The sequence below is a fragment of the Lithobates pipiens genome, unplaced genomic scaffold, assembly GCF_037356315.1.
Source record: "Lithobates pipiens isolate NorthernLeopardFrog02 unplaced genomic scaffold, aLitPip1_a1.2 Scaffold_16, whole genome shotgun sequence".
NCBI classification, from domain to species: domain Eukaryota; kingdom Metazoa; phylum Chordata; class Amphibia; order Anura; family Ranidae; genus Lithobates; species Lithobates pipiens.
The window spans coordinates 550,410,081-550,554,259 of NW_027507748.1; the positions used below are offsets into that span (position 1 = coordinate 550,410,081).

Consider the following 144,179-nt stretch of genomic DNA (forward strand, 5'->3'; position numbering starts at 1 on the left):
GCAAAAATTTGCAGACTGCCATTGTGAACCGCCTTCTGAAATTGTTTAATTATTAATAAAGTGTTAAAGCCTCAATCCACCTAATCTCAACCTCGCAACTCCAAGCTGTTGATAAATTCAGGTACCTGGGAATAATGGTTCAATTATCCTTTAAATCCTACATCGCTATGATTCACCAATCTATGTCTTATCTCTTAAGCCCTTGTACACACGGTCGGAGATTCCGACAACCAAATCCGTTGGAGTAATTCCGACTGATTAATTCCGGAAGAGGTCCGGAAGTGATGTTGCATACACACAGTTGGACTAAGTTGTCGGAAAATCTGATTGTACATAACGTGATGACGTTATTTCTTTAGGACGGGACTACGTTCAGGCTAGTAGCCAATAGCTTTGGTCTAGGAATTTGATCTGAGCATGCGTGGCACTTTGTCCGTAGGCTACACATGATCGGAGTATGTCCGATCGGAGCATTTTGTCTGAAAATTTTACCGGCAAGTTGGAAAAGTTGGTCCTTCAGATATTCCGACGGAAACAGTGCGATGCAGACCACACACAGTTGGAATATCCGACAAAACGGTCCGATAGGAAACACCTCCGACCGTGTGTACAAGGGCTAAGAATAAAAACAAAACAACAGATGAATTTTCCATTTGACCTAATGAATAATCCATTGAAAACTGGTTCTTTCCCCAAGATCCAATATGTTGTGGGCAAAAAAAATTAAAGGGACCAGTTTAGGAAAATGTATACTATTTATATTTCCTTTTCTTTGGCAAGAAAAAAACATGATCCCTCCTCTCCACCACTCCTCTGGTCCTCTGCACAGATTGCATGCTTTTCCCCACCCTTTATTTACTTTTTTTTATTATCTGGTCCTGTCCCCTTTGCCTAAGTGAATAACATACACTGTCCTCCCTTTGCCTCCTAGGATATGCCTGTCATATATCACAAGAGGCAAAGCCTTTCATTCAGAAAAGATGGAAGGGGCAGACCTAGTGGGGCATCATCGGGAGGCACGCTGGTTGGACCTAGAACAGTAGGAAACCTCTCAATGTCACATCACAACATGGCAGCGTGGAACCAAATGCTGCCAGAAGAGGACACAATGCTGGATCCACTTGCAGAAAGAGTATCTGAAAAGTGCAGAATATTGTGAAAAGGTACAATATTCTAGGCTCAAAATGTCCCACTCTAATCAGCTAATTAGGCCATAACACCTGCAAAGGGTTCCTGAGCCTTTAAATGGTCTCTCAGTCTGGTTCAGACGGATCCTGAACATGGGCTTCAAATGTCGTATTGCTCTTGTCACGCCACTCCTGAACAACAAACGTCAGAAGCGTCTTACCTGGGCTAAAGAAAAACAGACCTGGTCTGTTGCTCAGTGGTCCAAAGTCCTCTTTTCTGATGAGAGCAAATTTTGCATCTCATTTGGAAACCAAGGACCCAGAGTATGGAGGAAGAATGGAGAGGCACACACTGCAAGATGCTTGAAGTCCAGTGTGAAGTTTCCACAATCTGTGTTGATTTGGGGAGCCATGTCATCTGCTGGTGTTGGTCCACTGTGCTTAAGTCCAGGGTCAACTCAGCCGTCTACCAGGAGATTTTGGAGCACTTCATTCTTCCTTCCACAGACAAGCTCTATGGGGATGCTGACTTCATTTTCCAGCAGGACTTGGCACCTGCCCACACTGTCAAAAGCACCAAAACCTGGTTCAATGACATGGGATTACTGTGCTTGATTGGCCAGCAAACTCACCTGACCTGAACCCCATAGAGAATCTATGGGGCATTGCCAAGAGAAAGATGAGAGACATGAGACCGAACAATGCAGAAGAGATGAAAGCAGCTATTGAAGCATCATGGTCTTCCATAACACCTCAGTAGTACCACAGAATGATAGCTTCCATGCCACGCCGCACTGTGGCAGTAATTGCTGCAAAAGGGGGCCAAACCAAATACTGAGTACATATGCATGCTTATACTTTTCAGAGGTCTGATATTGTTCTATGTACAATCCATGTTTTATTGATTGCATGTAATATTCTAATTTTCTGAGATTGTGGATTTGGGGTTTTCATGAGCTGTAAGCCATAATCATCACAATTATGACAAATCACGGCTTGAATGATCTTTGCATGTAATGAGTCTATCTCATATATTAATTTTACATTTTAAGTTGCATTAGTGAAATAAATGAGCTTTTGCATGTTATTCTAATTTTCGAGTATCACCTGTAAATGAATATCATTTGAAACATGAAAAATATTTTCAAAATATCAAGCTTACATATCAAATATATCATTGGAGAGAGCATTCCCTCAACACCTATGACCATCTTAAAAGTCTGCAAAGAATACGCCTTTCATCAAGGAATCGCTGGACAAATCCCATAAGGGCACCAAAAAAACAGGAACGGGGGGAGACCCCAAGTTTCCAACTGGATTCTAAAATGTATTTGTACTCTACTCTGTATTTTCAGAAGTGGTATCAGTCCCCGAAGAAGAATATAATTCATGCATATGTCAAAACGTGTTGGAAATTCGCACTACTCATCATCACCTGTAATATGTATGGATGGTATATTTACATGTAGTGGAGCGATACCACTCGTGATACAATTTGCATCATTATAATACATGTACATGTGTTTTTCTGTCTGGGTTTCCAATTTGGGAATTTTTTTAATGATTAAAATTCTATACCAATAAATTTCTATAGGGTGGATAATACACCCAAATCCTCATTTTGACTCATTCAGCTTGACATGGACCCCAATTTTATATGTTGCTATACATTTTTTTCTCCATTTTTAAAGGAGAAAACTTTTTTTTGCTGGGTCAGAGTCATTATATGCTGACCGAACAGACAAATTTATTGAATAGTGTCCATTTTTCTTCATCGCTAAGGATTTAGGATGGGAGATCTCGGGGGGGGGGGGGGGGGATGTGGTTACTGGGAGGAACTTATGTCCAGTATTCAGACCAGCAATCAAGCTAAGGAACAGGTGAAATCTGACTTAACCTCATTTTTTTTCCCGTCGTACTAAAGTATTGGGAAAAAGAAATCAGCTTTACATTGGTACATACAGTCATTAGAAAGATATATCCAAGAGGATATCAATCCAACTGGATTAAGAATTCAAAGTTAATTCTTGATCTTGATTAGGGATGAGCCGAACACCCCCCGGTTCGGTTCGCACCAGAACTTGCGAACGACCCCCGCGTTCGGTACGAACGTTAGAACCCCATTGAAGTCTATGGGACTCGAACGTTCGAATTGGAAAGTGCTAATTTTAACGGCTAATATGCAAGATAGTGTCCTAAAAAGGGTTTGGGGACCTGCCTCCTGCCTCAGGGAACATGGGTCACTGCAAAAAAAAGTTTTAAAAACGGCCGTTTTGGCGGGAGCACTGATTTTAATGACGATTAAAGTGAAAAAAAAAAAAGTGAAATATTCCTTTAAATATGGTGCCTGGGGGGTGTCTGTAGTATGCCTGTGAAGTGCCACGTGTTTCCCGTGTTTAGAACAGTCCCTGCACAAAATGACATTAAATGGAAATAACACCATTTAAAACTGCTTGCGGTTTTAATGTTATATCTGGTTCCTGCAATATGGTTGAAAATCATTGAGAAACATGGCATGGGTAGCCCTCCCTGCCCATTACCAGCCTATTTGGGTCTTGTACGCATATTAAGGGGAACCCCGTACCCATATTAAAAAAAGGAAATGCGTGTGGCCCCCAGGCCCTATATACTCGGAACAGCAGTATACAGGCGGTGCAAACAAGACAGGGACTGTGTAGGTTTGTTGTGTTAAGTTGAATCTGTTTGTCATTTTCAACCGGTACATTTTTAAAGTGTAGCTCCAGTCAAAAAAACTATCTTTAAGCTTTTTGGAAAACATAGGGAAGGGTTATCACCCCTGTATAATTTGTTTTGTCGTCCATCTTTTTTCATCTCACTTGCTGCTGTCTCCTTGCGTTTGCAAGTAGGAGATGTTTGTAAGTTGGATGTTTGAAAGTAGGGGCCTGCCCTATATTATAGCGGTATGTACTGGGTACAGAGCACGCAGACAGCACGCACTATCTCCTAACACTACTGACTGCAAGCTCTATTATTAACCACTTGTTAGCCCAATGTTTGCATAAAGTGAAAGATGAAGTTATGCTGAGTAAATAGATATCAAACATGTCACTCTTCAAAATTGCACATGCCCGTGGAATGGCGCCAAACGTCGCTACTTAAAAAATCCCCATAGGCGACACTTTAATTTTTTTTTTTACTGTTTACATGTTTTGAGTTGCAGAGGAGGTCTAGGACTAGAATTATTGCTCTCGCTCTAACATTCTCGGCGATACCTCACATGTGTGGCACATGCGAGCACATGGGGACATGGGCGCTTTAATTTTTATTTTATTTTTTTATTGTTCATTTTACTTTATTTATTTTAGTTTGACATTTTTTCCCAAAAAAATATATTTTTGATCACTTTTATTCCTATTACAAGAAATGTAAACATCCCTTGTAATAGGAATATGGGGTGACAGGTCCTCTTTACAGTGAAATCTGGGGGGTCAATATGACCCCACATCTCACCTCTAGGCTGGGAAGCCTGAAATAAAAAATAAAAAAAAGATTCTGGCTTTGATTGTACTGGCGAGTTGGTAGAAGCACCGGAGGGCGGTGAGGGGTGGGGGGCGTCTATGGCTGGGTATTTCAGGGTATCACCGAGTATGGCTGGGTATCTCTGAGTATGGCTGGGTATGGCAATTTATGGCAGGGTATTACAGAGTATTGGCGGGGTATTGGCGGGGTACTACAGAGTAATAGCAGGGTACTGCAGAGTATTGGGGGGTACTACAGAGTAATGGCAGGGTACTGCAGAGTATTGGGGGTTACTGCAGAGTAATGGGGGTTACTGCAGAGTAATGGGGGGTACTGCAGAGTAATGGCAGGGTACTGCAGAGTATGCACTGGTATTGCAGAGTATTGGCAGGGAATTGAGGGGTTAAATTCGGTGAGCAGCGATGTGGGCACTGCAGATGCAGCCCACATCGCTGCTGACACCGATCTCTTTCCCCTCCGCTGTACCGATCGGTACAGAGAGGGGAGGGAGGAACAGGCATCATAACATGACGCCGGTTTGTTTCCAAGTGATCACTCCGTCATTTGACGGAGCAATCACGTGGTAAACGGCCGCTATGAGCGGCCGTTTACCGTGATCCGTGATGCGACCCGGTGGTCACGGATGCTCTCGAGTGCGCACACCTCGGGGCACGCGAGAGCAGAATTCTGGGAGGCCGTTAATTAACGGCCTCTCAGAGTTAAACAACCCCCCTGAAGCCGTTAATCGGCAATGGGCAGTTGTTAAGTGGTTAAAGCTAGATCACTAGCTATATAGGTGAGGTGAATATAGTGGTGTATACTGCAGTCAGGGCACAGACAACAACCACTACACAGCAGCAAGATAGGAAATCAGCCAAAAACGATTGGTGTGTACTGTGTTGAAGGTACACAGAACACCCACTGCTTCAGATGCTAAGTAACACACTACAGGAGGCCGCCTCAAAGGCGGCCTTATATAGTGTGGGGCGTGCACTACACAGCCTGAGCTATGATTGGCCACAGGCAGGATGCCTGTGGCCAATCATGGCTCTCCTCGCTGCCGGCGCTGCCATTGGCCAAGCATGCGGGGTCACAGTGCATGCTTGGCCAATCATCGGGCAGCAATGCACTGCGCCAACGCAGTGCATTATGGTCCGCGCACGCGTCACTCGAATTTTGACGCGAACGGCCAAAACGTTCGGAATTCGCCGAACGCACGAACCGCCAATGTTCGAGTCGAACACGAAGCTCATCCCTAATCTTGATCATATCAAAAATGATCTAAAAAAACAAAACAGGGAAATTAAACTAAATGAGCGTTCTAAAAATCTAATGATGCTCTTACAAAACGAGTATAGACAACAACTTGGTGCTCTGTATGCTTGAATTATTCTATTGAAGATACATGAGGATTATAGTAGCCTTGAAGAAAAGCTAAAAGAACATTTAAAGGTATTTGGTAAATCTATTCCCCAGAAAAAATATATATATATATTGGAGAGACAAGAATGCCTTTCGGGAAGGTCGAGCATACAGATGGCTCCAAAAATAGGATTTTTATATACAGCTTACCTGTAAAATCCTTTTCTTGAAAGTACATCACGGGACACAGGAGCTTCATTACATAGTGGGTTATATAGGCACCTCTGGTAATTGGACACTGGTTAACCCCCAATTAAGGAGAATTCCTCCCCTATATAACCCCTCCCATATGGGAGGCACCTCAGTTTTGTAGCAAAGCAATAAGAAACCACGTAAAACCCAAGAGGGGCGGGAGCTCTGTGTCCCGTGATGTACTTTCAAGAAAAGGATTTTACAGGTAAGCTGTATATAAAAATCCTATTCTCTTGATCATACATCACAGGAGACAGGAGCTTCATTACATAGTGGGATGTCCCAAAGCAATGCTCAGATTGAGGGGAGGGAGACACAGATCATAATTATAGACCGCCAAGGACCGGAGGATCTAAACTGCAGCCTGCAGTACACTGCGCCGAAAGGCGATATCCTCTTGCCCTCTGACATCCACCTGATAGAATCTGGTGAATGTGTGGACTGATGACCAAGTTGCAGCCTTACAGATCTGAGCCAGGGAGGCCTGGTGATGCACTGCCCAAGAAGCACTTACAGCCCTAGTTGAGTGTGCTTTCACTTGAAAAGGAGGGATCTTCCCTTTACACTATAGGCCTGAAGAATAATCTGTCTAATCCACCTTGAGAGAGTGGATTTTGATGCCACCTGGCCCTTCCTATATATAAATAAGCAATCAGTTTTTCTTATCTGAGCAGTTGCCTGAAGATAGATACTGATTGCCCTTACCACATCCAAAGTGTGCAAAGATTCTTCTTCTGTGGACTGTGGGTCCGGAAAAAAGGATGGTAGGATTAGATCTTGATTCAAATGGAATCCTGAAACCACCTTAGGCAGAAAGGACCTGTTGGGACGCATTACCACCCGGTCCTTATGAATAATTAGATACGGCTCCTTGCTGGAGAGAGCTGCTAGTTCTGACACTCTTCTAGCCGAGGATATGGCTACCAAGAAAACCAATTTTTTAGTCAAAAGAACTAACGAAGCCTGATGCAAAGGTTCGAAAGGTTGCCCCTGCAAAGCTGAGAGAACCAAATTCAGATCCCATGGGCATACCGGAGGTTTGACTGGCGGCCTTATCCGCATAGCCCCCTGGATGAAAGCCCGCACCAGGGAATGTGATGCAAGTGGCTTCTGAAAAAACACTGACAAGGCCGAAATCTGCACCTTGATAGTGCTTACGGCCAAATTCATTTCTAGGCCTGACTGGAGGAAGGCCAAGATCCTGCTAATGACATACTTTCTAGGATGCCATTCCCTGAGTTCACACCAGGAAACATATGCCCTCCAGATTTTGTAGAAAATAAGCCTGGAGGCCGGCTTTCTGGCATTGACCAGAGTAGAAAGGACTGGCCCTGAAAGCCCACGGTCTCTCAGAATGTGGGTCTCAGCAGCCAAACCGTCAAATTCAGACTGTGTAAAGCAGGATGGTAAATTGGACCCTGTGAGAGCAGATCTGGCCGGAGAGGGAGGATCCATGGCCTGCCTACTGCCAACTTCATGATCTCTGCGTACCAAGGTCGCCTGGGCCAAGCCGGGGCTACCAAAAGAACCGTCTTTGTTTCCCTCTTGACTTTTCCCAGGAACTGCGACAGAAGTGGGCACGGGGGGAAGGCATAAATCAAATTGTACTGATCCCAGGGAACTGTCAGAGCATCCGACCCCTGAGCAAGTGTATCTCTTGTCCTTGACACAAATTTTTCCAGTTTTCTGTTGAACCTGGACGCAAACAGATCTACGTCTGGAGTACCCCACCTGCGACATATGTTCCAAAACACGTCGGGGTGCAGAGCCCATTCTCCTGGGCACAACTGCTGGCGGCTCAGAAAATCCGCCTGCCAATTTTCCACTCCTGGAATGAAGACTGCAGAAAGGCATGGAACATGCCTTTCTGCCCAGACAAGTATGCGATTCACCTCTTTTTGCGCAACCAGACTCCTGGTACCACCCTGGTGATTGATATAGGCCACTGCTGTGGCATTGTCTGACTGAACCCGAACAGGGAGACCCTGTAGTCTGAAAGACCAGTTTATGAGAGCCATATAAACTGCCCGGATCTCCAAGACATTTATGGGCAACAGCTTCTCGATCGCAGACCATTTCCCCTGCGAGCACGTCTCCTCCAACGCTGCTCCCCAGCCTGTCAGTCTGGCATCTGTCGTAATAATCTTCCATGGAAGAGGTAGAAAAGTTTTGCCTTTCAGCAAATTCTCGGTTTGTAACCACCAAACGAGACTCTTGCGTGTCCCTGGGGATAGACGCATAGGAAGATCCAAGGACTGGGGCTTCCTGTTCCAAGCCGCAAGGATGCATCTTTGCAGAGGCCTTGAGTGGAACTGGGCGTATGGAACGGCCTCGAAGAAGGCAACCATTTTCCCTAACAGTCTCATGCACAACCGAATGGGGGAAGATCTTCTGCCCAGAATTAGGCGCACCAGATCCCCAATGGCCAAGGCTTTTGGTCTTGGTAGAAACACCTTGCCCTGAGCGGTGTCGATAACCATACCCAGGTATTCCAACCTGGTAGCAGGCTGTAGAGATGACTTTTCTACGTTTATAATCCAACCTAGGCGTTCCAGGTGTTCTAGCGTTCTGGTAACACTGTGGTTCAGGAGCGCTACTGTTTTCTCTATGAGAAGCAAATCGTCTAGATAAGCCATGACGGCTATACCCTGAGCTCTTAGGTTTGCCAAGAGAGGGTCCAGAATCTTTGTGAAGACTCGAGGGGCCGTAGCGAGCCCGAACGGCAAGGCCACAAATTGAAAATGGCGCCGCTCTACCGCGAACCTTAGATACTTTTGGTGTGCGGGAAAAATTGCCACATGGAGATATGCATCCTTGATGTCTATTGATGCCATAAACTCTCCCCCTTGCAGGGAGGAGACCACAGCGTGAATTGACTGCATTCGGAAGGACCGGATGCATAAAAACCGGTTCAGGATAGGTCTGACACCTCCATTTGGCTTTGGAACGGTGAAGAGATTCGAGTAAAACCCTGAACCCTGTTCTTTTGGGTCCACTTCCACTATCACCCCCTGGGATAGTAAGTGATCTAAGGCCAGACATAGCGGTCTTTGCTTTACTGGGTCCCTGGGGATCCTTGACCTTAGAAAACGAGAAGGTGGAATCTTCTGAAACTCTAGCTTGTAGCCCAGAGATACCGAAGAGACCACCCACTTGTCCCGGATCTCTTCCCGCCAGGCCTCTGCAAACTGCAGGAGCCTTCCCCCCACTCGGCCTAGCGGGGGCGCCCCTTCACAAGGAAGCTTTTTGGCTCTGCTTGGCAGGCTTTCGCCCCCAAGATTTCTTCTGCCCCTGGGCCCGGCCTTGAGCCTTTCCTGTAGAGGGAGGTTGGGAAGGCCGTCGCCACTGCTTAGAGCTTGATGCTCCGGGAGAGAGAGAACGCCTAAATGATGGACGTTTGCTCCTTTTGATTGGAAGGAGAGTAGATTTACCCCCTGAAATTTTTTGGACGAATTTGTCTAATTCTTCTCCAAATAAACGTTCCCCTTTAAACGGGAACCCAATCAAATGCTTCTTGCATGACAGCTCAGCTGCCCAATTTTTTAGCCATAGGGCCCTTCACATGTGTACCAACAGGAGAGACAAACGAGACGCTTGTTGGACAGAATCCAAAATCGCATCAATCATGAAACACAGAATTTGAGGTATTTCTGCATAATTCTCCACTTCCTCACTGGGATGGAGGCCAAGCATCTGCTTAACCTGTTCCTTGAGGAACTGACACAACCCCACAGCTGCGACTGTAGGTTGCACTACAGCGCCAGTCATGGAAAAGGAGGCTTTCAACAATGTTTCCAGCTTCTTATCAGTTGGATCTTTAAATACCTGAGCATTATCCAAAGGACAGGTCAGGTTTCTATTCACGCAAGAAACAGCCGCATCGACAGATGGGACCCCCCATTTCTTGGTGAAACTTTCCTCCAGAGGATAAAGCATAGAAAACCTTTTAGGAAGAGCAAACAGTTTATCAGGATGTCCCCAATCCTCATACAACAATTTATCCATTAAGGGATGAATTGGAAAGGAAAAGGCAGTCTGTGGGATTTTCCTGACCCCCATGGAAGAAACAGAGGATGTAGCGACCTCAGCAGCGGGCATTCTGAATGTGGTACGCACCAACTCAGTATAATATTGCACCTGTTTTCTGAGCGCCTGGGAGGAGGGGACTCTCTCCTCTTCCTCTGATTCATCCGACTGCTCAAGATCCCTGTCCCAAGATAGGGATCTCTCCTCATTGTCAGAAGTGTCATCTGAAAGAGGAATCTCAGCAGAGGGAGGGGGATCTACCCCTTTTTCTGCTATCTTTCAGGGAAGCTGAAATAAAATTCATGATTCTCCCTTCAAAACCCTCCAATGTAGCCCTAAGGGAGTCCTCAGTGACATATACCGGGGCTGAAATATTAGGAGAGGCTGCAAAACCTGATAGGGGCACTGACTCATCCTGTGAGGCTGGCTCCAGTCTTGCAGGGGGGGAAGGTAACCTACAGGCATTTTTAGAACCCCTATACCTAGGCGGTGATTTACCTCCCCCTGAGACCCTCTTACGAGGAGACATAGTCCCAAGCTACAAAGCAGAGGCACTAGTACAAAGTGCAATCACTGTTGTGCTCAAAGTCTCACAATAAATATATATGCTTAAACTGCACAACCTGATGCTAAGTAGGTGTCTTAGGTTTGCCTGGATCCAATCCCTTAGGATGCTTACTGCCCACAGCTCCTGTGTCTCCACTTACAGCCCCCTGGCGCTCTGGGCTTTTTAAAATTGCCACCTGGCGCCTGTGCAGTACGGCTCGCAACCACACTCCCCCCCTCCATTAGCATGGGAGCGCGCTCGGCGCACATGCACGAGGACCGCCGGTTATCCAGGGGGAAGGGGATCACCATTGGAGCTGTGTGGGACCCCTAGACTACGTGGGACCCCTGTATTACCTTCATTGTGGCAGAGATTGCAGTGGACACGTGAGTCATCTGGGAGAACCAGGCTTCACTGAGCGTGTGTATCTGAAAGGCATGTAAGTATGCATCAGGCTGCTCTTACTCCCTCTAGTGGTGGAAACCAGGTAAGACATGCAACTACTCAATGAAGAAATCCATAATATATAATTGATATAGGATTAACTTCCCTTACCTGTCCTCGCCGCAGGAATTGCTGAAAACAGACAGATTGTGCCAACCTTCAGGATTTTTTGGGTTCCTTCTCAGAGGAACCTCTTACCTGGACCTTGTAAAAGACTCTGCCAGAAACTTTCGTGCCACTATGTAAATAGTACACCAAGTCTGGTTTTCCCAGAGCCCAGTCTTCCAATAGGAGAGGACTTACAGGCAAAACCTAATTTCTTCGGATGACGAGGCCCGGGTACCATACCATCTTGGGAGTCAAAATATCGGCCCGAGATATGGATCCGGTTATTGTAGCCCTTAGGCCCCCGCAGGGACCTGCAATGAGCTTTCTTCATAGCACATGTTTTACGTGACCAACCACCATAGACACTGGCGAAAAAACTGAGGTGCCTCCCATATGGGAGGGGTTATATAGGGTAGGAATTCTCCTTAATTGGGGGTTAACCAGTGTCCAATCACCAGAGGTGCCTATATAACCCACTATGTAATGAAGCTCCTGTGTCCCGTGATGTATGATCAAGAAAGAAGAATTTCAAAAATAAAAATAAAAAATTCAATAGGAGTGAGGATATGAATAATAAAAATGATTATAATTCTCATACACCTTCTAATACTGCTTCTTCAGCCTCCTATTGTACAGATCGCCCTTTCAGAAAGAGAAAGGGCCCTTTGCCAGACAGCAGGATATGGAAGGGGAATTGCAACAGGCCAATAAGAAACGGACCACGGAAACACAGTGTATGCACCCAGCACTTGGAGGTAAAGGTGGTGGATCTTTAACCACTTGCCGATCAGCCCCCACAGTTTTACTGCGGCAGGATGGCACGGCTGGGCCAAACAATGTTATGTAACGTAGCTTTGCCCTGTGGCCACTAGGCCCGATGCTCGCCTCGGAGCCATTGAGAGTGCCCGACGGTCATGATCACCGCTGGGGCTCCCGGGATTGCTGCTGACACACCGAGAACCAGAAGCTGTGTGTATAAACACACAGCTTCCAGTTCTCTCAGGGGAGAAGAGACTGATCATCTTTTCATGCACAGTATGAACAGCGATCTCTCATCTCCTCTAGACAGTCCCCCCCCCTTCAGTTTGAACACAGAGAGGGAACACAATTAACCCCTTGATCTCCCCCCTAGTGGTTAACCCCTGTAAGATTGGTGGTCCCTGTGAGCCCTGGGGTGGGTTAAGGTCGTATGAAGCTCAGGCAATTTATTCATTCAAATCGAGGCTATATGAAGCCCATGGGATCCGTCTATGGGGTCCTTCGGCCACATGAGGGCCCGAGCCTCCAGATAGGGTGTATGTATCCCGGCTATATTCCTTTAGATACGGTATACATAGTTAAATAGTGCTAGACTTAGCCGTAGGTATAGACTTGCTGGATAGACAGATTTAGTCTTGGTTACGTTTTTAACTCATTAATTAATTAATTTTTAACTAATTCTTTTTTTTTTTTTGCAAATCTGTTTATTGGAATTTAAACAGTGAACAAGCAACCAAAAGCAAAACAAAACAAACAAAAACAAAAACACATACATTGGTCACGATTAGTGTTACAGGCGTGACGTGTATAGAGTTGCAATATAAGACAGTGCGTTACATACAAAACATAAAGAGCCGTCTCCATGTGCAGTAGGACGACTCGGAACTAAACCATGCTACTCAAATATACAACATTTCCACTAGTGCACATTCCTATTTATCAACAAACGATAATGCGTTAAGTAGGCTGTGGGTCTGAGGCCGTGGAGGCATCCGCCAGCCAGCTGGACCAGACCTTGTTATATTTTTGCGGGCAACCCCTATTAACATAGCAGTCTTTGTAGAGAGGCAGGCTATCGTTCACCAATTTTTTCCACAGGGAGAGAGGAGGAGGAGTGGGCTTATGCCAGCTGAGTGCAATGGCCTTGCGGGCATAGAAGAGAAGTAGCCCAGCTAGGGTGCGCCGCGCCACAGTGGGAATTAGATGGTCTAGCAGGCCCAGTATGCAAGTTTCTATAACTAATTCTTTTTTAGTTGTTTTTTAATCCTTTTCCCTGTTTGTTGTTCATTTTATATGAGGGCCCAAGCCTTTGATAGGGCGATGTATTCCGGCTATATCCCCTTAGAGGCGGTATAAATACTTAAATAATGGGAAACTTAGCCTTAGGTATAAGACTTGTTGGCTAGACAGATTTAGTCTTGGTTTAATTTTGAACCAATTATTTATTTAATTAATTATTTCTAATTTATTCTCTTTTTTATTTGTTTTTTTATTTTTCGCTCTGTTTTCCATTTTACAACTGTAGCATTATTAATTACAATACTAGTGATATGATAGTATTTTTCGGTCCACGCCATTGACAAATGGGCATGCGGCCTCTCGCTGGTGAGCTAGTGTGTCCTTTGGAGGTTATCCCTAATTCTTTTTTTTTTTATTATTTATACACAAATTCTTCCTCTTTACCAACACTCTAGCAGAGTTTATATTGCGACTATGTTGCTCCCACGCCCAAGCATTTGGCTGGTGTACGTGTGGGCGGAGGGGTTGGGTCCGGCGGCCTAAAGCTGTAGGCGGGCTTGACTCCACCCGCGCTTCCAGATTCTGGCTATAGCTTGCGCTCCAACAATTTTGGTATACGCAGGAGCGGAAGCCGAGCATTGTAGGTGGCCGGATGCTTGCGCTCAGGCAACCTCTATGTGCGCATGAGCGGAAGCGTCCATATTGGGGCAGCCGGAAGTTGCGGGTGGAACACATTTCCACCCGCACTTCCTGTTATACGGGACTAGGTGCGCTCCAGCTACTTGTGGAGCGCACAAGCGAAGGAACACCAGGTATCACTTCCCCCCGCACATACAGGTGCAAATATTAACCAATTTGATGCCTAAGTGGACACTGGCAAAAATTTAAGGTAATGCCTCACCCTCTTACATATGTGTACACAGAAAATGAGCAATATGGAGCGATATGTATGTATGTATATATATATATATATATATATATATATATATGTATGTGTATTCATGTGTGTGTATATATATGGGTGTATATATATGTATGTATATTTTTTTATATATTTTTTTTATATATATGTATGTGTATATTATAAGACAATTCTGGAAAACGTTTTCCTATATGGGAATGATGGTGAACAGAAAACAAATGAATAAGTAAAAAACTATTATAGAAATTTATTTTTATTTATTTATTTATTTATTTATTTTCCATATGCCATTCCATTTATTTATTTATTTATTTATCTATTTATCTACGTATTTAAACCTCTCTCCCCTTTTTTTATTTTTTATTTTTTGTGGGTGGAGCTATATGGCCTTTCTGACCACATGTGTTTAGAAACCTCCACATATATATATATATACCGCTAGCCTCCAGTGAGTAACCATTGCTTATTTTGGCTCTGAAGAAAGGGGGTCACCCCCGAAACGCATTAGCCGTTTTCGTTGAGGTATTTGCCAATTCATCTGACATCTGATCTGGATTTGTCGATGTTCGGTGCGATGGATCCAATTGTATTGATTTTGCCTTTGATCAATACTCGTTTGTGAGTAGCCATTTTGCTATTTGTTCTGTTTTTAATAAAGCTCTTTTTATGGTAATGCACTAGGTCAGTGCGCCTTCCTTTTTTGTTTTGTTTTTCTCCAGTATCTGAACACCCAATGTTCTAAAGGAGGGCTGCAAGACCTTTTGACACTACCATCCTAAACTGTCGGTATCACACTTCAAAGACCAAGACACCAGAGCACAGGAGAAGTTGTTGTTTTTGTTTTTTTTAACCCCTTCCCTGCCAGTGACATTTTTACAGTAATCAGTGCATTTTTATAGCACTAATCGCTGTATAAATGCCAATGTCCTCAAAAATGTGTCAAATGTGTCTGCCATAATGTTGCAGTCCTGATAAAAATTGCAGATCGCCACCATTACTAGTAAAAAAAAAATAACAATAATAATCACATAAAACGATCCCCTATTTTGTACATGCTATAACTTTTGCGTAAACCAATCAATATACGCTTATTGACATTTTTTTTACCAAAAATATATAGAAGAATACATATCAGCCTAAACTGAGGAAAAATATTGTTTCTTTATATATTTTTGGGGGATATTTATTATAGCAAAAAGTAAAAAATATTTTTCAAAATTTTCGCTCTTTTTTTGTTTATAGCGCAAAAAATAAAAACCGCAGAGGTGATCAAATACCACCAAAAGAAAGCTCTATTTGTGGAAAAAAAGGATGTCAATTTTGTTTGGGTGCAATGTCGCACCACGACAGCGCAATTGTCAGTTAAAGTGACGCAGTGCCGAATCGCAAAAATTGCTCTGGCCAGGAAGGGGGTAAAATCTTCCAGGGCTGAAGCGGTTAAGACACACTCAAACAATGAAAGCACCAAGGGTGTCAACACAGGGAAAAGTAAAACTAACAAAACTAATAAGGATTCTGGAACAATTCCTAAAATACAAATATAATTAGATGATTTTTTTATACAAAATCAACACAATTCAATCACCCATACTGTAGAAGGAGCAGGAACCTACTGCAGCAAAAATCACACAGAAGGAAGATTAAAAATGATTAATTTGCCATCACGTGCACTCACACAGGCTGAAAGTCAGGTGCTTTCCCTGGGACTGTCTAAAAGATATAGATTTGTTTGCTAGAAAAATACTTTTTATAAGTATTTACAGCAGGTGATCGGTATTGCTCCCAATCTTGCAGCCGGGAACCCTCCGTGACCTTAATCTACTGCTGCAATAAAATGAGCTATCCAACGATGTATGGAAACAACATTTGGATAGTGAGGACAATGAGCCCTAGCACTTTTTGTTAAGCAAACAACCAAAGAGATAGAGGCAATCAAAAATGATAGGACAGTTAGAAATCTCAGTCCTGAACATTAATTGGCACTAAAATCTGTAAAAGATAATGTTGAAATAACAATTAAGGGGTCTGATAAAGGTGGCAATATTGTATTGATGGATAATAGACATGTGCATTCGTTTTCGTCTGAATGCATTTTCCTCCGAATTTCAGCTACTTTCGTTTTCGTTTTGACAAATGATAACGAAAGCACAGAATCTGAAAAACTAAAGATCCAACATAAATAAATGCTTTATTTTCGTTTTCATTATTACAACAGTTCGATATAGAATAGGACATTCGACGTGACTCTGACAATAACAATCTGTGTCTATAGAACCTGTGGTCAAATGTGCCTAACCTTACCTCTATTAGTCCAAGATTATATAGAGAAAATATTCGACAGAGAAAAAAGATTTGACAGAGAGAAAAGATTCTGCAAGTTACTGTCCTAAAAAGTGTTTGGGGACCCGAGTCCTGCCCCAGGGGACATGTATCAATGCAAAAAAAAGTTTTAAAAACTGTCGTTTTTTTCAGGAGCAGTGATGTTAATAATGATTAAAGTGCAACAATAAAAGTGTAATATTCCTTTAAATTTCATAGGGGGGGGGGGGGGGGTGTCTATAGTATGCCTGTGAAGGGGTGCATGTTTCTGGTGGTTAGAACTGTCCCTGCACAAAGTGTCATTTATGCAGGAAAAAAAGTCCTTTAAAATTACTCGCAGCTAATTTAAATTGTCGGCTCCTTAATACAGAGAACACTCATTGAAAGTCATTGATATAAAAAAAAAAAAAAAAAAGCGTGGGGGTCCCCCAAATTCAATTACCAGGCCCTTCAGGTCTGGTATGGATATTAAGGGGAACCCCGCGTCAAATTTTAAAAAAATTGACGTGGGGTCCCCCTAAAAATCCATACCAGACCCTTTATTCGAGCACGCAACCTGGCTGGCAGCAGGAAAAGAGGGGGGACGAGAGAGCGGCCCCCCTCCCTCCTGAACCGTACCAGGCCACATGCCCTCAACATTGGAAGGATGCTTTGGGGGTCTGTGACCCCTCAAAGCACCATGTCCCCATGTTGATGGGGACAAGGGCCTCATCCCCACAACCCTGGCCGGTGGTTGTGGGGGTCTGCGGGCGGGGAGCTTATCAGAATCTGGAAGCCCCCTTTAACAAGGGGACCCCCAGATCCCGGCCCCCCCCTGTTTGACATGGTAAGGGGGTACAAAAGTACCCCTACCATTTCACAAAGAAAGTGTAAAAAATAGTTAAATAAGACAAACACACTTTTGAAAAATTCCTTTATTAAAAAAAAAAAAAAAAAAAAAAAAAGATTCCAGCCTTGGTAATCCACTCTTGCTATCCAGCGACGGACGATCATCTCTCCGGGGTCCAGCGATGGCTCATCAGTTCAGCGCAGCGAATCCATCCATCTTCTGTCTCCACCGTGGAGACAGAAGATGGATGGATTCGCTGCGCTGATTCAGATGAGCCATCGCTGGACCCCGGAGAGATGATCGTCCGTCACTGGATAGCAAGAGTGGATTACCACCGCTGGAATCTTTTTTTATTTTTAATAAAGGAATTTTTCAAAAGTGTGTTTGTCTTATTTAACTATTTTTTACACTTTCTTTGTGAAATGGTAGGGGTACTTTTGTACCCCCTTACCATTTCAAAAAGGGGCCCGGATCTGGGGGTCCCCTTGTTAAAGGGGGCTTCCAGATTCTGATAAGCCCCCCGCCCGCAGACCCCCACAACCACTGGCCAGGGTTGTGGGGATGAGGCCCTTCTCCGCATCAACATGGGGACAAGGTGCTTTGAGGGGTCACAGACCCCCAAAGCATCCTCCCAATGTTGAGGGCATGTGGCCTGGTACGGTTCAGGAGGGAGGGGGGGCGCTCTCACCCCCCCTCTTTTCCTGTGGCCTGCCAGGTTGCGTGCTCGGATAAAGGGTCTGGTATGGATTTTTAGGGGGACCCCACATCAATTTTTTTTTAATTTGACGCGGGGTTCCCCTTAATATCCATACCAGACCTGAAGGGCCTGGTAATTGAATTTGGGGGACCCCCACGCTTTTTTTTAATTTTATTTTATTTTTTTTATCAATGACTTTCAATGAGTGTTCTCTGTATTACGGAGCCGACAATTCATAATAGCTGCGAGTGATTTTAAAGGATTTTTTTTCTTGCATAAATGACACTTTGTGCAGGGACAGTTCTAAGCACCAGAAACATGCGCCCCTTCACAGGCATACTATACACACCCCCCAGCTACGAAATTTAAAGGAATATTACAATTTTATTGTTTCACTTTAATCATTATTAAAATCACTGCTCCCGAAAAAACTTCAGTTTTTAAAACTTTTTTTTGCAATTGATACGTGTCCCCTGGGGCAGGACCTGGGTCCCCAAACACTTTTTAGGACAGTAACTTGCAAATTAGCCTTTAAAATTAGCACTTTAGATTTTGAACGTTGGAGTCCCATAGACTTTAATAGGGTTCTAAAGTTCACACGAAGTATGCTATATACTAGCTCCGTCAAATCTTCTTTATACATTCGACAGACACCATAAGCCTTCAAAGACAGATTCGACCATAATTCATGTAGATTTTCGGACGAATGCAATTTTTGAACGAAAAACAAAATAAATAAAAACAAATTTCGGGAGTAACTAAATAAATACATTTTTCGGACGAAAACGAAATTCCGAAACAAAATATTTTACTCTGCACATGTCTAATGGATAATGTAATGTATGAGAATATGTGTGTGAGAATATGTGTCTCAAGATCCTCAATAATCGGAAATGCTACCCTAAAATTTCGTCTTCCCTGGTTGATAAATTCAATCAAGAGTTTTATTCGTTGATAGATGAAGCACGAGTTTTGGGTGTTTTAACATCGAAATGTGAGAATTTATTCACACCAAACACCTTCGAACACCCATTATGTATGCACTTCCGAAAGTGCATAAGGACATGAAAAATCCCCCTGGGAGACCCATTATCTCTGGTAATGGATGCATCTCAGAAGGGATTAGGGATGAGCCGAACACCCCCCGGTTCGGTTCGCACCAGAACTTGCGAACGACCCACGCGTTCGGTACGAACGTTAGAACCCCATTGAAGTCTATGGGACTCGAACGTTCGAATTGGAAAGTGCTCATTTTAACGGCTAATATGCAAGATAGTGTCCTAAAAAGGGTTTGGCGACCTGCCTCCTGCCTCAGGGGACATGGGTCACTGCAAAAAAAAGTTTTAAAAACTACCGTTTTGGCGGGAGCACTGATTTTAATGACGATTAAAGTGAAAAAAAAAAAGTGAAATATTCCTTTAAATATGGTGCCTGCGGGGTGTCTGTAGTATGCCTGTGAAGTGCCACGTGTTTCCCGTGTTTGGAACAGTCCCTGCACAAAATGACATTAAACGGAAATAACACCATTTAAAACTGCTTGCGGTTTTAATGTTATATCTGGTTCCTGCAATATGGTTGAAAATCATTGAGAAACATGGCATGGGTAGCCCTCCCTGCCCATTACCAGCCTATTTGGGTCTTGTACGCATATTAAGGGGAACCCCGTACCCATATTAAAAAAAGGAAATGCGTGTGGCCCCCAGGCCCTATATACTCAGAACAGCAGTATACAGGCGGTGCAAACAAGACAGGGACTGTGTAGGTTTGTTGTGTTAAGTTGAATCTGTTTGTCATTTTCAACTGGTACATTTTTAAAGTGTAGCTCCAGTCAAAAAAACTATCTTTAAGCTTTTTGGAAAACATAGGGAAGGGTTATCACCCCTGTATAATTTGTTTTGTCGTCCATCTTTTTTCATCTCACTTGCTGCTGTCTCCTTGCGTTTGCAAGTAGGAGATGTTTGTAAGTTGGATGTTTGAAAGTAGGGGCCTGCCCTATATTATAGCGGTATGTACTGGGTACAGAGCACGCAGACAGCACACACTATCTCCTAACACTACTGACTGCAAGCTCTATTATTAACCACTTGTTAGCCCAATGTTTGCATAAAGTGAAAGATGAAGTTATGCTGAGTAAATAGATATCAAACATGTCACTCTTCAAAATTGCACATGCCCGTGGAATGGCGCCAAACGTCGCTACTTAAAAAATCCCCATAGGCGACGCTTTAAATATTTTTTTACTGGTTACATGTTTTGAGTTGCAGAGGAGGTCTAGGACTAGAATTATTGCTCTCGCTCTAACATTCTCGGCGATACCTCACATGTGTGGCACATGCGAGCACATGGGGACATGGGCGCTTTAATTTTTATTTTATTTTTTTATTGTTCATTTTACTTTATTTATTTTAGTTTGACATTTTTTTTCCCAAAAATATATTTTTGATCACTTTTATTCCTATTACAAGAAATGTAAACATCCCTTGTAATAGGAATATGGGGTGACAGGTCCTCTTTACAGTGAAATCTGGGGGGTCAATATGACCCCACATCTCACCTCTAGGCTGGGAAGCCTGAAATAAAAAATAAAAAAAAGATTCTGGCTTTGATCGTACTGGCGAGTTGGTAGAAGCACCGGAGGGCGGTGAGGGGTGGGGGGCGTCTATGGCTGGGTATTTCAGGGTATCACCGAGTATGGCTGGGTATGGCAATTTATGGCAGGGTATTACAGAGTATTGGCGGGGTATTGGCGGGGTACTACAGAGTAATAGCAGGGTACTGCACTGCAGAGTAATGGCGGGGTACTGCACTGCAGAGTAATGGCGGGGTACTGCACTGCAGAGTAATGGCGGGGTACTGCAGAGTAATGGCGGGGTACTGCACTGCAGAGTAATGGCAGGGTACTGCACTGCAGAGTAATGGCGGGGTACTGCACTGCAGAGTAATGGCGGGGTACTACAGAGTAATGGCAGGGTACTGCACTGCAGAGTAATGGCAGGGTACTGCACTGCAGAGTAATGGCGGGGTACTGCAGAGTAATGGCGGGGTACTGCACTGCAGAGTAATGGCAGGGTACTGCACTGCAGAGTAATGGCGGGGTACTGCACTGCAGAGTAATGGCGGGGTACTACAGAGTAATGGCAGGGTACTGCACTGCAGAGTAATGGCAGGGTACTGCACTGCAGAGTAATGGCGGGGTACTGCACTGCAGAGTAATGGCGGGGTACTGCAGAGTAATGGCGGGGTACTGCACTGCAGAGTAATGGCAGGGTACTGCACTGCAGAGTAATGGCGGGGTACTGCACTGCAGAGTAATGGCGGGGTACTACAGAGTAATGGCAGGGTACTGCACTGCAGAGTAATGGCAGGGTACTGCACTGCAGAGTAATGGCGGGGTACTGCACTGCAGAGTAATGGCGGGGTACTGCAGAGTAATGGCAGGGTACTGCAGAGTATGCACTGGTATTGCAGAGTATTGGCAGGGAATTGAGGGGTTAAATTCGGTGAGCAGCGATGTGGGCACTGCAGATGCAGCCCACATCGCTGCTGACACCGATCTCTTTCCCCTCCGCTGTACCGATCGGTACAGAAAGGGGAGGTAGGAACAGGCGTCATAACATGACGCCGGTTTGTTTCCAAGTGATCACTCCGTCATTTGACGGAGCAATCACGTGGTAAACGGCCACTATGAGCGGCCGTTTACCATGATGCGCCGGGTCCTATGGACCCGGCGGTCACGGATGCTCTCGAGTGCGCACACCTCGGGGCACGCGAGAGGAGAATTCTGGGAGGCCGTTAATTAACGGCCTCTCTGAGTTAAACAACCGCCCTGAAGCCGTTAATCGGCAATGGGCAGTTGTTAAGTGGTTAAAGCTAGATCACTAGCTATATAGGTGAGGTGAATATAGTGGTGTATACTGCAGTCAGGGCACAGACAACAACCACTACACAGCAGCAAGATAGGAAATCAGCCAAAAACGATTGGTGTGTACTGTGTTGAAGGTACACAGAACACCCACTGCTTCAGATGCAAAGTAACACACTACAGGAGGCCGCCTTAAAGGCGGCCTTATATAGTGTGGGGCGTGCACTACACAGCCTGAGCTATGATTGGCCACAGGCAGGATGCCTGTGGCCAATCATGGCTCTCCTCGCTGCCGGCGCTGCGATTGGCCAAGCATGCGGGGTCACAGTGCATGCTTGGCCAATCATCGGGCAGCAATGCACTGCGCCAACGCAGTGCATTGTGGTCCGCGCGCGCGTCACTCGAATTTTGACGCGAACGGCCAAAACGTTCGGAATTCGCCGAACGGACGAACGGCCAATGTTCGAGTCGAACGTACGTTCGACTCGAACACGAAGCTCATCCCTAGAAGGGATTAGCCAAGTCCTTGACCAACATTTGATACCACATGTAAAGGAATTGGCATCCTATACTAAACACACAATTCATGTGTTACCAATATTGGAGAACATGGAAATTTCAGATTCGGCAATTCTAGTAACAATAGATCTCAAGTCTTTATACAATAGCATCCCCCATGACTTAGGAGTTGTAGCTGTGGGTCATATATTGCAGCAAAGAGCAACACATGAGTGGAAATTTAACAATTTTATACTCCAAATGTTGGACTTTATTTTGAGACATAATGTGTTCATGTACAAGGGTTCCCACTACCTCCAGGTACAGGGTGTGGCTATGGGGATGTGTTGCGCCCCTTCCTACACCAGCCTGTACCTGGGGGAGTGGGAAAAAGCTTTTTTGTTGAATGACCAATTAACCACCTACACACGACATATTGTCATGTGGCAAAGATACATAGACTACATATTTCTCGTGTGGGATGGCCCAGAAGACACCTTAAAACAATGTTTGAACCAAATGAATGGTAATGATTTTAATCATGATGGTTTATGATTATCATAAAGTCAATTTTTTGGATATCAGTATCCTGAAGGATCAGGATGGCAGATTAATTAGTAGGCTGTTCAGGAAAGAGACTGCCGGCAACTCTTTATTGCACGTGGACAGCTTCCATCCTGAGCCATTAAAAAAGTCCATACCCTTCAATCAATTCTTAAGCTTAACCTGTAATTGTACTACCTTTGAAGCTTTTCAACAGGGCTGACGAGTTGAGCAAAAGACCATTAGCCAGAGGTTATACTAAATCTTCCCTCAAAAAGGGTTTTAACAGAGTAAAGGATAAATATAGACAGGATCTTATCTTTAAGGCCAAGAAAAAGAAAAAAAGATGACGTAACCAGGATTATAGTGCGATATTCTAACGAACATGAAGGGTGAGAAAATTCTTTCCAAACATTGGTCGATTCTGTCTGTGGATCCAATACTTAAGGGTTTAGTCACCCATAATCCGCAAAATACCTTTAGGAAGGCAAGATGCATTGGTGAGATGCTTACACAAAGTGAATACTGAGGAAATTTGAGAAAGGACCTCTGTAAGACTTGGGGCACTTTCCCCTGCGGGGCTTATTTTTTTTGTGAGGTCATTGGTAAGAGGACTTATTTCACTTTACCAAATGGGGAATGTTTCTGTGTTAAACATTTTGCAAACTGTAAGATGCAGGATTACAGTGTCAATGTGGATCATTTTATGTAAGCAAGACACGAAAGGAACTTGGGCAACGAGTTAGTAAGCATATTCATAGTATGCAAATTGGCAAAGTGATACATCTGTAGCATGTATCCAAAATGCTGCTTCAAAGATGTACAGCTTTAGAGAAAATGTACAAATCTACCAAAAAATAGCCTGCCCCCATGACATACCTGGTAGAAGAGCCTGAATGGATGAGCAAGGCCTCCCTTACCACTCTGACTCAGGGCCCCTGATAGTGTAAACAGAAGGTGCCTGAGTGCAGAGTTGCACAAACACTAAGAAGTCTTTGCTGGCAGCAGGGCGGCTTGTCCTGGTGGGGCTGGTGAAGTCACTGGAAGCTTCAGCAAGGAGACCCACAGGCAGGCAGCTGGTGCAGATGACAGCAACAAGTAGCGAGGTCAGGCAGGCAGGGTCATACAGCACTGGCAGAATAGGATACAGGGTTCAGGCAGGATTGTGGTCCGGAGACAAGCCAGGTCAAGCCGAATCGGTAGTACAGGTGCCAAGGAGAAGATAAGAGATTGGTCACAGGTCAAGCTGGGGGCCGTGCAGGTGGAGTTCAAAGAATGGTCAGACAAGCTGGATGGATAACGGGGATCAAGATACAGGGTCTCAGGAAACAGGATACACAGAAGCTAAAGACAAGGCAGCACTGGTGCTAAGTACTGGCTGGGTTAAAATAGACTCACTTGACATCAGCGTCAGTCAGGGGTGTGCGCAAACGCCACGCGAATGCAGGTGCGCGCAAGCACTGGCGCTCATAACGGTGCGCGATGGCTTCTGCTTGCGCTCCAGTTCATGCATGCGCACTTCTATGTGCCATAGCCCGATTTCTATGAACAATAGGAATGCGCATTCTTCTGTGCCTCAGGCTTCTTCTGCGCCTCAGGCTTCTTCTTGGGAGATGAATCTGTCTGCTGGCGGGTGCATCCTGACACCCCCCAATACATACAAGGCCATTTGGGTCTGTTAAGGCTTAAAATGACAACCCCCACGTGAAAAATACCACCCCAAACTAAAAAAAATTGTGCTCCTCCCACACACTAACAAACCCCTAACCAAACACATAGAAAGCCAGCCCATGAAAGGGAGGTGGGGGCTTGGGAGCAGGAGGGGCTCGGGCACCCCAAAACTCAACCACCTTGTTCCCATATTCAGGGGGACAAGGACCTCTTCCACGCAACCCTAGGCTGGGGTTGTGGGGGGCTGCAGACTGCAGGCTTTACAGAATGTGGAAAACCCCTTTAAACAAGTGGGTACAAGGTGCTTTGTGGTTGGTATTGGGCTGAGCCCAACATGCCCCAAAGGCAGTCAGCTATGTTGAGTGCATGTGGCCTTGTATGGTTCAGGAGGGGGGTGGGTGATTGCTCTTCTTGCCCCTTTCCAAGCTTACCCTGTTGAATGCTATGAAAAAGAATGTGGTTTGGATTGCGGAAGGCAGCTCACAGCCTTTGAAGAATGGAGTGGAGTGTGGAGATTGCCTTTAAAAGCAAAAGTTAGCCCATGGAAATCCAATGGGTTAGAGGGGGGAGACAAGAGCATTGGAGAATGGAGTGTGGAGTTCCCCTTTAAAAGCAAAAGTTAGCCCATGGAAATCCAAGGGGTTAGAGAGGGGAGACAAGAGCATTGGAGAATGGAGTGTGAAGTTCCCCTTTAAAAGCAAACGTTAGCCCATGGAAATCCAAGGGGTTAGAGGGAAAAGACAAGAGCATTGGAGAATGGAGTGTGGAGTTCCCCTTTAAAAGCAAAAGTTAGCCCATGGAAATCCAAGGGGTAGAGGGGGGAGACAAAAGCATTGGAGAATGGAGTGTGGAGTTCCCCTTTAAAAGCAAAAGTTAGCCAATGGAAATCTAAGGGGTTGAAGGGGGGGGGGGGATAGGACAAGAGCATTGTAGAATGGAGTGTGGAGTTCCTCTTTAAAAGCAAAAGTTTGCCCATGGAAGTCCAAGGGATTAGAGGGAGAAAACAAGAGCATTGGAGAATGGAGTGTGGAGTTCCCCTTTAAACGCAAAAGTTAGCCCATGGAAATCCAAGGGGTAGAGGGGGAGACAAGAGCATTGGAGAATGGAGTGTGGAGTTCCCGTTGAAAAGCAAAAGTTAACCCATGGAAATCCAAGGGGTTAGAGGGGGGAAGGCAAGAGCATTGGAGAATGGAGTGTGGAGTTCCCCTTTAAAAGCAAAAGCTAGCCCAAGGAAATCATATGCATTAGAGGGGGAAGGTTAAACGCCCCTTTAGGTGGAGCTAGAGAAGCGAGAGTCTTTTTACATAATTTTAACAAGGTACAGGTCACATGTTGGCAACGTAACATGCTAACATGACCTGTGTGCAAATTTCCTTTAAAAAAAATACATAAGAGGTGAACCAGCTTAAAAAAAGGGGGGCAAGTTTAGAGGTGCGCCCTGTTCAACTCATGCAATTGCATGTATGTTGCTTAACAAGATTCTGGCCGCGCAGTGAACAAATGCTTGTGACCGAGTGCAACAGCCGTTTGCGCATGTGCACTGCTTACATTGATCCCACGCAGTTCTAAATGTACTTGCTGGCACAGCAGGCTTTCTCTGAAAAAGTAACTTTTTTGTTCTATTTTGGGCATATTTGTTACTTGGGCAGTTGTTACTAAACTTCCTCACATCACCCCTTAATATTGGCACCTTCATCTTCTGTCAATATTGATTTGGAGATGCCGTGCGCCATGTCCATAGTGGCGCACAGATTGCATTCTCCCGTGCGCCGTGCTCACTATAGTAAATGGGGGCTTCGTGCTCTGTTAGCCCTTCTACACATGGTCGGATATTCCGATGGACAATGTCCGATAGGACCGTGTTGTCGGATAATCCGACAGTGTGTGGGCTCCATCGGACTGTTTCCGTTGGAATATCGGACGGACCAAGTTTTACAGCTTGGCTATAAAATTTTCCGACAACATGATCCGATCACGTCAGTTCCGATCGTGTGTAGCCTAGTCTGACGGAAAAGGTGCCACACATGCTCACAATAAAATTCTGAGACGGAAGCGCTCGCTCAGGTAAAACTACCGCTCGTAATCGATATAGCACATGTTAAAAATTCTTTCATGCAGTGCATTCTCTTTTTCTTTACAATGCTACAAGAATGTTGTTTTGATGCTCATATTCACACACACTTCTCCCAAACGTATTTCTTTATTCTTTTTACTCATTTCAGTAACACAATATTTTAATTCGTCACATCTACCCAATCTTTTTTTTTTTGTTTTTTTAATTTTGTGGTTGGTTTTTTTTATCAGCATCTCCTTTTTTGACAGTTTGCTCATCTTTGCATTTTTTTTGGTGTGTTTTGTGTGTCAACTTACCACAACACCATTATTATTTTTTTAATTTATTGTTTTATTTTTTAATCTACAGGAGGTTGTTTGGTGTTGGTGCCCCTTGTTATTCATTTGACTTTGTATTTTTAAAATGTACCTGCCTACTCACAAATAAACTGTCCTTTTTGAAGTAAAACACATACGCAAGTATTTCTTCAACAAAAAAAACCCTTTATTTAGGTGTCAAACAAATAAACAGGAAGGCAACGCTGGAGAAACTGCTCAATTTGGCGAAGCCTTTGGCCCCCAGGGCAGACATGAACTAATTAGAAAAAGAAAAAATTGGTGGCCTGAGGAGTACATATCTCAGGGAGAGCAGTCTGGTCCAGAAGTCCAAGAGATCAGGAAGAGCAGATGCCATCTATGCCCCCAGGCTGTGGTTCTACAAGAGGCTGCATCTTCTGTCAGACCAGACTGAACCCAGGCCATCACTCTCTGGTCTTCCTTGGGCACTTCCCTCCAGGCTTCCTTCCAGGCTGTGGCTCGGCTCCTGTAGTTGTGGCAGGAGGAGGAGGAGGAGGGCGATGGTCGACCTCCTGGCTGCCACTTGCCACAGCCTCCTCCCGGCTGAGGTCTTCCTGTGTATGAAAATGGGACATAGTTTTAGTTTTGTGGTCATCAATCACACAATTTTGTGCTCATGACTGTTGAAAATTGAATGTTACCAAATAGAACAGACTATCATTCTGAGCCTCGCATTTTTCATTCTTGTCCCAATCATGTTTGGTCACTACTGTCTATTGATATGTAAACCACTTTGTTAAATCACAACTTACCAATTAATAATAACATCTAGTTAACATCATTAAATGTACAACAAGAAATATGTTCAATAATGCTATACCTCTCTCAAGCTGGGCCCCTCCACATGTTTTTTCCCCGGAAGGCCCATATTGGACATCAGAAGCCTCAGCTGGGGGTGAAGGAAGCCTTGAAGGGAGACTGGAGAGTGGTGGCGTGGGTTCCCCCTGGTCTGTCAGAAAATGCTGCCTCTCATAGTACACCATCCTGGGGATTTAAATGGCATCTGGATCTCCTGATCTCAGGGAATCCTGGTGCTTCTTTCGCTCCCTGAGATATGTACTCCTCAGGGTACCAATTTTAAACATCACATAGGTCAAGTCTGCCGTGGGGACCATGATCTTCACCAAAGCAAGAAGTTTCTCCAGCGCTGCCTTCCTCTTTCTTCGGTCACTATAAAAGGGGTTGTTCTTCTGCCACAGGCAGGGCACCTCCCTGAGCAGATCATTGAATAGCCCCATAAAATTTGAGTTCTTGAAGGGATCCATCTTGTCTGTAAGACACAACACAAGACAAACCCTAATAATAATAATGCCATGCTAAACTCTCCTTATCTTGTCCCAACATAGGCCTATATAGAAGCAGTATAGGCTAGTGATGTACCAAGTTAAAAATTGTACCTTCGTTTGCATGATCGTCCTCACTCTGCTCACAGATCATAAGTACGACACACGCGTGTTGCGTTTTATATACAGTGCGCATGCGTGAAACTCCGCCCGCCCCTGACGTTCTTTCTAGACTATTCCCAGCCCCTGCTCTTTCAGCGCAGTGGGGAAAGCACATGGTGGAGACAATGCAGGTCCGCAACCATAGTTCCACTAACGAGGAGGAGGGCAAGGAAAGCCCAGAGCCTGAAACGCCCCGATCCCGGGGGAGAAGATTTAAGGCCTCAAATATGTATTTTGGAGAGATGTTGGAAATGGTGGACATATTGAAGAGGACCGACTATGATGGGAAGTAGAGATGGACGAACTTCCGACGGGACATTTCGCGGAGGCGAAGCGCGAACGCGGCCGAAAGTTTGCGAACCGCAAAGTTTGCGGCGGGCCCCATTGACTTCAATGGCAGGCGAACTTTAAAAACCTACAGGTCATATTTCCAGCCACAAAATAATTACTAGCTGTGCACACAGAGTCCCACCACATGGCCACTAACATAATAAATGTATGAAGTGAATCTGGGATCGACAACTACAAGCATTCTTTTTTTATATGTTAAATTTTGACAATTCAGGACTCAGGAGCACATGAAGGCAATGGAGGAGAGGAAAGGTCAGGGTAGGCTATGACGAGGGTGCAGGAGATGATCACCAGCACCGTGATATAGAGCACTGACACCAGCACCATGATAGAGTGCACTGACACCAGCACGTGATATAGAGCACTGACACCAGCACCGTGATAGAGTGCACTGACACCAGCACTGTGATATAGAGCACTGACACCAGCACTGTGATAGAGTACACTGACACCAGCACCGTGATATAGAGCACTGACACCAGCACCGTAATAGAGTGCACTGACACCAGCACCAAGATATAGAGCACTGACACCAGCACCGTGATAGAGTGCACTGACACCAGTACCGTGATGTAGAGCACTGACACCAGCACCGCTGATTTGCAGACTGTACCTCAGTCCCTACACTTATAAAGGACTGCTGCAGAATAGGGTAGCAATCTGCAGCAGTGCACCACAACCCTCCAAACAGTACACCTATACCAATCCTTACAAGGACCTTTGTGGACCAAGTAGCTAGTGATTTGCAGACTGTACCTCAGTCCCTACACTGATAAAGGACTGCTGCAGAATAGGGCAGTAATCTGCAGCAGTGCACCACAACCCTATATATTGTACACCTATACCAGGCCTTACAAGGACCTTAGTGGACCAAGTAGCTAGTGATTTGCAGACTGTACCTCAGTCCCTACACTGATAAAGGACTGCTGCAGAATAGGGTATTAATCTGCAGCAGTGCACCACAACCCTATATATTGTACACCTATACCAGTCCTTACAAGGACCTTTGTGGACCAAGTAGCTAGTGATTTGCAGACTGTACCTCAGTCCCTACACTGATAAAGGACTGCTGCTGAATAGGGCAGCAATCTGCAGCAGTGCACCACAACCCTCCAAATAGTACATCTATACAAGTCCTTACAAGAACCTTTGTGGACCAAGTAGCTAGTGATTTGCAGACTGTACCTCAGTCCCTACACTGATAAAGGACTGCTGTAGATTAGGGCAGAAATCTGCAGCAGTGCACCACAACCCTATATATTGTACACCTATACCAGTCCTTACAGGGACCTTTGTGGACCAAGTAGCTAGTGATTTGCAGACTGTACCTCAGTCCCTACACTGATAAAGGACTGCTGCAGAATAGGGCAGTAATCTGCAGCAGTGCACCACAACCCTATATATTGTACACCTATACCAGTCCTTACAAGGACATTTGTGGACCAAGTAGCTAGTGATTTGCAGACTGTACCTCAGTCCCTACACTGATAAAGGACTGCTGCAGAATAGGGCAGCAGTCAAGTATAATATTATTTCTATATTTGGAAGAAAGTATATTATAAGTGTACAACCCTATATACTGTATACCTATACCAGTCCTTAAAAGGACCTTTGTGGACCTAATAGTAATAGCTAGTGATTAAACTGACTGTCCCTGCTGCACACAGAATCCTGTCCCTCCCTGCACTGACAAAAGACAGGCTGCTGCAATCACCAGCACAGCAGTGCACTCAACCCTATATACTGCACTACACCTATACCATACCAGTCCTTAAAAGGACTTTTGTGGACCTAATAGCTAGAGATTTGGGTCACTACAGTCTCTCCCTGCTCCACACAGCGTCCTATCCCTACACTGAAATAAAACAGAATGTAAAATGGCCGCCAGATCAGGTTTATTTATAAGGTAAGGGGAATGTCCAATTGTCCATGTGCTGAAATGTCTCAATTGGCTGTCCTGTACCCCATGATGGATGTGTCATCATGGGTCAAAGTTCTTTCACACTGTAAACACATATGTCCGCTGGGAAAACAGCGGCAATAGTCCGCTGATCGGGCAAAACGCGAACACGCAAAATTCGCAGCGAAATGACCGCCGGGCAAACAGTTCGGCCATCCCTAATGGGAAGTATGGACCTTACCCAAACCCAAATATCAGAAAGGCCAAGATCATGACTAAAGTTGTGAAGAGTCTTCAGAAGAATTTTGGGGTACGATGATCCAAGGATCAACTGAGAAAACGCTGGTCAGACCTGAAACTGAGAGAGCACGATCAGTACAGAAGGATCAAGCGTGGTCTTCAAAAAAGTAAGTAGTTGTCGTGTGTTCATATGATTATTATTGTTTACATACTGCTCCATGTGCTTTGATTTAATTTTGTACAATTTAAAATGGCCACTTTCAAGTTCATGGGTTCAATCGTTCGTAATAAACATCGTTCTTTAGCCCACTCCCAAAACGATGTTTTCCCAAGTTACTCTTCACTACATTTGTTCACACTGCAGGTAAGTATTCCTGCTTTAGAAAGTGCCCAAAATAATGTTCTCACCTTTGAACTCGGCTAAAAAACACAATTGTACGACACTTCCAAGCAATGTTTCATATTTCTATTTCTGCCCTCTGTGTGCTAAGTATTCCTTTTTTACATTCTCATAGGGGAGAGAAGACTCAGGACCTCTGAGGACACCAGGGACCCCACACCTCCCAAAGAAGGGGAAATTCCAACACCAGAAGAAAACAAAAATTTTTGGTTTTTAGGTGATGTGGAAGAAGAATCACATTTTACCAGTGAAAGTGCCCAGATCCTCAGTGGGGAGATAATGGGGTGCAATCGCAATTTAGAAAATATACAGAAAAACATCAATGATGTTCAACAGAAAATGAAGAACATCATTGATGTTTTGGGGAGAGTCTGAAACACCCCAAACTAGCTAGCATCGTTTTTTATTTTTTTTAAAACTTTTATATTTTTCCAAAAGCCAAATTTGGAAGATGCACACAGTGTGTCAACATGTACTATCTCCCATCATGGGGGATCAATGTACGTGTTTTGTGGCAAGTGGCTGAGATGAAGGGGTTGCACCCCCAAAACATGTACATCGATACCCCATGATGGGAGATAGCACGTGTTGACATTAGGCATGGGATCAGGAGGAAAAGGGACACTTTTGTATTCTCAGTGTGTGCATCTTCCAAATTTGGCTTTTCCAGGGGTGACACACCATCCGATGAAGGCAAAATCAGCTCAGTTTGTACATACTCATGTCTGATATTGTCTTCACTTTTCAAAGTTGAACTTTGTAAGTACCTGTGTACTATATGTTATGCTTTGATACATGCCTGTTTACAAAAAAACGGAAAGTTATAAAAATGTTACCCAAAAGAATGTTTTCTATACACCAAATATGTTGGTTTGTTGTAAAACCCTTTTCTAAACGCACATGTGAATGTGCTTTGAGTAAAAACTGAAATTATCAACAATGATTGGCTTCCTTTTTCATTGCGCAAAAGCAGGATTTGGAGTAAAGTTGTTGGTTTCTGTGGCAATGGGTGTTATTTACTAAAGGCAAATCCACTTTGCACTCCAAGTGCAGTTTCAGGTGCACTTTTGCAGTGCACTTGTAGTGCATAGTGGATGTGCCTTTAGTAAATAACACCCACAGTGATGTTTACATTTCCCCAATCGCGCCATTTTCCTGACCCCACATATTTCTGCCATGGTGCTGAAAATGAGCAATATTTTTGTCAGTAATGCACTACATACATTAGCAACAAAAACAAGGTGTGTGTGCAGCAGACCCACAACATAATAAGATTATCTGAAGAAGAGACTGTCACCTTATCTTGCTCAAAACTTGGGTTTGCACTGTTGTAGAAAAAGGCCCAAAAAAAAAAAAGCAAAAATACCTAGGAGACACCTAAAACAAAGCCAAGCAGTAAATTAAAACAAAGATTATTGTAGTTTCAAAGAAATATTTATTAAAAAAATGCCTCTCAGACATTGTCTGGCATATCAATTGCCCCCCTACCCACAAAGTACTCCATGTATTGGGTTCTGACCTCACGGGCGCTTTGGGGGGGCAAGCTAGGACGAGCAGCTTCAAGGTCCGTGAGATTGTCATTTTCAGGCAAGTCTGCATCTGGGCCAACTGAGACCACATAGTTAGCTGAATGTTTTTTTAAAAAATTGTGCAGAACGCAGCAGGCAAACACTATGTGATTTAGTTTATATTCCGCCATGTGGATTGGCGTCAAAAATAGGCAGAACCGGCTGGCTAGTATTCCAAAAGTGTTCTCCACGACTCTACTGGCTCTGGCCAGCCGGAAATTAAAGATCCTCTGATCCGGGGTGAGGGTCCTCATCGGGAAAGGCCGCATCGGGTGGTTTGCCAGGGCAAACGCCTCATCCGCGAGGAAAACGAACAGGAGTTCTTCTACATTCTCCTCTGGGGGTGGCAAGCCCAGACTGGCACTCTGGAGACGCCAGTAGAATTCCATCCGTGCGAATACTCCACCATCCGACATCCTGCCATTTTGCCCCATGTTCACATAAAGGAAGTCATAAGTCGCTGACACCACCGCCAACATCACGATACTATTAAACCCCTTGTAATTATAATAGTAGGACCCCGAGTTGGGGGGTGGGGGGATGCGGACGTGTTTCCCATCAATTGCACCTCCACAATTGGGAAAGTCCCAACGGCTGGCAAAGTGGGAGGCTACAGTCTGCCATTCCTGTGGCGTTGAAGGAAACTGTGGAGTGAAACAAGAAAAAAAATTACTAATTTTGCACATCAACATTGCAAGCAGATTAGACACAAACATTTTTTGCCAAGATCAGTATAACATTTTGGGAAATGAGTATTTAAAGCCTAAAGTATAAGGTCCCCTTATCAGAGTCATCGATAAATATGAAAATGTGCGTTGCGCCTTGCCAAGTGCCTCAACTGATGGCACACGGCTTTCAGAAATAACCCCCACAGTGACCCTCGCCATTTCTCCACCTATCCAAATAAAAATACACAAGTGCTGGAGTTGTTTGGTATTGAGACTTTGTACATGTCATTGCTGGAGGTGCAAGGGTATCCAGGCTGTGTTTGAGGGAAACATACTAAATGTTTACTCTCAATTCGATGTCACTTGGAGGACTTAATGAAGAACTGGAAATTAGCACTATTATAGAATCTATATAAAGGAAACCAGGTACATGCGATTTTCCCTTTATTTTATTTGGGTTGCATTTATTCCACTTGTTGGAAATTGACCTATTTACAGTACTGGGTACTTATACGCCAATGTTCATCTATTAATCACTGTTTTTGTGACCTTTGACCAGTTGAGATTAGTTATTCATTTTAATAATATTGTTATTACTTATCTATATTTATTCCTTATGCAAATATGTCTTTTTTATATTTCAGGTAATATGAATTAGGTATTGTCACACGATCATTTCCTATTGTAATTTTTTATTTTTTCAGTTTAAAATGAATCTTGTGAATATTTATTATATTTTATATAGATTTTATATTGTGACACGTTTGAGCTTCCTAGTTCAATGGTAGTACCAAAACAGTGAGCTTATTACACACCAGATATAATTTTCAGGGATTTCCTGCCTACTTTTATTTAACCACTTCCCACCCGGCCAATGCGTATATACGGCCGGGTGGGAGCCGCCTGCTCCTGATAGGACGTTTGGGAACGTCATTCAGGAGCAGCGGGATCGCGCGCGCGCGCGCCCGCGCAGCGGCGCGATCCCGATGTGCTCGTGTCACCCGGACACGGCACATCTCAGATCGGCAGGAGGGCTCTGTGATTGGCCCTCCTGATCACATGACGGCCGTGTCCAATCACGGCCGTCATGTGATGTAAACAAACAGCCGGTTGCTAGGCAATCGGCTCTCCTCTCCTCACACGGAAGTCACCGCTGAGGAGAAGAGAGCAGATCGCTGCAGCCGGCTGATGATCAGTGAGTATGGGCTGCTTTTTACAGCTTTTTACTCACTGATCATCAGTGTAGTGTACACACACAACACACCACACAGTACAAACACAGTCCCCACATATGTCCCCAAAACACACATGTCCCCAAAACATACATGTCCCCAAATAATAAAAACACATGTCCCTAATAATAAAAACATGTCCCCCACATATGTCCCACTAAAATCACATGTCCCAATGATTATCTGCACACATATGTACGTGATCACCTGCACACATATGTACATGATCATTTGCGTACATATGTCCGTGATCACACAAACCAATTATTATACACTTAACGGAATTTTTTTTACCAAAAACATGTAGCAGAATACATTTTGGCTTAAATTTATGACAAAATTTGATTTTATTGGATTTCTTTTCAAATAGAAAAAAGAAAATATAGTTTTTTTTCCAAATTTCCGCTATTTTTGCGCTTATATCGCAAAAAAAAAAAAAACAGAGTCGTGAATAAATAACACCAAAATAAAGCTCTATTTGTGCGAAAAAAATGATAACAATTTCATTTGGGTACAGTGTAGAATGACCGCGCAATTGTCACTGAAAGAGCGAGAGCGCTGAAAGCTGAAAATTGGGCTGGGAAGGAAGGGGGTGAAAGTGCCCTGTATTGTAGTGGTTAAAAGAAAGTCAAAATTCATACAGGTATGTCTTCCCACGCAGAGGGTTCTTACCAGCAATGCAACAAACATAACATTCAGCCTCCTTGCTCCCTTGTGACAGCTTTACTGCTCTAATTAGTATTGCAGTGGTCCTCCTGACCGTCAAACACGTCCCAGTGTTTGTGCACAGATGCTGTACCTCAGCTCTGTAACTTTCCTCGCAGCCCCCTAGCTGCTCTGTCCCTCCTAGACTCTTTATCAGGCTTGGGCCTTGGTCTATTCCAACCTGGGCAGAATGGTGCATAACAACACATCTCATGACTCGCTTCACACACTGCTGACCTTCTCTGGTGAGAAGCCAGCACACACCTGAGCCATTAGTGTGCTCACTTCCTACAAAAGTAAAACACAATTTTTCCCAGTGGCATGGTGTCACTCTGTTACAATATATATACAGTATCTCACAAAAGTGAGTACACCCCTCACATTTTTGTAAATATTTTATTATATCTTTTCATGTGACAACACTGAAGAAATTACACTTTGCTACAATGTAAAGTAGTGAGTGTACAGCTTGTATAACAGTGTAAATTTGCTGTCCCCTCAAAATAACTCAACACACAGCCATTATTGTCTAAACCAGTGAGTACACCCTTAAGTAAAAACATCCAAATTGGGCCCAAAGTGTCAATATTTTGTGTGGCCATTATTTTCCAGCACTGCCTTAACCCCCTTGGGCATGGAGTTCACCAGAGCTTCACAGGTTGCCACTGGAGTCCTCTTCCACTCCTCCATGATGACATCACGGAGCTGGTGGATATTAGAGACCTAGGATTTAGGTCTGGAGAGATGCTTGGCCAATCCATCACCTTTACCCTCCATTTCTTTAGCAAGGTAGTGGTTGTCTTTGAGGTGTGTTTGGGGTCATTATCATGTTGGAAAACTGCCCTGCGGCCCAGCCTCTGAAGGGAGGGGATCATGCTCTACTTCAGTATGTCACAGTAAATGTTGGCATTCATGGTTCCCTCAATGAACTGTGGCTTCCCAGTGCTGGCAGCACTCATGTAGCCCCAGACCATGACACTCCCACCACCATGCTTGACTGTAGTCAAGACACACTTGTCTTTGTACTGCTCACCTGGTTGCCGCCACACGCGCTTGACACCATCTGAACCAAAGAAGTTTATCTTGGTCTCATCAGACCACAGGACATGGTTCCAGTAATCTATGTCCTTAGTCTGCTTGTCTTCAGTAAACTGTTTGCGGGCTTTCTTGTGCATCATCTTTGGAAGAGGCTTCCTTCTGGGATGACCAATTCGATGCATATGGTCTGAGCACTGACAGGCTGACTCCCCACCCCTTCAACCTCTGCAGCAATGCTGGCAGCACTCATACGTCTATTTCCCAAAGACAACCTCTGGATATGATGCTGAGCACATGCACTCAACTACTTTAGTTGACCATATCGAGGCCTGTTCTGAGTGGAACCTGTCCTGTTAAACTGCTGTATTGTCTTGGCCACTGTGCTGCACCTCAGTTTCAGGGTTTGGCAATGTTCTTATAGCCTATGCCATCTTTATGTAGAGCAACAATTGTAGAGGTGCCATGTTGAGCTTCCAGTGACCAGCATGAGAGAGTGAGAGCAATAACACCAAATTTAACACACCTGCTCACCATTCACATCTGAGACCTTGTAACATTGACAAGTCACATGACACTGGGGAGGGAAAATGGCTAATTGGATCTAATTTGGACATTTTCACTTAGGGGTGTACTCACTTTTGTTGCCAGCGGTTTACACATTAATAGCTGTGTGTTGAATTATTTTCAGGGGACAGCAAATTTACACTGTTTTACAAGCTGTACACTCACTACTTTACATTGAAGCAAAGTGTAATTTCTTCAGTGTTGTCACATGAAAAGCTATAATAAAATAGTTAAATAAATGTGAGGGGTGTATCTCACTTTTGAGATATATATATTGCTTTTGAGAACTTTGGCTTGCAGAAGTCTTATTAATGTTTATATTTTTTATTATTACCATTTTTCATGATTACAATATATGTATTGAATCGTCCATACATCTACTTTATATTTATGGCGAATGATGTCTAGAACAGTTAGCAGGTCTACTGAATAAACAACTGGAGTTTCTGAATTGGAGGATACCAGTATCCATAAGGTAAACATAGTGATCCCCTGGCCTCACTATAACTAGGACTTTGCTGATGAGCAGGATAGGCTTAAAAAAGGTGGGCCTTCTCCCCTGAAACATGTTGTCCTTGCACCAGGCATCAACACTTCTCCTCAGTTCACGAATTACCTTTGTGCTCCTTTCCACCAGCGTTGCCGGCTCTGTCTTTAGCTGCATGCACGTGCCGACTCCCCAGCATACTCTGCTAGCCAGCAGCTGAGGCACACTGGCAATCGGCTAGTTGTTGGATCACTTCTTCCAATGCTATGTTGACCTGCGTTGCGTTTAAATGCATACATGTTGTATTTTAATGCAATGCATTGCAGATCAATGCAGCGTTATAGTGTGAACAGGAGACATAATAAAAAATTTTTTATTTGTCTATGCGTTGACCTGCATTTTACAAGTGTGATAAAATGCAAGTCAATATGCCTTAAAATTCACATAAAATGGTTTGGAAATGTACATACATTTTCCCTGCACTATACCGCAAGTCAGTGTGAATTCAGCCTTAGCTACGTTGTTTGTATTGAGATATGCCCTGCTCTGTAGTGTGCTGCAATACAGTGCAGACATGCTGAATTTTATTGCAGTGCACTGGCCAAAATTTCACTGCAATGTTAGGCAGTGTAGTGCATCGCGCCAGCTGACATTGCAGTGAATGAAGTGTATGTTTTGTACACTTAAATAAAACTGGTACAAAAAAAGACGGGGCTGCATGCTGAAACATGCACCACACTGCCCCCTAGCCAGCTGGTAACGCAGAGTAGTGTGAATTGTCCATCAAAGTCTTCCCAGTAGAACCATTTCTTAGTCTGGTCTTCAGCTTTGTAACTGAGGGCAGATATAAGGTCTTACATAGTCTGAATATCATTTACCCTGACGTTTGTTTGAGTGTTGGGGGGGGGGGTTACATTTTTTACAGTTACTCAAAATGCATGCTTTAGCTGCATAGAGGAAATTTAAGCAGTAGAGACTTTTATATCACTTTTAAGACAGGGCGCTAGATGAAGAAGGAAGACAGTGGGGTCTGAGAGAAATGCAAAACCTGTAACTTGTTTGATGATTGCGGAAACTTGCCAAAAAAGTTTGAGTGCAGAGCAGTCTCAAAAGATATGGGGGAAGGAGTCCAGATGAGTGCTGCAAAGCCAGCAATTAGGGCTCTCTTGTGGGAAAATCCTTGGTAGTGTCAGCGGGGTCCTCTACCACCTGGTGACAATATTATAGGATGTCACCTGATATTTGTTACAGATAGATGTTTTATGGGCAAAAAATTAATTTCTGTGTTTTGGATTCTTAGTGAAGGAATGCTGTACCTCGCTTTCCCAGGTATGAAGGAACTTTGGATCATCTTCTGAGGTTGCACTTGTAACCATGCCGTCAGAAGATGACAAGGGATGCTTGCTAGCTCCCTCTCCAAGCCAAGATTCCTCGAAGGGCATCAAGTCCCTTAGGCAAAGAATGCATAAAGTGTGAAAGTTGCTGTTTGCACCAGGCGTCCAATTCTGATACTCCATAAGCTGAGTAGACCACAGAAAGTGCGACCCGGAGAAGAAAAATAGATGCAGGGTCGGCATGACTAAGGGAGGAACAGGTCTGGGGAAGGGTTAAATAAATAAGTAGTTAATGGGGGTAGGCGCGTAGCTTACCTAATTGGTGTATTAGGGGTCAGATGGTCAGGGTGGAGCCGCAGGGGGTTTTGTCCGTGCAAGGGCTGATGGGTAATCACTGGAAAATTCTGTTGAAAAAGTCACGAGAGCGGTGACGCAACGCATCATGGAGGAGCCAGGTGTTATCGTCGTCACTTCCGGTCGCGAAATACCCTTTGTTTACAGCGCTAAAAGTTCTGCCTAACTGTAAGTGTTTTTATGGATTATTAAAATTGTTGTTTATACATACTACACTTCGGAGCCCCTTCTCTTCTCTCCCTTATTATTGGTGTATGGCTATGGATACCGATGACTTATGTTGATACTTGACAGCCTGAATCATGAGGAGTGAATAAGAGAGTAACAGCCAGTATTGCATATAGTGCCATATGGTCTTCAGTGGCTGCCATTGGAGGAGTGGATGAGAGATTAACAGCCAGTATTATATATACAGCGTCATATGGCCTTCAGTGGCCGCTATTGGAGGTGAGAGGCAGGGGGAAATAAGGGGCGTGCTATTTGAAGTGGATTGCACTACAGTTCATTGAACTCACTTATGAAGAGTTTCATTTTAATTTAATTGTATTTATATTTTTTTGGGACTGGATAGGGATATATAATTTATTTGGCCACATTACTGAATTATTTAGTCAGTGTGGTACACGGATATATTTTAGAAAATATTTGCTACCTCATTAGTATACTGCTCTTTATTCAGTTTCTTTTGCACAATACTTTGGTATATGTTTGCACTTTTTTAAGCAGTTTGGCACATGTTTGCACTTTTATTACTATTTGCACTTTATTATTAAAGCGGAGGTCCACCCTAAAGTGGACCTTCTGCTCATCGGAACCCTCCCCCCCTCGGGCGCCACAATTGGCACCTTTCAGGGGGGAGGGGGGTGCAGATACCTGTACAGTACAGGTATCTGCACCCACTTCCGGGATAGCTCTCTTTCCGCAAGTGCCCGCCCCTTTCCGCAAGTGCCCCGCTGCCTGCTGGGAAACACACAGATCTCAGAGGCAGCGGGGACCGTCCTTATTGCGCAGCGCGACTCGCGCATGCGCAGTAGGGAACCGGAAAATGAAGCCGAAAGGCTCCATTTCCTGATTCCCATACCCAAGATGGCGGCGGCAGGACCCGAGAGACGATCTAGAGATCGGCTTCGGGTGCCGACATCGCGGGTGCGCTGGACAGGTAAGTGTCACTATTTTAAAAGTCAGCAGCTGCAGTATTTGTAGCTGCTGGCTTTAAAAAAAAAAAAAACGCGGAGTCCCGGCGGACTCCCGCTTTAATGCTATGTGCTGTATTTTATTTTGATGATTAATATTAATTTTTATTGATATTGTATTTAAAGGTTTACTAGAGGTGAGGTAGCCTCACATATCATTTACCACTATTTTTATAACTGTGCAGAGATCACTTTTATATGTTGGCAGCTTCCTGACAATCTTATATATTGACTTTTTTTAGGTAGTGGACATTGGGTTGTGCGCGTTAGTACTTTTTATTTTATAAAAATGCCATAAAACAGACCCCTATTTAATAGACGCTAAAACTTTTGCGCAAACCAATAAATAAGCGCTTATTGCGATTTTCTTTTACCAAAAATATGTAGAAGAATATGTATCGGTCTAAACTGAGGAAAAAAAAAACATTTTTTATATATTTTTTGGGGATATTTATTATAGCAAAAAGTAAAAAAAATGATTTTTTTTCAAAATTGTCGCTCTATTTTTGTTTATAGCGCAAAAAATAAAAACCGCAGAGGAAAGCTTTATTTGTGGGAAAAAGGATGTCAATTTTGTCTGGGAACCATGTCGCATGACCGCGCAATTGTCAGTTAAAGCGATGCTGTGCAGAATCGCAAAATGTGCTCTGGTCTTTGGCCAGCAAAATGGTCCGGGGCTTAAGTGGTTAAGGACACCCCAAGACCCCCTCCTGGTGTTAAAATTGTTTTGTTTGTTGTTTATTAATTTGTTAAATAAAAGGGCTGTTGTGGCCGTTTAAACCCATTTCACGCAGTGTTGTGTTTTTAGTATAAGTTTAAGGACCGTAAGTTGACGAATCCTATAGTCAAGAGGTTTCCACTGTCACACAGCTATAAACTGTGATGCACATACTACTCCTTGCACAGCCCAGATACAAAATGCTGGCCTGTAAGGAACTCTGCATGACATGTGATAGGCATCATTGGGGAGGGAAAGCTCCTGATGTAAAGTAAAGAACTGCTCCAGTTTTCGGCACGTAGGACCTATTAGCGGATGTGTAGTCAGCGATCTGCAGTTTTTAAAGCAGAAATATACTCTCCTGTCCTTTTCAGCCAAGGAAGCTGCCATCTTAGCTTGTGTTTCATGTGCAATTGCCATGGTGATGCACATGTGATCAGTTATGACACCTGCTTTTTGATGGTTTGGCAGTTTGGTTGACAGCACCAGCAAATGTGACAGTTACCAATCCTGGCTTTTTAAAATGGTTAAATGGATGGGTTTAGTTCTGCTTTAGAGGAAGCATTGAGAGACATTGAGATGGACTGAATGGACAGTGGACTAGCACAACCACTGGATATTTTTTTGCATCTGTATTTCTTGCCTAGCTGAGAAGGACATCAGCTGTCACCAGAACTAGTGTCCCCATTGGAAGATTTCCACTCTTCCTGTTTTGGTGACAACTCAACATTTGGATTTTTCTTTTAATGTCAATCTCAGTGATAACGATAAACAGGAGAGGGTGAATCTCCCTAACAGGGGACACAGACAGCAATAAAAAAAATTGACAGGGGTTCTAGTCCATCTCCAATCTATACAAAGCTAAAAAAAAGTTTTGCCTTTAGTTTTACTTTAATAGTGTTTTTTATGAGACACAAAAGAGGAACGATTAAGGAGAGAAGAGAGACAAAGGGAATGGTTCTAATGGAGCAGGTGACCATCTCCCTGATCTGCATGGTGGCCTTAAACAATTATGTTTCCTGAATGGTGTGCAGTTTGTTCAAGACAATAAAATCATCAAACAACTAAATAGACATAACTTCCTTCCCTTCTGATTGATTCTCAATTTCAATTTAGATTGCATTTGATTGGCCAGGATGGAATGTTATCATTGGTTTTGTATTTATTTTCCAGCGCTGTGATGTGTTGTTCATGAATTCGATCAATAAGATTATGAGATGCCTGGATGACATTGTATCTTCTACCTATTGATCAAAATCCACTTTCCTGTGTATGTCATATCAATTGATTGGGTTGTTGACTATCAATTGATCATTCCTAACTGGAGAGATTTTTAGAAATGGATCCTTTATTGAAGCATTTATAGCCACCATTAGATTTAGCCCCCCATTCACACCTGTGTGATTTGTTGTGTTTTGGCTGTTTCATGACAATGCATGTCAAGAAGAATCCCATTATTGTTTGATGGGCACCTTTACATCTATGTAATGCGCTTCCATGCCAGTCAGAGAAAGATGAAGGAGTAGACTAAGTATCATTCAACTCTATCGAATATGCTTTCATAAAAGCGCATCAAAAACTCAGCATGTGGGACGTATTTTTAGCGGAAAGTGTGTAAAATGCACAGGTGTGAACAGGGGCAGTGTAAAAAAAAAAAAAAAAAAAAAAAGCCACGGCAAAAACGTGCAAACATCTGTTTACTGACGTAGCTGCACCAGAAGTGATGAGGTCGAAGATTTTCATAAGTCGAGATTTTATTTAGAACATTGGCTCGGAATTTGAATATTTTAAACAGCTGTGCATGTATATGGAATGAAAGACAAAAACACCCAAATTACATCTCTGTCTCTACCAGGAAAGACAGGATACAACTCAGAAAAAAAACGAACATATGCTTCTGCATACGGCACGCCTATCCAAACACACACAGAAACGGAAAGCCTTCTAGTTTGGGCTCTGCCGCTCACCGTCCTGTACTCTCAACCAAAGCCAAGCAAGGCGCTTCCGTCAACAAGCTGTCTGCTCGGAGACTGCTCTTTCCAGACGTCTGATTGGTTGCTGCTGTTTCCGGCCCCTCACCATCCTATTCTGATTGGCCTGTTCGGCTGTCGGTCAACCTGTGCATGGCGGCGGCGATAGGTTGTGGCGGGATTGGCTGCATACAAAGATGGGATCCTAGCAGGTAAAGATGGAGCTGCTTCAATGTTCTGGGAGATGGAATCGATGTTATGTACTATGGGGCCATGGGTGGACGGGGCGCCCATCTATTATCATCCTCCATGTATAGCTTTACCTCTACACCTATTTCTATACTGCACCGTGTTGTAGGGTCTGAGGGGGATGGAATGTACTCAGCTCTTACTATATCTGTCTCTGTTGTAGCTGATATTCATAACATATATATACACATTTTTTTTTTTTTGTACTATTATCTGTAGTTATAAAAAAAAAAAAAAATATATATATATATATATATATATATATATATATATATACGATTATTAGGGGGGAATATGTCTATAATGAATATATTCTTTCTTTAAAACTGGGAAAAGATACATAATGCCTATGTTTATTATTTTAAGGGGGAAATAATAATTAAGAAAAAGGGGAAAATAGATTATGTGTGTGTGTGTGTGTGTGTATATATATATATATATATCCTGTTTTTATTTTAAAAGGGGTACGTATATACATATATTCTCTTGAGGTGGTTATTTAGTTCACTAATGTTAAAAGTGCGTGTAATATGACTAGTATGTACCTCATATATATATATATATATATATATATATATATATATATATATATATATATATAATATTATTTTTTTTTTTTTTTTTTTTTCATCTTTATGAATTGAGGATTCCCCAGACATGACTTTGTATAATGATATTTCCTAGGCCATTAGTGAAATGTTATTTAGTAGGATTAGTATACTCTGCAGGTTTTCCCCAATTATGAAAATCGCTTTCTTTTTCAGTTATCCAGCAGCCGTTACCACCGCCGCCACCACCACCACCGTACATGCCAGTCATTATGAATTTCGATGGCATGGACCCAGGGTTGGCCGACTATGGCCCTTCCATGCATGCTCCAATGGATCCAGTCCTTGATCCTCACCTGAACCCTGGTCTAATGCAGTCTGTGGAGCTGGACCATGAGCGTGTTGGGCTGGAGGGATTGCCTGTCCCGGAGCCTGTGCGCATCATGGAAGGGATGTATTCTGAGCTGCACACAGCTGTTTCTGAGGTTGGAGTTCCTGTCTCTGCGGTGCACTTTGATGTCCATGAGGAGATGCTGTGGGTTGGCAACCATGGGGTAAGTGTTAATAGGCTGCCTCGAGCAATACCTGCCTTTTTAATTTGTCCATTGCTATATATGCACCAACATGGAGGCTAAGATTGCACTATACAGCAGGGCCTCGACAAGGCAGTACAGCTTCCACTTATTCCACATTTTGTGGAGCTAAATCCTTTTTATGTTTTTTTTTTTTTTTTTTTTTTTTTGTTTATTTTGCAGATTGTTAGACATTGCAGTGTGTATATGTTTAAAAAAATGCTAGTCTTGAAAATATTTAGGCTGGCAATATACAGCAGATCTTGTTTCCTGCCACTATAGTGTCAGGAAAGAAATTCACTTGATTCCCCCATCAACACAGCTAGTGTTGATGTGGGAATCCCTCCTGCTGGGCCAGTGTCCTGTTTTTCCAGCACAGGGGAAGGCAGTGATTATTGCTAGCAGCTATAGGAGACACTTGCGATAATCACAAGCAAATCCAGCAGGCTGGTTATACCCAAGTTAATTGCTCATCTTTGTACATTCAGCCTGCCCATTAACGGTTTGAATCTCAGCTGGTTCCTGCTGAACTGGCTGAGATTTGAACCGTGTGGCTGGCCTTAGGACATCTGAGGGGTTTCAATCTTTCCTTAAAATCAAAATCTTGGGAACAATCCCTTGCAAGGGTTAAATGCTCAAGGAAATAAGGTGTAATATTCCATATACTTTGCGCCAGTGTTCGCCACCCTGTGCTGTGGGCAGTGAGATGTCCTCCTGTACAATGCAGGGCTGTTGGCATCTTCCAGAAGAGGGTTATGGGGACTGGTCGCACACATGGTGTGAGACGTTAACAAGCATTTAATTCCTGCAGCTTTTTATTTTATTTATTTATTTTTTGTACCAAAGCTGGGCTTCTATCTTATAATGTAAAACCTAATGTAGGATCGTCGTACATATTATACATGAACTTGAGGTAAAACATGAAAATGCATACATGCAAGCTGTTCTGCCTGACAATTTGTCTACTGAAATTATGCAGTTTATAAGGTTACTACTTTGGCCCCCAACCTGTAATTGGCTAAAAAAACAGCCCCTGACAGATGAGCAGATTCTCTGATAGCCTCTCATGTTAGTGTGTGTGTGTGTGTGTGTGTGCGTGCGCGCGCGTGGGGTGTTTTGTTTATTTTTTTTGTCAGCACCTGATCACCACCTGAAGGCACAATAGACTGGCTGCTACCCACTTTCAAGTATGAGGGTTTGTGGTGACTGACGTGTGTGTGTGTGTGTGTGTTTTTTTTTTTTTTTTTTTTTTTTTTTTTTATTTTTTTATTTTTTTTCTGCACTGGATAAATGCCAATCACTGCAAGGGCACATAGAAAACAATTGTTCTTTATGTTCCTCATTCAGAGCATAAGGCTGATGTGTTATGCAGTGCAACAAAAAGTGGGCATGCTGCTTTTGTTCACAGCACAGTGGATGGTATTGCATGTCTTGGCACTGCTGTACAGAGACATTATTGAAGTGACATTTCAAATAATAAAAAAAGTAAACCCTGGGATGCACTGGAGGCTACTGTGAACAAACCCCAAGCTCTCTTGTTAAAGTGGTTGCAAAGATAGAATGTTTTTATCTTAATGCATTCTATGCATTAAGATAAAAAGCCTTCTGTGTGCAGCAGCCCCCCTAATGCTTACCTGAGCCCATCTTTACCCAGCGATGTCCATGAGTGCCTTGGCCATCCGGGACTCTCCCTTCTGATTTGGCTGAGACATAGGAGCGGCACCACTGGCTCCCGCTGTTGTCGATCAAAGTCAGTTAGCCTATCAGGAGAGGGTGCCAAACCGCAGCTGCGTGTCTGAATGGATACACAGAGCTGCAGCTCGGCTTGGGTACCCCCATAGCAAGCCGCTTGCTGTGGGGGGGCACTCAAAGGGAGGGAGGGGCCAGGAGCTCCAGCCAGGGACCAGAGAAGAGGAGGATCTGGGCTGCTCTGCAAAACCACTGCACAGGGTAGGGAAGTATAACATGTTTATTATTTTAATAGAGAGACTTTACAATCACTTTAAGTTTAATATCAAGTGTCTAGTAACAAATTACACAGGTTTAACCTTACCAACTATGTAACTATATTAAATTTTAAAAATAAGTAAAATAAACATCTCTGCCTGAGTTTATGCTAACTACCATAATCCTGTATTTGTATTAGCTTGCTGTAGTTTTCTGCACAGCAGGATCCTGACTGTGGGAGAGTTGCCCTGAACTCAGCTGTTAACTCAGGGTGGATTTGATTTAAATCACTAGTAAAATAGCTTAATTTTAATTTTTTAAAGGGCAACTGTCCCTCATCGGCTCCTCCTGAACCGCTGTTGACTCACCGACAGTCCCATTAACTTTAATGGGATGGCTGGTGATGTGGCAGTGACACAAGGTGAGAGACATGGTGCCAGCAGGTGAGTGGATGCCCGTTAACAGGCGCTGCCATGATGGATCTGAAATGACAGGTGCTAGCTCTTGCTGGCAGTTAAATCTTTAATATTTGCAACAAAGTGAATGTTTCCTATTTAGAACAAGCTGCCCGGTTAGTAAAACGGTGATATCAGAACAGATTCAATCATACATTCTGTAGTGTCCATAGATTTGTAAAACGATGGGATAAAGGAATATTCCTGAACTTTTATCTCATGGTTACTGTGAAATTGTGTGAATGCATCAATGCAGTGCATATTATCTCAGCTTGCAGAGCTTGGATTCATTGAATGAGTTTACCAAAAAATTTAAATATTGCAGAATATACAGCCCCATGCTGCATAACTAAGCTTGCTGTCATGCTGCATAAACGAAATTATTAATGCATCTTAAATAAAAAACGTGACGCCCATCATGGGCGGTGTCCTATAGCACAGAAGAGACACCTATTTTTCTCTAATAGCATTTTATTAAAATAAATTTAATTTAAACAAAAAAAAATCAGATTTTGAGAAAAATTGTTGCTTTATATGCGCCTTGCTTTTAACTACAATACATGGAAATTAGGTTAAAACCTGGCATCGCTGTTTAACAAGCTAGCCATGTCTTAGAAAACGACCTGAGCAGAGATTCAATTTCTTGGCAGGGAATACACATTACACTTGAGTATTTTAGCAATAAATTTAGGTACAGTGTTCCTTTAACGCAATTATGTCGCTGTCCGAGATGGTGCAGAGGTGCCTACACGTTTGCAACAGCCTTCAAGCTGTTATACCCGAATGTTGGGCCAGTCTGAACTCTGGGACTCCCTGGTATTCTCAGAATTTGCCCATCCTTTTTTCTTTGACATTCCTATTGCCCAGTGAGGCAGCTCATCATAGAGATGGACCAATAGGAAATTGTGGAATTGGCAGGAGCAGTAAACTCAACATTAACAAGAGGTGTTGGAACTTTGAGGCCTAATGCACACAGGGCATCTGTTTAAGCCCCTCTGAATGCCAGAACTTCTGGCTGGAAAATGCTGCTTAAAAAAAGCCCTAAACTGTGTACAGTACCGCCTCCTCACACCTGATATAAACCTCTAATTGCTCTACTTCCATGTTGTAATCGGGCTTGTGACAATCATGGGTTTAAATCGGGTGGTGATGAGGCACCATATTGCTCCTCACTACCTGTCAAATACACTTGGATCACTTTTCAGAGGTGCAGCAGTGCTCCCTTATGCCGCGTACACGATCAAACAAGCGGGTGGAAAAGTCCGGCAAACTCAAGTCCGCCAGACAATCCCCCCCCGTGTGTAGCCTCCGGCAAATTTTTTTGACCCAAAAGTACGGCGGACTTAGAAGTTTTTTGCACTCCAATCTTCCCACCTCACTCGCATTTCGGCAGGCATTCCGGCCGTGTGTATGCCAGTCCGCCGTACTTTTGAAATGAGCGGACTTTTCCCGCCCGGAGAAAAGTCCGCTCATTTCGAGCGGGTCTGCAGGTAGGCGGGGCCCGCGAAGGAGACGTCGCTGGATCCGCTACCTGGTATGGACTTACAGGGGAACCCCAACGCCGAAAAAAATCGGCGTGGGGGTCCCCCCAAAGTCCACAACAGACCCTTGTCCGAGCACGTTACCCGGCCGGCCAGGAAAGGAGGGGCGAGCGAGCGCCCCCCCCCCCTGAGCCATACCGGGCCGCGTGCCCTCAACATGGGGGGTGCCTTGGGGAAGGGGGGGCCGCGCGGCCCCCCACCCCAAAGCACCTTGTCCCCATGTTGATGAGGACAAGGGCCTCTTCCCGACAATCGCGGCCCCCCCTTCCCCAAGTCCACAACAAACCCTTGTCCGAGCACGCTACCCGGCCGGCCAGGAAAGGAGGGGCGAGCGAGCGCCCCTACCCTCCTGAGCCGTACCAGGCCGCGTGCCCTCAACATGGGGGTGCCTTGGGGAAGGGGGGGCCGCGATTGTCGGGAAGAGGCCCTTGTCCTCATCAACATGGGGACAAGGTGCTTTGGGGTGGGGGGCCGCGCGCTGACTTTTTTTTTTTTTTTATTTTTTTTTCGGCGTTGGGGTTCCCCTTTAAGTCCATACCAGGCGGCAGGGCCAGCGACGTCTCCCTCGCGGGCCCCGCCTACCTGGAGACGCGCTCGAAATGAGTGTGTGGGCGAGTCTGTTCATTTCAAAAGTAGGGCAGATAGTACGCCGTATTAGTCCGCTGAAAAAGTGCCGTGTGGGCAAGTAGCCCGTTCGGAAAGTCCGACGGACAGTCTGGTGGAAAGTCCGCCAGACTAAGTACGTCGGACAGACGGCTATGTGTGTACGCAGCTTTAGGGCTCGTTCACATGTCAAGTTGGGGGTTGGTAAAATCCTGTTGAGTTTACCTCCCCCAATTCCTACCCCTTTTAGCTGCTAAGGCAGCAGCCAAAAGTGTACACATGCTTCAGCGGGAATTAAACCCCCCCCCCCCTGTTATTTTTGTTGGGTGCTTCTGCCTGCCAATTGTGACCCATTCAAGTAGGGCACTCTGCAAGCATCTCACAACTGCATGCTTTTGTGGGGTCCAAGGGGTTAAAGAAGGTGGTGAGAAAGCAATGCAACTCTGTCTGCCTTAACACTTTGGTTTCTGTACTGCACAAGGTTGCAGAGCAGCCGTCAACCATGACAGGACATATAACTCTTGCTGCACCTGCAACATGTGTACACCCTGGCCACCGCAGCTAAAGGCAGGCGTGATAAAAACATGTCTTAACTATGGGGGTTTACCACCCCCCAAACTGCAAATGTAAACAAACCTATACTGTATGGAGTCTCCTATAAGGCTGCTTTCACGCTGAAATGCTGCGGTTTACCTGCACTGCAGATGCAGCGCGGTGCATCTGCTACTTTCCTGGGTTGGCTGCGCTTTGCCATAGACTTGTATTATATCCTGCATTCAGCAGTTTTCGTGCGCTTTCAGAAAGTGCACCAAACCCACAAGATGTAATAAAGTATATGGCTAAGTGCAGGAAAGCTGCAGGTACACTGCACATGCGGTGTGGGTAAACTGCAGCACATCGGTGTGAAAGCAGTCCTATACTATTATGCCCAAAGCATTGCTTTACACTGACCTGAAGATCTCTTCTTTCCTGCTGCTGGCACCACTCTGGAGTCCGCTAGCTGGGATAAGGGGTGGAGTACTGTTGGTATCACTAAGCATGGGACAGGAGCTTGCACCCTACTACAGCTCCGTTATAAGTAGTCCCTCTGAATTGCACTCTGATGCCCTGGAATGGTGGGTCAGCAAGCCCAGACCGCGATCTACCAGCCACCTGTCCACGGTTTACTGGTAGATCGCCACCCCCCCCCCCCCCCCCCCCCTTGTAGAGGGTGAGACAGGGCTGTGTATTATAAAATGGAATTCCAAATCCTTATGCAGAGGAATTGGTTAACCCTTTAATTTTCAACGTTTTATAGTTTTGGCTGAAGGAAAAAACATGTTTGACCTTCGGCAGTGGATATTTCAATATTTCAGCCTTATGTATTTATCCTAAAATGTTTAGCAATTGAGTCTATTTATATTTACCTACAGGGTCATGCCACCTCTTTCTTCAGTCCTGCTCTTGAGAGATATTCATCTTTCCAAGTGCATGCAGCGAATGATATCCGGCAGATTCAGAGTCTGGAGAATGGAGTTGGTTTCCTTACCAAGAATAACCTGAAATACATGACACGTGGTGGACTGATCATCTTTGACTACCTGTGAGTTATCAGTTTTTTTGGCTGTGACTGTAACAAGCTACACTACTTGTCACCCAATGAGAACATTTAGACTGGTTCATGTTGCCTGTTTGGACTTTGATTTCCTTATTGACCGCTGTGGTTTTTACTGTGGGCTGTGACCATTTTTCTTCCTCTTTTTCTTTGTCCACTCCCCTCCCCCTTTCATTGAGTTCTTGCCGCTTCTGTTTTTGTATGTGTTTACATTGTAAAGTATATATTATAACTTTTGTAATCGCAAACCAAATGATAATGCTTGTTTCTTTAGGATGGATGAAATTGTAGATAATCACAGTCTATTGCTCATGGACAGCAACACCCTGCTAATGGCAGGCATGCAGAATCATGTCATTCAAATGGATCTTAATACAGTGCAGGAGACGCAAAGGGTAATTATAATTTTTGCTTCTTGTTGTGCTATTGGCCCAAATAAGACCTGAAAAGTTGCACATCACAAAGTATTTTTTTACCAAGAACTGCAGTAGGGCTCTAATTTTAGAAAACGGTAAAATACTATGTTTTTTTTAAAATTGGTTGTAAATGCTCATGATTGTGGGGCTTTTTTTATTTATTTTTTGCATGAAGGTATATAACCTAGGTGCAGCAGCCCCCCCTCTAATACCTGAGCCTCAACTTCATCCAGCCATGTGCGCAGAAGAGGCTTTCCCAGGTCTCGTCTTCTTCCTTCCCCTCTTCCTCCTGGCTGAGGCAGGAGCCATTGGCAGATGAGAACCACAAATGCTTTGGGTACTACAGTATTAGAGGTCAAATAAGTACACTATGGAGCTAGATACAGCTCTTCACTTTTTTCTTTTTTTTTTTCTATTTATTTTTTTTTCTTACAGCTTTATTCCAAAATGGATTAAATGAATTATTTTACTCAACCTTCTGCAAACAATACCACATAATGACAATGTGAAAAAAGGTTGTTTTGAAGTCTTTGCAAGCATATTAAAAATCACATGTACATAAGTATTCACAGCCTTTGCTCAATACTTTGTTGCAGCACCATTGGCATAGACTACAGCCTCAAGTCTTTTGAGTATGATGCTACAAGCTTGGCACACCTATTTTTGGGCAGTTTCTCCCATTCTTCTTTGCAGAATCTCGCAAGCTACATCAGGTTGGATGGGGAGCGTCAGTGCACAGCCATTTTTCATATCTCTCCAGAGATATTCAACCCGGGTTCAAGTCTGGGCTCTGGCTGGGCCACTCAAGGACATTCATAATTGTCCTGTAGTCACTTCTTTGTTATCTTGGCTGTGTGTTTAGGTTTGTTGTCCTATTGGAAGATGAACCTTCACCCCAGTCTGAGGTCCAGAGCACTCTGGTGCAGGTTTTCATCAAGAATGTACATTGCTGCATTTATCTTTCCCTCTTTTGGCAAACTTCAGGCAGGCTGTTGTGCCTTTTTTACTGAGGGGTGGCTTTCTGTCTGGCCACGCTACCATCCAGGCCTGATGGTTCTCCTCTTTCCACAGAGAAACACTGGAGCTCTGTCAGTGACCATCGGGTTCTTGGTCACCTCCCTGACTAAGGCTCTTCTCCCCGAATCGCTGTTTGGCAGGGCGATCCACTTTAGGAAGAATCCTGGTGGTTCCAAACTTCTTCCCTTTTACAGATGATGGCCACACACACTAAAAAAAAAAAAAAAAATTGTGCCTCTTTCAAGCCAACTTCTCTTGTGATTATGGGGTATTGTTTGTTTTTTTAGAATTTTGAGGACAGTAATAAATTTAATCAATTTTGGAATAAGGCTGTAACAAAATGTAAAGTGCTGTGAATACTTTCTAGGTGCACTGTATACTAATTTTAGTATCCTGGCTTGGAGCCCTTGGGCTAGAGATCCACTTTTCCCATAATTTATCAAAGTGCTTTGGTGGCTTTCGAAGTTTGAAAGCAAGTTTGTACAAGGGAAGAATGTTATTAACCACTTCTAGCCCAAGGATGTCATATTAATTTCAGTGGGTGTATCTGAATGATGCCTGCAGCTGGCAATTCTGTGCACTGTAAGAACAATTGTCGCAGCAGTTAAGCCACTTTATCATTCTTACAGGTGGCGGGAGGGGACATCGGTGCTTCTCCGGGCTCGCCTGTGTGACCCGGAGAGAATCTGCTGCCGTACGATGATCATAGAGATTTCCAGTGACCAGATGGTCCCCAGTCCTCTCTATGACCGTTGGAGGCTTGTGTGTGACGTTATGACATCACATCCAGCCGACGGAGGTAACAAAGCTGAGCTCTCGGCTCGAAAGGTCGGTCCTTCACTTTTTTTTTTTTTTTTTTTTTTTAATAGTTGCTGTGCTCCCCCCACCTCCCTATATACTAGCCTGAGTCCTTCATAAATTCAGTGTTGTACACGGCTGTAGTCTTCCCCTCTCGGCCTCTTCACACAGGCACTCCAGCAGCAGCCATCAGCTGTGGTCAGTAAACTGCTGTGATAAGGAAGTGGATTGCAGGGCTGAGTCCCCTGTGTGTGTTGTGTCTCCATAAATGCCTACATCTCAGGAGCAAGCGCACACTTGTGCTCCCATAGCAAGCAGCTTCCTATGGGAGCACACGGATAAGAGGAGACATGAGTGTCAGTGGGGGACCCCTGAAGAGGGGGGCGATATGGGCTGCTCTGTGCAATACCATGGTGAATATAACATGCTTATTATAATTTAAAAAATAAGTTTTAGTAACACATTTTAAGGCATCTGTGTGTCTCGCTATCACTCCTACTCGGATAGTAGATGCTATAGCTACTGTGTGGACATTAGATGACTATTGGTTCTATCTTTTACTTATTGTATATGTTTAATTTTCGTGAACTATGAAAATGCTCAGATTTCTTATGGGTTTTTTTTCCCACCAGTATACAGTTGAATCCCCTGGTATTACAGTTATGCGGCAATCCAATCGCTTCTTTTTCTGTGGGCATGCTTCAGGAAAGGTATGTTGGTCACTGTCCCATCTAAATGTTTAGTGGAATTCTTTGTGCCCCTCCATCCTGAGTGCAGTCCCCTTTGTCTTGTATTTCAGTCTTGATCCAGGGATCTTAATGCTGTGGGCCCTGCTCAGGGCCACTAGGCATTTCTCCTGAAAATGGCTGATCTGTACTGCACATGTATGCTGTATCTCCATTCATGCCTGGGGGAGGGGGACCCATAATACTGGCTGCCTCAAGTGATCACTTGGTGTACTTCTTTTCCATTAACATGAATAGGGTCATGGTACATGCACAAAATATGAACCAGGCTGACTTTAGAAGTGAGATACATTCAGTAAAAGATTGTAATAAAATGATAACCATGGCCTATAGTGTCTGTGGTACAAAATGTGTGGAGTTAGAAGCATGGTAATTGACGAGACACAAATATACCTGTTCTAGATCACTTGTCTAAAGTATCGGAGCCAGTGCATATGCATGACAGCCAAATAACTAGCATTTTTAGAAAGGGTTTAGCAGTGACTGCATGTTTTGTTCATAACGGGCTTCTTTTAGCAGTCCTTGGATGATTTTTGTAAAAATTTTCATCATGGTATGATTAATGATGGTGGTTTTCATGTTGCTATAGATGGGTAGACTTCTTAAGTTACTGTTTAGCACCTGCAAAGCTTTAGGCAGGTGCTGGTGTGGCAAGTGGCTATTCCCATGCTAAAGTGCATGTCACTGCATTCTCTGCTGTTTTGACATCGGAGCTGATCTGTATGGTTTAAGTCGCTATAAGTTTGTCTGACCTCTAAGTGAAGCTAGAGGCTTTTCATTGCAGCAGATTTGTTTGTTTAAAAGAGAACCTGAAAGAAATGCATAAAGGTTAATTTACTAAAACTTGTGCACACATAATCTGCTGCTGCCGTGAATACTGACCAATCGGCTTCCAGGTTTTAGCCCTCATTCACACTGAAATGCGGGTTTAATATCGTGCAAGTTCAGCTGCAAAGATGTTGATATTGAAATTCCCCACGAAGTCGCTAAAGGTAGGGCAAGAACTTCTTTTGGAAATCTATGCGGTACCTCAAGGTCGGCATCGCACCGTGACCGGGGCAGTGACGTTCCCACAATAGGCTGCGATTTGACCCTTCAAATTGCGCTCATGTGAACAGGGGCCTATTGCCAAAGCTTATTTGAACAAGCTGACTTTATAAGCTGATTGGTTAGTTATGCACGGCTGCACCATTGTGTTAATAAATCTCCCCCCATATGATCATCGCTGACCACCTGAAAAGTCTAACTACCTGTCTGTCATGCTAGTCCAATGGCTTCATTTTCTAAATCACTAATTGGAACATTTATGCAGATCAGGACTACTGACTTCACTTAAATTTTCTACTTTGTGTACTACTGGGTCAGTTACTTTGAAACTATTGACACCAGAGACAGCCAGGGAACTAGCAGGTATTTGTAGGTCAGAAATGGCATTTGCATGGCTTTTGTATTTACCCCTGGTCTGCTCACAGCAACACACTGCTGTGGTAAAAGCCAATGCAAAAAAAGCTGGCTGCTGCATTTTGGGTGGCTGACCTGCAGCCTTTTCTTAAAGTTAAACTGCATACCATTGTATGTTCATAACGCATAACATGTTCAGATTCACAAATGGTCTTCCATTCAGAATTTCTTTACTAACCTGTTTGCTAGAATTCTCCCATCTTTGGTATGTTTCATAAAAAATTTTTTTTTCCTGTTTTGCAGGTAAAACACATTTTCTTGTACATCATGGGTCACAGAGCACCATAGTAAGCACTGTGGGTATATAGGCACCTTCAGGTGATGGATACTGGTATACCCAATACAGGAAGTTCACTCTCTATATAACCCCCTCCTCCTTACAGGAGAACCTCCAGTTTTTTTTTTTGCCACTGTCTAAGGTGTTGGTCATGAGTAAAGATGCGCTCTGAAGCGCTCCAAAGCTTTAGGGATCCCTGCCTGGATTTAAACAGCCTCCATAGACCGGATCCATCCAAAGTGCCACTGAGGCCAAGGTGGATGGTACCCAAGCCTTGTATACGAAGCACAAGGTTTTTCCTGTAACGCTGTTTTGCAGGGCTGGACCACAGGACCCAGAACTTTTTGGTCATGCTACATTACCTAAAGTTTTTCCTGAGGGGTGCTATACAGGTCCAAGGGAGTGGAACCCCTATAATAGGGACCCAGTCCTTGAAGGTTTGCTAATGCAGCCTGCCGTGATGGGTGAAGTTTGGATCTGTCTGTTACAGTAGTATCCTGCAGCAAGGAAAAGGTAAGGGAAGAAGCCTAGGAACTGTAAAGTCCATCTATGCTCTTTTTACATATAAAAAAAAAAAAATTATGCCTAAAGCCTCCACTAGAGGGAGTAAATGCATACCTTAGTACATTGCTTCTCAGCTCAGAAGTCCCAGCTAAACAGTGTGTGTGTGGTCTCAGCAAGCCAGGGGGGGGATTCCTCATCCAGAACAGTTGCTGTCTACCCCCCAGGAAAGGAGGTACAACAGCCTGTACTCCTGCGGAGTAAACAGTAGATTGTCGGTACAATCTTGCGAAGATGGTTCGTGCCTCTTTCAAGCTACCCCTATAATGGAGTAAGCTCAAAGTTCTGTTTCTCCCTTAGCTTCCTTCAAATCCTTCACAGCCTTTTTCATGCGTTTCTTGTACATGCATTACTTGAAAAGCTTCTTTATGCTGAATGGGATCACCCACATAAGCATTTTCTCCCTCAAAGATTTATAGCACTCCATCCCATGGAGGAGAAATTCACCAAAAAATGGAATGTACCAGCAGTTTCCGCTGTGATTGCCAGTGTGAATAATGGTCTAACTTGCCAGTAGACAGTGCACAAATGCTTAAAGATCCAACAGATAAAAGGTTGGAATTGCTGTTAAAATCATCATGGAGATCGACTATTTGGGGATGATTTGGACATCCAAACAATTTCTACTGGGAAGAGTATTCGAGGTCAAGCACAGAAGACCTGGGCCCGGTTGCGGAATTCTAAAGCCTTATTATGGAGAGGCACGAAATCCTGAAAAATCCGATCCTTTCGCATGGAGACGGTCAGGTCAGTCATTTCTATCCTACAAGGAGAACTTCTGGCATCTATCAACATCAGGAATGCATATCTGCATGTCCCTATATTTCCCGCTCGCCAAAGGTTTCTTCACTTTGACGTAGAACAGCACTTTCAGTTAGTAGCCTTGCCCTGCGGGCTAGCTACAGAACCTTGGGCGTTTTTTACAAAATTTCTGGCCCCACCTCTAGCCAGGTTGAGGGCACAGGGTATAACAGTCTTGGTGTACCTAGATGATCTATTGCTAATAAACCAGTCGGTGGCTCGTTTGGAGAAAAATGTGCGCATTACAACGAAATACCTGAAAAATCTGGGTTGAATTCTCAAATTAAAGAAGTTTTCCTTTTAAAAATCGCTATAAAGGCTGGAGTACTTGAGTCTGATCTTAGACACTGCTCAGAAGAAGGTGTTCTTGCCTCAGGCAAGATCAATGCCAAAAGAGAGCTGGTGCAGATGGTCAGATTCCTCCATTCGCCTTTGCATGAGGTTGTTGGGAAAGATGGTGACTTCATTCGAAGTGGTTCCCTATACCCATTTCCATTAGGGACTGTTGCAAAACTGTGTCCTGTCTGCTTGGAACAAAACAGTTCAAGCTCTAGATTTGCCGATGCGGCTGTCCCCAAAGGTGTTTCAGAGCCTCAGTTGGTGCTCGGTATCCGGGAATCTGCAGAAGGAAAAAACCTTCATACCAGTTACTGGAAAAGGTGGTAACGACAGATGCCAACCTTTCAGGTTTAGAAGCAGTACTGAAAAAGACAACTGTCCAGGGATGATGGTTCAGAACCGAAAAGGCCTTGCCCATCAACATCCTCGAAATTCTGGCAGTGCGTCCGGCTCGGAAGCCCTGAACATTCAGGTTATGGGATTGACGATGACAATACCACAGCTGTGGCTTATATCAAATCGCCAAGAGGGCACTAGGGGTCACGCAGCTCAGAGTGGGGGACCATATTCTAGCTTGGATGGAAAGGGATGTTCCTTGCCCATCGGCAGTCTTCATTCCAGGAATAGAGTTGGCAGGCGGACTATGTAAGTCACCAGCAGTTGTTCCTGGGGAAGTGGTCCCTTCACCCTGGAATCTTTCTGGCTATATGCCAAGGATGGGGGATCCAGGACGTAGATCTTTTGGCATCCAGGTTCAACATGTAGTTGGTCAACTTTTATGTTGAGGACAACTGATCCACTCTTGTGCGAGACAGATGCGTGGTGACCCCCACGGGGTCCATTTTCACTTAATTTGTCTCTTTTTTTTTTTTTTTTTTTTTTTTTCCTTATTCGGCCATTGCTTTTTTTGCAGGATCAAGCTGGAAACGGTAATTCTAGCAGCCCCAGCATGGCCCAGAAGGTCATGATATGCAGAAATCGTAAAGATGGCAGTGGAGGATCCATGGTCCCTTCCACTATGGCCAGACTTATTCTCACAAGGGCCGATATTCCATCCTACCTTACAAACACTAAATTTAACTGCTTGGTTATTGAAACCTGCATTCTGAAGAAACGTGGGCTTTCCAGGTCGGTTATCTCTACCTTGATTAATGCAAGGATGCCGGCTTCCAGGACTGTGTGTGTGTGTGTGTGTGTGTGTGTGTGTGTGTGTGTGTGTGTATATGTATAATAATCTGAAGGGCTTGCGTTTCCTGGTGTGAATACAAAGGTTGGTACCATTGGAGATATATCAGACAGAATTCTTGCCTTTCTACAAATTGGGGGTAGAGACGTAGTTGGCCTTGAGTACTATTAAGGGCCAAGTTTCTGCCTTATCAGTCTTATTTCAAAGACTGCTACACATTCTTTAGTCTGGGGTTTTATGCAAGAGGTGATGTGGATTAATCCGCCAGTTAGATCACCTTTTGAACCCTTGGGACTTGAACTTATGTTTTGTCAGGGTTATAAAAACAGCTATTTGAACCGATACATGTTTCCTCAGTCCTCCTGACAAGAAAGTTGGTGGTGTTGGTTGCTATATCCTCAGCAAGGAGGGTTTCAGAATTGTCTGCTCTTTCTTGTAAAGAGCCATACTTGATTATAGGACAGAGTGGTGTTGCGCCCTTGTCCAGATTTTTTGCCAGAAGTGGTCTCAGATTTTCACCTGAACCAAGATAATGTCCTGTCGTCGTTTTTCCAAAACCATGTTCCAGGGAAGAGTAGTCACTACGTTGTCTTGATGTAGTGAGTGGTCAAAGTCTAAAGACTGCTCAGATTCGGACGACTGCTGTCTTATTTTGTTCTGCCAAAGGTCCTAAAAAAAGACAGGCAGCGTCAAAATCCACTGTCTCTAAGTGGATTTGGCAGGTTATTATTCAGTCTTATGATCCATGCTGGCAGGTCCCTGGTCTTCCTGTTGCACATTACACTGTTAAATCCTAGTGTGCTGGAAGGTGCAAACAGGAATGCCAAGGAACTGTACACACCAGTGGCGGCCCATGCATTGTTGGGGGGGATTAGTGAAGTGATGGCCGCATTTAATGGGCACAGGTCGCTGCATTTGATGGGGAGGTTCAGTGTTTGTGCCCCCACCCACCCACAAAAACAAAAAAAAATGTTGTGCACCAGCTGCCACTGGTGGAGTTTCAGTCAATTTTTTGTTTATTAAAAGTCAGAACACTTTTTGTAGCTGCAGACTTTTAATAAAGACACTCGCCTGTTCACGGTGATGGCAATACCACTGTGGGCATTTGGCTGTGCAGCTTCACAGCCGGGTGCACATGTCTCACTGCGCTGTCCTGCATAGCCGGGCAATCTTTTGGGAACTGATGTGTCCCAGAAGATTACGGGGTAGAAGGGCCACCTAGGCAGCCCAAGCGGAAGTGGGAGCTTGTCGGTAATCGTGATGCATCGTGGAATCAAGTCGTTGACCAGATAATCATAATTGAATCCTTAGACCAGTGAAGATGCGCACCCCTATTGATTACTATGGTGCTCTGTGTCTCATAATGTACTCAAAGAAAAGGTTTTTACAGGTAACCTGTTAAAATCCTATTTTTACTGACTTGGATTTTATTTTAACTTTTGTAGGTTTCCCTTAGAGATCTGCGCACTTTCAAAGTGGAACATGAGTTTGATGCCTACTCTGGTAGCCTGTCTGACTTTGATGTCCATGGAAATCTAGTAGTGACTTGTGGTTTTAGCAGTCGTATGAATGTTCTTGCATGTGACCGGTTCCTAAAAGTATATGATTTACGGATGATGCGGGCCATCACCCCTCTGCAGGTCCATGTTGACCCCCTTTTTCTGCGATTTGTTCCTACTTATACATCACGACTAGCAATTATTTCTGAACGAGGTGAGCATTCTTTTTCCCTACCATTGTTCTGTGTACAGACAAGTATTTGAGCGTGTGTGTGTGTGTGTTATAACAATTTGATCTGTATGAATGATTGATTGTGACAGGCTGTCTTCATTGTAATACAGTGCACACCTTAAAGCCTGCCATACATGGATTGATATTCAACCAGTTCAGTAGGGATTAGCTGAATTTCGATCAATTTATGGGCACCCTGGTTGTACACAATTTGATCTAATGATCAAAGTGTGTGCAACCAGCCTGTTGGGTTTTCCCTGAATAATTAGTGGTGCTGGCTGTAGCTGGCAACACTAATCATGGCTTTCTGCCAGCAGGGAAGGCTGAATATAATGCGTTGCACTTTATTCAGACTTGAACTGTATTGAACATCTCTGGAGAGATCTAAAATGGCTGTGCACCGGCGCGCAACATCCAACCTGATGGAGCTTGAGAGGTCCTGCAAAGGAGGATGGGAGAAACTAACCAAAAAAATAGGTGCGCCAAGCTGGTAGCATCATACTCCAAAAGACTGTAATTGGTGCCAAATGTACTTCAATAAAGTATTGCGCAAAGGCTGTGTGTGTGTGTGTGTGTGTGTGTGTGTGTGTGTGTGTGTGTGACTAAACATAATTTTTTTTTTTTGCAAAGATGTTTGTGGAATTTTGAAGGAAAAAAAATGAGTTTAATCCTTTTTTGTAAAAAGGCAGTAGCATAAAATATGGAAAAAGTGAAGCACTGTATGACAGCTAGGATATGGGGATACTTTGAATTAAAGGAAAATGTTAAAATTTCTATCGAGAGATCACACTCAGCATGTAGTGGTGTACACCTTGGCATATATATTTTGCAATTAACCAGCATAGAGGCTATCAAAAATCTTTTTCTTATAGGTCAGTGTCAGTTTTGTGAACCGACTGGTTTGGCCAATCCTGCAGACATATTCCATGTCAGCACAGTAGGTCAGCTAATCATGTCATTCGATGTGTCTGCTAGCAAGCAAGTTCTGGCGTTTGGAGACTCTGACGGCTGCATCCATTTGTGGGCAGATACCCCAGAAGCAACATTTAACACTTACCCACGTGACTCAGAATTTGCACTGCCCTGCATGGTGGACAACCTGCCCCATCTTGACTGGAATCAAGACCTTATGCCTCTTTCCCTTATTCCCTTTCCACTGATTAATGAAACATTGCTTTCTGATTGGGCTGCTGCCAACTCTACTCCTGCACCTCGGTACGTTGGTCCATCATGTGTGTTTAATATAATGCATACACTATTCTGAACAGACACGTTCTTCTAATAATCTAAAGAATTATTAGACCTTTTTATAGCACAAATCAGGGGCTCATACAGACTGTGTGCACACAAATACTAATTGTGGGTCAAGATGCAAGAGATGCCTGTGTGTGTGTGTGTGTGTGTGTGTGTGTATCTATCTATCTATCTATCTATCACCACACAACACCAGCACTTTTTAGTTATTTTTTTTTTCCCCCCACACTTTCAAACTCGTAAATTGCTTGTTTTTTGCTATGAATTATAAAAGAGAATGGTGTGGCACCACAGCATGTAAATATGGCATGGGGTGGCTGTCTGCAGGCACGTGCTTTTTAATGATGCTGAAAAGGGGTCTATTTTTTTTTTTTTTCGTCATGCCCTTTGACGGAAGCCACCCCCCCAAGTTCTGTCATGTCTATATTTGATTGCCCTTCATATCTGACCAGTGTCTATTCTTCTTCAGTCGGGCTCCCCCTGTAGATCCAGAGATACTGCGCACAATGAAGCAAGTTGGGTTCATTGGCTATTCTCCCAATCCTAGGACAAAGCTCCGGAATCAGGTCTGCTTTATATTATTATTATTATTATTATTATTATTATTATTATTATTATTATTTTTTTTATTTTTTTTTATATATATATTTTTTTTTTTTTTTTTTTACATTCTGTAGCCTTAATTTTTGTGGTAGTCAGTGTTTGCTGAATAAGAAGTAATTCATATTACTCTTCCTTTTTGTAATCTTCTAGTCGTGAGCCTGTTTTGCATTTTTGTTACTGTTTTTTGCATGTTATATAATTCCAGACATCTGTTTGCTATATAGTTTCCCCAGGGGCAGTATCTGCTTGTTATATCTGCACTGTACAGTGATTGCATGGACTATTTCAACTTAACTGCAACTTGGTCATATTACACTGTAAATATGGTGCTGTGGGAATGTCTAAAGTGCAAAGCCCTTGCAATGTATGGTTCACTGTCAACCTCAGACTGCTTATCATGTAACTAAGAGCGTTGCATGTTTTATTCTGTTTGGTCAGCCTTGTATGTCACACATGTCTACCTTGTTGCGCAGTTAGAAAGGCGACAACTTTGTTTCCTATATCTTGTTCCTGGTTATGTGCCTGCTCATTGCAATAACCTCGGACATCTGATCTGTTTTCAGTAGGTAAGCAGGCAGATGAAAGGTAAAGCTGGTTTCACTAGGAAATATTGAAGTCATATTCCTTCAAATTTGGGTGTGTGTATCTGCTTCTCTGAAGACCAGCCAAGCAGAATTACAAATTTTGTATGGCTTTTAAGAAATATGCAGAGGACTGTGTGCATTTAATGTTAAATAAATAAACTGCGCTAAACAAAAGCTAAAGACAAAAAACAAGCAGCTGCTAGGTGTGTGTGTGTGTGTTTTATTTATTTTTTCAACCACATCAATTTTATCTAGTGTGATTTAATTATCAATTTATCCATTTGCACTTTGTATTTATTTAATTATTTTTAGCAGTGCTACATATGTTTTTTTTCATGTATAGTTCTTTTTCATGTATAGTTCTTTGACAGGCAAAATGGTGTATAACAATATATTGTGTGTGTGTGTGTGTGTATATGTTCAACCTAACGTTCACATTTTTAATTTGCTGTAAGTACAGTACAACGGAGGACAATGCTACACTGGTTGATTTCTAGACCATCTTCAATAGTTGAACAATTGCTGGTATTTGCAGTGTTGTCTTAAATCCTTTACTCTGTTCTCAACTGCGGCCCAGGGGACAAATGTAGCCCTTTTTTTTACTTGCCTTTTTCTGGGCCTTGGAGTGCTAGTCTTCCCACTGAAACCAATGATGGCTCTGCTATTCCCACTGACATCAATGATGGTATATTGTCTACGCCCACTGGCCATGGTCCGGCCCTCAAAGTCTTAAGCACTGTAAACCGGGCCTTTGTTTAGGTTTGGAGATCCCTACTTTACTCCATTGACTTGTATTGTTAGAGCTGCTAGAAATTACTATAGTCGCATTTGATCTGACAATAACAGCTACAGTTGGTGGTAGAGGTGCGCATCTTCACTGGCCTCATGATTCGATTACGATTATGTCAACTGTTCGATTCCACGATGCATCCCGATTTCCTGCGTGCAGTATTCATAAAAAAAAAATTCAAGCAGAACTTAATTTTCTTATTTTATATGTTGTTAAAAAAAATAAGACCACACTCCCTGCATGCAGCAAAGTCTAAACACAGCAGACAACTTGCAGTTCCAAGCTCCCCCCAAAGAAAATACTAGAGTAGATGGTCGTAGACTGCAGACATGGTACAGGAGACGGTCAGGGACTGCAGACATGGTGCACCAAGTAGCCAGCATTGGGTTCTAATGTGCTGCTACTGCCATGGGCACCGAGACCAGCACGGTCAAGGACAGGACAGCAAGCCTGGTTGTTCGTCCACTGGTCCACTGTTGGAGGATTCCCCCATCCACCTGGAATGTGTAGATGGGGGGAATTGTGTGTGTGTGTGTGTATATGTGTGTATATATATGTGTGTATATATATATATATATATATATATATATATATATATATATATATATATATATATATATATATATATATATATATATATATATATATAATATATATTTTTTGTTAGTGTAGTGACCAAACAAAAAAAGCAATCAATATATGTGTATCTGCTGACTGTTCTTCATATCCCTCTCCCTCTCCCTCTCCCTCTCCCTCTCCCCTGATAGCTCGGGATAGGAGAGTGGACAGCCGGGCAGACACAGGGGGAGAGAAGAGGAGGCGGGGCAGCTGTAATCAATGCATGGTTCATCTCCGTTGCTGGGAGGGGGGAGTGAACTTCTCTGGGCTGTGTGTGTGACGGGTGTCAGACACTCTGCTCAGCTGCACTCACCAGCCCCTCACCAACCCCCCAGACTGGTTCTCCTGTCCTACGGATGGGGGAAATCAGTCTGTTTTCTCAAACTGTCACTGCATGGCTCCCCCACAGTGCAGGATCTCCAGGGCTCAGTCTCAAGTTAGACTTCGGCAAACCCTGATTGTTCCGCCACGGCTATCCCACGAATGTGATGACGGCTTGTGATCTGTCTCACAGCTCTGCGCCCCCGCCCATCAGGGAGATGAGAGGGGTGTCCCGTGTCCACAGCTACAAATGCTGAGGAGGGGGAGAGCCAGGGTGGGGGCAGCATGTTAAGGTCAAATCATCCATTAGCCGGGGAACAGAGCCAGGCTGCAGCCGATCGGTGCAAAGACTCTGCTATGGGGGGGAGGAGCCGAAATTACGTCATGCATAATCGATTACTCTGCCTCCCCGCATCATTGCCGAATCGGGAAGGGCAGAATCGCGATGCGGCGATCATTTTCAACACCTCAGTTATGGTGTTCTATAGCCATGTAGAAGCTATGCCATGCTGTGGTGTTGGAGTTGGCAGTTTAGGGATTGGCCCATGAAAACGCTACACTAGAATCTGCCAGTGTGCCCAGTTTCCACTGAATGGCAACAATCTGTCCCAGAGATTTTACTACATGACATCAAATCTTTATTAGTTAGATGCCTTCTGAACATAAGAACCTCCTTTTTTTTTTTTTTTTTTTTTTTTTTTTTTTACTACCTTACCTTGGCCTTAGCGCAAGCACAACTAATATCTGTCCATGTATGGTTGACTGACTGTCTAAACCACAAATTAGAACCGCCATTTTACGGTAAATACTGTGTGTTAAGATGCATGTAATACTGTAGCAGTAATTCAAGCTTGCTCCAGTTTAATTGAAGAGAGTGCTTTGCAATCTAGCTAGCCAATGCAAGTGGCCTTTCATTTCCTCAGTAGCTTGAGAGGCTGACTTCTGACTAGTGGGCCAGCTTAGACATGTTGCACTATCTATACGATGAACCAAGAATCCCTTTTTAGTAATGTGCAAAGGATTAATTCAGAATCCTTTTTTTTTTTTTTTTTTTTTTCTCCCAATACAAAAATAGAAAAGCACAATCGCTGGAAACCGTGCAAACTTACAACGGCGAACCCAGTTCATGTAGCTTTGGAGTAAAACCAAAAATATTGCAACATGGTTGTGTAACCAAATGTTTTCCCAGGTAAATCGAAGCATAGAATCATTACTATGGGGTGGCTATAACCGTGATTCCAAACTGAAGGAATTAAAACGAGTGCTTGTTGGGTTCATAGCAAAGGGGGACAATAAAGACACACAGGGCTTGTCCTTTCTGCATCTGGAGAAAAAGTCTACGTTCTAGGCAGAAAAGGCCTAATTCAGAATTTTAAGTGCCAATATATACTGTCTCACCTCTCCTAGCACATTTGTAAGCTTGGTTATGCCAGTGAATGCTCATTCATTTGGCAAAGAGCCAGATGGGAGACCGAGAGGTTGTAGCTGAGTGCAGAATTATAGGGATCATTTTGGTTCTGACCTCCTAATCCAAAAGTAGATCTGCTACAAACAGTGACTGCTTTTGTAGACCTGCCTTCTAAAATGTGAGTTGCCTTGGACAACCATGAATTTGGCAAAGTCAGAAGTCCTTGCTTTATATCTACATACTTGTTCCAAGGCTGAATCCCAAGGTGTTGAACTGAGGGGTTAGTGACCTAGCATTTTTTTATTTTTTTTGGAGATCACTAAAGGGAAATCTATTTCTCTCAGAAGTTAAATTTTTTTTTTTTTTTTTTTTTTTTAAACATGGTGGTAGTAGTAAAAGGAAAGATCTGTGCCGTTTTTTACCAGTGTCACATTTTAAAACCATCAGCCTAATGTCTGAGCTGTCTAATGACCTCAGGCTCCAGCAGCCATTAATAGCTATTTTCCTTACTTGGCCACGGTGAAGGAAAAATTACGTGTCATTGGCAAAATCATTTGCTTTAACTCCTTTCCTGGGCTTTCCTGAGAGAAATATCACATATGGTGTCAGTAACTACTAAGGTGGCTATAAGGAGAGTTGACTTGTAAAGACACTATTGACAGTGATGTTTAGCAGTCTCTTGTAACCTGTCCAGTCTCCTGCAATAGGTCATCAGTCCCTAAGCATGTCTGCATTACTTGGCCATCTACTACAGTATGACTTTATTTTTTTTATTTTATTTTTTTTAGGTACCCTATCAACTGGAAAATGATTTTGACACCTTTAACCAAGTTCCTGAATCGCCAATAGGACGGGAGGAAGAGCCTCACCTCTACATGGTGGCCAAAAAGTACCGGAAGGTCCAGTAGTCAAATCTCCACTGTTTCTGTGGTTGTCTGATGTACTGATGCCATAGTGACTAATTAATAAAATTTACTAAAGCAATCTTTTCTCACGCTGCATATATAGCACATATGGGAGCCATATTGTCCCAAGATGCATGCTTTAGAAATATATTGGTTGTAAAACTAACTAATGCAAGTTTAGTATAAAGTTTTGCCTTCTAGAGTTGGCAGAAATGTTCTGCTTTAAAAGTATTTTGATGGTTGAGTAGAACCAAGTCTGATTCCTAGTGTGTTAGGATTAAAGGATTAAAAAAAACAATTAGCTCTATACCAGCCATATATTCCCCTAGAGAATCTGCTTAAGGGGAAAGATGTAAAATTTGTAGTATTCTACCTCCTTGTTGAGATTTCTATAGGCATATGTGGCTAATGTAGACTGGTGACATGGGTAGTTTGGCTGAAAAAACTGAGCCGGGAGGGGAAATTTTTAGCCAGAAACCTGAACCACAGGGAAGTCAAAATCTGCAGGTTGCCCACAATGGAGATTTTGTTTTTGGTAGTGACTTTGATGTAACATGCTGGCATAGGAGCTGCCATTACTGAGGCAGTTATAGGGTAAGGGTTCTCCTCATTTCACTTGTTTTTGCTGCATTATCTAACATCATCTAGGCAGTTGAAGGGTAGCAGCTGTCAGTAGTCAGGTTTTAATTGCTCCTTTGACACTCCAGCCCAAATTGGCTACTAATTCTACTTCAGTCTAATAAAGCTCACCCCACGAGATGTAACATCGTTTTTTGGGCTTTTCTCACACATTGCATGCCTGTGTACCCTACCATCTTGCAATATTGCCTTGACAGGTGGCTATCGCTGTATAATTCCTGTAACGGGAATGCTACTCGTGGCCATGGACAAGTAAAGTCAGTGCGAGTTGAACATGGAACCATTCGCAGCACTTAACTGATAAAAGATAAGGAGATAGTGGTGCGCTGTACAAAAAGAACTAGTATCAGATCACACTAGAAGGAATGAGGTAGCCAATGGTAATGGCTCCACTTGTGGTAAGCAAAGGTATTGGGTAATAACATTTAAATATTTAATAAAAGAAAATCGGAGATGGTATCGCATAACTGATGTGCAATAAAGTGCTTATTAGAACAAAACCAGCATAAAAAAACATAAGAATATACGTTTCCGTACACGTAGTGTGTGCCAAAATGCAACACAGGTGTAGCAGTGAGTATTAATAGTGGTAAACCCACTATTAATACTCATCCCCGATGAAGTCACGTGATCTGTGACTAACACGCGCCGGGACTGTCTGCTACTATATATATATATATATATATACACACACACGTTTTTATGCTTTATTGATTGTACTTTGTTTTATATATCTGTGATCGCATGTTGAGATACCAGCCCCTTTTTTTTTTTTTTTTTTTTATTTTTTTTTTTTAGCACGTGGGTTTACCACTAACACTCACTGCTACACTTGTGTTGTATTTTGGCACACACTACATGTACGGAAACGTATACTTTCACTTATGTTTTTTATGCTGGTTTTGTTCTAATAAGCACTTTATTGCATATCAGAGATGGTATCGCATAACTGATTTTCTTTTATTAATTTTACAATTTTATTACCTGATGCCTTTGCTTACTACCAGTGAAGCTATTACAATTGGCTACATCATTCCTTCTCGTGTGATCTGATCCTAGTTCTTTTTTGTACAGCGCACCACTATCTCCTTTTTTATAATTTTTTTTTTTTTTTTTTTTTTTGGTTCAGATATGTCCCTCAGTGAGTGCAGCAGTTAGTTTTTCTTTGAGTTGGCGCAGGAATACCTACCTTTTACCATTTACAATTGATAAAGCAATGTTGAAGGTCACCTTTTTTAAATATAGTGCTAGCAGGCTTTCAACAAGTTTCAAGTTGCACTGAAGCCTGCTAGCAACTTGTTTAAAGTGACAATCGGCACTCTGTTAGGATTGGTTTTTCATTGGTTACAAACTGGAGTTGAGCTGTACTTTTTAAAAGCTTCACTGCACTTCTTCAAGCTGAAGCCCATCTGAAAGAGGCCTACCATAGAAATGTTTCACTTTGGCCCTTATTGTCTATGGGTTGAGACCTGAAATTCTACACTGTGCTGTAATAGTCTGTAGCTATTAAATTTAATTTCAAAGATTAGTCTAGGCATTAGGGTAAAAAATCCTCTCCACAAAGGGGTATAAATGCAAATTTCACTTGCAATGGGAAGATCAGAGTCTGTTGCCTAAAGGATTTTGGGGTATAAATGGAAATTCTGTTCTGGAGACAGCCAAAGCTATTGGCATGCAGAACAACTTCTGTAATAAGAGTTCTCAGAAATGTGTTTTGTAATAGGATATTCTAACCTTGAGGAGATTTTACTTTGAGAAAAACAATGATTATTGAATTTATTTTTTATTTTTTCCTACAGGTAACCATAAAATATTCCAAACTTGGACTCGAAGACTTTGACTTTAAGCACTACAATAAAACCTTGTTTGCTGGCCTTGAGCCTCATATTCCAAACGCCTACTGCAACTGCATGATTCAGGTAAGTAGGGGCCTGTCTCACTGTGTGTAGGCGATGTTAGCTGACTGGCCACGAGTGTTGCCTGTTGTGCTGCACACAGGTGCAGTTACATCTGACTGGCAGTAGGGAACCAGCACTTGACAGGTTAATAATATATGTTCAGTATTTTACACAAGTGAATAATAATGGGTGATTGTTTGTTTGACGTGAGTAGCAAACTGTGAGCAAGTAAATGGCAATCTAAGTGTGTGTGTGTGTGTGTGTGTGTGTGTTTTTCTTCATTCTCAATGGCTGCTTGATGTGCACAAAGACAACAAATTTTTATTTTATTTTTTTGAAAGCCCCATATCTTTCTATGTAATATTTGTAACATATATTGTGCATAAAAGCTGATAATTATTCCATCTCTTCTACACTAGTATGTTTCTGTGTCCCCCTGCTGGTAAAAAAATGCAAGTCAGTATTTCACCTTCACAATTCTGGGACCTAGTAATGCAGTCTTCTATATATCTATATCATTTCTGTACTTGCCAATTATGCTGCAGAAATCTCCCTCCATTAATTCTAGCTGCAGACATTGTAACTGGGAAGCTGAAGCCTGTTCACTTCCTGGATTGCACACCTCCAGCTCTGCTGATCTCATTGGCTCTCTTATGACTCAACTCCCCCCTCCCTTCCAGGCAAACTCTTGTGGTAATTATGGACAACACTCTAGAAGAACAAACTTATTTTTGCTAGCAAAAAGACACACTGTCACGTTTAACACCAAGAGACGAAGTGTGCTCTTTATGTGCAGTTAAACGGTTATATCAACCATTGCATAGACCAGGGATATACAATTAGTGGACCTCCAGCTGTTGTAGAACTAAAAGTCCCATTAAGCATAGCAAGACTTTGACAACCACAGGCATGACACCCAGAGGCAGAGGCATGATGGGACTTGTAGTTTTGCAACAGCTGGAGGTCCACTAATTGCATATCCCTGGCATAGACGTTCCTAAAGCCTCTCCTGCCAATAAATGGCTAGTTGGCACACCTACAGTCTTTCAGTTATCAGCCACTAATAAGGTTACTGTGATTCTAGCTTCTCAGAATAAGGGAGTTAGATGTCAACATTTGGAATTTCTTAACTATGTGCTAGTCTCACTCGAATGTACAAAACCTTAGGTTTTTGTTTGTAAAAAGTTCTGTTATCAGAAGCAACCATTTTGTTGCAGTATACATTTTAGCTCACTACCACATTCCCCCTTTCATGCTTATCGTAGCAAGGAAAAAGCATCATATAGCTTCATTATGTAAACTAATGCCAGTTACTATGGCATTCCTACTACCAATGCAAAGGCATAGTCACATTTGAGGTTATGGGCTTTATTCCAGTGGTTTTGATACACGGGTCACATGATTTGCGCCCCCCCCCCCCCCCCACCCCATGGTCCTGGCCAGTGTCAAAACTATGGCTACCAGTAATCTTAAAACCTTTTTAGTAGACTTCATGTTGGTGAATATCCTTGTGCTTTGGCTGTGCATCCAGTCAGCTTCCGGATGTGACTGGTGCAGTTCTCAGATGTATCTTTTTTTTCTTCTGCCGTGCGTTGACTTGACTGCTTTCAGGAATGTGCCAGGGGTAGGGCTGAGGTTCTTCCCTCTGATTTCTCTCGTCAGATTTAGCTTTAAGGGGTTTGGAGGGTCTACTGTACTCTGCCAGGAGTCTGTGTGGTCAGCAGCTCGCTTTGCCCTGGAGTGTTATCCAGGCGGTCACCTTGGTCTGCTTATTGGCTGTGGGGGTAGACAGCAGAACAGTATAAGGACCTCTTAATCTGGGCCCTAAGGGGGTTTGGTTCCACTTTTACTGCCACTGCACCCCTATCTGGTATAAATCTCCCTTAATACCTTTTTTATGATGAGTGGGTGCCTGCCATATAGTAATTTTAAAAGGAGACAAATTTGTCCTCTTGGAGTACTCCGAATTCTTAGCAAAGCAATGGGCAACATCAAGGTCCATTTCATTTGGGTTTCCTAAGTCTGGTCGGTTGCAGTTTTAAGTACGGTTCATTTGTTGCAGTGTTCCAGAACTTTGGGGCCTGTATGCCGTCTGTTGTCTGAGCCTATTGTGGAAATGTATATCCTCCTGAGGGTGGGGGGGGGGGGGGGTGTGTTTGCATGAATGACAGTGAAGTCAACCAGTAATTCTTCCATCGGTGAGGCTCCTACAGCTTGTAATCCAGGAGCTGGTACAGACACTTGGGCTGGAATGGAAAACTAAACATTTTACGTTCATAATCATGGCAGCTCTTAGGAGTTTAAAGGGTGTGGCCACAAATGGTGGTTTTCTTTTTTTTCAAATAACCCTAGAGTTGTATAGCAAAAGCCACTTCAACTAGGATTTTATATCTACAAAATAAACACTTTACCTTACAATGTTTTTGACATCGCTTACTTTTGAACAGCACATGTTTATACTAGTCATTTCATAGCTAGTCAAAAATTAACACCTTATCCTGTATGAGGGACTGTCTGAAAATGTAGGATATCTCTATTGAAAGAGAGAATCCTGACCCTTTTTACAGACGCACAGGGCATGTAAAGGAGGGGTCAAATCTGTGACAAATTATGTCAGCTAAACATACAAAGACTTTCTACAAAAGCTTCTATCTTTCTCATATATACAGTAGAGCTGCACAATTAATCGTTAAAAAAAAAATTGTGATCTCAATTCAACCCCTCTATTGCAGAGATTGCTGATTTTCATATGACAAGTGGAGAGGCTTGCTGTCAAAAAAACATCTGGGCAGTCTGCCAAGTTTTTAAAATGAAACATTGTAACTAACTTCCTTCTTGGGGAAACTTCTGTGTGTAAAGGAAAAAATCCAGACAGTCTGCTGATTGTTTAAAAAAAAAAAAAAATGCAGGAAGTTTAACCACTTGGTCTAAATCTTTTTCTGACACTTGTTTCTCAAGTTAACCTGTTCCAGACCAGCGCACGCTAATGTAAGTCGGCAGCATGGCACTGGCAGGCAAATGGGCGTACCTGTACGTTCCTTTAAGTTTGCTGCTATTGCGAGCGCGGCGAGCTCGCGTGCTGGTCGGGACCCCCGTGAGTGCGGTCGCGGGTCCTGTGGACTCTTGCCGCGGGCATACACACGATCGTCTAACGGTGCAGCTGAATGAGGAAATGCTGTTGTAAACAGCATCTCCCCGTTCTGCCTAGCAACTAGTGATGCTGATTTCTGCTCCATGTGATTGGTGCAGAGATCGGTGTTCACTAAATTAAAGCCCAGCCCCCAACAGTTAGTAACACCCCTAGGAACACTTAACCCCTACACTGCCACCCACTGGTGAACCCCTTCACTGCCAGTGTCATTTACACAGGAATCTCTGCATTTATATAGCAGTGATTGCTGTATAAATGACAATGGTCCCAAAAATGTGTCAAATGTCCGCTGTATCCGCCATAATGTCGCAGTCGCAATAAAAAAATCACCGATCGCCGCCATTACTAGTAAAAAAAAATTCATAATGCCATAAAACTATCCCCTATTTTGTAAACGCTATAACTTTTGTGCAAACCAATCAATGGCTTATTGCGTTTTTTTTTTTTCCCAAAATATGTAGAATACTGAGGGGGAAAAAAAATGTTTTTATATATTTTCGAGGGATATTTATTATAACAAGTAAATGCGTTTTTTTTTTTTTTTTTTTTTTTTTTCTAAATTGTCATTCTATTTTTGTCTATAGCGCAAAAAATAAAAACCACAGGGGTGATTACCACCAAAAGAAAGCTCTATTTGTGGGGAAAAAAGGACATCAATTTTGTTTGAGAGCCACAACGCATGACTGCGCAATTGTCAGTTAAAGCAAAGCAGTGCCGAATCGCAAAAAAGTGCTCTGGTCTTTGACCAGCAAAATAGTCCGGGGCTGAAGTGGTTAAAATCAATATTTTTATTTTTTTTATTTATTTTTTGCTAGCAAATTACTTGGAACCCCAAACATTATAAAATAATTTCTAGCAGAGACCCTAGGGAATAAAATGTCAATTGCTGCAATATTTTATGTCCCGTATTTGCACAGCAGTCTTTCAAATGCAATTGTTCGGGGGGGGGCTTGGGGTGCACTTCAATGAATAAAAACAAAACCGTAGTTAGCTTTTTTTTTTTTTTTTTTTTTTTTTTTTCTTTTAATAATGTTAAAGATGTTGCGTTGCAATAATTGCGAGAATCGTGATCTATCTTCTAAGCAAAAAATTGTGATTCTCATTTTAGCCAGAATCGTGCAGCTCTAATGTACAGTACCATTTTACAGAACTTTTTATCTTAATTTGATTGCTTTTCTCCCAATATTAAACTCGCGTAGACCTTCAAACATAAATGGCAAAACGAATTTTACAAATCAGCCATACTTATTACCTTTTCTATCTTAATTCAGGTAACATTGTCACATTTACTACAGAGAAAACAAAATGCATTCAGCCTGTTCATACGAGTAACCTTTCCTCATCAGTTAGCTAACACAATTTGGTACAATTGAATACATGTCATTTAGTAGCGCTGTCACTTTTCCCAGATCATTCCAATTAAACAGTGTATTTGGCATGGGCTTAGTAATGTTTGCCCACCACATTACATAAACTTATCAACGGTTGTTGGAAACCTCAACGGTCAAACCAAACATAAACATGTAACCTACTGCACAACATTTCCCTATTTTATGCATTTATACCATTGCCTTGAATACTTCCTGAATATTCGTTCTCTTTATGAACTTTTTACTTGTTTTATTCTCTTTCCAATCAGATTATAAATGCCTGTTCCCAACAGTTTCTTTCAGAAAGCACTGCTGTGGGTTGAGGCACCAACACTAAAGTACTTTCCTTATCTGTAATCCTCGTTTTCCTGTATCTTGAGTCTTTCATAGCGTTGCTTAACCTCCCTGGCGGTATGATTCAGTCTGGAATAAGGTGCTGAAAGCGGTACAATTATTTTGCATGGAAATCTGGCTTTTATTTTGTAGTCCTGTAATTCTTAGGAATAACGCTCTGAAATCTCTTCAAACCAGAGTCTAGCGGACATCCTGGGTATGATAAAGTTTATAATATAATAAAGAATAATAAAAATTATTCAATAATGTAATCAAATCCAAAAAAAAATGAAAAAGGGACATGTTTTGGTTGCTATGGACAATCTCCAAATTCCAAGCAGTAAAAAACAGTATTTATAATATAAAAGTGCATGCAGGGCATTGCACAAACCACTAGGGACAAAGGGGGTGTGTATTTTTTACTACAGCACTGTAATCTGTAAGATTACAGTGCTGTGTGTGTTTTGTGTCTTTTTACATTTTTGAATTTGCCGCCGTTCTCGGGTCCCGTGCGTCGTAACGTCGCAGGGAACGGAGCTCGGCGGCACACAGCGCAGAGGACATCGCTGGATCCAGGGGACAAGGTAAGTAACGTTACCTGTGTCCTCCCCTGCATCGAGCGGTGCAAGCCCGAGTCTGGCTCGGGGTTACCGCTATTGTAATTAAAATTCCAACCCGAGCCAGACTCGGGATTACCGCTAAGGAGGTTAAAGCACAAAACACAAATACTACTTTTGAGCTGTCTCTTCTGGCTCCCCACTGGTTTTCCTGTAAACGGTTTGCATTTTCAGAACCTCAAGAGACTTATCACAATGCTACTTTAACATTTCTATTTACATGTATAAAAAAGGGTATTTAGTACTTTACAATTATGTACAAATGTACGTACGGAAACACTTGTGTTCTATAAAAAAAGTTATTTGTAGTCAGTCTTCAAGCGGGAAATGCGATACTCCTAAGAACCAAGGCCTGAGGGGTGCCTTGGCCTAGCTGGTCAGTATGCCTGAGAAGAGGGCAAAAAAGACACAACATTTAGGTGAAGAAGGGAAGGTAATGAACCATCACGGACAAAGGTGTGCTCCCGGACGGCAGCAGTACGTATCCAGCAAGTAACCGGAAAGTGTTTGCAGTGGCAAAACACCTTGACTCCTGACTTGGCGATGAGAAGGAACCCCCCTATCGAACCTGTGACACTACCCTGAACCCAACTGAACAACCCCTGAAAGATTGAATTGAGCCGGATGCCCGTGACACCCAGACCCGAGAATGAACTGCTTGTGAAATGAGCGGATACGAGCGGGGGAAGGAACAAGGCCTGGCCCGAGGAAACCCCTGCAAAAGATGGCGAAATACCCCAATGAACACCAGTGAAATAGCCCAGAGACATACCCCCCCCCCCTCAAGAGGGTGAGTGTCAAAAAGACTACTAGCAGGAGTGCGAAAAGCTGGAAACCTGATGGATGTGACGGAGTAAGCGGATAAGGCCCATGCATCATGGCAATAATACTGTCAACCTGGAGAAACCATACCGGATGCAGGACCCAGGTCCCACCGGATCCGATCGGGTCATGCTACAGCCTGAACCCAACAGCTGGGACAGAATCCTGAACCAAGGAGGGCCAGACTCCCTCCCAGGGAAATAGTCCCCATGGCATGATACAGACAGACCCAAGCCCCCCTACTTGGAACAAGCTGGGGATCGGAAAAGACAACTGGACTGATATCCCTAAGTGGAACTCCAGGCAATAAGTTCAAACAAGGTCAGAGCCAAGAGTGGAATCCAAAGCCATTATGACATCTACCCCCCCCCCCCCCCCCCCCCCCCAGCACCAATCAACTAGCCCCTAATAACGGCCGGGCTGAAGGAAGTTATAGCAAGCATGGATGATATCAGTACGGATGCCAAGACGGCCCAACCTGAAACACAAACTAGAGAAATGACAGACAACCAGACATGAGAACAATACCCCCCTGCCTAACTAAGAATGAAACATGATCATAAGTCAGGACCACTGCGTGTAAAAGAACCTGACGGACGGACTCCCCCCCACCCACATGTAAGTGGTAAGTGAGCCAGAGTAACCTGCAGTGCAGAGACAGGTAGTTAACTGAAAACTCAGGGCTAGTGTACCCACAGGCAATGGTGGGTAGTCGTATAGATGTGGTGAATGAACATGCAACATATGGTATACGGGCGAGAAGATTGTGGACAACAATCAATTAATAAACACCTCAGCCCGTATGGATCTATAGACGTGACAGATCCTGACGTGTGAGCCCTAGCTACCTGACCCAGGTACAAAACATGACACAGACACAATGGGACATGACAATCAACAAAGACGAATGACTACCATGAGTGAACGACGCCCCTCTGAGACTGAACACCAAGTCTGAAATACCATGACAGGCATGCTGGCAGCAACACAAAGACAGAAAAACGCTGAGACAGAAAAACATGCCGTGATGAAAAATACCATGACAGAAAACGCTGAAACTTAATGTTGATGCCAAAACGTAGTGACAGAACCAGAGGCAAAACGCAATGACAGCAACAACCAAGACTGAAACGCTGAGGCATAAATGAAATGCCTAGAAATCCTAACGACACTGGCCCTGACAGAGGAGGAGGTTTAAATAGCCCTCTCAGGCTCCTCCTACAAATACAGGCTGGCCTGCGGCCAGCCTTACAACTAGTCAAGGGGGTAAGGAAACTTCTGAATTCCTGGATCCTTAGCCTTTAAATCCTAAAACCACGTTTAAATGCGCAGAATCCACATTTGCTTTGCTGCTAAGGAACACCTCATACAAACACAATTCACACCGAACTCTACCGCCCAATTATTACTGACTGAGGTCTGCCTGGGATGCTCTGTCATCCAATGGATTTTCCTCAGGGAGATGATCAGGCTCCCCTTCCCTTGAATATTGTTGAGATACCCTGTTTGTTTGACAGATATCCCAAATTAAAAATCAGATCTCGCCTGCTCCTGACATGTCTGGAGCTCCAACCGTTTTGGTTCTTGAGTCCGGGTTTGAGATTCACTCGGCTCTTGCTATAGAGAGATCATTTTTAACATGCATACATACACACACTCCGACCCACTCCTGCAATGGACAGACTGCTGGTCCATTGGTGGTGGATGGGGGTACTGTGTGTGTCGTGAAAGGCGTGAGGCACCCTTGTATTGGCTAGTGGTAACCTCCAATGCCAGTCTGTCCCAGTGGGGAGGTGTCCTGGGACTGGGTTCTGCTCAGGGTCTTTGGACGCTGGAGAAATCCAGACTGCCAATCGTTATCCTGGACACCCGGGTCTCCTGGTACGCATCCAAACAAAAAAATGCGAGAATCGTGATCTTTATTCTAAGCAAAAAGGTTTCTAATTTTTAGCCTAAATCGTGCGGCTCTACTGTACACTTCAATCTTTGAGGGGCTTCTTCTACCACCCCCCCCTCCCTTCTGTGCAGGCATGGTGTAGCTTTCTCGGAATATACTATGCACCCAAAATGGCTCCCCCCCCCCCCTCCCTCTTTCCATGTTGACTGGGCATCTGTTTTTCATGTTGGATGCTTGAAATTTTCAGTTTGTGTGAAGATATAGTAAATCGGCCTCAATTTTAGTGTTCTCATCTTTCCTCCCCAGGTGATGTATTTGCAGGAGCCAGTCAGATGCCTTGTACAGAACCACCTGTGTCAGAAGGAGTTTTGCCTCAGCTGTGAATTGGGATTCTTGTTCCACATGCTGGATTTGTCACGTGGTGACCCTTGCCAAGTAAGTCTATTACAGTGGTATATACACAAATGAGAGAAACGTGGATTTATTTATTTATTTATTTATTTTTTTCTTAAACTGCTTCTACCTGTCATTGATGGCTTACAATCTCTGTAGCTGATCAGTGTAATGCATTAAAAGTGGCTCTTCTATATATAAAAAAATATTTTTTTTTTTTTTGTAAGGCCAGTAACTTCTTGAGAGCTTTCCGAACCATCCCTGAAGCAGCAGCATTGGGGCTTATTTTGGCTGATTCAGATGAGGCAACAGGAAAGGTCAATCTTGGTCGTCTGATCCAAAGCTGGTGCCGGTTTCTTCTGACTCAACTTCACCAAGAGACACAAGAGTTAGAAGGCCCACAGGCTTATCGTAGTATTGGAAGTGCCAGGTAATAACAATTAGGTGTGGGTTAGGACCTTTACAATATCTAGTGTGTGTGTGGTGTTGGCGTTTTTTTTTTTTTTTTTTTTAAGGGGGGGGGGGGGGGGGGGTGGTGGAGACAAGTGGTTGAGGCAGTCGTTGATTGCTGCTACCTAAGCTGTTAGTTGGTGTTTCTGCCCTGCCCAGAATCTGCTTCTTTCTGTGGCCAGCCCTGGAATAGCAGGGAGTCAGCAGGTTGGTCAGAAAGGATGATTGCCAGCTAAGTATTTAGGAACTCTGTTAAAGCGGTAGTAAACCCGCAATTTTTTTTTTTTTTTTTTTTACCTGCAAAGCAAAAGGCATAATGAGCTAGTATGCACCGCATACTAGCTCATTATGAAATACTTACCTTAGAACGAGGCCCCGACATCTGGCCCGATCCACGCCGAGGGAGCTGACATGCTCCCTCTGCGTCTCTTCCGGGTATCGTGGCTCCGGCGCTGTGAGTGGCTGGAGCCGCGATATCGTCACTCCCGCGCATGTGCGCGGGAGATTTCAGTCCGGCCGGATGAGCGCTGCCGGACTTTCATGGCGAGAACCCCCTTGTGCGCATGCGCCGCTGCAGTCAGCGGCGCATACCGAGGGGAATATCTCCTAAACCGTACAGGTTTAGGAGATATTTTTTTTACCTACAGGTAAGCCTTATTATAGGCTTTCCTGTAGGTAAAAGTTAAAAAATTTACCATACAACCACTTTAAGGAGTGACCTGGAGGCAGCAGACCTAAAGTACTGTAAACATTTTAACTTTATGCCCACAAACAAATTTATTGAAGGATTGTTGATGCCATGTCCTTCACTGGACTTGTTGCTTTATGTGACTTCAAGCACCCTGTATGTATTGTCAGGCTGGAGAGGAGGGAGATAATTGGCATCACATGACCAGTAAACTAAAGTCTGGACATTTTTCAATCCCGATTTGATATTGACAATCAGGATTGGGTGGGGCCAGGATCTTTGCATCCGTACCTCCGGAAACTTGGTTAACGGCAAGTTTTATATCATTAGACCTTTTGTGAGAATCTGGCTTCATTTTATGAAAATGTCAGTTTCAAGCCAGGAATGTGTTGGAGAGAATAGTCTGATACAAAATCTAGCATGTAATGTTTTATATAGGATAAGTACCACCTGAGGAGCTTTTGCTAAAGCATTTTCAAATATTTTTGAAATGTATGAGGGACGTCACTGTAGGTAACCATGTCACTGGATTTATCACAAATCGCCTGAGGGAATCACTGCCATCTACTGGCCAATTTTCTCTAAGGCTGGGTTCACACTTGTATGACAAATGCTCCGACATTAGGAGCTTATGTCACATGAGGTGTGAAAAAACTGTTTCACTAAGAGCTCTTTTCACTGGTCCAACTTTAAAAATGCTCCCTGCGCTACGTTGGTCTGACTTTGATCCTACTTCAGCCCATTGAATATCACTGAAGTCAGATCGCGGCCTTAACTGATCTGACTTGGCATGCAACTTGTGCTCTGATCTCCTAAGTACCCCAAGCCAAAATAAAAAAGCATGGTTTCAAAGGGGAACCCCTTATGCCAGAAACTCAATACCAGATCCTTATCGGAGCACGCAGCCTGGCAGGTCAGGAAAGTGGGTAAGGACGAGCGAGCACCATGTTGATGGGGACAAGGGCTGCTATCCGACAACCCTGGCTGTTGGCTGATGGACTGCGGGCGCCTTATTGGATTTGGGCAGCCCCTTTAACAAGGGAGCCCCCAGATCCTGACCCCTAATGTGATTATTGGGTATATTTTTACCCCTACCCATTCACCAAAAATAAAACGCAATACACAGGTTTTTAAAGTAATTTATTAAGGCAGCTCTGGCGGGTCTTCCAATTTTTACTCCCCTCTCCGGCTCTTCTGTCTTCCCCCCTGCTGATGTCTTCTGCCTCTGCTGATTGTTCTCCGCTGAGTCAAACGCTTAGTTTGAGTACCTGGGCTCAGGATGTGGATTTTATGGTGCTGGAAGACATTCAGTCAAGACTGAGGACATCTTGTGGTGGAAAAGTGCTGCAAGCGTGGTGGCACTGATAGGAGTTTTGCAGCTGATTAGTTTGTATTAAATACAAAAAATATTCTGCTTTAATCACTTGCCATCTAGTATACTCCTTTTTAAATGTTCTGGACTGCAAATTGTGGTTATACCTGATTCATGGTTAGTTTCAGCCATGATCACCTCCCCTATACCCCTCCTCCCCTTTTTTTTTTTTTTTTTTTTTTTTGCGCCAGTGATGGCCTTTTATGTAAAAGTGATACATGCGGCTTTGCAGGGCCTCCTCCTGGTGCTGCCCGCCACCGTTCCCTGGCTTTCCTGTACTGTCAGGGAGACTGGTACCACTGTAAGCAGGTGGGTGGTTTGATCACATGCATTTAAGTGTAGTGTAAGATATGGGTTTAATAGATCCCTGATGTCTCCATAAAGTGTACCTGTCACTGCCTAAAGGCCAAAGCTATTACAAGTGGTCTTGTTTACTCCTTGTGATAGCAAAACAGTGAATGGGGCAAAAGATAATAAAATACTCAAATGTAAAGCACCCTAATCCCTCCCCATACTCGGCCAAAAGTGTAAACGTGCACATAGGTTAACACTTATCTTTAAATGGTGAGTGAACCGCACAGGTGCGGTATTGATGCTAATGTCTGAGAGCAATAAGTCTAGAGCTGTAGCTCACGTTTTTAACTCATTGATAACCTGTAAAGGTTTTTAAAGCATCAAGTACCATAATTTGTCACAGCAGAAAAGGACAATTTTAAATTGTGATATGTTTGGGATAGATTTTACTTGATGCAAAATCTTAATTTTTTTTTATTATAGCTTGCCCAAATATTCAATTTTTATTTTTATTTTTTTTCATCATGTTGTTTTATGTGCACTAAAATTTTAAGTATGATTTGGCCGTGCAAATGGTTGTGCAGCATAAAATAAAGCAACTGCCACTGTTTTTTGCTCTCTGGGGCTTCTGCTTTCAGAAAATAAGGTTTGGGGGTTCGAAGATTTTTTGAGACTGTTAATTTTACCAACTTTATGAATATCTAAATTTCCATGGACGGCAAACGGATAAGTAAGGTTCCACTTTAAATGTTTGTGTAAGACTGCACTTATTACCGCCCCCCTATATGTTTCAAAATGCAGCATTTAACACTTTTCCATTCTACCGATTTAAGTAAAAATAAGGTAATTACGGCCTTGGAAAGTTACTGCCTTGTATGTAGAAAATATGGCCTTAAAGTGGTTATAAAGCCCAAACTATTTTTTTACCTTCATGCATTTCGATAAACGTTTAAGCATCAGTATTGTGTGCCCCAGCTGGTAAATCTATTCCACAGAGCAGGTAAATATAAACTTATATAAAATAAAAACATAAACATGTAAAAAAAATGACAGTTGTTTCAATATGTTATGTTTATATTCATGGATTAATATTTAATATAGCACTATAGTTTTAAAACCGCACCACCAAAAAAATGCAGCTCCCCATTGAAATGGATAGAGAAGTATGCACTGCTGTTGTGTGTTTTGATGCTTATTTTGTCACATGAGCATGTTTCACAGGGGCCTGCTGGGATTTGAGCACCCAAATGCATCAAACGCCTATTAAATTATTATTATTTTTTTTTTTTTTTGCTGGGATGTTTGTTTCAAATGCTTCAGATAACTAAGTGAAATGTAATGGCAGATGCATGTTAAGATGGGTAATTACTTTATTGGTTTGGGGACTTTTAATTAAATTTTCTTGTTATGTATGCTGTTGACTTTTTAATCCTCATTTGTTCGTTCCTTCTACTCCCCACCCCCCAGCAATTTTGCATCCACAGGAGACTCTGTGATTGGACAGCTGTTTGGATGTGAAGTGGAGAACTGCAGCATGTGCAGATGCGGCAAGGAAACTGTGCGTCTTTCCACAACCCTGCTCTTTACCTTGTCATACCCAGAAGCCAACAGTATGCGTGAGTATATATAACATCACTTGGATACTCAATTTCACAATCTGAACTCTTCTCCTTTTCTAGACAAACTCTACATACCTTTTCTACTTTAATATTGCGTCTCAAAGGTGAAATAAGTAAATATTAACACCAATCTATGCAAAAATAAGTGAAAACATCAATATATTTATACAAAAATATCTGCCCGATCCACTAACGTGGTACAGTCATGTGACAAAAAACACACAATTAATGAACAGTGTACAGGAAACACTTTGCTAGTCATAACATTGAAAAGTCCATATAAAAAAGTTCTCAGTTTGAAGAATAGTGATAGTGACTCCGCTGTGATGAAACTATGTAAGTTATAAGCACCTCCACCACGGTTAACACTGCCGCTTACCAGAAGTATATGGTTCTTTATTACAGAGAACCATAAAACGCAGATGACTGGCTCTCCCCAGTGGGTGGGATCCCGCTTTAATCTAGCCATTTCCTCTCCAGCATAAATCTCTAACCTGCCACTTTATTCCCTGGATGTCAGTGCTTTAAATCAAGAGTATCGGCATTGTATGATGGTGTTACCTAGAGGGATTTGCATGCAAATGCAGTCTGCCTAGGAATGCCAACTCTTCCATACGGACACCTTCCAAGGAAAAAAAATATAGCGTATGTAAATTATACTTCACCTTTAAATTTAAGGTTAGACACAGCATCCCCATCATCTGTGAATGCATTCTCACATTGGCAGGCAGAGTATGGCATTCTTTGCTCACATTTGTGCCCGTTTTTGAAAAAAATGCCCAAATATTTCAACTGTAATCCTGGTGATCAGAGAGGGACACGCAGACGCGCTGTAATGGCTTAAAGTGGAATTCCACCCAAGCTGATTAACTTTATAAGAGACAGTTACCCAAGCTTTTCTATTGTAGGTTGTATTCTGAGGTAGTATACCCAACACTGGACATATACCCTTGTTTAAAATTAGGTTTCTGGCAGATTAGAGCTCCCGATGTTGTGTGGTGGTTTTTTTTTTATTTTTTTATTTTTTTTTATGTTTGACGTTGGCACATACAAATACAGGGCATATTGCGGCTTAGGAGATATCCTGGGTAGCTACAGGTAAGTCTTATTTATAGGCTTACCTGTAGCAAGAAGTGGCCTGAAAGGGTTTACAACCACTTTAACATTCTCCAGCCAGGAAATTAGGCAGACTATATCTGATTTCACTGCATATGTTGAGCTTTTCATAGTGTGCATTAGAAGCTGCAGCAAGCAAGTTTAGCACAGGGGGAAGAGCCTGTACAATTTTTGTAAGGCTGGAGTTCAGCTTTAAGTGGACAATGTAGTGAGTGCAGATTTTGTGTTTCTAATGGGCCATGACACCAGTGTCCTTGTCACCCCTTGTATTATGTTTAGTTATGTGTATGTATTCTCTATCATAAGTGTGTGTGTGTGTGTGTGTGTGTGTGTGTGTGTTTTTGATTTATTTTATTTTTCCAGGTAAAGATCTGCCAGACTATGAGTTTGTAGAGATCCTTAGGAGAAGCATCTGTCTGGAACAGAGCACCCAAGCTTGGTGTGAAAATTGTGAGAAGTACCAGCCCACAGTAAGTCTTGAATGGTTGCAGCTAGTTTATCATTCAGAGAAGAATCAATGGTTAGAATGCTTGATTTAAAACATATTTTCCATGAAGTCCTTTCTGGAGGAAAGGGGATTTTAGGTGTGTGCGTGTATGTGTAATGTAATATGTAAAATATAATTATATATACATTTATATTAGTGTGTGTATGGCGATCCTTAATCCAGACAGCTAAGCAGATGTTTTCTTCCCACAGGTACAAACCCGCAATATTCGTTGTCTTCCTGATGTGCTTGTTATAAACTGTGAAGTTAACAGCACCAAGGAGGCAGAATTCTGGAAGACACAAGCAGAGGTATAGTTAACTTTTCTAAATATCAGACTGTTCTTTGCTAACTGTCTCCTATTCCTGCTGCATAGAAATGTATGCATAGCTAGGTTTTAGAATATACAAACTCTATCTGCCATTGCATTTTACAGTATGCTTTCAAAAAGTCACTGAGGAAAATAGAGCCATCTGTTGCAGTTCCTAATGAGAGTAGCCCAGGAGAATGGTAAAAGCCTACACTTTTTATGTGTGTGTGTGTGTATGTATATAAAAAATTTTTTTAAACAACGTAACTTTGTTTTTTTTTTTATTTATTTTTTTATAGCCCTCAAGTGATGTGGAAATCTCTGCTGTCTAGCTCATTTTAGTTTTTACCTTTTTTCTTATTAGGAATGAGTTCAATATTCCTGAGAATGCCCCTCTACCACCACTGTTGCCTTCAGTGGAGGAACTTCGCAACGTATGGGTGCCATACTCTCTAAAGATGAAGCTATCTAAAAACAAAGAACTTGAGGTTCTAAATTGTGAAGATAATGAGGAGGTAAGAGCTACAAATAATTATGGCCAGTTTCACACTGTAGCGCAGCTGTACCCAGTTATTTTTTTTTTTTTTTTTTTTTGTTCCGTTTGGTTATTCCACGGTTTCACATAGACTGTTAGGTCATGCGTTTTTTGGTGTGTTTTCTGCAAGTGAATTAAAGCTACAGCTTACAGGACACTTGGCGGTAGAGCAAAGGACTAATTACTAATTTATTGCACATAAATCATCTACTGGGAGACTGTTAACTGTGTGGAGGTGGTCATCTTGGTAGAAACACAGGGCTTTACTACCTTTGTCAGTTCCTCCGTCAAGGAAAATGGTAACCTGCATAGTAGTGACATCACCAAATCACTCTCCGAATGCTGGTAGTCGCAATAATGGGCACAGTGCATTTAGTTCTCACTGCAGATATAAAGTTGAGGCTTCAAGGCTAAAGCCCCATACACACTATTAGATTTTCTGCAGATTTTGGTCTTCAGATTTACCAAAACCATATGAGGTCAAACCTTAAGCGTTTCAATTTGTATGCAATCAGGCAGGCCCTTGCACTACATGGTTTTGGAAAATCTGCAGAAAATCTAAGTGTGTATGGAACTTTAGTTGTGTGTTTTAAAAACAAAAAAGGCATTCAAGACATGGGTACGTTTTCTAGGGCACAGCTTAATCACAATTAAAGCTGAAGTTTAATTTGCTTATATTTTTGCCTTCCCTGGTTTCTTTTCAATCCCTTATCGGCATTCTGATGACTTTAAGGAAAACCTGTTTGTTTTCATTGCATACCTTATTTATACCTGGTGATTTTCGTTTCTGGGATTCTGCTCCTCAATGCAGTAAAGGCAGATCATGTCTGGTGTGAGGGGCCAGCAGAGTGCTGTACAAAGCTTCTCGAAAACATCACAGCACCCTGCCTCAGTACTCTCAAGTGCCCTCAGCCTTGATGCAAGCAGTAGGTTGGCTGGAGGAGGGGTGCCGATATCATAATGCCTTAATGGGCATTCAGTCTGCAGGCTTGGGGGGTGTCCTAGGCAGGCTGCATTTGTATGCGGTGAGTAGCAATTCGTTTTGGCTGCTGAGCCTCCATAATTGCAGAAAGCCAGGGACAGTCGAGCTGTGGAGGACAGAGTTAGATGATGCTGCATGACCTCCAGACAGGTAATGAGTCAGGACTGTATCTGACTTGTTGCAGCTTCTAATGCACACTTAAAGGTGCTCATTTACACTTTCTTCTTTGGCTTCAACACCCATTAACGGCTAGTTTACACTTGCTTCAAAACAAGGCTTTGGACACTTTGTTAAAAGCTCTCTGAACGCTAGTCCCTAAATAAAATGGTTGGCTTACAGTCCTGTTTACTCCTGCTTTTGCTTTGCTTCGGCTTTATAATTATACCCCATGTAGCTTTAGTGGTGCTTCAAGGCCTCCATAGAAGTCTATGGCAAAGCTTGCTTGAAACCCCACCAAAGCCTCATTGAAGCAGCAAGTAAAAGCAAGGTGTAAACAGGACTAGAAGCTAACCTTTTCATTTAGTGACCGGGGCTTTGACTGGCGTTCAGAGAGCTGTAACAAAGCCTGTTTGAAGCAAATGTAAACTAGCCCTTAAGAATGAAGATTAAAGCTGGAGTCTAGCTTTAACATTTCTGTTCCCTATAAGCACCCCCACCCCCATTCCCTCTGAAGCTTATTAGAGCCTTTGGCTCTAATCACATGCTTAAAAACACCCCCAAATTGACAGGCCGCCACTGCAGAAAACGGATCGCATTAGGCGTATATTGCTTGGTTTGTTCAAATGTTATAGTGTCTATGAACTATGGGATGGATTTGGAGACTTTTTATTTTAGCCTGACTGCGACAGTGCAGTGGACAAATCTGAGCCCAATGACTTTTTGGGGACGAGTGACATTTACATTGATCAGTGCTATAAAAATGCACTGGCAGGGAATGTGTTAAACCTTTGATCGTTCCCTGGGTGTGTTGTAACTGTAGGGTGGGGGGGGCGGCTCACTCAGACATGACAGATTGCTGTTCCCAACCACTGGGAACCATAGATCTTCATAAACAAGCGGAGATCTGCTTGTTTACAAAGACAGAGCCCCTTCTGCCTCTGTGCTAGGCGATCGCGGGTGGCCAGCGGGCATAGTCTGCCCGCCGTACAGATACGGCAATTAGCTCTGCCGACCTGCCACGGTATATCTGCTTGAGCTGGTCGGAAAGTGGTCAATGAGATTTTCTTTTTTTTCTTTTTTATCCCTTACAGCCAAATCAAGCAGAGGATGACAAGGATGAAGCAACAAACATATATGACCTTATGGCAACTGTTGTTCATATCTTGGATCCTCGTACAGGTGGCAGCTTGGTAGCCCATGTTAAAGTAGGAGAGACGTACCATCAAAGAAAAGAGGTGAGTTTTCAAAGAGTTATTGTTCAGTCAGGTATATCATAGCATGTGAAACTGTTCCCTGATATGAATGCGATTCTTTTGTCTCGAACATATTAATCCTTTTGGAAAAAGGCACAAGGCTTTACCTCCTTGGCTCGCATTTTTTTTTCTTTTTCTTTTTTTTTTTTTTTCTTTTTTTTTTGTGTGTTTAGCATTAGGAAGAATTTTAAAGTAATTCCAGTGGTCACATTTTAACACCTTTCCGCCCGGCCTATAACAGATTGAGGGCTGGCCGGGCCTTTAGTCCTGAGTGAACGTCATGATGTCCCCTCGCAATGGTGCCTCTCGCAGGGCGATTAAATTTTTTTTATTCCCCCCCCCCCTTCCATACTGTCACTTGTAAGTGTCCCTGATCCCTGCCACACCAGTTACTCACTATAGTACAGGGGTGCCCAAGCTTTTGAAGAGCGAGGGCCACTTAAGCGACTTGGTAACTGGTCGCGGGCCACAATAAGTGTAGCGGACGGAAGACAGATCAGTGTCCGCTCTGTATATGCAGAGTGGACATGGACACGGCCCACTCTACTCTGTGGGCCCCCCTATCTGATCCAACCAGCTAGAAAGGGAACGGGTCCCCTTCTGTGTGTGTTTGTTGTTTTGTTTTGTTTGTTTGGATTGGAGGTAGGTGAGTGCAAATGGACACAAGTCCGTCCATAGAGGTGAATGGAGGGTCTGCGTAGGTTGAACCGATCATGTGAAAGGGGCCTAAGGCTGCTTTCACACTGATGTGCAGCAGTTTATCTGCACTGCGGGTGCAGTACAGTGCCCCTGTGGCTTTCCTGCAGGTTAGCTGCACTTTGCCATTGATGTCTATTATATCCTGCAGGTGTGGTGCACTTTCTGAAAGCGCACCAAACCTGCAGGTAACCCGAAGGTGCAATTCACTGCACCTGGAAATCAGTTTGAAAGCAGCCCAGTAACCACTGTAGAACAGATATGCCCATATATACACTGCTTTTAGTAATAAAAGTACCTTTTAATAACGGTCTTACATTCAGGTATTGCCGGTTGTTGCTGTCCCAGGCAGAATGCATTTGGTATCACTCCGCTTGGGACAGGAGCCGGCACTAGACAGGAAGCAACGGCAAACACGGCTCTGCTCCCTATGCAGCCACTTGCTTCATTTAAAACACTGATGCTCTGGCATGGTGGGTCGGCATCCCATGATCAGGGCTTGAGAGCCTGCTATCCCAAAATAGGTTGCGGGCCACATTTGGCCCCTGGGCCACTGGTTGGGCACCCCTGCTATAGTACATCAGTGACGGTATGTTAAAAAAAAGTTTAATTTTTTTATTTAAAAAAAATATTGTGTCAAACTTACGATATCAAAAAACTCACTGTGCCTCTTTCTATATACCCTGGACTATCTATTTTCCAAAAAGGGGATATTTTGGGGACATTTATACTGTCCTAGTGTTTTCGAACCTCAAAGGTGTAGAATGTCAATATATCTGGATCAATTTTTATATACACTATAGTAAAAGTATTGGGACATCTACCTTTACACACACATGAGCTTTAATGGTATCCCAGCCTTAGTCCGTAGGGTTCAATATTGAGTTGGCCCACCCTTTACAGCTTTAAGGACTTCAACTCTTCTGAGAAGGCTGCCCACAAGGTTTAGGAGTGTGTATGGGAATTTTTGACCATTCTTCCAGAAGCGCATTTGTGAGGTCACACACTGATGTGGACGAGAAGGCCTTACTTGCAGTCTCTGCTCTAATTCATCCCAAAGATGTTCTATCGTGTTGAGGTCAGGACTCTGTGCAGGCCTGTCAAGTGCCTGCACCGCAAACTTGCTCATCCATGTCTCTATGGACCTTGCTTTTGTGCGCTGGTCCAAATAGTTTGGAGGAGGGATTATGATGTGGGGTTGGGCTTGGCCCCTTAGTTCCAGTGAAGGGAACTCTTGAGGCATCAGCATACCAAGACACTTTGGACATGTCATGCTTTCAACTTTGTGGAAACAGTTTGGGGATGGCACCTTCCTGTCAACGTGACTGTGCACCTGTGCACAAAGCAAGGTCCATAAAGACATGGATGAGAGAGTTTGGGATGGAGGAACTTGCCTGTTGATGGGAACAAGGGCCTCTTCCTGACAACTGTGGGTGGTGGTTGGGGGGGGGGGGGGAGGGGTCTGCAGGCAGGGGGGGCTTATCGGAAGCCCCTTTTCCCAAGGAGGCCCCAAGATTCCCCCCCCCATGTGAGATGGTTTTTGACAAGTCCTTGATTGAAAGTAAAGTATGTCCCTCATGGCTCCAACGTGTGTTCTTCCTCTGACTTCTTCCTCTGCCACTGCTTACTACTCTTCCACTGGTCCTCCTCCAACACTGGTTCCTGCTGTTGTCGCTTGCAAGTTCTTGTATAGCCATGGGGCATAGCTATTCGGTGGCATCCGTTCACCATGCCATTCAAAAAATGCAAGTTTTTAAAGCTCTATTATGTATAGAACATGATCTAGAAAAGCTGCCGACTTGTCTGGGCCAAAGCTTCTGTTGCAAAGTGGAAAAGTGTTCTGTGGTCAGAAGAATCAAAATTTGACATGGTTTTTAGCAACCATGGGTACTGCGTCCCCCAGACTAAAGAGGAGAGGAACCTTCCAGCTTATCGACACTCTGTTCAAAAAACTGCATCTGATTGTATGAGGGTGCGTTGGTGAGTATGAAATGGGAAGCTTGCACATCTGGAAAGGTGCCATCATTGCTGAAAGATGATTCAGATTTTAGAGCAGCAAATGCTTCCATCCAGACAATGTCTTTCATGGAAGGCCTTTCATATTTCAGTAGGATAATGCTAAACCGCATACTGCGCCTATGATCATAAGCACTCAGATTCTATGAGGCCATGCTAAGTGACCTGCCTGCAGTCCAGATCTTTCACAAACTGAAAATATTTGTCAGCATTTAAATAAATGAGACCACAAGTTTAAACTTCCAATAAAGTTTACACTTTAGATCTTGGCAGTCCTTTCCAAATTTCTTTTCAGTCTTAACTGCAAAAAAATAGTTTTTGTAATGTTTAATGTGCTTTACCACTTGTCAACGTTTTTTTTTTTTTTTTTTTTTTTTTAGGGTGTGACACATCAGCAGTGGTATTTGTTAAATGATTTCCTTATTGAACCTATTGATAAGGTAAGATCGTAGTATACAGGCCTTTTTTTTATTAATCGTGATTTGACTCCATCTAACCACCTCTATGTATGTGTATTTTCTCCTGTCAGTGTGAAGCTGTCCAGTTTGATATGAATTGGAAAGTTCCTGCCATTTTATTTTATATCAAGAGAAGCATAAATTCCAAATACAACTTGACAAGTAAGAGGAGATCTTTTTGTGTTGCGATTTAAATTTTCAATCGTGTTTATTCTTTTTTGGGTTAACATTTTAAAAATAAAAATACCGTTCATTTAACCACTTGCTTACCAGGCCAATTCTGAATTTCTCTCCTACATGTAAAAATATTTTCTTCTAGAAAATTACATGGAACCCCCAAACATTATGTGCTGTGTGTAGGGGGGGGGGTTCTGGTTGCATGTTTTGTGTTAGAGGAGGTTATTGCTCTCTCTAACGTTCGCGGCGATGCCTCCCATGTGTGGTTTGAACACCGTTTTACATATGTTCGCTTCTGTGTGCGGGGACAGGGGCGCTTAAAAAAAAAAAAAATGTAATCCCTTTTTTTTTTTCCTATTACAAGGAATGTAAACATTCCTTGTAATAGGAATAAGCGTTACAGGTCCTCTTTACAGTGAGACCTGGGATCAATATGTCCCCACATCTCACCTCTAGGCTGGGAAGCCTGAAATAAAAAAAATCTTTGCTTCCCAGCCAAGGTGGCACAATTTTTTTTTTTTTTTTTTTTTTTTTTAGAATGCAGAGCCTGGGTGTGACGTCATAACATCACGCACGGTCTCCGAACCATCAGACTCCAGGGACCATCTGGTTCGTTAGAAATCTCTTGTCGGCATCCAGCACCAGCAGTTCCCTTCTCAGATTTGCCGATGGCAGGGGTGAGTCAGTAGAAGCACTAGCGGGAGGCGGGGAGGGAACCTCCCCTCTCGTGGCCACTAAGAACAATCAAGTGGCTGAACAAAGCCGCTATGATCTTGTATAGGGAATCACCGGCTGAAAAATAAGATGTCTGAATGATGTCTGTAGCTGCAGGCGTCATTCAGATATCACTGCTCAAACCCTATGATGTCATATGACATGCAGCGGACGGAAAGCTGTTAAAGCATTTCACACAGCACAGTGCTTGTACTGTGTATTTTTCCCCCCTGTATTGCCTGAAATACCTGGCTGATCCTACTAGTTTCTAACCTCCCCTCTGTATGCTGACCACGATATATCAAAGCTGCTGAGCCCTGACACCATTGGCGTACGTGCCTGCGTCGTACCCTGCTATCTGCAGCTCAACTGTGTCCCTCTGTCGCCCCCTTTTCATCTCTCACTATTGCTGATCTGTTCCTTTCCCCCACTGCTTAAAAACTGATAATCGGCCGTTATCCTTTTTACACATTGACCTGGGATGTTATGCTTATCTGCAGTTAAGAACCCAATTGAAGCCAGTGTATTACTAGCAGAAGCTTCTCTTGCTCGGAAACAACGAAAGTGCCATGCAACGTTCATTCCACTGCTGCTGAATGAGATGCCACAGGCAGGCGAGCTAGTGGGGCTGGATGCAGAGTTTGTTACACTCAATCAGGTAACTTTCTGAATTTTTATATCAAATGATTGCTTGCATTAGTGGCTTTGAAATTTGACTGGCAGCTTGGCAGCTGCTGCAGCTGCTTCATCCTATGCTAAAGGAATGACACTTGAGTTGATGGGCAGAAATGCATCTGTTACAGGATCAAAAATCTCTATATTTAAAAGTGCACTCTGGCAATTTATCTAATCCTTGAGATGCATGTAGGGATCACAGCCTTCCAGGTGGTACTGCACTCTGCTAGTCACTTTTGGTAGCTAATCTGCTGATCTGATCACCCCTGCTTGTGATGCAGGAAACTTGCTTCCAATCTCAAAACTTAGTAGTCAGTGATGGGATGCTTCTGGATCCTATAAACCAGGCATGTCAAAAATCCGGCCCTGGGGGCGGTTTTGAACGGCCCACCTGGTTATCCCTCTCTCAACCAGTGTGCCGCGGGATCAGGGCTGTCAGATGAACCGATCTCTGGCACTGTGAGAAGCTCCGTGGGCTTCAAAAGTGGAAGTAAAGTGCAGGGGAGTGTGCTGTGCTCTCTGCTTCCCCCTACAGTGCAATACCCGGCTAAATGAGGAAGCTGGAAAGGTACAGTACTGTGCTAAAAGCTAGATTAGTGTTAGTGTGTGTGTGTGTATGTTACTTTTAATCCGGACCCCCCCCCCCCCCCCCCCCCCCCATTCTTGTACCGACAAAACTGCTTTTGTAGGACTTGTGTGTGATATTAGCCAGGGCTGCTGCTCCTCTGAAAAGCAATCCATGCACAGATTGTTTTTCAGAGACATTTGAAAGGCGTTAAAGAGGCATTATGTTGCCTTCTCACCACCTGTTTTAAGCCCGTAAATGCAGCATCACTATACTGCAACTGTGCAATCCACACAATTGCGGGGTAGTTGCAGTGCAGGCCCATTCACCCTGGTATACCTCCAGCCACAGCATGTGTACACCCCCAGCTGCTCCCTCTGCAGCTAAAGGGGGAGAAGTTGATGGTGGTAAAAAAAACAGCTTAACCATGTGGTTTTACTGCCCCTCCAACCTGCCCTTGGTTCACATCTGTGTGGCTGCGTGTAGGGCAGCCCATTCATTTCAATGGGCTTCCCTACCCACAAAAATGCAGGGAAAGAAGTCCCCGACCGCTTTCTTTTATTTTTGTTTATATTGCACTACACCAAAAGCACCCCATGTTTTCCAATGTGTGGGGTACCATTTAAAAATTAACGTTATCCCTAAAGAGCAGAGCATTTGTCTGGGTGTTGGGAATGAGCATGACAAAGGCAAGAAAATTCTTGTTGGGCAGTGTATTAGGTCCCTTTCACACTGGGGCGGTGCGGCCGTCGGCGCTTAAGCGCCGCTATTTTTAGCAGCGCTTTACCGTCATTTTAGCGGCAGTCTGCGGGCGCTAGCGGGGTGGTTTTAACCCCTGCTAGCGGCCGAAAAAGGGTTAAAACCGCCCGCAAAGCGCAGCTGCAGTTTGTTTTTTTGTTTTTTTTACAGTAGGAATTCAAAAAGTAATATATCCAAAATGGTCACTCTGACTGTTCTATCAAACTTTCCCTCAAATTTTTGCATTTCGCAGATTCAATATGTAACTCTTTATGTTGTACATTTTTTATAATTTTAGCCCCCCCACTCTTAGGTGGGTGTAGAAAGGGCAATTTTATAAATCTGAATTATACAATGCCATCCAAACCTGCAACGATGTGAATAGGTGAAGTTTAGTCACCCTAACGGCCGCACCCCCTCCCAGCAAAAATACTCAAGCAAAATAACTTTATTATTAAAAGAAAAAAAAAATTAACTTTTTAACCCAAGTCCCTACCGAACCTGATTATTTAAATGCTGCCACCAAACTGATAGTATGTTTCTGCATCCTATAAACTCTAATCCTATCTATCTCCTTATTAATCTTGCCTTATTGCCGACCCTTCGCCATTCGCCACACTCAGATTCTGTACAGGGAACAATGTATATAAACGTGAACCAATACAGATTAGATCTACACACTGTTCAAAGTATTGGTCTTGGTACAGCATATTTATAATCTAGATTCACAATATAACCCACCAATGGGAAAGCAATCCAAGCCATGCCAAAAACCTCCCCCATCTACATATAGTTCATGGCATTTCTTGCCTGTCAATGTTTCAGACCGTTTATGGCAGGGGTGTCCAAACTTTTTTCAAAGAGGACCAGATTTGATGAAGTGAACATGCATGAGGGCCGACCATTTTGCCTGACATTCTTTGAACCATTGAAAATTCGGTCTAAGTGTGTCCATCCGAGCACTAATACACTGCCCATTAAGAATTCTCTTGCCTTTGTCGCGCTCGTTCCCAACACACAGACAAATGCTCTGCACTTTAGGGGGTACCGTTAATTCTTAATGGTACCCCACACATTGGAAAATGTAGGGTGCTTTTGGTGCAGTGCAATTAAAAAAAAAAAAAAAAAAAAAAAAGCCCGGGGGCTTCTTTTCCTGCATTTTTGTGGGTAGGGAAGTCCATTTAAATTAATGGGCTGCCCTACACACAATACGCAGCCACACAGATGTGAACCAAGGGCTTGTTCACATGTCAGGTTGGAGGGGCAGTAAAACCACATGGTTAAGCTGTTTTTACCACCCCCAACGTCTCCCCCTTTAGCTGCAGAGGGAGCAGCTGGGGGTGTACACATGCTGTGGCTGCAGCTGGAGGTATACCCAGGGTGAATGGGTCTGCACTTCAAGTACACACAGTTGCGGTATAGTGATTCTGCATTTACAGACTTAAAACAGGTGGTGAGGAGGCAACATAATGCCTCTTTACCGCCATTAAAATGTCTCTGAAAAGAGATCTCTGCATGGATTGCTTTTCAGAGGAGCAGCAGTACTGGCTAATATCACACACAAGCCCTACAAAAGCAGTTTTGATGGTACAAGAATGAAGGGGGTGTCCAGATTAAAAATAACATACACACAGACACATGCAGACACACATACAGGCAAATGCACACCGCACACACATACAGACACGTGCATACACATGCATGCACACACAGACATCCAGACATACATACAGACACATGTGAACACACACACACACATGCATACACATACAGCCATACATACAGAAACATGCGCACACACACATACATACAGACACATGCATACAGACATACATACAGACACATGTGCACACACAGATACAGACATACATGCACACACATACAGACATACAGACACATGTGCACACGCATATACATACAGACACACGCATATACATACAGACCTACATACAGACATACATACAGACACACGCATATACATACAGACATACAGACACACGCACACAAATACAGACACGTGTGCAGACACACACATACAGGCATACGTGTGCAGACACACACATACAGGCATACGTGTGCAGACACACACATACAGGCATACGTGTGCAGACACACACATACAGGCATACGTGTGCAGACACACACATACAGGCATACGTGTGCAGACACACACATACAGGCATACGTGTGCAGACACACACATACAGGCATACGTGTGCAGACACACACATACAGGCATACGTGTGCAGACACACACATACAGGCATACGTGTGCAGACACACACATACAGGCATACGTGTGCAGACACACACATACAGGCATACGTGTGCAGACACACACATACAGGCATACGTGTGCAGACACACACATACAGGCATACGTGTGCAGACACACACATACAGGCATACGTGTGCAGACACACACATACAGGCATACGTGTGCAGACACACACATACAGGCATACGTGTGCAGACACACACATGAATAAAGCCATTTTTAACACTATTTTAGCTTGTAGCATAGTACAGTACCTTTGCAGCTTCCTCATTCAGCCGGGTACTGCACTGTAGGGGGAAGCACAGCACACTCCTCTGCACTTTACTTTCACTTTTGAAGCTCACGGAGCTTCTCACAGTGCCGGGGATAGGGATCATCTGACAGCCGTGATCCCGCGGCACACTAAATTGAGAAAGACCAGGCGGGCCGTTCAAAAACAGACCGCGGGCCGCAATTGGCCCGCGGGCCGGACTTTGGACATGCCTGGTTTATGGTTATTAAACAGGCTATCACATCACTTTGATCCAGGTGTTAGATTTGTGGTTAGGACCAAACTAAAGCAAGACTTCATCTTCTCTATAGAAACGTCTCTTCTAACTTCAGAGCAACAATATATTTAAAAGTGTAATAACCCCAAAAAAAAATGTATATTATGGGGGTTCTAACCCACCTCTTTCAATCAGCAGCAAGAATCAAAGCTGATTTGAAAGCTGAGGGACAGTGACACCACAAGCTTCAGAAAGTATGCCTCTGGGAACCCTGTGAGGAGTCTCATAAGGGCTGTTCTTAGAACAGTAAAGAACTTCAATTAAACCATGCCAAATAAAAAAGCTGTGTTTTCTCACTTATCAAGGCTTTTTTTTTTTTTTTTTTTTTTTTTTTTTTGTGTAATGTATCTGTTTAGAAGAGATTTGCACTGCTTGACGCTGGTGATGTCACCAGTGCATGCACTCTGAAGGGACGACATGCCATCCTTTCAGAGGTCCGTGACTCCATGCATGCAGGGAATTGACGTTGGTGTGGCCAGTCAGATGGGCAGAGGATGCAAACTTCGAAAAAAAAAATGATTGAAGCCCTGTCAGCGGTGACAGAGCCATGTTGGAGGGCTTCCTTCTAAGGCAATAATATGCTAGTATGCCCTTTGTCTTGCAGGGTTAAAGACACACAGTGCGGTTTATTACCACTTTATTGTAAACCGTTTGAGTGTACAATTGCAATATATTTTGGATAGCACTAATGGCTCATTGACTGACTGCTTTTACTTGTCGAATGCAATAGCTACATTTGTGCCTCATCAACCTCTCAAAATAAACAATCACTAAGCATTCACCACCTAAGCCCTGAGTGCTGCCTGATCTGAAAAAATATATATTTTTACACCTCCAAAACTTTTATAATTATACTTGTTCCTCTTATACCTTTTCTAAAAAATTTTTTTTTCGTTTACTTAGGAAGAGGCCGAGCTTCGAAGTGATGGGACAAAGTCTACTATAAAACCCAGTCAGATGTCAGTGGCTCGAATTACATGTGTAAGGGGACAGGGACCTAATGAGGGTATTCCTTTCATTGATGACTACATCTCCACCCAGGAACAGGTCAGTGTATTATGCGCTCTTTCTAGGAGCATGAAAGGCTTGTTTATATCTGCTTAGTAAAGCTATCAAGGTGCACTAAATGAGTCTGTTCTGTTGCAGGTGGTTGACTATCTGACGCAATACTCTGGAATAAAGCCTGGTGACTTGGATGCCAAGATCTCATCCAAACATCTGACAACACTTAAATCCACATATCTTAAACTAAGGTTCCTCATTGATGTAGGAGTCAAGTTTGTGGGCCATGGTCTTCAGAAAGATTTTCGAGTGATAAATCTGATGGTATAACTTTTGTATACTACATGGTAGGGCAGTTGGGTCAAAACTTTGGGCTACTGAGCTTTGTATAGCTATTCTAAACATGGATAATACAAACTAAGCATAAGGGTAGCATGGTTATGGTTGGTGGAAACGACATGTTAAACATAACGTCCAAAGATAAGCAGCTGAACCTACATACAAATCTTACTTTCTTTTTCATACATCATGGGACACAGTTGGGCTAATATTCCCTACTGGGTTATACACCATCTCTAGGTGAATGAACACTGGTGGACAAAGTCTTAGATAGGAAGTGAGCCCCTATATAACCTCTCCCATACAGGAAGTACATCAGTTTTTTTACCAGTGTCTGCAAGGTGGATGGGCATATTTGTTGGCGGTCTCTAGTCCCACAAAGTTCTTAAATGAATCAAGGGATTGACCGATCAGATCCATTTGACACAGGCTTTATATGCTTAGACAAATGGTACCCAAGCCTTGCAAAGAAGACACAAGATCCTGCAAGTTTTTGCCTTAAATGTGAGCTCCAGGCGATGAACCCTGCAAAGTGGAATACTGGACACAACGCTAAAGCATTCCTGCAGGGTGCTATACAGGTCCAAGGGAGTGTACCCTAAACATGAAAAGGGTACCCAGTCCTTGAAGGTCCTCAAGTGACAGGAACCTGATGTCAAGGTTGAAGATTGGGCTCTTAGTTTCTCAGCTGCCCTGTGCCTGGACGGGTAGGTCAACCCCCCTTATTTACTTATTGTTGTGTCCCAGTGATTGTTACAATCAGTCAAGCTAGCTAGAGGCTTGACACCTGTGTGCAGTGGCCATATGGGGGAGTTTTGGGCTAGCTGTGGGTGTTTGCAAAGTGTACCTTTTTTTTTTTTTTTTTTTTTTTTTGTCTGGCTGTTTTTTACCTGTATGATGGCACACAACGATGTTCCATTTCGCCTTGGTTCACCATGGCACACGTGCTTTCACAACATTGCCCTCTGTTTATGAAATCTATTTTTTAATTGACTGTATACGTATGCAGGTCTTGGCACCACTATTATTCATTGGTGGGTGTTCGCCCATATTGGTATGTGGCCCACAGCCAAAATGGGGAGTCTCTGGATCCTGTTGGAAGGTGCCTGTGTGTGTGTGTGTGTGTATATGTATATATATATATGTATATGTATATGTATATATATGTATATGTATATGTATATATATGTATATGTATATATATATATATATATATATATATATATATATATATATATATATATATATATATAGGGGAAGGTGAAGCATGCAACACCGCAGGGCTCTGAGGAATTGTAAAATAAGTTGCACTAAAAATAAACAATCATGCTTAGTGACACAAAATTAGAATAGCAACTATTGCAATAATGGTTCAAACAAATGTCCATATTCGCAAGGTTCAAACTGTGATAAGTGTACAAAATTAATAAATGAAGAAATGAATATAGATGAACAGCAAAGTCCTCTAAGGTTGTGTATTCCAATGTCCATCACCGTCCACTGAGGATAAGGTTAAAATGGGGAGAGGAAGACGGGACTCAATCTGAAGAAAGACAACTCTATAAGTGGGAACCCTTACCAGAACAGGTGGACCCCCTTAAGAGCAGAGTCAAACGTACAGGCAGATTGAGCCCTCTGGGGGGACAGGAATATCTTCTGGTACCTCCGAGCCCTCGTGTCTTCAATGATGAACAACTATAGTTTCAGCAAAATAGGGAAAAGCCCGGCAGATGGACAATCCAATCTGTAAAGGCGCTCTTGAGTGCATGAAAAAGGAAGGGACTCCAATTGTGTAGTAACTTTAGAAAAGTAAGCCTTTAATGCTAAAAGAACGAACAGTGACAAATCCGAAAAATAACAAATATAACAAATATAGCAATATAAAAACCTGGCTAGTTAAAAAAACGAACAAACACCCGTGTTTCCGGGGTCACATGTGGTGTCTGCACAAAGCACCATCCTACATGTTTTGTAATGCCCTGCGTCTTCCTGGGGCCTCTGAGAAAGAAGGTACTCCTTTAAAATGAGTCAGCCGGCAGTGACTGCTGTAATCTCCTCTGTTACAATCTAGAATCTGTTGTTACCTTGACCAATTGCTATCTGGAGCCTATTTGTATCGCCAGTTTTCGTCGATACATTTGTGAGTAGTTTCCCATTTTTTTTACTTCTAATAAAAATTTACCTAAGAATAATGCACAAGGTCCTTGTTTGTTCTTTCCTTTTTGACTGCTAGGATAACCCTATCCCTGAGGGTAGCAAGGCCCAAGGCATTATCCATTCCGTGATCCAATCCATCTGTTCCAGTCATTCTGGTGGCACCAGCCTAGCCCAGAAGGCCCTGGTTCCCGGAGATTGTGATATTGGCAATAGACGGGCCATGGATGCTTCCACGCCGCCACGATCTACTGTCTCGAGGTCCTATATTCCAACTTAATTTACAGTCTCTAAATTTGGCGGCATGGCTATTGAAGAGTCGTGGCATCTCGGGACCAGTGGTGTCTACCCTTGTGAATGCTAGAAAAGCTGTTTATGCAGGGGGCAACTCGTTTGCTTCCCCCCCCCCCATTAGGTCACCTATGTGTCCTTGGGACTTGAAATGCGTGCTCTGTTACAGAAACAACCATTTTGAGCCTATCAAGGAGATTCCATTAGACTTTCTGTCACGCAAGCTAGCCATCCTGATGGCCATCACCTCGGCTAGAAGGGTGTCGGTGTTGGTGACCCCTTTTGTGCAGGGAACCATACTTTATCCTTCACCACGGCAGGGTCGTGTTACGACCTGTTCCATCCTTTTTGCCATGGTGTTGACCTTTTCATTTGAATTGGGACATTATTTTGCCTCTTTTCTTTTTCTCTCAGCCTCATTCGGTGGAAGAGAGAACTGCATTCCTTGCATGTTGTCTGGGCAGTCGAGGTTTATTTGTTTAGATCTGCGGAGATCCGAGAATCAGATTCTTTGGTAAAAAAAGTACCCAAGAAAGAGCAGGCAGCTTCCGAAGCTTCCATTGGCAATTGGATCAGTCAATTTGGTTATTCTGGCCTATGGTCTGAAATGTAAAGCTCCTCCCTTTAGGTTGAGAGCTCATTCTACCAGGGGTATAGGAACCTCCCTGGGCTTTTCGCCATCTGGTATGTGGCTCAGATTTGTAAGGCTGCTACCTGGTCTTCAGTGCATATGTTCACAAAATGTTATCAAGTGGATGTTCGAGCAGCTGAGGATTTGGCTTTCTCTGCCGCAGTGTACTGTGGGCTGCCGTATGAAGTCTGATGGCCATTTGGCACGGTGTCTCCCTCCCCTCAAGGCTATTGCTGTCGGACATCCCAGTAGATAATGAACATTATTATATTTTTTTCGTCATACTTGCCCGTAAAATCCTCCCCCCCCCCCCCCCCCCCCCCAACTATACCCTGCCTAATCCTCTGAAGTATAGCCAAAGTTTAATGTTTTAGGGGAGAGCATCTCAGACAGCTGCCTATGTATAATAGTGTTCTGCAACAACCCTCCTATCTTGCCTGGCAGCTACACTTAATAGCTTATTAAAGTGGGACTACACTGCAGCTGAGCACCACAAATGATAAACGGGGTACTAGGTGTAATCCTAGACTCTGACTTGATTTCAGCCCCAAGTCCAATCTTTGTCAAAAGGTTTGTAGCATTCACCCCTCTTTAACAAATGAAACCACCAAGCTCCTCATTCACTCCCTTATCTCTCACCTTGACTATTGCAACTCTCTTCTCATTGGCCTGCCTCTCCACAGGCTATCCCCTCTTCAGTCTATCGTGAATGCTGCTGCCAGACTTATCCACCTTACCAACCCCTCAGTGTCTGCCATGCCTCTCCTCCAATCCCTACACTGGCTCCCAATCACCCAGCAAATTAAATTCAAAATTCTAACTAACATACAAAGCCATTCACAACTCTGCCCTGAGCTACATCACTGATCTTGTCTCCAAATATCACCCAAATCGTCCCCTCTGCTCTTTTCAAGACCTCCTACTCTCAAGCTCTCTAGTCTCCTCCTCCTCCTCCCATGCTCGTCTCCAGGATTTCTCCACAGGCTCTCCCATCCTCTGGAACTCGCTATCTCCTACTCTTGCTACCTTCAGGCGATCCCTGAAAACTCATCTCTTCAGGGAAACCTATCATGTTTCCAACTAATCTCATTCCCCACAGTTACCGTATTTTTCGGACGATAAGGCGCACCGGATTATAAGGCGCACTAGCAACGACCGGCTAATATAATGGATATTTCCATATATAAGGCGCATCGGACTATAAGGCGCACTGGATTATAAGGCGCATTTAATGAAACACAACTCGGATGCGGTACTGTAAGTCAAATTTTATTCAACTCTTTAGCAATAACCATAAAATGGTCTATAACAATAACTCTTAACACTGTTCAATTAAATACAAAACCAGACACTCGCTTTTTCACTTTATTCTTCTCCCGCAAATCCATCAAATTCTTCATCTTCAGTGTCTGCGTTTAACAATTGGGCGATTTCGGCATCAAGCACGCCCGTATCCCTCTCATCATTCTCATCAGTATCCGAGTCAGGCTCGTTGCTGTCATCGGTACCGGTACTTAGCTGTTCAGTGATAATTCCGGACTTCTTGAAAGCTCGGATTACACTGGTGACTGATACCTTCGCCCAGGCATCCACGATCCACTGGCAGATAGTGGCGTAACTCGCCCGGCGTTGCCTCCCTGTGTTGGTGAATGTGTGTTCGCCTTCTGTCATCCAATGCTCCCACGCAGCTCGCAGTTTAACTTTAAACGACCTGTTGACACCTATATCTAGTGGCTGCAGTTCTTTGGTTAATCCACCCGGAATGATGGCAAGCACCGAATTAGTTTTCTTCACTTGGGCTTTGACAGTATCTGTCAGATGGGCGCGCATGGAGTCACAGACCAATAGGGATGGAGATTCGTGGAAAAAGCCACCCGGTCTCTTGACGTAAACCTCTCTCAGCCACTCACTCATCTTCTCCTCGTCCATCCAGCCCTTCGGGTTAGCCTTGATGATGATGCCAACCGGAAACTTTTCTTTTGGCAGAGTCTTCCTCTTGAAAATTACCATGGGTGGTAGTTTCTGGCCATTAGCCTGGCAACCGAGAACTACAGTGAAGGATGACTTTTCGTTTCCTGTAGTGCGTATAGATACCGTACTGGTCCCTGTTCTCTCGACAGTACGGTTTACAGGGATATCAAAGGTAAGGGGGACCTCGTCCATGTTGGTGATGTGCTCTGGTCGGATTTTCTGTTCATTGATCTTGTTCTTGCAGTAGGTATGGAAAATGGCCAGCTTTTCTTCGTAATCCTTTGGCAGTTGCTGTGACATAGTGGTTCTTGTGCGGATAGAGAGATTCCGCCTTTTCATGAAACGGAAGCACCAAGAGGGACCTCCTCGAAAGTCGTTGATCTCCATGTCGCGTGCGATCGATGTTGCTTTGAGTCGAATAGAGACGCTTCTACCTGCGGTTCTCTGTTCAATAACCCACTGTTCAATTTTGTCCTCCAACCGTGGCCATCTTGCTTTGTTTCCTCGGAAACTCAGTTTGGTCTTCTTTACCTGGCGCAGGGCATCTTCTTGCTTCCTCCACTTTCGTACCATTGATTCATTAATGTTGAATTCTCTCGCAGCTACTCTATTTCCATGCTCTACTGCATGACTGATAGCCTTCAGTTTGAAATCCGCTTCGTAAGCATGTCTCTTAACAGGAGCCATTTTTGGGGCAGCGGGTATACCGTAGAAAATGAACGAATGAATGCGCACACCTCCTGACTAAGATGGCCGTAATGCTCACGAAGCTGCACTGCTTGGATTGGGCATTACGGCCATCTTAGTCAGGAGGTGTGCGCATTCATTCGTTCATTTTCTACGGTATACCCGCTGCCCCAAGAATGGCTCCTGTTAAGAGACATGCTTACGAAGCGGATTTCAAACTCATCGCTATCAGTCACGCAGTAGAACAACCTGAGAGAGGTTTACGGTACGTCAGTTTACGGTAAGAGACCGGGTGGCTTTTTCCACGAATCTCCATCCCTATTGATCTGTGACTCCATGCGCGCCCATCTGACAGATACTGTTAAAGCCCAAGTGAAGAAAACGAATTCGGTGCTTGCCATCATGTCAACAGGTCATATATAAGGCGCACCGGATTATAAGGCGCACGGTCGATTTTGTGAGAAAATTTAGGCTTTTACGTGCGCCTTATAGTCCGAAAAATACGGTATATCTTTTTGTACCACCTGCCCCACCCTATTAGATTGTAAGCTCTTCTGAGCAGGGCCCTCTTAATACTCTTGTATTTTATTGTATTGTAACTGCATGTCTCCTTTTTATATTGTAAATTGCTGGCGCTATATAAATCCTGAATTTATTATTATTCAAACTCCTCTATCCAATATATGAACTGTAAACTATATAATTTTAAATTGGTGGGTTTCAGGGAAACTGAGTTTGGAACATATAAGTCAGACCCTTTTGAACAGTATGATCAATACATGCAGATTTTTATTATAATTCATCCACAGATGAAAGTAAAATTTTGTATTGGCCTGAATTTTTGATTTCATTAGTTGGGTTAAACATAACAAAATACTGATTTTGCTTATTCCCTGCAGGTGCCAAAAGATCAGGTGATTGATACAGTATATTTGTTTCACATACCACGCAAACGTATGATCTCTCTCCGATTCTTGGCATGGTATTTCCTCGGTAAGCATTGCCCTTGTATTCTGCTCTAAATTCCCACATCCACCTGTAGTTGCCATATGGGGGGTGGGGGGGTCCAGGTTTAGGTCTCCTTGTTGCTCTATTCATGTGTTTTTAATATTGAATACTGCTCATGATGTAGTGATACTCCATGGTGTGAGGTTGTAGATCTGGAAAGCACCATAGGAAAATCTTGCAGTTGGTGCCCTAGGGTATGACTAACAAATCGGTGATTGTCCAGGTCAGTTTTGCGTAAAATATCAATCCTAAACATTTCTTTATGGAGACTCTCTGCTCCTAACTACTACAGAGTGCTCAGTGACCGAAGTTTATGTTGCCTTTCATCCTCAGTCTCCTCTTGTAAAACGTTTTATATAGCTAGATTTTAAGACCCTGATAATGGATGCACACTGTTTTTATTTACATTGTCCCTTCTTTCTGTGTGTGGATGATGGCAGTGTAATTTAAGTCTTCGGCCTCAGAAGGATTTCCCCCTTTAATGACCAGGCCATTTTGTGAGACACGGTACTGCGTCGCTTTAACTGACAATTGCGCGGTCGTGCGACGCTTTACCCATACAAAATTGAGGTCCTTTTGTACCCACAAATGGAGCTTTCTTTTGGTGGTATTTGCTCACCTGCGTTTTTGTTTATAGAGCAAAAAAACCCAAAAACTTTATTATTCATTTCTGCTATAATACACATTCCAAAAAAATATATAAAATGTATTCATCAGTTTAGGATGCTATAGGGACTTTTATTTATTTTTACAATGGCAGCGATCTGCAAATTTATTTTTATTTTATTATTCTCCTCCTTGCACGGATGGACGTACAGGTACATCGGTTTGTGCTGGAGAGCAGACCCGCCACAGTATATCTGTGTGAGCTGGTCAATATAATCGAATTACAGTACAGCTGTCACATGACACAGATCATTCCGAGCCTGTCTACAGGGAAACCTAAGCAGGAGGCGTTTCTAGTCCCCTACTGCTGGTCACAAATATACTGTTTTAAATTGGCATAGAAATATACATTTGAAATCAAGTCTTTCTCTTTTGGCAGTAACATGGGTGGATTTCTGCCAATCCTAGCCTGTGTCTTAGAATAAGCCTCCATCAATCTATATGCAATATCTCGCCCCCATTGTGTTTTTAGATGCTTAATGGGCAAGGAGGAGGGAGGGAGTGGTCTGTCATTTACCACTGTATACACCCACATGTGTGACTCTAATCACATGGGCTGCTCAGATGTGATGGGGAGGATAGCATAGAAACTTGCTGAAAACTGAGCATGTGCAGAGTGGACACCACTAAATCCCTAGCTGTATTGGGGACATGAACAGAATTTGGAGACGGAACAGCAAAATCATCCAGATTTTCTGCAGAATACGGAAAACAAATCTCCTAGTTAAATGATTATGAACAGCATTTAATACAGCATATGTATGTGTGTGTGTGTGTGTGTATATATGTGTGTGTGTGTATATATATATATATATATATATATATATATATATATATATATATATATATATATATATATATATATATATATATATATATATATATATATATATATATATATATATATATATATATATATATATATATATATATATAAAAAAAAAATTCTTCTTTCTTTATGTGGGGTTAGTGACACTTTTTAAAGGAGAATTTGGGTATCTAAACTATATATGAAGGAAGCTTGTACTAGGAATATGAAAGCTGCCATTGCTGCACCTTCCTAAGGCTACTTGCCTGGCTGTCAAACTGACTTTGAACAAGTGTGCAAATTCTGACTCCACTTGTTGCATGCATTTTCTAGGTCTGTAATAGAAGCCAGGCCTTTGGCAATTTTCTGATCTGCAAAAGCTGCTTAGAATCCTACAGTGCTTAAATAAATATGTAATGTATACAGTACTGAGTACGTATTTGCTGTGTGGCAAAATATATATAAAATGGTGTAAAATCTGCAAACTTTTCATGTGTGTTTATCCCTTTGAAGAGGCTTCAAAAATATTGTATTTTTGTGTTGGGCTTTTGTCAGTCACATAGTTACTAATTGCATTGTAGTCCTAAGATGAGAACATGGGGGTTAAATAGGCTCTTGAAGTAGCATAGTACACAAGACAGCTCTTGTATTGGATGTTTTTTATTTATTTTTAAATCTATAAAATCTTTTCCAGACAAAGGGATCGCATATGCTCATTACGGTTTACATTCACATCAAAGGGACAGATGCTTTTTGATTGGATTACATAAAATACTGCATATACACATGTTTTCCGATATTTTGAATATTCTATTAGGTGTGTGTGTGTGTGTGTGTGTGTGTGTGTGTGTGTGTTTCATTCCACAATGTTAGGACATTTCTACCTAGCTGTGTTTAGAAGTTGGAATGTTTAATTTTTAAATATTAAAGTCTGATCACGATGATGCATTGTTTCGTAGACCTCAAGATCCAAGGGGAGACTCACGATAGTATTGAGGATGCACGAACAGCACTACAGCTTTATCGCAAATACTTGGAGCTAAGTCGGAATGGAACTGAGCCAGATAAGTTCCGAAAAGTCTTGAAGACCCTTTATGAAAAGGGTCGGAAGATGGACTGGAAGGTTCCGGACCCGGAGAGCCAAAACAGCCCTAAAAGTAAAGTCAGCGTGATTCTTCTTGACCCTGACCCCAGTGATGACATCACATCACTTCAGTGACTTGCCCTTTCCCTCTCTTGACTGACAACCTACTGCTGCTTTCTTTAACTGACTCTCTATCAAATTTCTTCCTGACTACTTTATGAAAGACTGGCTAAGAACTTTTTTATGATGTGATTTTTAAGTATCTTGTGCTGATCCTTTACAGTCTTGTAAGCCGTAATAGAACAATTTTTGTAGAAAAAAATATTTTAAAGTGTGGTTTAGCGTTTTAATTTTCTCTATGGCCTATACAATGATCTACAGCATCTCCATGACTCGGTAATCGCCAGCTTATGAGTATGTGCTGTAAGCAAATGTTCAGTTCGTACTAGTAAATGGTTTTGGGGCAGCAAGGCCTATACAAATGCAAAGGTTTATCTGATAAGCCAAATTTTTATTCATTACATGCGGAATGCATTGAATGAACTCCCGGAATCTTAATCGCCTACAATACAAAAAATACTATTCAGTCCTGTAATGATTGACGTCACTGTTCAAACTCCATTATGCTTTAGTAGTCTTTATGCTGTCACACATATTGAAAAGTTTTAAATTGAACACTGTAGTATGTGGGGGGCTGAATACCTGTGCAGGGAGATCCTTTGTCCAACCTTAAGAGTTGGGGTATTTCACCACAGTCCGACTGTGGTTGGCTAAGCAGAGGCGAACAGAGCACAGATTGTCTCTGATTGCCTCTGCCTTTGGAGAGTCATTGCGTCACTTCCAATCTAGGGTATAAGTAAATTAATTTTGTTTTTTATAAAAAATATTTTTTTTTGCCTTTAAGGTAAAGGAGATTTGGTCTTTTTGACCCCAGATCTCACCATAGAGGACCTGTCATCCTTATTTCTATTACAAGGATGTTTTTCCAGGGACAGTGTAAAAATAAAAAATTAGGAAAAATTATAAGCGTCACCTATGGAGATAATTTTTAAGTATCGTAGTTTAAAATTGCACACAGTCGAGGAATGACAACCAGCATAAAATGTTGGGTATCTATTTACCGTATATACTCGAGTATAGGCCGACCCGAATATAAGCCGAGGCCCCCAATTTACCCCCAAAAAAACTGGCAAACTTATTGACTCGTGTATAAGCCGAGGGTGAGACATGCCTGTCCATCCCTGTGTGTGTGTCCGTCCATCCCTGTGTGTCCGTCCATCCCTGTGTGTCCGTCCATCCCTGTGTGTCCGTCCATCCCTGTGTGTCCGTCCATCCCTGTGTGTCCATCCATCCGTCCATCCCTGTGTGTCCATCCATCCATCCATCCCTGTGTGTCCATCCATCCATCCCTGTGTGTGTGTGTCCATCCATCCATCCATCCCTGTGTGTGTGTGTCTCCATCCATCCATCCATCCCTGTGTGTCTCCATCCATCCATCCATCCCTGTGTGTCTCCATCCATCCATCCATCCCTGTGTGTGTGTGTGTGTGTGTGTGTGTGTGTCCAGCCTACCTTTGTCCCGAGCCTCCGTCCCGTGCCTTGCCTCCTTGCCTCCGTCCCGTGCCTTGCCTCCTTGCCTCCGTCCCGTGCCTTGCCTCCTTGCATCCGTCCCGTCCCGTGCCTTGCCTTGCCTTGCCCCCGTCCCGTCCCGTCCTGTGCCGTGCCGTCCCGTGCCCTCTTCGTCGGCGGCCATTGTAAAGTTCAAAAGCTGCGCCGCCGCCTTCGCCTGTGATAGGCGGAACACTGAATTTCCCAGCAGCCTGTGTTCCGCCTATCACAGACGTCGTATCATCCTCGTCCGTAGTACGAGGATGATACGATGTCCGTGATAGGCGGAACACAGGCTGCTGGGAAATTCAGTGTTCCGCCTATCACAGGCGAAGGCGGAGCCGGAGGCGCGGCTTTTGAATAGAATGGCCGCTGTCTGTCTGCTCGACACGCTGATCGAGCGGGCAGACAGCGATGACTCGAGTATAAGCCGAGGGGGGCACTTTCAGCCTCAAAAAAGAGGCTGAAAATCTCGGCTTATACTCGAGTATATACGGTACTCAAATAACATTCATATTTGAAAGTGTTCATTGGTGTGTGCAAATACCATGTGACGACAACAATCGCCATTTTATTCCTTTTAGGGTCTCTGAAAACAGTATTTTTTGCTACTTGTAAACAAAGTGCTAGAAAAGGCTTGATCTTCAAGTGGTACAAGTATTCCCATACCAGATATGTGCCCCGTACACATGATCCGAAAACTGGACGACAAATCTGCCTTTTTCCACTTGCTAGTCGCAAGTAGAAATTGAATTATTATATGAGCATTTGCAAACGACAGAATAAAAATTTGGAAGTGATGTCATGTGTATTTGAATTGTGTTTTTCAGATGACAACTTTACCGATTAAACAAATTGTACAATCTGGTATCGTACAAGAGAAATTTTTGTACTCGTCCAATCGGATAATATTGGATGAACTGTCGTGATTGGCTATCGAAAGCTGTATACAAATGATCAGATTATCATCCGATTTTTCGTACGTTTTTCAAATTGTGTACGGGGCATTATGTAATACCAGGAAGATGGATCTGGTAAAATTTGTTGGAACATAATTCAAGTTCCCCAGGATAATTTTCTTGCATGCAGGCTGTAATGTTGAAGGGTCTGGACCTCAGCTGTGGTGGTTTTCTTCAAGCCATCAGCCTTTCTTTTTTTTTTTTTTTTTTTTTTTTTTAGGATTAACTTGATAAACAGCAGAAGTTTTAGATTTAGGTGCAGTTGATGCGCTTGCAGGCTTACTTGGCAGCTGAAAACAATGCAGAGCTGTGTATTTCCACTGATTGTACCTCAAAGGTCAAGTCCTGCTTTATGTGATTCACTTGTCTCAGGCAGGTTTTTTTTTATTATTTTTTTTTTTTTTTTTTTTTTTTTTTTAGTTTCTGAGGTTTTGCCATGGGTTCTTACCATGCTTGTGCTACACTGTTAGGAAGAGTAAAGATTATAAATTGGGCCGTAGATTGTGGAATTGGGCGATTTTTAGCAGATGTAGCTCCAGCCCCACATGCTGCACAATCCCATCTTTAGCTAAACGAACCTTTTTGTATATTCTCCAAGAAATTGCAGTTATGACAATATTACAAATAGTTCACATGGTTTTATTACAGCATATCTAAACCCAAACAAATTTATTGTTGCTTTACAGTTCTTAGTTTTTGTAATGAACTGGCTTTTTTTTCTTTTTTTTTCTTTCTTTTTTTCTCTGTACGAAACAAATGTTAGTTAAAACATAGCCAAGAATAAGAAAATCTAATATCGTTCACTGTACTAGTCCTTCTATGAAGGCGGGTGGGGCTTTTTTTTTTTTTTTTTTTTTTTTTTTTTTTTTTTTACCAAATCTGACAAAACCTTCAATAGTATATTTAACAGACCAAAAGAGCAAGCAAGTTTTTGTTGGTTTACATACACTACTTTTTTTTTTTTTTTTTTTTTTTTTTAAATGTTTAACAGGATAATTTGAGCAAACGGTGGTGTGCAAGCTCTGGTAATAGGGACAGAAGCTTTACCACTCCTAATCTCAGTGCTGTCCTTGACCAGAGCCTAGGTGATGCTGGTTGAAATTTACTAAAAATAAACAGAATGAGATGTCCACCCTGGACAAATCCACCTAACAAAGTCCAGACCCTTGCATGTCCCTTTTTAACTAGCTTGTATTGTCGCAAGCCTGATACTGTAATTATAGAAGCGTGTAAAAAAAAATTATTTATTTTTTTGTAGTATGTGTCTTTGATAGTTGTAATTGTATGATGTGCAACTTTTTTGTTTTTTGTCATTCGATACCAATTATATAAGACTTTGTACCTAACCATCTCCAATTCTGTTTTATCCACAGATGCGCCTGTGTATTCTGCTATGGTGGGACTTTAGTGTCCTTTTTTTGTTTTTGGTTTTTTTAAATTTCTTTTTATGAATTTGGTAAAGTGAAAATGACTTTTCATGTACTATTTTTATTGTTTTTTATTTGTAATGAATTGTGAAGCCGTTCTGTGAACGCAAGCACATCATATTTTAATAAAAGCAAATCCTAAATCTTTTGCCTTTTTTTTTATGTATTAATGCAAATGTTGTGTTACACGTGTGTGTGTGTTTAAAAGTCCAAAAGGCACCCCTCCCCAGTCTAAGATGGGGGGGAAACCTCCAAATTTTATCCTGCTGATCAGAGAGCTGGTGGTATTACTTGACAATCTTTAATGTTCCCACTCGGGGAGAAGTAGCATGTTGTGTTTCTAACCATCTGCCCCATGCTCTAAAAAAATAAGCTGTGGATTAGCTGATCTCTGGTGGAAATGAGCAATGTAAAGGATTGCCTCCACAATTCTTCCCATCAAGGCCTTGGGAAAAACTCGGCAGACAAGGTGTAGATTTACTCATAGTAACATTTAGGCCAAGAGTGGCTCACTTTATGGGTAGCACCCCCCCTTGCTGTAATTATATTCCGTGTCACCAGAACACATGACAGGTTAAGACTGCAAAACCATATCAAACCAGAAAGGCCAATCAGCACGTGTGGCTTTATTTCAGTTTCCATAACTAGTAATGATTAAGTGCACATAGTAGTATGAAGCGTGTCTACCAGGCATCTGGTCTTGTGGTGTCACTTCGGGATGTCGTAAAAAAGATTTTGGATTAATTTTGCTGTGCAGCCTATTTTATTTTTTTTTTTTCCTTTTTTGTGTATTGTATCTGGAGACATGCCGAGGCATGCACCCGCCATCCATTAGGCTTCCCTACCTCGCTTGGAGTGGCAAGCCTTCTTTGTCCTGCTCCAAAACTAGGTCGCCTACTATAACCACAGGTCTTTGTGTCTTCAACTTATATAATGCAGTGTATCCAGAAATTAATCCTTGCCTGGCTTTGACAGACCGTTAGGCTGCTACTTTGGAAAGCAAGATTTATCTGAGATTCCCACAGATGTATGTATACCTCCATGGCATGAATGATTAAGACGGTGTGCTATTGAGAAGACTGCAAGTTTAGATTGATTTATGCTTCATTCTTCCATGGGGTACGAGCTGTGGCTAGAATTTATGCAGGACATGACCTTCACCCTTTAGAACCATTTTTAAACAGTTTTCTACTTAATGCATTCTCCGTATTAAGGTAAAAAAAAAAACCTGAGTACATCTTCCAACCTTACATTTGCCTGAGCTCGAACTTGATTCAGCAATGTGCCTGAGAGCAGAAACTCACTCATTGGCTCAAACCACAGTAGGAGCCATTGGCACGGTGGGCACTTAGGAGGACTCCATAAGAGGAGGATCAGGGCTGTTCTGTGCAAAACCATTGCACAGATCAGGTAAGTAGAAGATGTTGCTTGGTTATTTAAAGGGATTGTTAAGCCTTTTCTTAAAAAAAAAAAAGTTTGGGGGGAAAAAAATGCAGAAGCTTTTAATTTAAAAAATGGACACTTTCACCTTTTTTTATTTATTTTTTTTTTTTTTTCTCAGTATTCTCACTTTCACCAAATTATACACAAAAACAATTCTTAATCTCTTGAAAATGTTTTTCATAGTTTATGCTAAAATGTATTCTGCCACATCTTCATATATCCCACAATTGTGTGTTTGTAAAATCTAAAAAATATAAATGTATAAAAAAAAAAAAAATTAAAGGAACACTTTGCAAACAGATCTCAATGGCGAAAAAATATCATCCTCCTGGATATCTATACTGATATGGATTGGGTAATGTTAGGAATTGGAGCATCCCATATCGTTTAATAGGAATGAAAATGCTCAACCTACAGAGGGCTGAATTAAAATACACCTCCAAAATCGAATTGAAAAATGATGCAACAGGCTAGTCCAGTTTGTTGAAATTTAATTGCAGCAACTCGGTGGTACTAAGCGGCTTGTATTCATACCTGACAGCATTGGGGCATGCGCTGATGGGTGGTGTCCTGGGGTATTTCCTCCCAGAGCTGGACCAGGTCATCACAGGTGTAGCATGGCGGTGTCGGATGGCCTAAAACTTCCTAGCCCCAGAGGTGTTCTATTGGATTTATTAGAGGTGAGCGTGAGGGCCATTCGGTGGTATCAATTCCTTCATCCTCCAGGTTCTGTCTGCATACTCTCACCACATGAGGCCAGTGTCCCTTCTGGTAGCATGAGGCGATACCTGGACACACTATAGAGGTTGCACAGGTAGTCCAACTCCTGCAGGATGGCACATCAATATATGCCATTGCCAGGTGATTTGCTGTTTCTCCCAGTGCACTCTCAAGAGCATGGAGGAGATTCCAGGAGACAGGCAGTTACTCAAGGCGAGCTGGACAGGCCCATAGATTCTTAACCAATCAGCAGGGTCGTTATCTGCTCCTTTTATGCAAAGAGGAACAGGAAGAGCACTGCCAGAGTCCTACAAAATTACGTCCAGCAGGCCACTGGTGTGAATGTCTGATAATACCATCAGAAACAGACTTCATGAGGGTGGCCTGTGCTCGCTCCCTGGCACCGCGGAGTTCAATTGGCATTTGCCATTGAACACCAGAATTAGCAGGTCTGCCTCTGGCACCCTGTGCTTTTCAGATGAGAGGTTCACCTTGATCACATGACAGACGTGAGAGGGTCTGGAGAAGCCATGGAGAATGTTATGCTGCCTGTAACATTGTTCAGCATGACTGGTTTGGTGGTGTGTCAGTGATAGTCTGGGGAGGCATATCAATGGAGGGACACACAAACCTCTACAGGCTAGACAATGGCACCCTGACTGCCATTAGGTATCATCATGACATCTTTGGACCTATTGTCGGACCCTACGCTGGTGCAGTGGGTCCTGGGTTCCTCCTGCTGCATGACATTGCCCAGCCTTGTGACGAGAGTATGCAGCCAGTTTCTGGAGGCTGAAGGAATTTATACCATTAAATGGCCCCCATTCTCGCCTGGACCAAATCCAGTAGACCTCTGTAACATTGTTTCAGTCCATCCGACGCTGCCAGGTTGCACCTCAGTCTGTTCAGGAGATCAGTGATGGGAGGAAATACCCTAGGACACCATGGTTACGTTGTTACATAAAAACTGCCAATAGATACTTTTTTGTTTTTGACAATACTAAATAAAAATATGTAGCCATAACAAAATACAATATAGCATAAAGTCTCCCATCTCTGCCCTAATGATTTATAATTAAAGGCAAAATTATTTTGAGTGGTAAGGGATTAGAACCCTTAGGGTGTTTTTGGCCTGTGCCTCCCTCCTTTTTATGCTACCTGTGCTCCCTCCCTATTTGTCCTGTTTAACATTCTGCCCCCAAAATGAATAGACAATCTTCCTAATTCTAGTGACAGCCAGTGATTTATTCTGATTTCCTGTTTTGCCTAGGGGTTAGAAAGTGATGGGAAAACGCGTGTAATTGTGCAACCATGTTTCATGACCAAAAAAAAAAAAAAAAATGCTTACAATGTAATTAGAGCAAGAAATGCAAATCGTTTTAATGTTAAGAACATAAACATTTTTCCATTTTTAGTTATTCAAGTTTTAATATTTGATGTGCTCTGTCAGTCCCCTGGGCATTCATATGATCCTACAGCTTTCTGTTTGCTGGAGTTTTATGGCCAATTGAAGTTTCTGTATCTTGCATGCAGTTATTCCAAATATTTCCACAAAATTCTTTCCATCTAGTGCAGTTCTTATTTACACCACAAAAAGGAAAGCTGGCATGACATCTTGGCGGTCTGCGCACCCCAGATGCACAGAATGATCTATATACACGCTTACTTTTGGTGTGCACAGCAATGTATACTCCCTTCACTTACTGATATTGAACAGTAGATGGCAACCTATGCATTCTTTTTAGAGACTGCTTGGTGTATGGATTTTGCGTTTCATTTTCCCCTTTACTTCTAAAATCAAAGCAGCAATAGATCTGTGTCTTAATAAGATATGTCATACAGTGGTTTTAAAGGCACAGATCTCCTGCTGCTCTCAGCCAAGCTTGTGAGAGGAGGGAAAATCTGCAGATAGACACAGGACTGAATCAGCAAGTGGCAAAACATTTTAATGTGTTTTTGTGTTTTTTTTTTTTTTTTTTCCCTCCCTGCATTAAGGTAAAAGACCTTTTAAATTTATAACTGCTTTAACATAATCCTTATAGGAATGTCCCTAGGCCAGCACTTTAATCCTGGTGCGTTGTAGAGTGTACATCTTAGTATATGGTTTCCTATCCATTCTGTAATAATTAAATTATTAGTTGTGTGCTGTGGCATGAACTCTTTTTATGGCTGTCATGCAAAAAGGTGGCTCCCTTGTGCCCCCTAGCAAGTGGGGGGGGGAGGAACCTCCCACTGTGTCTGGTCTTCTCTAAAGTTACTAATGGTGAAGATGTTACTCTAGATGGCACTAGAAGCAAGCAATGAAAGCCCACGTTTGCAATTGGAAGCTTAATGCAGTAACCAAACCATAGCACAAAGACAAGGTCAGGACAGACTGGAGGTCAGGGCTGGTGGCAGGAAAGTTCAGTTGAGAAACAAGCAGGTCAGGGCAGGCAGCAGCCTAACCTAATCAAGGAAGACACAAAAGTTCAAGGCAAGCCACAGGCAGACAGCAGCAACCAAAATTTCTAACCAGGAATTACACGTTTGTATCTTTACGCTCTTGGTTCATCCTTGCAGACTATAAGTCAAGCCATAACAGGTTTAAGTAAATCAAAAGCCACCAGATAGGTTAGTAAACAGACTGAATGTTCTGAGGTCTGTTAAAGTTGTACTGATACTGGCCATAGGAGTACACAGGGGCTGCACTTCCTGTTCCTATGGTTCAGTTTGTGAATGAACAGGAAGAGTGCTTCCCATTCATTCACCATCTTGTGCAGCTGAGGCTTCAGAGAAAGGCATGCATGTTTGAGATTTGGGGGGTGCACACCTATGGCCATAACCCATGTGTTCAACTGCAGTATACCATAGTTCTCAATGTTGTCCTGCAGGTGATAGGGGTGAGTATCTAGACCAGAGTTTCTCAACAAGGGTTCTCCAGAGGTTGCTAGGGGTTCCTTGAGCAACTGGCAATTTCTGCCTCTCAGATAAGTTGCCTCTGACACTTTTTTTTTTTAAATTTATTTTAGCTTTTTGTAAAGGAGCAATTCTTCCCAATGGCCAGAAGTGCAAGGAGCATTCTTCCCACTGACCATCACACTAATGTATCATAAGTTGCAAATATAGTCATTTTTAGCAGGGGTTCCCTGAGATTGAAAAGTTATTTCAAGGGTTCCTCTGTGTTGAAAAGGTTGAGCAAGGCTGATCTAGACACTAAAAGTCAAAGCATTCCATGAAAGAACACAATGCAGAAGAGTTTCTGGATCTAGCCACCTGCAAGAAGATTGTTACAGTACCACTCCTCCTCTTGTTGCCCCAGTCCCTTTGGAAGCATGGAAATTTAGATTTTGGATGATTATACAGTGACCTTCCTTTCAACATGATACTGGAGCTTCCCCCTTGGGGTCCAATATTTGCTTATCTTCAATTTCTTCATCTAAATACACAGAAGTGGGACTGTATGTCATAGTGATCGTTAGAATCATACCAGCTGATCCTCTGACCTAGATGATTGTACAATCTCCAAATGGAGGAAGATCAGTGATGACATTTTTGGAGATGGGTTTCTGTTGACCTTCCCTAATGAATAATGGCAACACCTTGGCGTGGGTTGCTGATCGGGGTCCCTTTTTTTTTTATTATAAGCAATGTTGTGTAGCTGTGAGCCCATACAAGGATAAGGCAACAAAGGGGGCAGTAAAACAAATTTTCCCAAGGGTACTTGTGACACTTCAGGATGGATGTATGGGGAATCAATTATGTGCTTTTAATTAAATATGGCAGGAATAAGCCAAACAAAATGTCAGTTTAAAAATTCTTCTTTGAAAGATGATCGATCAAAGTGTAGTCAAAACTGGAGATCAACCAGACCCAGCAAACCTGGCAGGATTTTTGCTTTGAGGTAGTTGTAAATATTGTATATTTTTGTTTGGATCTTCTCACAATCAGTGGTGGTAGTCTTTCTCAGCTGGGGGGGGAGTCTTATAAGCTACCATTTTCACAGTGCAAAGAAAGGATTACAGCAGCTTCCAAAGTTCCTGTGAGCTCTGCAGTGTGTAATTTCAGCACTCCTCCCCCTTTTTTCTGACAGCTCAGACAAACTTTATTTCTGGTCTTTGAAAAGATGTAGAGAAGACAGCAGTTAAACAGGTACAACTTTATGTAGAAGAATTTTTCATCTATGTATCACCTGAGCCAGTCTCTTCATTGGGTAAATGTAAGGGTTTACACTCGCTTTTCCAGGGGAAGAGGCAGCTGATGTCTGGACACTTATAGAACAGAATCTGGAAGAAAAAAAGCCAACTTTTAATTTTCAAACTACCTCTAGACTAGAGGCTAGATTTTTCCCTTTTACTTGTGAGTGCGTTGATAGGGTATGCCAGTTTCAAAATTTAGTGAGGCCCAGCCTTTTTTACTGCTTTCAGCCTGAGATACTAAGGCCAGTTTAACTGCATACACCTTGTCAGGGTCCATTTGCAAGCCATGTGCAGAGGGAATGTAGCTTAAGAAGGGTAATGTGTCCTTTTTAAAAAGAAAAATCACAAATTTAGCATACAAGCAATTGTCAGAAAAACGGCAAAGTTTAATCATGCATAGTCATAAGGTCACCTAGGTAAAGAACAAGTCTAATTTAATAAATATGGTTACACCATGAAAGCAGTCAATGAGTTTAGACATCAAAGACGAAGATTGTTCAATTTTGTTATGGTTACCTTATTTGCACCACAAAAGCCAACACATGGTTTAGAGCTGTGTCTTTAAATGTGAAGAGCAGAAAATGTATGAAGCCTCTCTCTACATTTTCCATAATATAGTCTACCATAGCTTGGGTCACAGGTAAGGCGAAAGAATATTCTTGACCAATTTGTTGCGAAGTGCCTGTCAACCATTTATTAGTACAATTATTATTATTATTATTATTATTCAGGATTTATATAGCGCCAACAGTTTGCGCAGCGCTTTACAATATGAGGGCAGACAGTACACTTACAATACGAATCGATACAGGAGGGATCAGAGGGCCCTGCTCGTTAGAGCTTACAATCTAGAAGGGAGGGTCAAGTTGAAACAAAAGGTTTTAACTGTGGGGGGATGAGCTGATGGAGAAAATGAAAATACAGTTAGGTGGGGGTAGGGTAGGCTTCTCTGAAGAGAAGTGTTTTCAGGGATCGTCTAAAAGCTAATAAAGTAGGAGATAAGCGGACAGATTGGGGTAGGGCATTCCATAGGATTGGGGAGGCTTTGGAAAAGTCCTGGAGGCGAGTATGGGAGGAGGTGATGAGGGAGCTAGAGAGCAGGAGGTCTTGAGAGGAACGAAGAGGACGAGTAGGTTGGTATTTAGAGACTAAGCCAGTGATGTAGCTGGGGGCAGAGTTGTGGATGGCTTTGTATGTAATTGTTAGTATTTTGAATTTAATTCTTTGGCTGAGCGGGAGCCAGTGGAGGGATTGACAGAGAGGGGTAGCAGACACCGAGCGATTGGTAAGGTGGATGAGTCTGGCAGCGGCATTCATAATGGATTGAAGAGGTGCTAGACTATGTAGAGGTAAGCCAGTGAGGAGGGAGTTGCAGTAGTCAAGGCGAGAGATGACCAGCGAGTGAATTAAGAGCTTTGTTGTCTCATTGGTTAGAAAGGGGCGTATTTTGGAGATGTTGCGGAGGTTGAGGCGGCAAGATTTGGACAGTGATTGGATGTGTTGCTTGAAGGAGAGTTCAGAGTCCAAGACTACACCTAGAATCTTGGCATGAGGGGATGGGCTTATGGTTGTGCCATCAATTTTGACAGTGAGATCAGGGGAAGGGGCATATGGGGGAGGAAAAATTATAAGTTCGGTTTTGGATAGATTGATTTTGAGGAAGTGGTGTGACATCCAGACTGATATTTCTGATAGTAAATTAGTGATACGTGAGGAGACAGAAGGAGTGAGCTGAGGGGTAGAGAGATAGATTTGGGTGTCGTCAGCATAGAGGTGGTATTGGAAGCCATGGGAGGCTATCAGTTGACCCAGAGAGGAGGTATAGATTGAAAATAGGAGTGGTCCAAGGACAGAACCTTGGGGGACCCCAACAGAGAAAGGAAGAGGAGAGGAGGAAGTAGAGTTGTAAGAAACGCTAAAGGTGCGGTTGGATAAGTAGGAAGAGAACCATTGTAGAGTACGGTCACAGAGACCAAAGGTGTGGAGTTTTTTGAGAAGGAGGGGGTGGTCAACTGTATCAAAGGCAGCAGAGAGGTCCAGGAGGAGGAGTACAGAATAATGTCGATTGGTTTTGGCCGTTAGTAGATCGTTTGTTAGTTTTAGGAGAGCAGTTTCTGTGGAGTGTTGGGGACGAAATCCAGACTGAAGGGGATCAAGAAGGCCATTATCAGCGAGGTGGTCACTCAGTCGGTTGTAGACCAGACGTTCGAGTAGTTTGGATAAAAAGGGGAGCAAGGAGATGGGGCGTAGGTTGTTAAGATTGGATGGGTCCAGTGAGGGTTTTTTAAGTATGGGTTTGACAAGTGCATGTTTTAGAGAGTTGGGGAAGATGCCAGAAGAGAGTGAGAGATTGAAGATGTGAGTTAGAGAGTGTAGCATAGAGTCAGAGGGTGAATGTAGCATTTGCGAGGGAACAGGATCCAGAGGGCAGGTGGTAAGGTGGACATTACCAAGTAGTTTAGCAACTTCGTCTATAGTGGTGGGGTTGAAAGAGGGAAGTAATGATTGTGACTGTGGGCATGAAGTGTAAAGCGTGGGGGGTATTAGAACAGTAGAGATCTCTGCGCGAATTGTATCAATCTTCTGTTTGAAGTGATTAGCAATCTCCTGGGCAGTGAGTGAGTTGGTGGGTGGAGGTGGTGGAGGACGAAGTAGAGAGTTGAAAGTAGAGAAGAGTTGACGGGGGCGGGATGATAGGTTGCTGATGAGAGTGATAAAATAGTTCTGCTTGGCAGAGAGGAGGCTAGAATTGTAGTTTTGGAGGGCAGATTTATATTGGTTGAAATCTCTCTGAGACTTGGTCTTGCGCCACAGGCGCTCATGAGCACGACTACGTTTTTTCAAACTTCTAGTGACATCTGTTTGCCAAGGTTGAAGGGGTCGGGGCTTGATCCTGTGTGTGGTGAGGGGGGCCAGAGAGTCCAGAGAGGCCAGAAGTGAAGTGTTGTAGACAGAAGTGGCTAGGTTGGTGCAGGATAGGGGTGAGATTTTGTCGTGGAGGTTGTCAAGAGCAGAGTAGAGAAGGGAAGGCTTGAGATGACGTAGGTTTCTGCGGGTAACTTTAATGCGGTTGGAGGGAGAGGAGGTGAAAGAGAGGGAGAGAGTGAAACTAATAAGGTGGTGATCAGAGAGAGGGAATGGATAGTTAGAGAGGTTGCATGGAGTGCAAAGGTGAGAGAAAACGAGGTCAAGGATATTGCCCCCGGAGTGAGTAGGATCATGTATCCACTGTTTCAGGTCAAAGGAGGAGGTTAGGCTGAGAAGTTTGGAAGGAGCAGAGGTGTTAGTATTAATAGGGATGTTGAAGTCCCCGAGAATGATTGTGGGGATTTCAGAAGAAAGAAAGTAGGGTAGCCAGGCAGAGAAGTCATCAAGAAAAGTTGATACTGGTCCAGGGGGCCTGTAGATCACGGCTATTCTTAAAGAAATTGGCGTGAAGAGACGAATGCAGTGTGCTTCGAAAGAGGAGAGTGACAGAGAAGGAGGTGGCTGAAGTACCTGGAAGGTGCTATGTGAGGCTAGAAGGATTCCAACACCTCCTCCCTTATGTCCATTGGATCTGGGGGAGTGAGTCCAAAGAAGCCCACCATGGGATAGGGCCGCAGAAGATGCAGTGTCTGATTCGTGGAGCCAGGTTTCGGTGACGGCGAGTAGGTTAAATGAGTTGGTGATAAAGATGTCATGGAGAGAGGTGAGTTTGTTGCAGACAGAGCGGGAGTTCCAAAGAGCACAAGAGAAAGGGAGTCTGGACTTGGGAAGAATAGAAATCGGAATTAAATTGTGTTGATTGCGGCTGCTGCCAGAGGGTGCAGGGTGATGGGTACAGTTTAATGATGGAGGTCCAGGGTTTGGGGATATATCTCCAGAAGTCAGGAGAAGCAGGAGGGTGAGGGAGGCAATATGGGAGTGTGATTTATATGAAGGGACATGCCCCAGGGTCTTGGAGACTTTTAGTGTGTGTGGATTTAGAATTAGCAGGAGTTGGTGGGTGCAGTAATAAGGAGAGGACAGGAGTGAGGGTGATATATATATGCTGTGGGGGGGAGAAGTGGGGTGGAGTTGAGATAATTTTAGTAGAGAGGACAGAGCTGTCAGAAGGAGTGGTAGAGAATGCATGTTATAAGGAGAAAGTGCTAAAGGGTTAAACAAGGTCACCTGGTGTCTATGCAGCGTTGTTCAAAGTATTTTCTTGTGTACCTTTGCTTTGTGCATTCGCTGAAGTGCAGAGTCAGAAGTGCTTCCACTTATTGAAATCCCCCACTTGGCGAAAGACCCCCAGCATTAGCTTCCCCCAAAGTGAAGGTTAGCTTTATACTGATAGGGGTGGGGTGTGGGTGGATTTCAATTATCAATCAGGAGGCAATAAAGCTTGGATGGTTAACAGGGCTAAATTCTAACTTCAGAAACAGGCTAGAAAGAGGGCACTAAAGTTAGAGGGGCCATAATTTTGGGTAAGACAAGGCAGATAATAAAGCATTGTGATTTGGACAGGGATACAGACTGTTGAGCAAAGAAAACATACCAGCATTTTTAAAGACAAACATGAAAGCAGATAGCAGTGTTTCAGTTTTTGGGTGGAGATGGTTCAGTTAGCACATACCAGCATTTTTAAAGACAAACATGAAAGCAGATAGCAGTGTTTCAGTTTTTGGGTGGAGATGGTTCAGTTAGCACATACCAGCATTTTTAAAGACAAACATGAAAGCAGATAGCAGTGTTTCAGTTTTTGGGTGGAGATGGTTCAGTTAGCACATACCAGCATTTTTAAAGACAAACATGAAAGCAGATAGCAGTGTTTCAGTTTTTGGGTGGAGATGGTTCAGTTAGCACATACCAGCATTTTTAAAGACAAACATGAAAGCAGATAGCAGTGTTTCAGTTTTTGGGTGGAGATGGTTCAGTTAGCACATACCAGCATTTTTAAAGACAAACATGAAAGCAGATAGCAGTGTTTCAGTTTTTGGGTGGAGATGGTTCAGTTAGCACATACCAGCATTTTTAAAGACAAACATGAAAGCAGATAGCAGTGTTTCAGTTTTTGGGTGGAGATGGTTCAGTTAGCACATACCAGCATTTTTAAAGACAAACATGAAAGCAGATAGCAGTGTTTCAGTTTTTGGGTGGAGATGGTTCAGTTAGCACATACCTGTAGGGTGAGAGAAGAGATTCTCAGATGAGACAGTCAGATAATCAGATAGTCAGTTAATAAGGAATTATTATAAGTTATAAGGAAGTTATAAGGAAAATAACAATATCTTATTAGGATTCAGGCTGGTTTGGTGTTGTGATGGCTAGACATAAGGAGGTGGATACGAAACCTTGAGCCAGCACTGCAACTGGCCTCCTAGGGTCAGTTTATCTCCTCACCTAATAAATTACAGGGGTCTAAACATGAAGGCAGGGTAACCCAAATGAAATAGTGGTGTCCACTCACTTGGGTTTCCCCAACAGTAAGGCTGACTCCATATGGAATGCATTAAAGCACAGGTAAATGTGTTGACATTACCAGATACCCAAATGGATATTTTCAATGACACTGTAGGAATCTGTGAGTTGTGCCTCCATTAAGGATTCCATCAAAGGAAGTGGCTTGTTCAATTAAAAATATATCTAGAAGTGCCTGCTGTTGTTAGTGTGGGATAAAATGTAAAAATTGAAATGACCCTGGTGGTCCCTCCACCTGTGCTTTGTAAATTTAGGCAATGTTACTCTGAAATAGTATTGACTAGCATTTAGTTCTGGAATACTGAGCATGGTAGGTATCTCAGGATTATTAAATAGCAATATCATCAATCTTGCGTGTTAGCAGAATTAGAGCACCTAAACTATGTCTCAGCAAAGCATTTCACATCATTACTACTTGTCTCCGGAACCCATTACAGCTGCCATCAGCCAGATTCATGATCTTCCTTCCACTGGGGCACACATGCACTCATCTATCCAAACGATGGCTGTTTTCTTTGTATCATTTCACATTCTTCCACTGCTGAACATTTACTTTTAATGCTTTTTGCATATTTGGCCTAGATGATTTCCAACAAAATTGGTCACTTACATTCTGTTCACAAATCCTGAACTGGTGTCCATCACACCAAAGCTCAGATTTTTCCATTCAGATTGGAACACTTCTGCATAAAATGTCTTCCACTGCGAAGACATGTACCCTGAGGTATACTATCGCTGTTAATTTGCAATGGAATAATTAACTTTCTTGAAAACCCCAAAAAATTATTAAAACAAGCAAAAGAAAAAATACCTAAGTACAGATACTGTTATATTAACTGCACCAACTTACACTGTCTATGTTCGCCTCTTGCTGCACAAATAAATATACAGGTATCTTAAAAAAAAAAATTGAAATGTGTTCATCATATTTGTTCTGAAGACGAAATAGTCAAAGTAATTATAGTATTTGCAAGTACCCCGTCATCACTATATATTGAATGAGACACAGTAGAACCTTACTTTCTTAAAGTAGAGGGTAGTTACAGTCCTTACGTCTGAGAGATCCAAAAAATAAGGGTATTATTTTCAGTTTAGTAAGCAAATAATTCCTTTATGCCCCTGTGGCCAGTCTACACATCCAAATTGCTTTAACTGATTTGTTCCACAGATACCACCTAATTTTATAGCGTTGTTTATTCTAAGCTTTATACAGCTGTTTAAGGCTAGTTGGCCATCATTAGTGCGGTGTATAAAAACAATAGTTTCTATGGAGTAGGGCTTATAGACTGACACAACAACTAGACACCCCCTGCTGCCCAACCTGTGACCCAGGGTCCACATGGGATCTTTTGGAATTTACCATGCAGCCCTCAGGGCCCCTGCAGGTAGTGGTCTGTTTTGGTGCAAACTCAACCAGTGAAGTAAAAATGCTTTTAGTAGTTAAATGATTTGGTTTATTTCTTTCACGCTACTTTACTGTTTCTTGTGCTGTTCATCTTTTTCTTTTACATTGTTTTAATCTTTTTTTCCCACTCGTAATTATATTCTTTGGATAGAAGGCTGATCCCATCCACCAAAAAGGTATTAAGAACCTCTGGTTCTCCTTAAAATCAATCAGCTTTGGTTGGTCAAGGTGTTCAGAACTGAGCAATCTGGGATGTACAATTGACTTATTTTTCTCTACTCTTGGCAAATTTGTATTGTGTTGCTAGAAGTAATATATCTCTCTGTATTAAAAGAAGATGGACATCATTTATCCATATAGCTCAACACAGAGATTAAAGGATTAGGTTTAGCTTTCAATAACCTTTGCCCTTCTGCACAGAACTGTAGCAACTGTCTGTAGTCAATTAAAGGGGTCACCAAACATCATTTACAAGTTAGTTCAAGAGAGTTTTTCCAGATGAGTATGTAAGCATTTCATGGGGATTATCAGCAATATGTTCATGTTTAAAGGAATCCTGCACAGAGAGAAGTACATAAGCTAGCTATACATTATACAATTTTTAATTAAATTTCTTTTAGATTTACTTTCAACTATTTAGTGCAAGGGCCTGCCTGATTGCATACAAATGAAGTGTTTAGGTTTGACCCCATATTATATGGTTTTGGTAAAGCTAAAGGCAAATTGTACAAGATGATTGTATAATGTATGGTCAGCCTTAGACTGCCAATGCAGTCTTCTCTTTCTGAAAAAAAAAATTGCCTGGCTGTAATATTGAGCCAATGGTTTCAATCTTTTTCTTGAGTCTCTGGCCCAGAATAAGTTTGATAAATCAATCCCACATATTTTACAGCTTTATTTATACTCGTATGCAATATATACTGTATATGTAATAAATTTTCATTTACCTGATATCAGTAGACTAATCAGAAGTAGATTTTTGATCAGTTGTCACACAATTTGCCAAGCTATCACAACGTAATGAAAAAAAAGTGTTTCCTTTTATGTTATACCTTTTTAATATTGTTGTATATATGAAAATCCAACAAAAAAGTATTATTTTGGCAGGTAAAACAGCCATCATATATGTCCGGAAATTAGGGAAAATCGAGACTTGCATATAAGTTCAGCTGACTATGTCTCTGCCTATTCAGTATGCAGTTGCCAAGTCAACCTTTAAGGGAAAGGAAAATTAATTAGCCCAGAAGCAGTTATATTAAAAATGCAGCTTTCACTGCAATACTACCCTTCTGTCTCCCCAGAATCTCCCCCCAAAAACTCTCCATCACTTAGCGCCGGTCATCTTACAGGTTGAATGTCGCCCTGGGTTATTCCTCCCTCTTCATGTAAATTTAGAACATTATTGGCATCAGGTCAGACTGGACTCACTTTACAATGCTTCAGAGAATAATGCTAATAACATAACATGAGTGCAGTTCTCTGAAGCACTAAGATATGCTATTTCCGAAGCAGAAAAAAAAAAAACTCAGTTGATTAAATTACCATCTGGATTTTGGGTTTGTATGCTGGGAAGGGTAGAGACATTATAAAAATGTAGAGATGGACTTTAAGGGCTGATGTGCTGAACAATCTGGATACACATACAATGGGCCCTGTGTTTGGGGATTCTGGGGAACCCTGGAGGAACATTTTGCCAATTGGAAACTTAACTACTGGCTCCCTATGGTAATTGCATTATAATGCTGCTTTTCATGAGCTTCCTTATCTCCAGGATTGCGTTTAGAATTGTATATAATAAATTCATATTAAGACATGATTTAAAAGGTTTAAAACATGTAATTCACTAAATATGGAATTTAATTTTAATATCTATTTCATGAAAATAGGTTAAATCAGTATAGCAGAATACCGTCCAACAATCCACTCAAAGCAGCAACAACCAATGTAATTTATATCTGTATTTGCTTTGGCAACAACTGATATATAGTTATATGGCATGTTTATTGGCACAGATACAAAGACATGCATTAAAACATATATACATATGAAATAAAGTCAAAGCTCTGCATCTCAAACATTAATCTGTCTATTGCCTCTTTCCCAAGAAGAACAATAAGTCAAAGATGCAACTCATTTAGGAGAAAATCTCTTCAGAAAATGTCCTTTTGGTCTCTTGTTGGGATCAAGCAGTGCTACCGCAAAATACTATGGTCTTTGCTTTGTTATGAAATGTGTAAACTTGGCTTAGTGGCTCAATCTGGTAGAAGGACTTTGTCCCACCACATACCAGGCTGTCCTTTGTGCAGATATTCCCCTTTAACTTGCCTAATATTTTTCAAATCACATTTGATGTTTCCATGCACCTACATAAAATCCAGCTCAATTAGAACCTAACTCTCTAATCTGAAAAATAGAAAGCAATTTAAAAACAAATGAATAGTGGGACATCATCTTACTCCAGAAGGTACTACTTGAAATAAGTTCTTCAGTTATTAGAATCTCGTACAAGTTACGATCAAGCCGATACACTAACAGATCTGCAAGAGACCTGCATACTTTACAGGCTCCCAAAAAATAATAAATGCACCTTTTGTTTACCTGCAAAAAAAAAAAAAAATGGGTATTTATTATTTTTTGTCAAAAGGTGAACTTATCCTTTAAATGTGATTTCCAAGAAAACATATGAATACACAGTTAAAATACCTAGAGTGCCTTGCAAAAGTATTCACCCCCTTGTCTTTTTACATATTTTGTTACATTACAGCCTTTAGTTAAATGTTTTTTTTAATCTGAATTATATATGATGAATCAGAACACAATAGTCTACATTGGTGAAGTAAAATTAGAAAAAATATATACATAAAATAATTTTTCGAAAAAAAAATAAAAAATCTGATAATGGCATGTGCGTATGTATTCACCCCCTTTGTTATGAAGCCCATAAAAAAGCTCTGGTGCAACCAATTACCTTCAGAAGTCACATAATTAGTGACATGATGTCCACCTGTGTGAAATCTAAGCGTCACATGACCTGTCATTACATATACACACCTTTTTGAAAGGCCCCAGAGGCTGCAACACTAACCAAACACTGTCATGAAGACCAAGGAACTCCCTAAACAAGTAAGGGACAATGTTGTTGAGAAGTACAAGTCAGGGTTAGATTATAAAAAAAACATCCAAAGCTTTGATGATCCCTAAGAGCACCATCAAATCTATCATAACCAAAGGGAAAGAACATGGCACAACAGCAAACCTGCTAAGAGATGGCTGCACACCAAAACTCACGGATCAGGCAATGAGGGCATTAATCAGAGAGGCAGCACAGAGACCTAAGGTAGCCCTGGAGGAGCTGCAGAGTTCCACAGCAGAGACTGGAGTATCTGTACATAGTGCGACAATAAGCCGTATGCTCCATAAAGTTTCTGCTTTATGGCAGAGTGGCCAGAAGAAAGCCATTACTTTCAGCAAACAATAAAATGGCATGTTTTCAGTTTGCGAAAAGGCATGTGGGAGACTCCCAAAATGTATGGAAGAAGGTGCTCTGGTCTGATGAGACTAAAATTAAACTTTTTGGCCATCAAAGAAAATGCTACGTCTGGCACAAACCCAACACATCACATCACCCAAAGAACACCATCCCCACAGTGAAACATGGTGGTGGCAGCATCGTGCTGTGGGGAATGTGGAGTAGACTCCCTCCAGAGGTGGTTCTGGCAAACTCAGTAGATTGCTTTAAAAAAGGCCTGGATTCTTTCCTAAATCTACATAATATAACTGGGCACTAACAGTTATAGGTAAAGTTGATCCAGGGAATATCCAATTGCCTCTCGGGGGATCAGGAAGAATTTTTTTTCCCTGCTGTAGCAAATTGGATCATGCTTTGCTGAGGTTTTTCGCGTTCCTCTGGATCAACTGTGGGTGAAGGATTGTGTATATGGGATTGTATTTTTTATTTTTTTTGTTTAACTAGATGGACCGCAATCCAGATCAATTGGTTTCAGTATAAATCACACAAATAGGAAACATAAGGGGAATAGAAAGACACTGAATATTTCAAAAGAGCCATCTTCCCTAAACTACGATCCTTGCTAGAAGATATTAAATGGGATAAAATCTTAGGTACAAAGAACACAGAGGAACAATGTAATACTGACATAAAATCACACACATAGGTTGGACTTGATGGTGTCCCTTTTCAACCTCTCCTACTATGTAACTATGTAACTACATCACTAGTAGTCTTCAGCTCAAATGTATATACAGTGGATATAAAAAGTCTACACACCCCTGTTAAAATGACAGGTTTCTGTGATGTAAAAAAAATGAGACAAAGATAAATCATTTCAGAACTTTTTCCACCTTTAACTTGACCTATAAATTGTGCAACTCAATTGAAAAACAAACTGAAATCTTTTAGGTGGAGGGAAGTAAAAATAAAAAAATATAAATAATATGGTTGCATAAGTGTACATACCCTTAAACTAATACTTTGTTGAAGCACCTTTTGATTTTATTACAGCACTCTTTTTGGGTATGAGTCTATCAGTATGGCACATCTTGACTCGGCAATATTTGCCCACTCTTCTTTGCAAAAACACTCCAAATCTGTCAGATTGCGAGGGCATCTCCTCTGCACAGCCCTCTTCATATCACCCCACAGATTTTCAATTGGATTTAGGTCTGGGCTCTGGCTGGGCCATTCCAAAACGTGAAACTTCTGGTGAAGCCATTCCTTTGTTGATTTGGATGTATGCTTTGGGTCATTGTCATGCTGAAAGATGAAGTTCCTCTTTGTGTTCAGCTTTCTAGCAGAAGCCTGAAGGTTTTGTGCCAATATTGACTGGTATTTGGAACTGTTGATAATTCCCTCTACCTTAATTAGGTCCCCTGTTCCAGCTGAAGAAAAACAGCCCCATAATCATGATGCTGCCACCACCATGCTTCACTGTGGGTATGGTATTCTTTTGGTGGTGCACAATGCTTTGTTTTTGCACCAAACATATCTTTTGGAATTATGGCAAAAAAGTTCAACCTTGGTTTCATCAGACCATTTTCCCGCATCTGGATCTTTCCTACAAAATCTGGCCGTTTAAATTCCGATCGTGTGTATACAATTCTGATGCACAAAGTGCCACGCATGCTCAGAATAAATTACGAGACGAAAGCTATTGGCTACTGGCCTCTTTATAATCCCATCGTATGTGGTTTATGTCACCTCGTTCTGAACGATCAGATTTTCCGACAACTTTGTGCAACCGTGTGTATGCAAGACAAGTTTGGGCCAAAATACGTCAGAAAAAATCATATGGATTTTGTCATCGGAATGTCCGACCATGTGTACAGGGCATTAGAATGTGATTGCTTAAGTCTGAACACAGCTATATCCCCAGTTATAAGAGGGTGTGCACACTTATGCAACCACATTATTTTTTTTTTTTTTTTACTTCCCCTTTCTAAAAGATTTCAGTTTGTTTTTCAATTGAGTTGTACAGTTTATAGATCACAGTAAAGGTGGAAAAGTTCTGAAATTATTTATCTTTGTCATTTTTTTACATCACAGAAACCTGGCATTTTAACAGGGGTGTGTAGACTTTTTTTATATCCAATGTACCTTACCACTTGAGTGATTTGGAGATCCTTAATTTAACACTCGTTTTTTTGAATCCTCCTAATCAGACACCTAAGATTGCTTTAATTCTTCCAAGGCTACAGATACTTGAGCAATGGTGTTGGAATGCAGAGTGTGATGAAGGGGAAAATATTACAGAGAAAACTTGCATAACTGTGTGACATATGCCTATATCCTTTTTGAAAGGCTAGGCTTAAAGCACCCCCAATGACATACTGTAGGATGAATACGTTGGTTGGAGCTTTGCATACTGATGTCACACTAACAGCATTTCATGTGGGTTTTGATCTTCCGGCTTTTGTTATTGCTTTTATTGTAAAAAGAGGATTTTGAATAAAAATGTTATTGCACTATGAGACTATTTTTCTCTTATATGAATACATTTTGGGAGGATCCATTTAGCCACTTCCTGACCGGTGCACGCCGATGTAGGTCGGCAGAATAGCACGGGCAGGCATATTGGCGTACAGGTACATTCATTTCTATATGCCGCCCTGCCATCGCGTGCGTCCGGTCGCGGGTCCCGCAGACTCGATCACAGCAGGGATACCCGCGATCGTCTCACGGGGAGGCTGAACGCAGAGATGTCGTTGTAAACAGCATCTCCCCGTTCTGCCTAGCAACAAGTGACACTGATCTCTGTTCCATGTGATTGGAGCAGAGATCAGTGTTCACTAATACAAAGCCCAGCCCCCCACAGTTAGTAACACACCCCTAGGAATACTTAACCCCTACACTGCCACCTCCTGGTTAACCCCTTCACTGCCAGTGTCATTTACACAGGAATCAGTGCATTTGTATAGCACTGATTGCTGTATAAATGACAATGGTCCCAAAAATGTGTGAAAAATGTCCGATGTGTCCGCCATAATGTCGCAGTCACAATAAAAATCGCTGATCGCCACCATTACTAATAAAAAAAATTATTAATAAAAATGCCATAAAACTATCCCTTATTTTTTAAATGCTATAACTTTTGCGCAAACCAATCAATAATCGTTTATTGCGATTTTTTTTTACCAAAAATATGTAGAATATGTATTGGCCTAAACTGAGGGAAAAAAATAAATGTTTTTTTTATATATTTTTGGGGGATATTTATTATAACAAAAAGTAAAAAATAATGCGTTTTTTTCAAAATTGTCGCTCTATTTTTGTTTATAGCGCAAAAAATAAAAACCGCAGGGGTGATCAAATACCACCAAAAGAAAGCTCTATTTGTGGGGAAAAGAGGATGTCAATTTTGTTTGGGAGCCACATCGCATGACCGCGCAATTGTCAGTTAAAGCGACGCAGTGCCGAATCGCAAAAAGTGGTCTGGTCTTAAGCAAGCAAAATGGTTTGGTCTGAAAGTGGTTAAACATGCCTGACCCCTATAAATGCAGTTGGGTCTTGGATTTCGGTGAGTGTACATCCTGATTCCTGGTGGTGGTGATGATCTGTGAGGATTATTTTGTAGTTTTTGGTCACAACTGGATGACATACCATATATACTCGAGTATAGGCCGAACCGAATATAAGCCGAGGCCCCCAATTTACCACAAAAAAACTGGGAAACTTATTGACTCGTGTATAAGCCGAGGGTGAGACATCCCTGTGTCCATCCCTGTGTCCCGTCCATCCCTGTGTCCATTCCTGTGTCCCGTCCATCCCTGTGTCCCGTCCGTCCCTGTGTCCATCCCTGTGTCCCGTCCGTCCCTGTGTCCCGTCCGTCCCTGTGTCCCGTCCGTCGCTGTGTCCCGTCCGTCGCTGTGTCCCGTCCGTCGCTGTGTCCCATCCGTCGCTGTGTCCCGTCCATCCCTGCCTACCTGTGCCGATCTGCAGCCTCTGTGTGCCATGCTCTCCTAGTCTGACAGACGGCGGCCATTCCTCTGTTCAAAAGCCGCGCCTCCCTGTCTGTGATAGGCGGAACACTCAATTTCCCAGCAGTCCTCGTCCGTAGTATCAGAATGAGCGGATGTCCGTGATAGGCGGAACACTGACTGCTGGGAAATTTTGTGTTCCGCCTATCACAGACAGGGAGGCGCGGCTTTTGAATAGTAGAATGGCCGCCGTCTGTCTGCTCGACACGCTGATCGGGCAGGCAGACGGCGATGACTCGAGTATAAGCCGAGGGGGGCACTTTCAGCCTCAAAAAAGAGGCTGAAAATCTCGGCTTATACTCGAGTATATACGGTATATCAATTTCGCACTTAAAACTTCTTTGTTGGTTGAGGTCATTACATCTCATGAGTTGTGACACTGAAAATATACAATAGAGAGACCATCTTTCAAGTTCACAATTGTGCAGAAGAGGTCTCACTCCTAGCGTTAAAACCTTGTTATAGATAAACTTAAAGCATATATAAACCCAAAAACAAAAGATCTCTATATAGCAGCTTACCAATCCTTAAATGTGATAGCTGCATTTGTTTTTTAAAGGCTTATTTCCTTTCTTTTATTTTCACCTGGTGATCTAGTCAGTAATAAATTGCCTGTCTTAGGTCTCTCTGCTCTGGATGAAGGAGCAACGATGCAACCATTGGACAGCAGCATTGTAAACCTGTGGAGAAAGTAGTGTTGGAAACGCTATCAACTTTAGGTGGGCTTGACTAACAAATTAAAGCCAAACTCAAGCTAACAATTTTTAAGTAGTTACAGAAATGGTTTGCTTTCCTTTTGTGATCTTACATTATAAAAGCTAACCATTGTAAGCACCAAGCAACCATTGTCAATGTTAAATGGTTTGTCTCAAGCCTCTAACACTTTTGCTGGATGGCTTGGCCTAGACAACAATGTTAAAGGAAGTTGAAAAACTAACAGACACACTGGCTAGACCACGAGGTGAAAAAGGGAAAAAAGCCTAAAATAGAAAATGAAAGCAGCCCCCACATATAAGTATTGGTAAGTAAAATTTTTTTTTTTGTTTTTGGGTTTAGATACACTTTAAAGAGGAGTTTCATATAACTAGTTTGTTCAATCAGTAAGCTTCTAATTCTGACCAGGAAGCATAGCCATTGTGTAGACTACACAAAGTTCACTTGATTTACCTAAATATAGGTTCTTAATAAATCCCTTCCAGATAGAATTAACACAGCTCATCACGCTGTTAAGTGGGAATGTTTTTCCTACTTTATGAGTTGTGTAATTTCCTGTGGCCCTGTTTGATGTATCATAAATCAGATTTAAACTACCAAAGCAGGCCTAATCAGAGACTGTATGAAACCCTTTACTTAGAACTGGCACTTTCAAATATCAAGATTTCTGTATGTATAGCAAGGAACCTGCTATGGGTACTGTCAGCTTACCTTGGAGAACTCTGGAAACTCTGTGTCCAGCTCCCCTTGCCCCGCCTATGTATAAATCACCCTGTGTCCTTTAGGGGCACAGGGTGACCGAGAACCCCAGTCTGATCCATGCTAGTCGGACTCGCTGTACAGCCACACTGGAATATTGTATATATGTATATATTGTATGCTGCCTCATGCTGTTGTGGTGTTTGCTGGTGTCGTTTGGGGTGTGGCTGTGTCCCATTGTTCTGTTGTATCTGTCTGCCTTAGGAGAAATGTATTATGGGATGGATGTTTTGTATTTGTGTTCCTGACATGTGGACTGGGGCAGGGTGGAGAGAGGAGAGGGGGGAATTCCTCCAACAACTCTCCCTGCTGATTGGACAGTTTACCCCACCCGGAATCAAAGGGAGTGGTGAGTTGTTCCCTGAGTGTACACATGTGTACCCATGTTTGAATAAACTGTTTGATGTTTTTCACCCTACATTGAGTTATGGCTAATGACTGGGTGCTCTGAGGTGTCTTGGATAGTGCTGGTTCTGGACAAAGGAAGCGTTTATGGCAGACATAGTCCTGTTGAGGACGGGGGTAATTCACAATATGGAAATAAAAGAGATCAGAATAAACTTATGCCCTACAGCAATATCTAGATGGAAAAACTAAAAGTGTATGTAAAGTCCAAACTTTTGTTAGTCTTGGATAGGGTGGGGGATCCTTGAGCCTCCTGACATTTTTTTTTCCTGTGTGTGTCCCATCTGGGAAATTTTCCTTCACTTCCTGTTTTAAAGACACAAACAAATAATAGGAAATTTATTATAGACAACAGTCACAGGAACAGGTGTCTCTATTTGGCAGAAGCCGTCTCACCTCTTGGTCCTGGGAATCAAAGGACACAGCAGCCCTTTTAGAACTAGATACAAGCAGCATGGTTTAGCATGAAATAAATTTTACCTCTGCACCCCCAACAAGACTCTGTTCGATCCACATTCTGGATCCACATGCACTGCTAACACCCACAGGTAGCAAGTAAATCAAACATAGTCTTAGAATACTAGTCAGTACCAGTTTTCAAAACTCCTACTTGTGTGGATGTTGCTGCATTATGTAAAACTATAAGAATGGAATAGTTTTTACATTTTAGAATGGGGTGCCTCGAAACTGTCTAATGATTGTCCAAAATTTTTAAAGGGTGCCTTGACTGAAAAAAGGTTGAGAAACACTGATCTAGCTTCTGGAATTGATGGAGATAATGGTCCTGGAGAACAAACCACACAGAAGGTTAGAGGAGAGATATATTTCAAAGCATTTTTTTACCCACTTACCAAAATAAGGGGTCAAGGAGTTCTGGTGAGTGAGGTGTGCAGGAGGGGAGCACATATGGTCACACGAGTGGAGACAGAGATTTAATATTACACAAGTAGGTAAAGAAGTTTGAGATTGGATTACACTTTATTGAATTTTGCACAAGAGACTGTTCATTTGCACAAGAGACATTTGTTTTATTGTGCACTTTATTCAAATAGTGATTCACAGTATGCTGTTGATGCACATTATTGCATGGAGATTTGTATTGATTTTATTGATGTACATAATTTGGTTATTTATAGCATGGATATTTATGTTTATATATTTTTTAATTGATTTGACACATATTATTTATAGCACCACATTAAGATTTTATTGTGTTCCCTTTATGCCCTACATATAGGGCATAATATGGTGTACTGGATTTGGCTGCTATCACTTACATGTAGGAACTCATAGCACAGAGTCTGTAAGTCTAATGCCCCATACACACAGAAAAGGTCCGATCGGATTATATTGTCGGAAAATCTGATCATGTGTGGGCTCTATTGGACTTTTTCCATCGGTAATTCCGACGGAAAAAATTTAAGAGCAGGATCTCAAATTTTCCGACAACAAAATCCGATCGGACTTTTTCTGATCGTTTGTATAGAATTCTGATCTGACAAAGTGCCACGCATGCGCAGATCAAAGTACGAGAGCAAAGCTATTGGCTACTAGCCTGAACGTAGTCCAGTCGGAACAAACGAGCGTGATCACGTTCCAAACGATTGGATTTTCCAACAACTTTGTCTGACCGTGTGTATGCAACACCAGTTTCGGACAAAATCCGAATTTCCGACCATGTGTATGGGGGCTTAGTATGCCTATGCTGTGTGTGAGATATAACTTGTTAAAATGGCAAATTTGTGAAAAACACCAAAAAAATGTATTTACCCAATTACCGTCCGCGTTATAGCCGAAAGACGGCTACAGTGCGGACTTCCAGTGCCGGGAGAGCGTACATGGACGTCCTCCTGTGATCGCAGCACTTGGCGATCACAGAGCGCACCTTCCACAGATCAGGGTAAAGGGCCAATCAAAGCAGCCCTTTACCACGTGATCAGCTGTCAGCCAATGACAACTGATCACAGGGTGCTGACAGCGTGAGGAGAGAAGAAAAGAGCCGCTAAACGGCTTGTGTTAGGGACGTGTGCACTGATAATTAGTGTCCTGATTATCAGTGAAGTCCCAACAGTGCACACTCGGTGCTTACAATCACTGCCCACCAGTGCTGCCTATTAGTGCCCATCAGTGCCACGCCTCAGTGCTACCTCTTAGTGCCACCTATCAGTGCAGCCTCATCAGTGCACATTAGTGAAGGAGAAAAAATACCTGTTTGCAACATTGACAGTCTTAAGGCACCTCATTCTAAAATGTAAAAGCTATTCTAATACTTTTACATAATGCAGCAACATCCACAAGTCCAAGTAGGACACTTAACGTTAGAGGTGATTTATTTTTCCAAAGCAAATATACTTTTGCTAACTGGTACTTACTGACTAGTATTCCAATGTTTCTCCATCACTCAGATAATGTGACCCCATTACTGATGGAGAGGGGCAGGGGAGGGTCAAACTAGGATGCTATCCAGGCGACTGACATCCTCCTTATCGCCATTGGTTGTTAGGACACCGGCAGCTAGAAGGTTGCACAATGAAAACCTGTGACTTATGCAGCGTACACATGACCGGATTTTTCGACGGACTAGGTCTGACAGTCTTCCTGACGGACTTTCGGCGGAGTTCCGGCGGACTTTCTGAGTGAACGGACTTGGACACACACAATCACACCAAAGTCCGACGGATTCAAATGTGATGACGTACGTCCGAACTAGAATAAGGAAGTTCAAAGCCAGTAGCCAATAGCTGCCCTAGTGTCGGTTTTGTCCGTCGGACTAGCATACACACAAACTGATTTCTTGGTCCGGCGGGAAAATGTAAAACATGTTCTATTTCTAAAGTCCGCCGGATTTTTGGCAAGCAAAGGTCCGATGGACCCCACACACGATCAAATTGTCCAACAGACTCATTCCGTCGGACCTTTGCTGTCAAAAAGTCCAGTCGTGTGTACGTGGCATAAGTGTAACTAAAAGGCAGCATTCATCCACATGCTGTCTTGTATACAATTTTTGGCATTTTTAAGGCATGAAGAAACCTCAAGATACCCCAGGGTGCATGCATACCCTGGCTGCTGTAGACTGTCTACTTTCCAAAAGGGGGTCATTTGGGAGGTGTTTGTACTGTCCCGGTGTCTTGTCATATAAAGTACCCCATCCGATAGTGTCCGCTGTGTACTGCGCATGCGCAGTACACAGCAACACAGATTCCGAAAAATTGCCGAGGATGAACGGCGCCTGCGCCGTGAGTCCAGGTTCCATCCCCACTATCCAAGTGGACATAGAGTAGGAATATAAAAGAGCCGAGCGCAGCGGGGCTGAGCCTGAAGCTTGGCGAGCGAAGCTCGCCCGCGAGGGGCCCTCTAATATTCACAACCCTATGTCCACTTGGATCATGGGGCTACCACCTCCACTCATGGCGCAGGCGCCGTTCAACTTCGGAGATTTTCCAAAGCTTCGTCTGCATGAAACGACATAGGCAGTGAGTACATCATGACCAATTTATATATATATATATATATATATATATATATATATATATATATATATATGTATATATATATATGTATATATATATATGTATATATATATATATATATATATATATATATATATATATATATATATATATATATATATATCTACATATATGTATACATAGTTTATAGAATCTATAACTTTCAAACAGACAAAATAACACTGATTTGGATTATTGTTTTAACCACTGCAGCCCCGGAGGATTTGGCAGCTCAATGACCGGAGGACTTTTTACAATTTGGTACTGCGCTGCTTTAACGTAATTGTGTGGTCATGCAATGTTGTACCCAAACTAAATTTGCATCCTTTTTTTCCTACAAATAGAGTTTTCTTTTGACGGTATTTGATTGCCTCTGCAATTTTCATTTTTTGCAATATAAATGGAAAAAGACCAAAAATTTGGAAAAAAAATTATATTTTCTACATTTTGTTATTAACCACTTCAGCCCCGGAAGGATTTACCTCCTTCCTTACCCCCTTCCTGAACAGAGCACTTTTTGCGATTCGGAATTGCGTCACTTTAACTGACAATTGCGTGGTTGTGCGACGTGGCTCCCAAACAAAATTGACGTACTTTTTTTCCCACAAATAGAGTGTTCTTTTGGTGGTATTTGATCACCCCTGCAGTTTTTATTTTTTACGCTATTGAAAAAAAAAGCGACAATTTTGAAAAAAACACATTCTTTTTTACTTTTTGCTATACTAAATATCCCCCAAAAATATCTAAAAAAAATGTTTTCCCTCAGTTTAAGCTGATATATATTCTTCTGCATACTTTTGGTAAAAAAATCGCAATAAGAGTTTATTGATTGGTTTGCGCAAAAGTTATAGCATTTACAAAATAGGGGATAGTTTTATGGCATTTTTATTAATAATTTTTTTTTTTTACTAGTAATGGCGGCGATCAGCGATTTTTATCAGGACTGCGACATTATGGCGGACAGATCGGACATTTTTGACCCATTTTTGGGACAATTGGCATTAATACAGCGATCAATGCTATAAAATTGCATTGATTACTGTAAAAATGTCACTGGCAGTGAAGGGGTTAACCACTAGGGGGCAGGGAGGGGTTAAGTGTGTCCTAGGGGAGTGTTTCTGACTGTCTGGGGAAGGGGCTGTGACGTAACACTGATCGCTGTTCCCGATGACAGGGAGCAGACGATCAGTGTCCTGATCAGACAGAACGGGGAGATGCTGTTTACATCGGCATCCTCCCGTTCTTGAGCTCTGCGTCATGATCGCGGGTATCCCCGTGGCGATCGAGTCCACGGGTCCCACGGGCACGGTCATGGAGCTTGCGGCAGGCGTGCACGCACGGCGGGAATTTCAATAAGTGCATATTTATTGGTTTGCACAAAAGTTATAGCGTCTACAAACTAGGGTACATTTTCGGGAATTTACGCAGCTTATAGTTTATGACTACCTATCTCATTTCTTGAGGTGCTAAAATGGCAGGGCAGTACAACCCCCCCCCCCCCCAAATGACCCCATTTTAAAAAGTAGTCACCCCAAGGAAATTGCTGAGAGGCATGTTGAGCCCATTGAATATTTTATTTTTTTGTCACAAGTCATTGAAAAATTACAAAAGAAAAATTACACATACCATGCCATGGGCATATGTGAAATTAAACCCCAAAATACATTCTGCTGCTTCTCCTGAGTATGGGGATACCACATGTGTGAGACTTTTTTAGAGCCTAGCCATGTAAAGGACCCCAAAAAACCAAACACAGCCTTCAGATTTTCTAAGGGCGTAAAATGGTGATTTCACTTCTTTACTACCTATCACAGTTTCGGAGGCTATGAAATGACAAGATAGCACAAACCCCCTCCAAATTACCCCATTTTGGTAGGAAGACACTTCAAGCTATTTGCTGAGAGGCATGTTGAGTCCATGGAATATTAATTATTTTGCCACAAGCTTTGGGAAAATTAAATTTTTTTTTTTTTACACAACGTTGTCACTAAATGATATATTGTTCAAATATGGCATGGTTATATGTGGAATTACACCCCAAAATAAATTTTGCTGCTTCTCCTGAGTACAGGGATACCACATGTGTGGAACTTTTCTAACCGTGTACAGGACCCCTAAAACCAATCAGCGCCTTTAGGCTTTCTAAATTTTTTTGATTTCACTCCTCACTGCCTATAACAGTTTTGAAGGCCATGAAATGCCCAGATAGCACAACCCCCCCCCCCAATTACTCCATTTTGGAAAAGAGACACCCCAAGCTATCTGCTGAGAGGCATGTTGAGTACTTTGCAGGTCTTACTTTTTGTCACAACATTTGAAAATTGAAAAAAGAAAAGAAAAAAAATGTCTTTTCTTTCTTCATTTTCAAAAATAAATGAGATCTGCAAAATACTCACCGTGCCTCTTAGAAAATACATTGGGCTGTCTACTTCCAAAATGGGGTCATTTTGGGGGGTTTTGTGCTATCTGGACATTTTAAGGTCTCCATAACTGGGATAGGTAGTGAGGAGTAAAATCACAATTTTACTTCTTACTCCTTAAAATCAAAAATTTACACGCTTCGAAATCCTGAAGGCGGTGATTGGTTTTCGGGATCCTGTACGCGGCTAGGCTTCCAAAAAGTCTTACACATGAGGTATCCCCATACTCAGGAGAAGCAGCATAATGCATTTTGGGGTGTAATTCCACATATAACCATGCCATGTTTGAACAATATATCATTTAGTGACAACTTTGTGCAAAAAAAAAAGTGTACTTTTCCCGAAACTTGTGACAAAATCTAAAATATTCCATGGACTTAACATGCCTATCAGCAAATAGTTTGGGGTATCTACTTTCCAAAAAGGGGTCATTTGGGGGGAGTTTGAACTGTCCTGGAATTTTATGCACAACATTTAGAAGCTTAGGTCACACATCACCCACTCTTCTAACCACTTGAAAACAAAGCCCTTTCTGACACTTTTTGTTTACATGAAAAAATATATATACATTTTTTTTGCAAGAAAATTACTTTGAACCCCCAAACATTATATATATTTTTTAAAGCAAAGGCCCTACGGATTAAAATGGTGGGTGTTGCAATATTTTTTTCACACATTATTTACGCAGAGATTTTTCAAATGCAATTTTTTGGGGAAAAAACACACCTTTTTTCATTTTAATGCACTAGAGCATACTATATTGCCCAAATCTTTGATGAAATAAAAAAGATGATCTTATGCCAAGTACACGGATACCAAACACGACATGCTTTAAAACTGCACACAAACGTTCAACGGCGACAAACTACATACATTTTTAAAAGCCTTTACAGGTTACCATTTTAGATCTACAGAGGAGGTCTACTGCCAATATGACTGCCCTCGATCTGACCTTCACGGTGATATCTCACATGCATGGTGCAATTGCTGTTTACATATGACACCAAACCGATGCTTGCATTCGCTTTTGCACGTGAGCACGGGGGGACAGGGGTGCTTATTATTTATTTTGCTTTTTTATTATATTTTTAAACTGTTCCTTTCATTTTTATTTTTTTTAAACATTTTTATTGTTATCTCAGGGAATGTAAATATCCCCTATTATAGCAATAGGTAGTGACGGGTACTCTTTTTATGAAAAAATTGGGGTATATTAGAGCCTAGATCTCTCCTCTGCCCTCAAAGCATCTGACCACACCAAGTTCGGTGTGATAAAATGCTTTGCCAATTTCCCAATGGCGCTGTTTATATCTGGCGAAACCTAAGTCATGAAATGCTCTAAGCTTCCGGTTTCTTAGGCCATAGAAATGATTGGAGCCATTCTGGTCTCTGATCAGCTCTATGGTCATATGGCTGAACCACCGGTTGCATTCTCAGGTTCCCCTTTGGGACAGGGAGCCAGAGAAAACCATGGAAGACGGTGGGGGGGGGGGGGGGGGGCTGTTTCCTCCCACTGCTTATAAAAGCAGTCTCGAGGCTAATTAGCTGCTAGAATTGCTTTTATATGAAAGCAGACAGCTGGCTGAAAAGAATGATACCAAGATGATACCTAAACTTGCAGCCATCATTCTGGTATAACCACTCAAAATCCAGCAACATACGAGTACGTTGCTGGTCCTTGTTGGGCATACATTATAATGTTCTTTTTTTCATGCAGCCTGTGGGCTGAATGAAAAAAAAAGAGATTGATCGGTGGGTATGCCCACCATTAGAATACCACCCTTCATTCACCCACTTCTAATGATGGGCATTCATGCACCATTTTTTCTAACTGTGGTGGTGAAATCACTGCTGACAGCGCTTGAGTCACAGCTTTAAGTATCGTGGGAGCAAACGCTGTTGCTGTCGAGATAAATAAACCCGTGCTGCAGCTGAATGGCGTACCTGCTAAGCAAATGATGGTTAACAATAAAACAAAGTAACATTACAGTATAACAGTAAGACTTACCATACCTGCATAGAAAATACAATAAAACATAGTAAAAATAAAACATTGCAATCTGTGTCTAAAAAAATATATGCTGAAGCATGGGGGCAATCCACCCCAAATGTTAGGAGCAAATTGCTCCTCCACCCCTGCCCCCAAGCTTCAGCATATATGCACTTTTTTTTTTTTTTAACTGTGGTGGTGAAATCACCTCCAACAGTGCTGGAGTTACGGCTTTATGCATTGTGGGAGCAAACGCTGTTGCTGTCAAGGTAAATAAATCCGTGCTGCAGCTGAATGGCGTACCTGCTAAGAAAATAATGGTTAACAATAAAACAACCATTACAGTATAACATTCCATACCTGCAAAGCAAATACAATAAAACATAGTAAAAATAAAACAGAGAGAGAACAATAGCTATAGAACAATAGTGAGCGAACAGTAGAGCGGACAGAGAGTGAACATAAGAAAGAGAACAATAGAGAGAGAGGAGAAAAACCACAGCTATTTTTGGATTTTTTATTTTATATTTTTTTTGTGTTTTTGTGTGGGTTTTTTTCCACTTTTTTCACTTTTATAAAAACTGTAAAAAAAAATGTAAACTGAACGTTGCAGATTAGGGTCTCTCAAAATGTGATGGCCATCACATCTTTCAAAACCCCGAGACCCTGTGTTAGTGTGCCTAGGACTGTATGGTGCTGTACCCATGCTAAAACTCTACTACAGGCATACCCTACTTTTAAGTACTTATTCGGATTTATTTACTAAGTTGGAAAGTGCAAAATCAGGCTCACTTCTGCATAGAAACCAATGAGCTTCCAGGTTTTATTACCAAAGCTTGATTGAACAAGCTGAGGTTAGAAGCTCATTGGTTTCTATGCAGAAGTGAGCCTGATTTATACTGTCCAGCTTTAGTAAATAAACCCCATTGTGTACTTAAAAGTGGGGTATGCCTGTAGTGTGTGGTAGCGTTTGAAACATTCACCAATGCAGAGACCAGGTTGGTCAGGACAGGAGGGACAATAAAAGTGTGTGTCACGCCTAAATCTGCGTTTGCAGCAGACATGACATCTTTTTTGGGGGGTTTCTTTGGGTAGAGGTACCAAGGAGGACAAAAGGAAAATGCCTCTCATGCAGCCGGCATAAGATCATCTTTATTATCTCATCAAACATTTGGGCAATATAGTGTGTTTTAGTGCATTAAAATGAAAAAAGGTGTCTTTTCCAAAAAAAAATCGCTGCGCAAATACTGTGCGAAAAAAAAATTGCAACACCCACCAATTTAATCTGTAGGGCCTTTGCTTTAAAAAAATATATAATGTTTGGGGGTTCAAAGTAATTTTCTTGCAATAAAAGGAAAATTTATTGTCAAATACTTACCGTAATTTTCCTTTCCTGATGGACTCCATGGCAGCCTACGTGTGGGTTAACCCTGCCTCCTCTCCAATGCTATAGGACCCCATTCACATAAATGAACACTCACCACTCCACACGGTGTTCCGTAACTAGCCTACTCATATGACTCATGGGTGGGAACTCTGTCTGCCATGGAGTCCATCAGGAAAGGAAAATTACGGTAAGTATTTGACAATAAACTTTCCTTTTTCCCTGACAGACTCCATGGCAGCCTACGTGTGGGAAATAACTAGCCAACCACACGAGTGGGTATGCTTGAACAGAAAACATTTAATTTGATTTATCAGCCGATAAAATCTTTAAACCAAAATTCACAGAGGATAAAGAAGCAGGTTCAATACAGTAATGCAACATGAATGTATTAATAGAGGACCAGGAAGCTGCCTTGCAGATAGTGTCAGGAGCCACATGCCGAGCTGCTGCCCATGAGGCTGCCATTCCCCTGGTAGAGTGAGCCGTCACCGCCTCTGGAAGAGCCAAGCCCTTCGCCCTATATGCCTGTTGTAAAGTTCTCACAATCCAGGTGGCCAGTGTCCTGGTTGAAGCCTTCTTCCCCTTGTTGCTGCCTGAATGTAAGACGAAGAGATGATTTGAACGTCTGAAGGGGGAAGTGACAAGAAGATATTCTTTCAGGGCCTCTCCAACATCCAGAGGATGAACATCATTAGAACCTGGTGACCTGAAGGTAGGCAAGACAATTTCATTTGATGAAACACCGACGTAACCTTTGGATTAGACCCCCAACATGGGAATGAGGACTACACGGTCCGGAAAAACTTCAAAAAGGGTTCTTCAAAGCCCAAAGATCCGATCTCCGATACCCTTTTGGCTGAAGTGACCGCCACTAAGAAAACAACTTTTGCTGAAAAGTCCTTAATAGAGAGCGGGGATGGCCCCGTCGTACTTAAACCTGAGATAGAATCCAGGACCAGGGGAAGATCCCACTTGGGAAATCTGGGCTTTCTTTGGGGTTTGAGTCTTGAGGCCCCCCGGAAGAACTGACGAATCAATGGATGCACTGCCCAAGATGTACCTGAGAAAGCCGATAGAGCCGATACTTGTACTCTGAGAGAACTTATTGACAAAGGAAGATCGAGGCCAGTCTGCAAGAAGTCGAGAATGTCCTGGACTCCTGGATGTTCAAAAGATCTACTCGAGGACGAACAGAAATCAACGAATTTGGTTCAGATTCTACCGTACACTTTGTTCGTACTTGATCTCCTTGCACTCATGAGGGTGGAAATTACACTTGAGGCACACCCAATGGATTCCAGCCTCTTCCTCTCAAGAACCAGACCATCAGTCTCAGAACTGCCGGGCGAGCGTGCAGGACTGCACCCTGAAAGAGAAGGTCCGGCCTGAGAGGGAGAGGTACGGGATCCCGAACAGTGAGTTGGACCAGGAGGGGAAACCAAGGCCTGTTGGGCCAATAAGGAGCTACTGTCAAGATCTCCACTGTTTCCACTCTGAGCCTCTGAAGGAATCTGAGGATCACGGGAAGTGGAGGGAAGGCATATGCCCTCCTGAACCTCCACTGGTCCGTCAGGGCATCTGTCCCGCAGGCCTGACTGCAACAACTTTGTGTGTAGAATTTCTCCATCTTGAAGTTGCAGGGAGAGGCAAACAGATCTACCTCCGGATCCACCCCTAATGACAGAATCCACCTGAAGGTTTGAGCATGAAGGGACCATTCGTTGTTGTCCAGCTGAGTCCTGGACAGAAAATCCACTTGTTCTGAACCCCTGGTACAAAAACTGCTGAGATGTTCACTAGGTTTTTCTGTGCCCATTATCGGATGGGTTCAACCTCCTGGAG

General features: G+C 42.7%; 1 protein-coding gene across 2 annotated transcripts; it reads left to right on the top strand.

Annotated features, from left to right (window-relative positions):
• Window positions 1-43,347: 43,347 nt before the first annotated feature.
• Window positions 43,348-110,614, top strand: PAN2 (poly(A) specific ribonuclease subunit PAN2). Of its 2 annotated transcripts, XM_077483435.1 has the most exons (26): window positions 43,349-43,473; window positions 44,275-44,612; window positions 50,589-50,758; window positions 51,045-51,165; window positions 53,634-53,711; window positions 59,818-60,085; window positions 60,976-61,318; window positions 61,827-61,923; window positions 66,470-66,580; window positions 69,025-69,144; window positions 77,620-77,748; window positions 77,934-78,136; window positions 81,978-82,126; window positions 83,609-83,715; window positions 83,945-84,043; window positions 84,169-84,242; window positions 84,407-84,557; window positions 86,810-86,953; window positions 90,064-90,123; window positions 90,213-90,303; window positions 91,533-91,690; window positions 96,740-96,883; window positions 96,983-97,162; window positions 103,811-103,904; window positions 106,353-106,550; window positions 110,418-110,614. In XM_077483435.1, exons 2-26 carry the CDS (start codon window positions 44,319-44,321, stop codon window positions 110,450-110,452), a joined length of 3,618 nt encoding a protein of 1,205 aa, XP_077339561.1. In that variant the 5' UTR covers window positions 43,349-43,473; window positions 44,275-44,318; the 3' UTR covers window positions 110,453-110,614. The 2 variants fall into 2 exon arrangements, with proteins under 2 accessions (XP_077339560.1, XP_077339561.1); XM_077483434.1 differs by lacking the exon at window positions 110,418-110,614 and having other exon boundaries at window positions 43,348-43,473; window positions 106,353-107,336.
• The last annotated feature ends 33,565 nt before the right edge of the window (window positions 110,615-144,179 follow it).

Excerpts from the sequence above, each read along its gene's own strand:
- PAN2 (XM_077483434.1), top strand. The coding sequence starts at position 44,319 with ATGCCAGTCATTATGAATTTCGATGGCATGGACCCAGGGTTGGCCGAC. Across the intron at positions 77,749-77,933 it reads CACGTGGTGACCCTTGCCAA|GCCAGTAACTTCTTGAGAGC; the intron begins GTAAGTCTATTA and ends TTTTTTTGTAAG. Across the intron at positions 91,691-96,739 it reads AGTTTGTTACACTCAATCAG|GAAGAGGCCGAGCTTCGAAG; the intron begins GTAACTTTCTGA and ends TCGTTTACTTAG.